Source organism: Cannabis sativa, chromosome 4 (genome assembly GCF_029168945.1).
Source record: "Cannabis sativa cultivar Pink pepper isolate KNU-18-1 chromosome 4, ASM2916894v1, whole genome shotgun sequence".
In the NCBI taxonomy this organism is placed as follows: domain Eukaryota; kingdom Viridiplantae; phylum Streptophyta; class Magnoliopsida; order Rosales; family Cannabaceae; genus Cannabis; species Cannabis sativa.
In genome coordinates, this window is record NC_083604.1 from 77,836,227 (window position 1) to 77,980,405 (window position 144,179).

The 144,179-nt window shown below is 31.5% G+C and overlaps 11 protein-coding genes across 11 annotated transcripts; 7 read left to right on the forward strand and 4 right to left on the reverse strand.

The window, feature by feature from the left end:
* Positions 1–471: 471 nt before the first annotated feature.
* LOC115712416 (ribosomal RNA small subunit methyltransferase, mitochondrial) lies at positions 472–2,583 on the reverse strand. The gene is made up of 2 exons (XM_030640690.2): positions 1,948–2,583; positions 472–1,469 (listed from the first exon to the last, which is right to left on the reverse strand). Exons 1-2 carry the CDS (start codon positions 2,332–2,334, stop codon positions 741–743), a joined length of 1,116 nt encoding a protein of 371 aa, XP_030496550.2. The 5' UTR covers positions 2,335–2,583; the 3' UTR covers positions 472–740.
* Positions 2,584–18,109: 15,526 nt separating this feature from the next.
* LOC115713810 (zinc finger A20 and AN1 domain-containing stress-associated protein 4-like) lies at positions 18,110–19,370 on the forward strand. Its single transcript, XM_030642295.2, has one exon. It carries the CDS (start codon positions 18,765–18,767, stop codon positions 19,194–19,196), a length of 432 nt encoding a protein of 143 aa, XP_030498155.1. The 5' UTR covers positions 18,110–18,764; the 3' UTR covers positions 19,197–19,370.
* Positions 19,371–32,037: 12,667 nt separating this feature from the next.
* Positions 32,038–32,879, forward strand: LOC115713811 (zinc finger A20 and AN1 domain-containing stress-associated protein 1-like). The gene has a single exon (XM_030642296.2). The coding sequence runs from the start codon at positions 32,125–32,127 to the stop codon at positions 32,551–32,553; it is 429 nt and encodes a 142-aa protein (XP_030498156.1). The 5' UTR covers positions 32,038–32,124; the 3' UTR covers positions 32,554–32,879.
* Positions 32,880–39,816: 6,937 nt separating this feature from the next.
* Positions 39,817–45,252, forward strand: LOC115715122 (beta-galactosidase 3). Its single transcript, XM_030643934.2, has 19 exons — positions 39,817–40,464; positions 40,560–40,655; positions 40,778–40,890; positions 41,004–41,070; positions 41,155–41,247; positions 41,391–41,534; positions 41,699–41,787; positions 41,882–41,987; positions 42,086–42,173; positions 42,289–42,407; positions 42,499–42,663; positions 42,755–42,933; positions 43,041–43,150; positions 43,241–43,350; positions 43,433–43,543; positions 43,622–43,735; positions 43,833–44,035; positions 44,125–44,461; positions 44,552–45,252. The coding sequence occupies exons 1-19, from the start codon at positions 40,294–40,296 to the stop codon at positions 44,681–44,683; spliced, it is 2,547 nt and encodes an 848-aa protein (XP_030499794.2). The 5' UTR covers positions 39,817–40,293; the 3' UTR covers positions 44,684–45,252.
* A 1,020-nt stretch (positions 45,253–46,272) lies between these two features.
* LOC115713812 (thioredoxin H1) lies at positions 46,273–49,791 on the reverse strand. Its single transcript, XM_030642297.2, has 3 exons — positions 48,434–49,791; positions 47,964–48,086; positions 46,273–47,199 (listed from the first exon to the last, which is right to left on the reverse strand). Exons 1-3 carry the CDS (start codon positions 48,608–48,610, stop codon positions 47,032–47,034), a joined length of 468 nt encoding a protein of 155 aa, XP_030498157.2. The 5' UTR covers positions 48,611–49,791; the 3' UTR covers positions 46,273–47,031.
* A 95-nt stretch (positions 49,792–49,886) lies between these two features.
* LOC115715221 (protein RTE1-HOMOLOG) lies at positions 49,887–51,906 on the reverse strand. The gene is made up of 3 exons (XM_030644063.2): positions 51,770–51,906; positions 50,757–51,020; positions 49,887–50,646 (listed from the first exon to the last, which is right to left on the reverse strand). Exons 2-3 carry the CDS (start codon positions 51,018–51,020, stop codon positions 50,221–50,223), a joined length of 690 nt encoding a protein of 229 aa, XP_030499923.1. The 5' UTR covers positions 51,770–51,906; the 3' UTR covers positions 49,887–50,220.
* A 952-nt stretch (positions 51,907–52,858) lies between these two features.
* On the forward strand, positions 52,859–55,952 carry LOC115715037 (purple acid phosphatase 5-like). The gene is made up of 7 exons (XM_030643825.2): positions 52,859–53,360; positions 53,453–53,564; positions 53,692–53,918; positions 53,998–54,136; positions 54,224–54,444; positions 54,545–54,666; positions 55,588–55,952. The coding sequence occupies exons 1-7, from the start codon at positions 52,956–52,958 to the stop codon at positions 55,787–55,789; spliced, it is 1,428 nt and encodes a 475-aa protein (XP_030499685.2). The 5' UTR covers positions 52,859–52,955; the 3' UTR covers positions 55,790–55,952.
* Positions 55,953–65,924: 9,972 nt separating this feature from the next.
* LOC115715183 (aldehyde dehydrogenase family 3 member F1) lies at positions 65,925–70,584 on the forward strand. Its single transcript, XM_030644013.2, has 10 exons — positions 65,925–66,197; positions 66,281–66,349; positions 66,894–66,990; positions 67,082–67,288; positions 67,403–67,527; positions 68,648–68,752; positions 68,844–69,016; positions 69,342–69,432; positions 69,553–69,702; positions 70,143–70,584. The coding sequence occupies exons 1-10, from the start codon at positions 66,018–66,020 to the stop codon at positions 70,377–70,379; spliced, it is 1,434 nt and encodes a 477-aa protein (XP_030499873.2). The 5' UTR covers positions 65,925–66,017; the 3' UTR covers positions 70,380–70,584.
* Positions 70,585–71,704: 1,120 nt separating this feature from the next.
* Positions 71,705–72,312, forward strand: LOC115714332 (uncharacterized). Its single transcript, XM_030642998.2, has one exon. The coding sequence runs from the start codon at positions 71,705–71,707 to the stop codon at positions 72,197–72,199; it is 495 nt and encodes a 164-aa protein (XP_030498858.2). The 3' UTR covers positions 72,200–72,312.
* A 30-nt stretch (positions 72,313–72,342) lies between these two features.
* LOC115714333 (glutaredoxin-C3) lies at positions 72,343–73,900 on the forward strand. The gene is made up of 4 exons (XM_030642999.2): positions 72,343–72,644; positions 73,235–73,308; positions 73,408–73,506; positions 73,591–73,900. Exons 1-4 carry the CDS (start codon positions 72,490–72,492, stop codon positions 73,644–73,646), a joined length of 384 nt encoding a protein of 127 aa, XP_030498859.1. The 5' UTR covers positions 72,343–72,489; the 3' UTR covers positions 73,647–73,900.
* Positions 73,901–74,114: 214 nt separating this feature from the next.
* On the reverse strand, positions 74,115–78,160 carry LOC115714334 (probable methyltransferase PMT27). Its single transcript, XM_030643000.2, has 8 exons — positions 76,721–78,160; positions 76,332–76,481; positions 75,951–76,221; positions 75,757–75,867; positions 75,494–75,668; positions 75,132–75,404; positions 74,824–75,018; positions 74,115–74,736 (listed from the first exon to the last, which is right to left on the reverse strand). The coding sequence occupies exons 1-8, from the start codon at positions 77,870–77,872 to the stop codon at positions 74,520–74,522; spliced, it is 2,544 nt and encodes an 847-aa protein (XP_030498860.1). The 5' UTR covers positions 77,873–78,160; the 3' UTR covers positions 74,115–74,519.
* Positions 78,161–144,179: the final 66,019 nt, after the last annotated feature.

A 144,179-nucleotide genomic window follows, 5' to 3' on the forward strand; every position in this document is an offset into this window, starting at 1 on the left:
AATTTAGTATTAATACTATGTTTTATCTTGTACTAAATTTAGTTAAATTTTTAACATATCTCAAATTTATCACAAATTTTTGCACAACATTATTTTTTTTCAAAAATATTAAAATGTAATATTCTATGACTTATTTCCATAAAAAATATATATATAAATATTCTGACTTATTGATTAAATTTAACAACACACTTCTCGTTTTCTACTAAGAATTTTACCATCAATATTGTTTTTCTTCTTCATTACCCTCTTTGTCCCCAAAACTCAATTTAAAAATGTGATTACTTATGGAATTGTTGAAAATGATTCTGGTTTGATAATAATCCACCAATTTGCAGTAAGTACAAAAGTTCAAATACCGACCTTTAGGAGTGAGTTAAAAATTAAACCAATGCAAACTAATGTATTTGCTAAAAACTAAATTTTCAATTACAACTAAATATTAATTGAATTAAATCAGTTGACGAACTATATAAAATACAATACGTTTTTTTACTTCCTGAAAAACATATTAACATAGATAATCCCCCAAATACAAATTAAATAAGAAGTAAAATTGTTTAGATCTATAAAGACAATATAAAAACAGTATGATAATACTGTCATTTCTATCCTTCAAATTTTCTTTCTCAGCCACTGATTGTTGTGACCCAACTTACATATGTGGGAAAAAATGATGAATGTAATCAAATCATGAAAATGTATTTGTGAAATTATGATGCATCAAATGATGATTATGCTTATTCACAATTAATGTCTTCACACTTGGTATTTGATTTATCATGGAAATAAACACCTGCATCATTAAACATTGCTAGCAAACGCAGTAGTTCCTCGTTTGACATCTTAGAAGGCCTCTTACCATCAAAGCAACCTGATTTTAAAACCTTCATGATCTTCTCCTTGAAAGGGCTCACCCCCATTTCGGAGGAGCCCGAAGAAGAAGAGCAATCTTCTTCACCATCACTGTCAGCACTTTCATCATCATCACCACCATCATTATACTCTGCATTTGAGGCAGCCATATCAGAAAAGTTTAACAGCTCTGCCACCTTCTTCTTTTGCTTAAAGGTAGCTCCAAGTGTCTTGTTCTTTTTACCAAAACAAGTTCTTGTAAAAGCTAACCATTCTTCCATGTTAACATCCGGAACTTGAGCTTTCGGACGGATAATGACAACAGAAGAATCAACTTTCGGGCAAGGAACAAACTCCCTCTTGCTTACATCCATAACATGTTCAACATCAGCAACAAGAGTCACATTTACAGCCAAGCGATTGAACTCTGAATCTCCAGGCTTGGCTAATAACCTCCTTGCAAATTCCTTCTGAAGGAGAAGTGTGGCGCTCCTGAATTGGATCGGTCCAAACACCAATTTAGCCACCAGAGGTGAAGATATATTATATGGAATGTTAGCAACAACAAGATCTAATAATGGAAACTCAGCCTTCAGTGCATCCTTACGTATAACCTGCAAAAACCCCATTTGAAAAAAAAAAACTTATTTTGGTCACTATAACAACTAGCCGGGGTGTTCTTGGTGTGGGTGAAAATGCTGTTTTAGGCCAATTTTAGACCGCACCACATATATAGTTTAAGTAATTTTTTAAACTGCACCCAATAGACCTCAAAACCACTCCAAGTAATCGCCAACTAAAAGTACAGTCTGGTGCGGTACAGGTTACAATCACAAATCGCAAACTAATTTTGGTAAATATATAAACAGTAATAAAATTACATCAAATATTCAAATAAAAGTAGAATTTTTATTGAGAAAAATATTATTTTCTAAAGGTGGATGCAGTGCAGTTTAAATCGCAATTATAAAACTCCTAGTTTAGAAAAAATTCATGGTTGACTCTAAACAACATAATTTAGCATGGTGTGGTGCGGGCCATTTCACTCTAGTTCTGACATTTAATCAAACACATAGTGAGCAATTCACTTACAGTCAACCGATCTTGCAACCCACTTTCCAATGCCCTTTTATCAAGAATCTCGACCATCCGACTATCGATTTCAATAGCGAAAACCTTACTTGCAGCTTCCAAAAGTTTCACAGTAAGATTCCCAGTTCCGGGTCCAATCTCCAGGACTGTATCAGTGGGTTCAATAGCAGATTTTCGGACAATGGTATCCAAAATTCTTTGGTTAGTAAGAAGATGCTGACCTTTACTCTTATATAAATGCAAATGGGTTCCCTTGTCGTTTTTATCATCGTCGTCGTTGTCGTTTTTGGAATAACGACGCCGTCTAGACCCCGCGTGGAGTCGCCGGAACGGTGAATAATGGCCGGGGATTAATAGGCGTAATAAAGGTTTCGAAGCTCGAATCATGCCGGTTTGTCCGGCGAGTAAATTGTGTGTATTGGTTTCGAAGAAAATGACCGTTGAGATTTGAAATTCAGTTGCCACTTGCCGATCAACGTCGAAACCTATAGACCAGTCCAACTCAACAGTTCAGCGCCGGAAGGCTGAAATCCACCACATGGGCCTTCTTGGGCTTTTTTTTAGGGTATTTCATAGGGATTATTTTGGGAAACTTACAAAGTAATGAAATTTTAGTTAACTTTTACAAAAATACTGTCACAGAGTAATTTTTTCAAAAAGTACAGTATTTTTATAAAACAACACTAGAACACAAAACAGAACAATTAAAAACAACAGTAGAATAACTAAAAAATAACCGTAAAACAATAGTGGAAACTTAACACAGTACACAGTATAAAACTTGCACAATATTCTTTTTTAGAAAAAATAGTGTTTTTAAAAAAAAATCCGTCCACACTATAAAAGTAAATAAATTTAAAATTTCAATATGTGGGATAATTATCCCATTATTTTTTTAAAAAAAATATAAAAATTACAAAAATATGGTTGTATGAAATTTTAGATATTTTAACAGTTTTTAAAATTTTATTTACATAAAAGATGCTCTTTTAATATATTTTTGTATTGTAATATTGTTATTTTGTTATTTCTTTATTATTTATTTTGTGTTGTTTTGTTGTTGTTGTTTAAATGTTGTTTTCTTGTTATTTTTGTACTGTTTAAAAAATATATATAAACGTAAAAATAGTACCGTAAAAATATATATAGAAAAAATAAACGTAAAAGTTTAAAAAATTTACAAAAAATAGTAGTTCACGTAAACTTCCCTATTTTCTAAATAGCCGATAATGACAAAAGGCTTTTTTTTTTTTTTGTTACAAAAAATACGAATTGTTCTTTTTTGGTTTTTCTCAACAAATTATTTCTACATTGCAGTGACATTAGACTATGCTTATGCAGCTTATATACATGTAAAAAAACTGATACAACAAAAGTCAGTAAAAATATATAAAAAATCATAAAAAGAAAAAAAAAAAAAGAATAAGGTGTTTTGTGTGAACTTTTATTTGTTTTTTGCACTGCAATGGGTCGTCATTTATGGGCCTTGTAACAATAATTTGAGGTCTAGGCCCATATAATGTAATTTCCTCTTGTTGTTAAGGTGATAAACCTGGACTACACCATAGGCTGTATTATTATTTATTTTTTTCATTTTTTATTAAGATGTATTATTTAGATAGCATGTTATTATTAGTATAAGTTCAATTGTTGTAGTTTTATTGAGCTACATGTATATGCATTAATATTTTAACGAAATAATTTTATTCTTTTATGACTTTTGGTAAAAAAAAAAACATTAGAATAGTGAAGTATGCACACCAACTCACCAAGTATACACAAAAATTAAGTTAATATCACACATTGAACAAATAATGTACAAAAATAATGTTTATAAGTTCTATAGTTTTCTATTTGATTAGTATTTTTATTCAACTATATAATTTTCTTTTGAAACTAAATCTTAACCAAATAGATTTTCTTTAAGCTACTTATCAGTAAACTGTATATAGAAATTATAAATATTTTAAAAAATAGTGAAAAAAATATAAAATTCAAAAGAAAAAAATAAATGATCATTATTCTAAAATTAAGTATATTTGATCAAATTTTAGATACCACGATAGAGTAAATTACACTCTATATCATTTTTATATTGTCTTCTTTTATTTTTACCCTACTTTTTAAAGTCTATCATTTTTACTTCTTTTTTTAAACATTGTACCAATTTTACCCCTGTCACTTCAAGATACTCTCCATGTGACTCTCTTATATCAGGGTATTTTGGGTACAATACATATAAAAAGAGTTATATTTCAATTAAATATAAAATTAAAAGTAAATTTGATTAATTAATTAATAAAAGTGGTATTTTTCAAAATACCCCTTTTAGATAATGATGAACTCAGGACAACAAAGCTGCCTCATCATCTATGTACTAAACAAAATATTATCCAAAAATGGGATATTTAAATAAATAAAAAATATTCTTCCAAAATAAATAAATAAATAGAAAATAACAACCGGACAATATTATTTGATTTTTGAACCCTCTTAAATTATATGCACGACCATATAATATCTTTGGTGTGTATATATCTGATCTTAATAATTTGTAGCCATTTCATTTTATGAAAATGTCATTTGTATTTTTAAATAATTTATAAAAAATATATATATTTTTTGACTTGTCTGTTTGATTAATGAAGATGGGTTTTCATCAATAATTCATGGGCTAAATAATTAAGCACCGACACTCACTAAAGTCTAAAATAATTTATTGTTGTTTTGCATTGCATTGCATTGCATTGCATGCACTTCCAATAATGTTGTCTATTCTTCATGTCTTAATTAATACATATAATATAATGGCTTTAATTAATAAGTTTCAACAAAGACGTTTTATAGTTTATGAACCGTTACAAACATTATTATAATTTAGAAAAATGCCAAGATATGATTAATAGCATGGAAAATTATATTGATCATTACTGTCTCTATATACTATATATGACCACGTACGTTTTGATTATTACGTACTTTTTCAGAACACATGGAGCCATGGAAATTAGACACATTAATTTAGATTATGATAGATATATTTATATATATAAACAACGATATCTGTTTGTTCCTTATTTCATTGTCATTATTATTATATATGTCATCGTCTTCCACTCACCAATTAATACTATATACACCTAGCTTATATATAATTATAGTTATATTCATCTATATTAGTGGGTCCTTCCAAATCCAAATGGGGTTTATAATTAGTTTCATGTAATAAAATCTGAACTAATATATACAGTTTTTGATTATTAATATTCAAACTAACATATAGTTAATATAGTTATCGGCATAGTAATATGTACAAAGATAAACCCTTTCCTGTGTATAGAATATTTTTATATATACAATTACTACATCATATAAAAATTATTACCTGGTAATTAAAAGTGGTATATTCTTAATTTGTTGTAATATGGCTCTTTCATATCAAAATTGACCTATGATAATATATAAGTTGTACTTTCTCATATAGTTTTATAAATACAATAAGTGATATAAAAATTAGGCGTCAAATTTTTTAGTTCTTCTAAGTAATAATATATATGGTAAAAAATTAATTATAAATAAAAATTTATTAATTAATTGTAGTGTATTTTTTTTAGATATATTTAATGTTAATCATTAGAATTTAGATTTAGTGATTATAAATTAATATACCTATTATCAATAAATAAACAAATATATATTTCCTATTGTAGTAGTTGTTAAAATATTAAATAATCAAGATATATAATATAAAATATAATAATAATAGATAATAATTATGTATATATATTTGATTATTTCACAGTAATTACTGTAATTTTATAGTGTAATAATACTATTAGAGTAAGTCCAACGACACTGCATATATTTATATATGGTGTGATTTCTCTCCAACGATGCACTAAAAGTTACACTATTTTGAAATTTTGTTAACAGTACACGGTATATATGTCGTGCACTGTAGTCATGCCATATATTTTTATATATATATATTTAATTAATATTTATATATTTATATTATTGTATTTATAAAATTAAGAATTTATTTTTGGAAAATTTTACAATGCACATTTTCAAAAGTAATGTACGAATTTACTCTTATTTATTTCGGCACCCGACAAATTTTTCTAGTCTACTTTTTTATATAGTCGTGTATATTATAGTTATTTAAAACATCCTATAAAGTTTTGAGAAATTTAAAAAAATTTAACACGCCGAAAACAATGCACTTCTTTAAAAGTGGCGCACTGATATACTCCTACCTGATTCGGCATTCGAAAGACTTGTTTACTCTTTTTTCATGGTTGTGTACATTATAGTTATTTAAGACATCTTGTAAAGTTTCATAAAAATTAGAAAAATTTAACACGCCGAAAATAAAATTTAAACTTTTTATCACGTAACTCTTTTATTTAGATGGGTGCATTGTAAAAATATCTTATAATATTTTGTTATGTAAATTTAAATGTGAATACTATAAATTATTTTTATTTTAAATTATGATTTAAGTAAAATTTTATTATATTTTTTTTTGAAAAAAAAATTACACATTAAAGATAATATAAATTTAAACACATATATTAAAATTAAAATTAGACACACTAGATATTATATTCTTTATTAATCAAGAGTACACATACTTTATATTATACAGAAAAATATTATAAAATGAAACCACAGTCAATAGTGTTAGAAAAATTAATAATAAACCCAAGATCTATTTGTATATAACATAGAACACAATAATAATATATAATAATTAGGTATGCGTACCTGATTGATCCATAGCAATTATCTCTGTTTGATCCACAGCAGTTACTCCACTTTGATAGTGCAATACTATCAACTAAGTCTTCCTCCCTAGATCTCTAAATCAGAAGCAGTTTATTTATCTGATTATCAAAAGGTATACAATTGTGATGAGACAATATGTATTTATAGAGTTAGGGAGGGGACTTAGCTACAAAACCTAGTTGGGCTGGGCCTGCTCATCAAAGGCTTCAGTCAACTAGAAAAGGCCCACACTTCTGCTTCACCTAGACTTTACACACAGATGCTAAGCCCATTAACAATTGATCACCAACAACATGGGCTAACGCAGCAAAGAACTATCCAATCAACCCAAGTTTTAATAAAACCAATAAAACTTAATGTAAGCCCAAATAAAAAGTCTAACATTCTCCCACTTGGGCTACATTAATTTTAATACATATATATTATATATCAAAATAATTTTATTTGAAAACGACTCATGGGTTGAACAACAAGAAAACATTTGTGGCCACTTTAAAAATGATAGTTCTCTAATAGCATCTCAACATACCGGTCCAATTTAACCTTTGATAATGAACTATGACAATCATATTGTTTTTAACTCAACAAAAGACATTCATAATCACAAATACCAAAGTATTAAATCGACATGGTCAATAAGTCTAGCAGTGTGGTAAGGAATTATGTTCAACATGTGATCAATTTAAAATAACATAATATCCTTATCAGTCCTCAATTTCACTGATACCGTGATGCTTAATAAATAAGCCAGTGAAATTAAACATACACAACTTAATAAATAAGTCAGTGTCACTAAATTTGCTTAAGAATTAAGCCAACAAAATATCATTGTCATTAAGCAAATATACTTAATATACAATGATCACAACAAGATATGAACTACATGCTTTCAATTCAATTATTCTCGAGAATATAACAAAACCTAACTGAAAGCATAAACATCCAATAATCAAAAAGTATTGGCCCACAAAGTAGTTCATAACATCAACAAGTAAATTACATATAAATGTAATCTCAAAAGATAAAATAAGAAACTCCCACTAACCCAAAGGAACAAAAGATTATAAAATGCTCATATGAACAACATGTAATCAAACAATATGGCACTTAATCCTTTGGTTAGAGGATCTGCTAACATCAACTTGGTTTTTCAATATTCTGTCACAATGTCTCCTTTCTTGACCAAGTCTCTAATAGTGAGATACTTTATTTCCATATGTTTAGAAGCACTACTAATCTCATTATTCTTTGAAAAGAAAACAACAATATTATTATCACAATAGATTAGTATAGGAGAGGAAATAGAATCAACTAGTCGTATCTCTAAAATCAAATTCTTTAACCATAAAGCTTACAAAGATGCCCCATAACATGCAACAAATTTAACATACATAGTAGATGATACGATTAAAGTCTATTTAACACTTTTTCAAGAAATAGCAAAGACCAACAAAAGTGAAAATATAGCCAGAAGTTGACTTTAAATCATCTACATAACCACCAAAATCTGAATCTGAATAACCAACAACTTAAAGATTGTTGACATGCTTATACACAAGCATAAAACTCTTCGTTCTATGCAAATATCTCAAAACTTTCTTGGCTGCAACCCAATGATCATGGCCAGGATCAGATAAATATCTCCTAAGAACATCGACCATGAAAGCAATATCAGGTCTAGTGCAAACCTAAGCATACATCAAACTCCCTACTGCACTTGCATATGGGATATTCTTCATTGCTTCTTTTTTTTAAGTCGTTCTTAGGACAATGTTGCTTAGTAAATTTGTCCCTTTCAAAATAGGAACGAAACAAGCTTTACACAAATCCATGTTGAACCTTTTGAGCACACAATTATTGTAAGCTTCTTGAGGTAAGCCAAGAAATTTTCAATTCTTATCATGATAAATCTCAATCTCCAAAACTAAAGATGCCTCTCCAAGATCTTTCATATCAAAATTGGTAGATAGAAAACTTTTGGTCTCATTTAGTAATGACAAATCACTGCTGGCAAGTAAAATATCATCTACATAAAGAACAAGAAAAAATATGATGACTCCCACTGATCTTCATATAAATACACTAGTCAAACTTGTTCTCGATGAAACCCAACAGTGTCACAACCTTATCAAACTTCAAGTACCACTGGTGAGATGCCTGTTTGAGACCATAAATGGATCATTTCAATTTGCAAAACAAATTGTCATTTCCATTTTCCTCGAAGCCTTCAGATTGAGACATAAAAAATTTGCTCACTCAATTCTCCATTCAGAACAATAGTTTTAACATCCATTTGATGCAACTCTAAATCAAAATGCGCAACTAAGTCCATAATAATTATGAATGAATCTTTAGTGGAAACATGTGAGAAAATTTTGAGTGTAATCAATACCTTCTCTTTGAGTAAAGCCTTTAGCCACTAAACACGCTTTAAACCTTTCAATCTGTCCCTTTTTATCCCTTTTAGTTCTTAAAAAATCCATTTGCAACCTATTGGTTTGAAACCATCAGGTAATAAAACTAGCTCCCATACACCATTTTTCTTCATGGAGTCGATCTCATCATCCGTAGCTTCTATCTATTTTGAAGAATGTGGACTATTAAGTGCTTCACTAAAAGTAAGAGGTTCCACAAAATGACCAAGATCACATTCACCTTCTCCAAGGTAAATAAATTTATCATCACACCTTATTGACATCTTTTGTCTTTGAGATCTCCATATAGGAGGTACTTCTGGAATAACCTCTATTTATTGACCATCATTTTGAATGACATATTCCACAATTAGATTTCTCTGATAACAAGACCCTCATCAACAACAAAACCTTCTTCAATAATAGGTTCCTCATCAAGAGTAGGACCCTCGTCATCTTAAATAGTAGGAGCAATATATTCATCAGCAATGGGAGCGTTATCAACTAGAGTAAGAATAAGACTGCTATTATTATCATCTCTTGAAAAAGAGATAGGAATAAAATTTCCTTTAGATGACTCCCCCATTTCAAGAGATGGTGAAGTAATATTTTCAGCAACATCAAATTCCAGAAATTTAGCAGTCTGAGATTCAACAATTCGCGTACCACGAGTAGGACAGGAAAAGCGATAGCCTTTTGAGTGCATTGGATAACCAATGAAATAACAAAGATTTGTTCTCGGATCTAACTTTTTCAAATTAGGATCATAAATCCGTACTTCAGCTGGACAACTTCATACATGAAGATGATTTAGACTAGGCTTTCTCTCAATCCACAACTCAAAAGGATTTTGGAAACAGATTTACTGGGAACACGATTTAAAATATAAGTTGCAGTCATGAGTGCTTCACCCCATAAAAACTCTGAAAGATTTGTTCTACTTATCATGTTTCTGATCATATCCATGAGAGTGCGATTTCTCCTTTCAGCAACGCCATTTTTCTCAGTGAACCTGACATATTGTATTGAGAAACTACACAATTTTCTGGAAAATATCCAGCAAAAGGCCTCATGTGTGTTTAGATTCTATATAACAACCAGAATATTCTCCTCCGCGATCAAAATGAACAAATTTTATGACTCTTCCCAATGATTTCTCAAGAACATTTCGAAAGATTTTGACTTTATCAAAAGCGTTGGATTGTCTCTGATCAGGTAGGTGAGGCCATAAGAAGAAAAAATATCGATAAAAGTTATAAAATACTTGTTGCTGCACAACGTGTTGGAATAAGGTTTACTGATGTTAGTGTGGATAATCTCTTATAAAGAGTGACTATAGTGAGCAGTCTGCTTTCTTATTTTAGTCAATTTTTCACCAGTACAATCAGCACAAGTATCACAACCAGAAACATCAACAGGAGAAAGAATTTTAGCTAGAAGTAATCGATCAATTCTTTCTTTAGAAATATGACCCGATTTATCGTGCCAGAATAATAAGGATGTTATCTTAATATAAGATTTCTTATCCACAATATTCACAATATTGAAAAAGGAAGCTAAGGAAGTCAATGATAATTTGAAAAGAATATCAGAGTAAAAACAGCTTCCAATTATTCGGAGTCAAACATAATGTCAACACTATAATTGGCAAAACGAAAAGAAAATCATTGTTTAACTATAAGCGGAAGCGAAACTGAATTACTTTAAAAGTAAGAATCAAGAAAGTACTGTTCAAGACAATCTGAACACTAAACTGTAATTCAAGAATAAATATGCCAACATAGATAACATCATCGCTAACATAAGTGCCACTTTAAGCTTTGACTCCTTCTCACTTATCTTCTTGAAATCCCTTAGCCTCTGGTTGTTGTTGTTTCTCTTCATATTTTCTTTATCCTTTGTTGGGCTTGAGTTGAGAAACAAAGTGAGAAGACTCATTCTTTTCATTTTGTTAGCTTGCTTGTTTCAGCTACACACTGAGAAATTAGATCACTAAAACTCCATGTTTTATTATAAGTGTTGTAGGCTGTCTTGATAAGACTGAAAGAGGCAGGAAGTGCATGAAGAGCTCGATGAATAATGAAAGAGTCAGGAAGAGGAATATTATGATCTTTCAACTTGGACTGAGCATTCACCAATTTCAGAATAAAATCTCGCACTCCTTTTATTTTTCATACTTAATGGTTGCCATTTCATCCATAAGATGTCCACCTTTAGCGATTTCACTATTGTGAAATAGTTTTTCTTTGCTTTGAAAAACTCATTAGTATTTGAGGTGTTTGGCAAACCATCAAAAGATGTTCAGGAATTAAACGGTTCATAGCAATGAAACTAAGATGATTTGAATTTTTCCAATGTGCATGAAGAATTTTTTTGGGCAACAATTCTGATATTAGAATAAGATCAGCAGATTTTTCTTCTCGAAGGCATAAGTCCAAATCTATTATGCCTAAAGTAATTTTCACATCTCGTTTCCATGTCTTAAAGTTGAAGCATTCAGAATTCAGATGAAAACGGTATTGTTGTTCGTAGAAAGGAGACCGAAAAATCCAAAAAAATAAAACTTGAATAAGCAATATGAGCGATGCATTAGAAAATATTGTAGAGTCAACTGGTCATTATAAACTCCCCTTTGGGGTGAGAATATAACACACACATGATCTACCTTCATGAAGTTAACAACAAAGAAAAATACATATCATTGAAGAATTTTATTACCTTTGGGCAAATAAAATTCTTAAAAATATGTATTAATTCAAGCAAAAAACTAATAATAAATTTATATATTTAAATTATTACCTTTGGGCAAATAATTAAAATATATACCTTTAATATTAACTCACTTCATGGAATGTGAACTAATATATGTAAATACTACCTTTGGGCAGGTAATTACACATATAGTCAACCAAAAGATATAATATTTTCTTCAACATGTGAAATTTGGTGATAAAACAATCATTGAAAATTAATAATTTTCAACTAAATTTCCAAAAGAGATATATAATTGCTTTTATTATATTGATAATCAAAAAATAAAGTGTCCACCATAACACATTATTTTTGTATCAAACAACCAAGTTTTATAACTTTAGAACAACAAATAATCAAAAGATGAGAATATAAGAAAATTGGTGGAGACTACATAGTTAAATAAGGGAGTGACTATGTCTAATGGAACGAGAAGAAATTCAAAACAATTTCTATGATTTACGGATTTTGAAAAATCATCAAAAATTATTTTTAATAATTTTTTAACGGCATAATTATCATTAAAATAATAATAATTATTAAATTGCGTCAAAAAATTAATTAAAAATCACCAAAAAATTAGAAATCAAATTCTAATAATGCTGGAAAAAAGAATCGTCGAAAACGGAGTCACGAAACTACCTCACTCTCTCTCACTCTCCGGCAACCGCGAGTGGGCTTCGTCCCAGCGGGTTGTCTTCAACCTCCAGCAGCTTCCATGGCTGCAACATGGATCTTGTGCGACCCGGTTCAAACCCGGTCGGGTCGGGATGAAATTCTGGCCATAAAAGTGACGAAACGGAGGGGAAAAAGAGGGATTTTGATTGGTTTACAATTTCTAATAGATCTATGTCTTTAATTTCGGCTATTAATTGCTAAAAAAAATAGATCTAAAGAAAAGCTATCCAAAAAATAAAGAACATAAAAAAAAATTATTTGGATATCAATCTTGATCAAAATACAAAATTAATCATTGAAGAACATTCATAAACAATTAAGAATGAGATATTTATAATCAATTTTAAATTAAAAACAATAAAATCAAAAAACACAAATTATAATTTCATATTATAATTATATAAACCCTAAAACTTTAAAGTTAAAATTCTCTTAATATACACAATGATTTCATGCATGTAATATATCAATAGAACGAGAATTTGATGATAAACAAAACCCCTAAAGTTTTAAGATTTAAGAACAAAAAATTCAACATAAAATAATAACGAAATTCATATGTAATTATGGGTAATTAACATATGCAAATTAATTATACTAATTATAGGTTCTAAATCATATACAATAGGCAATTTGATACCACATGTTAGAAAAATTAATAATAAACCCAAGATCTATTTGTATATAACATAGAACACAATAATAATATATAATAATTAGGTATGCGTACCTGATTGATCCATAGCAATTATCTCTGTTTGATCCACAGCAGTTACTCCACTTTGATAGTGCAATACTATCAACTAAGTCTTCCTCCCTAGATCTCTAAATCAGAAGCAGTTTATTTATCTGATTATCAAAAGGTATACAATTGTGATGAGACAATATGTATTTATAGAGTTAGGGAGGGGACTTAGCTACAAAACCTAGTTGGGCTGGGCCTGCTCATCAAAGGCTTCAGTCAACTAGAAAAGGCCCACACTTCTGCTTCACCTAGACTTTACACACAGATGCTAAGCCCATTAACAATTGATCACCAACAACATGGGCTAACGCAGCAAAGAACTATCCAATCAACCCAAGTTTTAATAAAACCAATAAAACTTAATATAAGCCCAAATAAAAAGTCTAACAAATAGTACATAATAAAAACATTACAAACTTAAAATTTATTTAAAAATTATTAGTTAAATATAACAATTGTAATAATTTTGGTTAATTAATATGATATTATTTTTTTTTATTTTATTAAAAAATTAATATAATAATAAGAAATACTTTTTAGTGTAATTTTTGGTGTTGTAATTGGAGTAAAAATACTTTTTGATGCCAAATTTGGTGATAGTGTAACACTATATTTAGTACATCATTAGAGATGCTCTTAATTAGGTCTTCTTCCCTAGATCTATAAATCGAAGCAATTTTATTTATCTGATTATCAAAAGTACATAATTGTGATAAGATAATATATATATATTTATAGAGTTATGAATAACTTTAGTTGGATTGGGTCTGCTCTTCAAAAATTTCAGTTAACTAGAAAAGTTTATACTTTTGCTTCAATTAGATTTCATACACACAAATATTAAGCTCATTAACTATTAAAGCTAAAACGATAAAAAACGATCTAATCAACTTATATTTTATTAAAACTAATCAAACTTAATATAAGCTCAAATAATAAAAGTAAAATATATATCACTAAAATGACCATATACATTTTTAAGTGAATTTGTATTAGTAATATGACTTGGATTGGAGTGGTGTCATGTCATGTGCTAATTATATTACACAATACAAAATAAAATCAATTAATTATAATATGTGTATATATATATTTTTGTGGGCCAAAAAGTGGTTTGATGGTGTTTGTTTGGGACAAGGAGTGAATAAAAGGGAAAAATCTCAATTAACTTTTAAAGAGTGTTGTTGAAGAAACATAAAGGAAAATAGTTTGTGAATGGGTAACATTATAATTATTATGCCACATTGCCACGTAAAAAATTAAAAATAATAATTAATATTAAAAAAAACTTATATTGGTACCACAACGTCTATTATATGCACCCAAATCAATTATGGCTCTATTTTTGCTACAATTTTTAACTAACTAAATAAATAAAAATATTCTATTTATATCTTGTAGTTGAAGAAATAGTGGTATTATTTAGCAGCGTGCAAAACCAGTAATAAATAATTCAACTGTTTTAATTTTTGATCATAATTGTGTAACGGCCAAATTTTTGGTCCAACGACTATATTATATAACTTCTCAAATTTATTAATTATTTTCATGTTTGATTAACTCTAATTTCATACATAACCATGTGCTTGTTCATAATTATTTTGGAGAAAATTATTCACCTTGTAAATCTAACTTTTATTCGTTGCCTAATTTTATTCTTTTTAATTATATAATTAATCATCTTAGATTCAGCCTTGTTCCTTGGCAAAAAGTGAAATTAAAACATATCCTAATAATTAATATATAAATTAATTAAATTAAAGTAAATCCTATTTATTCATATCATAATAATTAAACTCATAACGGTCTTTAATTAATTAATATTTATTATGTTGATTCTTCAACGGAATAATCACAGTACAGATTTGTAGTATATCATTTATTTATTTTTTATATATATCTTTAATTAATATTTTGGTAAATTTTTTTTAGATATGGTTTGCACCGTCCAAGGGAATAGTCATAAAATCATGATTTTTTTCTTTTATCAAAATTCACTGTCTTATTATTATAACAAAGGATCTTAACGGTATTGAATATACTTTCTTCTTCTTCATAATTAGTACTATATATTATAATAACTCTAAATTATTGGAATTATTTTTAATCACTTACTTCACATTCACAATGTTATGTCACATCAAATGTTTTTCTTTTTAATGTTTATGCTTTACAATTTTTTTTTTTTTTTTGTAATATATAACATATTTGTCAACTTAAATATAATATATAAGAGGTTAAGATTGTTTGGTAGAGATTATTATTAAATTCTATTTCTATAACGGTTAATGAATAGTTTGGTTTTTTAATATGAAAACTAGCTTATTGATCAATTCTTTATTTGATTATTATTGTTATTAATTAATTACAATTGAGGGGTTTAATTTATACTAGTTGTTTATTATAATATCATCCAAGACTCCAAGTTACATTAAAATAACTTTGGCAACTTATTATCATACAAAAAATTTTACAAACTACCTAATCTAAATAAACCATCCAAACAAAAACCGGAAAAAATGACGAAAAATGTTATGCATGATTAAACCAATAAAAAAATTAAACTGTTCTAATTAATATATTGGGTATTTAAAAAAATAATTAGTATATTGAATGAGTTGAATATTACTCCAAATCATCTAATATTAATTATTTTACATAGTTAAACTATTTTTTATTTAAATTATAGACTTTGTATGTTTCATTTAATATATAGTTTTATAATTATTGATTTTGATCAATATTGACATCGTAATTTAAAATTTAGACTATATTAAGAAATACTTGTCATTAATAATTAATATCAAATATAGTTAGTATGTGTATGGGCAATACTATTTACAAATTGCGAAATAGTATAACAAAAAACTATACCATCAACAATAACTATTAAAGATATAACATCATCAATAATAGAACTATGAACAATATGTATACGTTTGTGTCATTTTTAAGCTTTAACATTAATTTCTTTACTAATAATTTTAAGCTTGAGGTAATTATATCATCATATGTTTAATTATTTATTTGAATATACTAAAAAGTAATAGTAATATAATTATAAGAGAGATTCATTTTTTTATTTTATTTTTATTTTCTTAGTTCGAAAAATTAAGATGAGATGTTTACAATTAATATTTAATTTTTATTTTGTCGGAAAAATACTGCAACCAATATTAACATTAAATTATAGTTTTGTTGATGGCAACATTAAATTATAGTTGAAATGATATAATTCAACCAAATCACCCATTTCAAAAAAGAATAAACAAATAAACAAAGAGACCACCAATATTGTATACACAAATAAAACCAAATCTAAAATTATGAGAAATGTTAAACGATCTACGTGTTAAAATGGCTAATAACCTAATTAATTATTAGATTTTATGTAATTTAATGTAAATTTAAGAAAATATAGGTAATTAATATATGTCACAAGTTTATGAGATGTTTTTAAGAGCATTGTTATTGAGTATCAATAGTGTCTAATAATATTCTACTATTTTTTAAAATTATACGAAACTTAATACATAATTACACTAATAATTATATAATAAGCAATTTATTGTAGGAGTTCTCACAAATAAATCATTATGGGCCCGTTTGGTACGCAGGACTGGATTGGATTAGACAAGTTAATTTGTCCAATCCAATGTTTGGACCTGTTAGAAGTCTGGAAAACTAATCCAATTAACCTCATCTGTCTGGGATTATTTATCCCATAAATAATCCCATGCAGGTGAGATTTTTTTTTTTAATTTAAATTTTATTAATATATTTTAAATTTAATAAGAATTTAAAGGAAATAATTATAATACATTTATTTATACATTTTTTTATCAAAAACTTATTCATTAAAATTAGTGAAAATGTATAATTTTGAATTATTATACATAAGTTTTTAAAATTTAGAATATTATTAATTAAATAATAGTTACTTAAATTGATTCTAAGAAAAAAAATATGACAATAAAATTATATATTATTTTTAAATTACTAAAAAATTTATATTAATATTTTAAAAAATTAATATTTATATTAAATTAGTGATTAAATTAGTGTTTAAGATAAACAATTTTATATTATTCAAGTATTTTTATTTTACTATTTTTATTATTTATTAAATAAAAAATATGACAAAATATTTTATTATATATTTATGATATATTCTTAATTATATATGATATATTATTTTTTTTTGCGACGAATTATTTATTTATTATTATATATTTTAATTTTAATTTATTATTATATATTTTTATTTAATTTAAGTTTTTTTTTTCTAAAAGCAAATAAATAAAATAGTTCAGTCCATTCTTAAACCAAACACAGGATTACTTTCAGCATAATCAAATCTTGTCGTCAGTCCAAAATTCTTTTTCGCCTAGTCCAAATCACTGCTGCACAAACGACTTATAGGAAAAATGAAAAACTTTGACCTAATCAACACGTGGCAGAAATTCTGCATAGGATCCAACAGGGATCCTGTCCACTGAGCTACGTGCATCCCGGCCACTAATTTTATGATTCAAAAACAATGCGCAGTCCTATCGCGCGTGACACACACGAATAAATGGAAACCGCCGATATAAAATCAGCTAATCATTAACTTCATGGGAACGGTCCAGATTAAAACTAAATATAATTAAAAAAAACCTCATTATCATCTGACTTTGAAGAATGTAGTCCTTTCACATTGCACAATAGCGCGTAAGACACAACAAATACAATATTTCGAAGATTCTGGACGAGAAGGAAAAAGTACAATACACATAGATTGATGCATGCAACAAACTCTCAATAACGGTTTTCGCCGACGTTAACGGCGGAAGGATCTCGCAAGAGTAAAAGCTTTCACGGCAAGAAACGGCGTTAAGAACGAGTTTGATAAGATGACGGGTCGGTGATGGGAGAAGGCACCGACGTAGTTTGTTAGAGTAGTGGACCCCATACTCAACTACCTTAAGTGGGGTCCACGATCAAAAGCCAGCTAATCACGCGGGACCAATTTGGAAAGCACTTGGAACTGCATTCCGTACAATCTGGTCTCCAAAATCTATTCATATATCTAAGATTTTTTTATTTTAATTTATTCTCTTATAAAATTAAATTCTGCCAAAATTAGTCAAATTTTACTAAAATATCAGTAAAATTAAACTAAAATTTTGAAGTCATATCTAATATATGATACTATATAGTACAAAATTTATATAATAATTATTTAAATTATTAAATTTATGCCTTTATGCAATAATATATTATGCACTTGATTTTAGTAATATCTTATAATCTTAATTCAAGTCAAATTATTCCCTACCTATTTATAATCCTAGTCAAACTAGATTAGCTCAAAAACCTCTATAAGTAAGCTTAGTGAAGAGATTAATTAATCAATCATTAAAGAAGAAGAGTGAGATTAAATCAAAGGTGATACTATGGGTGATGTATTGAATCTTTGTGTTAAAGGGTGTGGATTTTATGGAAGGGCTCAGAATCGAAATATGTGTTCTAAGTGCTATAAAGACTTTATTATGGAAGAAATAATAAGTAAATCTTTATCTAACATCCACTTGAGTAGTGATACTACTAGTATTACTACTCTGACTTTTAATGATACTAATGAGAATGATGCCATTACTAATTCTCTTTCTGATCAATTTAAAGATTTAAAAATTACGAAAAATAGATGCAATGATTGCAATAAGAAAGTTGGATTGACGGGGTTTTCATGTCGTTGTGGCAATCTCTACTGTGGTCATCATCGCTTGCCCGAAGCACATGCTTGCACGTATGATTTCAAGGGCGCTGCTCGACAAAACCTCAAATTACCACTAGTTTGTGCAGATAAATTGGAGAAGAGACTTTAGTTTTGAACATTAATATCTTTCTTTTATATGTCGAACCATATTGTTATTTTTTTTTAAAAGTAATTTCTGTGTAAACTTTATCAAACCTTAATTCTTAAAGGTGAGAGAGTCTGGGATTTCTATGTAAGATTGAGAGTTTGCACTACATAAAAATAGAGATGGTTTTTTTGGCCATTTACAGACCATTTTAGAGAAATTTAAAATTGTTGGGAGGGGTGTGCATAAATTGATCTAATTATCCAATGACAACCGACCGATCCAATCACAACCGACCGCCAAACATTGGATATCCAATTGTGATTGTATCAGATTGGATGTTATTTTTGAATATCCAATTGGATCGGATCGGATATTGGATGGAGTGTCTAAAAATCCAATACATCCAACATCCAATTAAACTAATTAGTATTTCATTTAGTTTGGATGGGTATTTAAATTTTATAATATTATACATAAAATATATATGTATACATAAAAATTAACATTAAAATTTTACTATTTTTTTCTTGAATTGGATAGATCCAGTCTAATCCAATACATATTGGACTTAAAATATTGGATGGATCCGATCGATCCAAAAATACTAGGTCTAAAATATTGAATAAACCAAAATTAAATCAATAAATATATACATGAAATACATCCAACGGATAGAACCGATCCAATCCAACATCCAATGGATGTTGGATCGATTGGATGACTGAAATCAATTAGATCAGATCAGATGGTAAAATTTAACATCCAATATATAATTGGATCGGATGTGGATAGGCATAAAAATATTAGATGTGATCCAATGAACACTCCTAACTGTTGCCATTTTAGGGGTAGCTAAAAGGGGGTTAACAACCGTAGCCTCCTATGATATGACTTTCATACATCTTTACCATTTCGTGTAATATTCGATTTTTTAAAATTTTTATTTTAAAATTTTTTATATATATTTATTATTAATAATAATATATTTGAACTAAGTATAAATTATACATAGCATAACTAAAAATTAAATTGACAAATTAAATAAATTTACATTTATATTAGTCTAAGTAATTGTATGGCACTATGGCACGCCACGAACAACGAATAAACAAACGCTAATCCCGCTAAACTGGGATTACTAGGGCTAAGAGCGGAAATTAAACTTTAAAACAAATACAGAATAAAATTATAACTTGTAATTACTAAACTTTATAAACATCCAAAAAGACAACATTTCGTTTTGGGATCCCATAAAAACTTTTCAAAATATTACAAGTTATTAGTACACACTGACCTAAGCGGCAAAAGCAAATATTACAACATTTTTTCCTGGTAGACCCAACCCTCATGGTCTAGCTTGGCCTAAACATGTATAATACACCGCAAAGCCCTCGATCTCATGACTGATCAACAACAGATTTACCCTTTCCTGCACTGTAGAGCACTTGTGAGCCAAGGCCTAGCTAGCTAGACAATATAAATAACAATATGCATAATAATCAAAAATCACATAATTATTGATGCCACTGCACCTATCGTCTATTTGACATAGACCTACGTGTTACGCTCACACGTCTATTTACAATAAGACCTTAAAATGATTTATCTCGGTTCTGATTATCTAGTCTAACCTAATTATGCATTGTGCGCGTAATTCTTTATATGATCATATACAGTATAACATTGCATTCATATCCATTTAAATTCCAGAGTAATAACCCTACATCACATAACCGCTAACCTTTAGGGTAATAACCCTAATCTCGGTTTCTCACATAACATATACAAAATTACATACATGAGCACCACTGCACTAAACTCTATGTGCTAGTTTACTGTCTTACCTAGTAATCCAAGTATGTGGAGATTTCAAATCTCGGTGACCCTAAGTAAGCGTCGGTAATCCTAGTCACACATTCCTAAAATTTCACAAATAGGGTTAATTCCAAATTCAATTTCACATATATACATAATTTGAATTTTATTTATAGATTAACATATAGAGCCTGAAAAAAAAAAAGCTTTCCAACGATATCAAGAACGTCCAAAACGGAGTCCCGAGTCAAAAATTATAGTAAAAACGAAAAAAAAAACAAAAATTCCTGAAAAAAAAACAGGGTCTCGTCGCGGCAAACAAGGCCCTCGCTGCGGCGGCTCCAACCTGTTGGGCCACGCCGCGGTGAGCCAAGCCGTGGCCGCAGCAACGGGCCCTGGAACCCTAAAAATTGCCAATTTTCTTAGTTACAGTATTAATAAAGTTCAACAAAATATACTAAATGAGAGTTACCAATTTTATATTATGTTCGAATTCCTATTTGAATTTTATGTTTTTAAAAGTTAACTTTTGAGTTATAAAAAAACAATAATTAACTTATGAATCAAATTTTTTGCATTTTGGAACTTTTAGTAACCGATTTTCTGGTTTTAACCAATTAAGATTCTGTATTTTGGTAAAATGCCAAAAATATAAACATGTATATTATTCTCTTTCTAACATGTAGTTTGATTTTATACCCCATATCTAAAAATACTAAAGGTGTACATCGGTCGATTTGGTCGGGTTAAAGTGTATTTTTATCAAGTCAATATAAATGCCAAATTGCAAATATCTAATAGTGACACATCCAATGAAAAAATAAAAGAAGTGTAACCCGCCTAATAATTTTCATCGGTTTGGTCGGGTTAACCCTTTTCAACCGATATTTTTTTGGGCATTTTACAATTTTGTATACATTATTTTAATTAATTACAAAATATGTGCAAAAAAACTTATTATCATTTTCTCATACACTTTTATATATAATCAAAAACTTTTTTTCAATTTTTATTATAATATATATATGGTAATAATTATTTTATTTTTTTTGAAAATGAAATATCAACTTCATTGAAATTTAGCATTCATCATACATAAGAGCTAGAAGCTCATCAGGAAAATCAATCCTATGAATGCTACAATCAGAGAAAAATCGGGATCGCCTAGCAACAAAGTGGGCAACGCGATTTGCTGATCCTCTTACAAAACGAATACTAACATTATTTAAAGCTGACAATAAACTCTTACAATCTCTAATAACCAAACCAAAAGTAGAGGACATAATTTGATTACTAAAGATTGCTTGCACCGTTACCATACTATCAGTTTCCATGTCAACTTTATTCCATCCTTTGTCCTTCAACCAACTTAGAGCTTCTTTGATGCCAAGAGCTTCAACCACCTCAGCTGGGTAGTTTCCTCCCTGATAAGTGGCTCAGAGATCAACAATGTGGCCCGTCGAATCTCGAGCAACAATGCCGAAACCATAAGCACTTTCTCTCTCAAATAACGCTCCATCAACATTTAACTTGACTGTGTCAGAATCGGGTTTAGTCCATCGCTCAATGTTATTATCATGTTGCAAGAGTGACAATGATAATAAACTAGTTTTATCTTGAGCAGTACGCCAGTGGTCAAGTGTAGTCCATGCTGAATGAATGACTTGAGTTGGAGCGGAAGTCTTCTTCTCCCAAACAAGCTTGTTTCGAGACTTCCAAAGTGCCCAGCAGATCATGATGGCACGGCAAGCTATATCATCACCATACAATGCGAATGTAGATTCAAGCCAATAACCAATAGTTGATGAAGTATCGGATTGGATGGTGAACCCACAACGTTCCCAGCAACTGAAAGCAAATGAGCAATTCGATAGCACATGAGAAGCAGTCTCACCCGCATTATGGCAGACAGGGCACAAGGAGGATAGATCGACATTCCTTGAAGCCAGTTCAAGACATGTGGGGAGGGTATTGGTGATAGCGCGCCACATGAAGTTCTTCACTTTTGGTGGTATTTTAAGATGCCAGAACCTGTGCCAAAATCCAGAGTTTGGTTGATTCTGCTGACCATATTTACTAATCTGCAGCAAATTATAGGCACTACGGACAGAGAAGGAACCAGATCTTTCACCCCTCCAGGACCAACAGTCTTCAATTGGTGTAGCACTCAACGGGATTCCAAGGATCAAGTGAGCATCTCGAGAATTAAACATATCTTGAACCAGGGGGATATCCCAAGAGGTCTCATGAATATCCATAAGAGAGTTGACCATGTGGTTAGTGAGGCCGAGAGCATTGGATGTCACAAAAGGATTGACGGGATCGGGGAGCCAAGGGTGCTTCAAGATACTTGTTGACATTCCATTACCAATGGTTCGTTGACAACCCAATTTAACCAAGCTTTGTGCGCTCCAAATGCTACGCCAAACAAAACTTGGGTTGTTGCCAAGCTCGCGTAAAGAAAATCAGAGTTGGGATAGTACTTGGCTTGGAACACACGGCTGGCAAGGGATGTGGGTGAGACAAGAAACCGCCACCCTTGTTTGGCCAGCATCGCAAGGTTAAAATCATGTAAGTGGCGGAAGCCCATACCACCAGAATGTTTGGGAATTGCCATACGATCCCAAGACATCCATATGATTTCGTGACCTTTAGCACTTGAAGTTTTCCACCAAAAGTTAGCCATAAGCTTCTCAATCACTTGACAAGTTTCCAATGGGAGAAGGAAGACACTCATAGCATAAGTTGGAAGAGATTGGATAACAGATTTAAGGAGAACTTCTTTGCCTGCACGAGATAGGAACTTGCCATTCCAACTATTGAGCCGATTTATAATCTTGTTTTTGAGGAAGCCAAGTATCACAGTCTTCTTTCTACCTATAATGTTAGGTAGCCCCAAGTAAAGAGAGCCATCAGTAGCTTCTGTCATGCCAAGAACATTACAAATCTCATTACGTTTTGGTGTTGCATTGTTGGGGCTGAAAAAAATAGAAGACTTAGCCACATTCACCTTTTGCCCAGATGCAATTTCGAAGGAGTGAAGCATTTGCTTGATGTTGATAGCTGTGGTGGGATTTGCTTGACAAAAAAGATAACTATCATCAGCAAACAACATATGAGTTATAGGAGGAGCATTTCTAGCAGCACGGCAACCTTGAATAATTTGATCTTCTTCAAACTTTCTGATCAAGGAAGAGAACCCTTCAGCACAAATGATGAACAAATAAGTAGATAAAGGATCTCCTTGGCGGATTCCACGAGAGGGAATAATCGGCCCCATGAGATGGCCATCATGGAAAACGAATGCGAACGAAGTAACACATTTCATAATAGGGCTGACCCATTTACCAGCAAACCCCATACGATGCATGACAGCAGACAGGTAATCCCATTCAACACGATCATAAGCCTTACTCATATCAAGCTTCATGGCCATGAATCCTTTTTTACCTTTTGTTTTCCTCTTGAGATAGTGCATGATTTCAAAGGCTATCAGGATATTATCAGAGATGAGCCTGCCAGGAATAAATGCACTCTGAGTAGGAGAGATGATATGATCAATTAGCACCCTCATTCTATTGGCAAGGACCTTCGAAAGAATCTTGTAAGAGACATTACAGAGAGCAATAGGACGCAAGTCTCCCATAGAGGAAAAGTTCTTCTTCTTTGGAATCAACACTAGATGAGTGTCATTTAGCCCAGGCGGCATGCATTCATTATTGAAGAACTCTATAACAAGCTTAACAATATCAGCGCCAACTATATCCCAATGTTTCTGATAAAAACCGGGACTCATGCCATCAGGACCAGGAGCTTTATCAGGATGCATTTGAAAGAGAGCTTGTTTAACTTCATCAGGTGTGACAGGGCAAAGTAAGGCATCATTTTGTTCAACGATTCTACGACGCCGAATGCCATTAACAACAGAGCCACATATAGCATGATCAGTAGAATAGAGAACAGAGAAATAATCAATAATTACCTGATCAAGGCCAGAATCCCAGCCTTTCCACACGCCATTGCTATCCTGAAGCTGAACTATTTGGTTATTCCGTTTGCGAGAGCTTGCAGTAGCATGAAAGTATTTACTGTTCTTGTCTCCTCCATTTAACCAGAATTGCTTAGACCTCTGCTTCCAATAGAGTTCTTGCTGAGCCAAAATCTCGAAATAGTTGCATTGCTCAATCAAGAAGTCTTCATGAGAATCTGGATTGTCACGAGACTTAAGACACGAAAGCTTCTTCTTACTAGTAGCCAACCGCTTCTTAAACTGACCAGTAAGATCACGGCCCCATTCAAGAAGAATATCAAGACAAAGTTTAGTTTTTTCAGCAAGGGAAAGAGTAGCATTGAGCTCCCAACAACTTCGAACAATTTCACTACATAGAGGCTCACGGCTCCAAGCATTTTCATATCGAAAAATGACCACAGGTTTACTCATCACACAAGGAGCAGGTTCAAGAAAAATAGGCGTATGATCGGAGGATGAGAAATCAAAATTTGACAAACGAGCCTCATTAAAAATAGTTAGCCAAGACTGGGTAGCAAAAGCTTTGTCTAACCTTATTTCGATGTGGTTTTGAGTCCCTTTTCCACGTTCCCAAGTGTACTTATGACCACGCAGCTGAAGTTCACACAATCGGCAATCATGGAGAGCAGTGTTGAAACCGTGGATCAAAGATTGAGGATAAGGACGACCGCCCTTCTTATCATCATGCGTGGTGATGTTGTTGAAATCTCCAAGGATACACCATGGTAATGGTGAAGAATCGGCAAGCTCACGAAGAAGATTCCAAGTTGTATGTCTTCTCGAACGGTTTGGCTCACCATAGAACCCAGTAAGACGCCAATGAACAAAGCCAGGAACATGAATCTCTAAATCAATATGGTGGGCCGAAAACTTAAGCAAATGAGCATCAGTTGCAACTTTCCATAAAAAAACAATACCACCTTTTCTACCTTGGGCCGACACAGAAAAACTATTCTCAAAGCCCAACCGAACCTTGAGTCTATCCACAGTGTCATTGTTGCATAAAGTTTCACAAAGGAAAATAAAGTTGGGCTTCTTTTGTACACAGAGATCAATAAGGAATTGAATAGCCCGCGGGTTCCCAAGCCCACGACAATTCCAACTAAGGGCATTCATAATGATTGGTGGGCCTGAGCACCAGGACCCACCTGTTCCACGTTTTTTGGAAGCCCATTAGCATCACTATCATGAAAACTAGTTGCTTCAGAAATAAACACCACCCCTTCATCAATTGTCTTGGCCGAATGTGTAGGGAGAGAATCAATTCTCTTTCTCTTCAATTCATAAAGATCCATATTATCCTCTGACATAAATGTTGATTCATTTGCATGAATATGGAAAGTTGCCTCATTTGTATTTTCCATAATTGGATGACCCAAATGCCTAGAATCAAGGAGAGGATTGTGGAAGGAAACATTATGGAAAGTTGCCTCATTTGTTGGACTCGCAATCATAGGCTGCGATTGAGGCTGTGATTGAGTCTTCATGTTGAATGCAGTTGATTGTGGTGATTTGCTACCGTCGGCCATGGAAGGTTCGGGCTTGCCAGTCCTAAGCCAAGGAGAGGCCGTGAGGAAGTTCTGACGCCGTGACGGAGCTCTCATCTCTTTACTATATGGCTTCTTGATCAATTCCGGTGGTGTATCATAGAGTTGGCTACAAAAATTCTCCGAATGGCCCAAGATGCCACAGATAAAACAAAAGGTGGGAACATACTCATACTTGAAATTTGCATAGAACACATCACCATTCTTCTTCTTGAACTTCATACGCCTTTTGAGAGGTTTTTCAATATTCAGACGAACACGAACCCGTAAATATTCACGCCAAATACCTTGAAAGTTGTTAGGATCCGATTCAAGATACAAACCAATGTAGTTCCCGGCTTGACAAATGGCCCTCTCGGTTTTGAATCCTGGTTGTAGATCATGGACTTGCACCCAAATATCAAGGTTATTTAAAGGAATAGTTCTCGGATTTTCACCTTGTTTGAGTCGCTCGATGATGAGTTGTTTACGATCGTATGTCCACGGACTGCCCGCCAAAACACGTTTGATATCTATTTCATGGTAGAACTGAAATAGAAATCGGTTTTGCTCAAGAATCTTGATATACATGCCTTTCCCAGGTTTCCATAAATCCGCTATCATATTTTGAAATATCTGAAAATCAGATATTTTCCCAGTCAATAAGCGCCCAACAAGACACCAACGATCATCAAATTCAATCTCTTCCTCTTCCTCTTCTTCGAAAGCCACCTCGTTTTCCTCTTCCTCTTCCAAACAAATATCCTTCCATTGTTGTTCCAAACCGGTGGTAGATCGGCTACTAGACGCCATGATGAGAATCAAACAAAAACACTTTGACACAAAATAACAAAACTCTATAGGAATAGAGACAAATCACATGTCAGAGGACATGACCCTACTATATGGTAATAATTATTGATTAGTATATATATGGTAATATTGGTTATGTTTATTTTTATGTTTACAATTATAATAAACATACTAATAATATAAAACATTTTATATATGTGTTTATTGACTATGTTTATTTTAATGTTTACAATTATAATAAACATACTAATAATATAAAATATTTTATATATGTATTTATTTTATTTTCTATTAATTAAACATACTAATTTAATAAACAAAATAATAATATTCACATAAGTTTATATATCACTCTACGTGTGTTATATTTATTTTTTTTAGTAATTTTTTAGAAAATAAATAATATATATATATAAAAAATTGTTTATCTTTATCTTTTTCTTTGTTTATTAATTGTGTCGTGTTTATTTTTTTTAATTAAATAATTTTTGGAATTTATAAAGTTATGTTTGTTTATTTATTTTTTGATGTAAGAATTATACTTCAATAAAAAACTCGTTCACTAACTCATTATAAAATAATCAATATATAAAAACAATAGAAAGAAAATATACTTATTTTAGTATAGTATAAATTGACTATGTCTATTTTTATGTTTACAAGTATAATAAACGTACTAATAATATAAAATACTTTGTATATATATGTTTATTTTGTTTTCTATTTATTAAACATACTACTTTAATAAACAAAATAATAATATTCACATATGTTTATTATATCACTCTACGTGTCATGTTTATTTTTAATAATTTTAAGTATTGATTTATATTTATATACATTAATGTTTATAATTTTGATATTGTATTTTATTAAAAAAAATCTTATTAAATTACAATAATTCATACTAAAATAGATAATAAACATTTATCTTTTAATAAAAAAATAATTTAACTTGTTTATTTTTATAAAACTGTTTAATTAATTTTACGAAATTGTTTACTTTGAGGTTTAATAAACATATTAAAAATGTATGGTTTCATGTAATAAGTTTTCAAAATGTATAAATTTTTAAAATAATTTTTTTTTGCACATTTTTTGTAATTATTTTATTTTTGTTGTACATTTATGAAAAAAGCCCTATTTTTTTTTTTCATTATTTTTAGTTTTAGATGTTTAAATAATTGATTTGAGAAAATAAATGTATAGTATACAACTTTCAAGATTCAAAGGGTTATAGTTTAAATTAATGTTAAAAAAAATAAAATTAAATTGAATAAACATTAAAGTATTAAACAATATTTTTTAAAAAATAGAATAAAAAAAATATACTCATATGTAAATTCTAAATTTCAACTTCAATATTCAAATACAATCAACACTATTAATTCTAAATTCTAAATTTTAAATTACACACTATAAAATACAAACTTTAAATGTAAAATAGTTTAACTATTAAACGTAATTTATATATTATATTATAGATAATTTAGTAAAAATATAAGTAAATCAGTTCATTCGGATTATTTGGACAGGTTAAAATAATATTTAACCCACTTAATATATTCATTGAGTGGTTTGAATTTTTTATAAAATTATTCGAGTTGTATTTTTTGTCAGTTTATTCGATTTTGTTTGAGCAGTTTATTCGGATTGGGCGGTTTGTAAATTTTTTGGAACAACCCTAAAAAATACTTCCTAAAATAATTTGATACCAATTTATTCTTAGTTTATTTTAACATACACATTCAATCCCTTTCAATTAAAAAGACATCTCTATATCTCTTTCTATCTCTTTAGATTTGAAAAGAAAACCCTCTGAAGCCCTAAGTCCCATTCCTGTCATTGTCTCCACCGTCGGAAGCCCCCCGCCAAAGCCCTAAGTTCTTCAAGTGCCACCTCTTCTTCTGGCCCATTTCTCTTGCATTGAAATCCAAGAAGCCTCAAACCTTCAAAAGCATAAACGCCCTATGGTTCTTCCGTGTCCTCGCCGTCGAAGACTAATCGAACGAGAGCCTTAAAGGCTAAGAACCACCAATATTTGTCCGTCCTCGCCAGAAGACAAACCAAAGGACGACGATATGTAACAATTTCTTTTTAATTATTTTTACAATTGTTAGTTTCTCGATAATAATTGCAAAAACTATCGAAAAATTGCGTGAACTCAAAATCCTATAAATAACCTGAATTAGTTAAAAGCCAACTTCAAAGTTATCTTCTATAGAAAAGCTATCCAAAAATCATAAAAAATGTTTGTAAGAAAAATGTTGAAAAACCATCATGTTCTATCGAAAAACTATCGTGAAGCTATCGAAATATGTTATTACATTTAGAAATATAGCAGAAAGATGCAGAAAAACTAAATATACTTAGTTCATAGATAGAAAATTACACAAAAACTATTAAAAGCATACAGATTTGAAGCAAACAAAACATATATTTTAAAAAATACAATACTATTCATGATTTTTTTTATTAATTATAAGAGTCCGGTCCCAACCTAGACAAGGGGGGTGGAAGTGTGACATTGGCTGCCTTGCGATCTCGAACGCACGATGACGAGGGTGACGAAGCAGTTGGCTGAGGGGATGGTGTTCCTTTTGTTTGGAGAGAGAGAGAGAGAGAGAGAGAGAGAGAGAGAGAGAGAGAGAGAGAGAGAGAGAGAGAGAGAGAGAGAGAGAGAGAGAGAGAGAGAGAGAGAGAGAGAGAGAGAGAGAGAGAGTTTTCAAGAGAGAGGTAAAATGGGTATGTTAAAACTAAATAAGTATAGTTTAATATAAAATTATTGAGGGAGGCTTATTATTATGGGAAATTTGAATTTCCATACCTACATAACTTTATAATTTTTTTCTTAAAAGCTTACTTATTAAAATTTGTAATGTATGACTATTTTACCAATTTTCCAAAACTACCCCTCCCATTTGTAAATGCTTAGCCGACTCTCACCCACCATCAACCCCAACCCGAACCACCCTTACCCACGATCAACCCCAACCCGAACCACCCTCACCCACGGCGTCGACTACCCTCACCCACGATCAACCCCAACCCGAACCACCCTCACCCACGAATCCCAACCCCAACCCGAACGACAGTCGAAGCCCAGGTCACCGCCGGTCCCACGAATCCCATGCCCCCTCATCACCGACGGTCGAAGCCCACGAATCCCAGGCCCTCTCTTCACCGCCGGTCAATCAGTTCGAAAACAAAAAAAAAAAGAAAAAAAGCCCCAGGTCCGATGGTCGGACCCCATGGTCCGATGGTCGGACCCCATGGTCCGATGGTCGGACCCCATGGTCCGATGGTCGGACCATCGGACCTGGGGTGTGGGATGCCGAGATAGAGAGAGAAAGAGAGATGTTGTGAGAGTTTGAGGGTATTTTTGGGGTTTTGAGAAAAGTGTCATATTTTTGTTAGTTTAAAATGTATTGGTTTAAGAATAAAATATTTTAGTTTTTTAAGTATAGAAAATCAAATTTCTCATTATTATTGGGTAAAGTTTTAAATATGATAAATAATTTTTTTTTTTTTTTTTTTAAAAAAAGTAATTTGTGGCATAAATACCTAATTTTAACTCTTAGTTGCAGATAAATACTTAAGTATTTTTTTTTTGCGACAATACTTAAGTTATATTTCTGAAACTTCCGTAAATACCTAATCGTTAAGTGTCAAGTCAATGACCACGTAATAATTTGGTCGATGTTATTAAATTTTTATTTTTTATTTTAAAATTAATTTAAATATACCAATAAAAAAAGACATATGGATAATGATTTGATACTTAATGGCTATGTACCTACGAACGTTCCTAAACTATAACTTAAGTATTATTATTATCGTAAAAAATTAAATTTAAATATTTATTTGCTATTGAAAATTAAATTTAAATATTTATTGTAAATTACTTTTTTAAAATTAGCTTTTAGATCCTATAATTTGTCAAAAAAGTTAAAAAATAATAGAAATAATTAGATAGATTATTATTATAGATATCTGAAATAAAAAAATATAAAAGTTTTTTTAATAATTATTAATTAAAAATTTAGTAAATGAGAATTATATATTTGGTTTAAATAAAAATATATAAATTATTTGAATAAATATACACTATTAATAATATTTTGGTATAAAAAATAAAACAATTATCATAATCAAATACATATTAATTAAATTTGAATTTAAATTACATATTTTTTAAATAAAAATTATAAAAAAAATAATATTTATATTCAAATTTTCATAATCATAAATTAGATCAAAATAGGATATAAAAATGATAATAAATTAAATATCTAATCAATTTCAAATTTAAATTCAAATCCTTAACTACATTTATAAATAATATTAAAACACGAATGATTTTTTTTTTTTTGTGAAAATAAACTATAAATAAGGCGATATAATATGTACTCATATTTTTATAATATATCTTTTTTAATTTAAAAATGATTTCATCACGTGTAATATTAATAGAAATATAATACCAATTCAAACATAATTTATATAATACCAATTAAAATTTAATTCATGCACTTGATTTTTTAATAATTAGCAATATCTTATAATTCTAATCGAAGTAGGATTATTTCACACGTATTAATTAGTCCTATTCAAAATAGATCATTAATTAGCTCAAAACCTCTATAAATATACATATTATACACAACAAAATTAAACATTTCCAAGAACGTAAGTAATTAGCTTAGTGAAGAGATTAGTCGATCATTAAAGTTAAGAGTGAGATTAAATCAAAGGTGATCATACTATGGACGATGTATGGACTTTTTGTGTTAGAGGGTGTGGATTTTATGGAAGGACTGATAATGGAAACATGTGTTCTAAGTGCTTTAAAGACTTTATTTTGGAAGAAATAATATGTGAATCTCTATCTAACATTCACTTGAGTAGTAATACTACTAGTATTATTGCTCCGATTTCTACTACTGATGAGAATGATGCTATTACTAATTCTCTTTGCGATCAATTTAAGAGTTTAAAAGTTACAACAAATAGATGCAAATATTGCAATAAGAAAGTTGGATTAACGGGGTTTACATGTCGTTGTGGAAATCTCTACTGCGGTTGTCATCGCTTGCCTGAAACACATGCTTGTACTTATGATTTCAAGGGTGCTGCTCGACAAAACTTCGAATTGACTCTCATTTGTGGTGATAAATTAGGAAGAGACTTTTAATTTTGAACATTAATTTAGTATTTTACACAATTATATAACTTTTAATATTTTAAAGTAACTTTTGTATCCATTAGATCAAATATTATATATGTAGGGATATGATTTTGTCCTATTATTGTATTTTCACGGATTGTAATCCGTGATGTACGGCAGCCGTCAGATAAGAGAGTTATTTGATCTGATGGCTGAGATTGATCTAGGGGTAATTATGGTTAAAAAGTAGAAACGTACCCGTACACTCATTTAATGTACCCTGAGACCCATCTAATGTACCACGGAATACATTCCGTGAAAGTACATCACGGAACAAAATCATATCCCTATATATGTATTATTCTACTATTTCCATAATGATATAAAATTATGAGTAAATACAAACTCCATGATCTATTATATATTATTTATTGGGGACTAATTAAGTGGCAGCACTATTTTTAGTGTTATAATATATAATACACCTAAATAATTTACGATACACATAGTTACTTTTGTTTTATTTTTTTTATAAGAACACGCAATAGTCTATTGATTTTGAATGGTTTTTTTTTTTTTTTGTCATAATAGATTATTCAAAATTTTAAAAAATTAATAAAATGCATGTCGTAACTATAATATATCCTAGACCATTGAGAAATGTTATTGAGTCTAATTCATTCTAGCTTTCTGTGTCCTAAATGAGGTGCTACCTTGGTCCAGACAATTTTTGGTGGAATGTGCTGGATAATATAACGAAAATCATAAAACTAAATATATTAAAATAAAAAATATTACATCAAACTATATCACAATATTTAGTATTGATGAGAACAATATTTATAAAGGGCCAAAATTTTATTTTGTTTTGGCCCCAAACAACTTAGGACCAGTCTTGAATAGTGTGTGTATGTAAGAGATTTGGCAATTAAATTTTGGGAGAAAAATGAAGTAAATAAATTTGATTTTGGAGCAAAGAAAGACAAGGTAATTAAGTAGTTTGAATTGAATTGTCATCTTTTTTATACTTTTGTTATGGAAGTGTAAATGTAAATGTAATGACGTTAGTAACACGTTTGAGTAGCTGTACATGTAGCTCAATAAGTTATTTTGTCAATCTGTCACATTATGTGATCATTAATGGCACAGAAAGACATAAATATTTATATAAAGAGAATTGTTATGTGGGGTATTATTAGTCTTTAGTACTCTCTTAGGTATAATATTAGTATAATTATGATCATAAGGTGAAACTTATAAAAAGTACTGAACACCACTAATACTTAATAACAATACTATCTTCTTGTATAAATGAATAAATGATAAGTGAACAAGAGCCACATAGAGGTATTATATATATTATTATTATATGTATATGTGTGTGTGTTTCTACTTCACTATAGTACTATTGAAATCAATTCAATTTATTGGATGGTATATTGCTTGCTTTAAACACAAATACCTACAACATTTATAGCTATATATATATAAATACAAAATTTACATGGTATATATTCTTCTTTGCAAGTAAGCCAAATAAATACACAGTACATATTACGTAAGGAAAACAAAAAGGGGATCTAATTGTGTTTAATTTGAAAGTTTTCAGTGCCAATTAATTTCAGTAAACTCTCCATTTTCTTTTCAGTTACTTGTGTTGGACCTAGTGCCTAGGTGGTTTGGCCTAATATATTTATGATGATAAATCATGTTTTCTTTTTAATAAGAGCTAATTCCATTGAATAAAGCAATTTGGATTAAGTAATTCTAATAAAATTATTATTATTATATTTTGTTTGATTTATAATGTAATTACCATTACATTATAAGTATTACGACCTCATATAATTATTATTAGTATTACTTCTATATAAAAGTAAAAAGACTTTTATACCCTTTTGTTATCTATGTTTTTGAATAAATAATACGTGAATCAATCTACAACAGAAGAGTCGAGTCACAGTTTTAGATTTGAACACGAGTCTAACTTACAGACGCAATAAAGTCAAACCGTATTGGTTTGGGAAAAACAATTTTTCCAAAAAATAAAATGTCCATCAAAGCGTAGTTAGATATATACCCTCGTGGGGTAATTCAGAATGAGCAACTAAAGAGACATCCAAAGACACATTTGGAAATCATCCTATGTGGCATCCTAGTGACACAACATCCTACCTATACGTCAAACTTGGAAGTGTGCGCGCACCACAACATTAACTGTACACAGTTAGCAGCGAGCAACACCCTGTCACCATCATGTGGTCCTCATCCGTACGGACGACCGTTAGCTCATAATACGAGCCTTATCTAACCGACCCAAAGTTAATATAAATTGTATTTTACACTATTAGTGAGCCTAATTGATACATTCAAAGCAGGTCGGAGTTTACCCTCAACCCGATTCTAATATATAAATAGAACATTATTTCTTCATGCAGAATTTGAATTTTGTTCCACAAATCAATGGCTAAAGGTCTCAAATTTTATTTCATAAATCAATGGCTAAAGATTTAGGTTTTTCCACTTTTGGCAAGAACACTTTTGTGCAAAATTATAATTTCGTAACTTTTTAACCTTTATTTAATGAAAGAATTCGAAATGGAATTATTTTTATTAATACAACACACTTATTTTCATTATTATTATAAAAAATAAAACAAACATCATAATAACATTCCATTAATACTATAAGAATTCCATTTTCATTTTCCTTATCATATTCTCATTCTTATTATATACATAGCGAATTAAATATCATCAACTTAATTAAATACATGAGTAAAGAGTTTATTACATTTTAATTAGAAAGGAATACATCACCATTTTCAACTCAATTAATGATCACGACATGTCTAACCCTAATCCACATATTATTACTATTACACTAAGCAAGGATATTACATTAATCAAAAGTGATAATAAATGAAACCAATAAGTAATTATCTAGGTAGGGTTTATATGCAGCTTATGTTGTATGTGCTCTGCTCAATTAATTCCATTGTAATTATAATGTGGGTTGCACTTTCATTAATTATATACACATTTTATTCTCTTTAATTTTATTCTCTTTTTTGGGGGGCTGTGATATATATTATAAGGACAAAGATTTTAGGTATGGGAGTTGTATGTCCTTATTATTCTCACCACTAACCCTACACAACTTCCTTTTTAATATAACATTAAAAAAAAAAACTTATTGCTTTGTTGTCCCACAAAGAACTAGTTTGAAACATTTAATCATGAATCAAACATATTTATGTATACATGTTTATTAATTAGTGATATGATATATACCATAAGTTGTAACATATATATTAATAATCAAATTTATATTTATGGGGTAAGATCATATATCTTATTGAGTGGGTGGCTAAATTAAACGAAGTGCGTAATGTGCGCAAAAGTTGATGATAGTAATCAAATTAATTAGGGCTTGAGTGGACTAATATTATTATAAGGTCCCCACTCATTCATGCCTTTTGTTTTGCTAACAAAATTTCCCTAGTTTCTCCACTCTTCACGCCGAGGAATAATAATTTTTATGTGAAAAAAAGAAAAAGAAAAAAAAAATGTGTATATATATATATGAGATTATATATATCTTTGTATATATAAGAAGTAGTGCTAGAGAGCCAAAAATAAAGCCAAAGTGATATATTAGCAAAGGAACAAAGATTAGAGACAAACCCTTTTAGTTTTAGTTTATTACTTATAATAATTAATAAAAAGATAAAGAGAAGAAGACTAACCCACCATGTATATATGTGTATATATATCTAGTTGACTTTGTTTTTGGTGGACTATATGATTTTTTATTTTTATTAAGTAGTAATTAATATTTTATATAATAATAATGATGAAGTGCATAGGGGGTTGTGCATGTTATTATTTATTAATTAATACATTATTCATTTTAATAATGTAACAAGCTCATTCATATCATTTTATTATTTATTTAGGTTAGCTTTGTTTCAATTATATAAGAAGAAAAATATTGAGAAAAGGAAATTAATCATAAAGTAAGGAGCCAATCTGCTACCACCAATCAAGAAATTCTTAAAAGCTATAAAGAAAGGTATATAATAGAGGGAGTACATGATATTGCTGAAGTGGCATGTTTTGATTGGATAGTATTACTTGTTATGTATCAGTCAACACATCATGCTTATAAACTTTTACAGTCAAAGTTATGCTTCCAATGTCCCATTTTTGTTTTTGTAGGTCTAATAATAAAAATCCAATTAAAAATAATTGATAATACCTAAAGGCAAAAAAAAGTATTATCCAAAGTAATTATAATTTTTCTTGAAAGGGTGTGAAATTCATACCAATATATTTCAGTTTATACTAACTATAGTTTTTTGGTTGAAATACATGTTAACATTAATAAATTTTCATTGGGCCTATTTTATGACTTTAGTTTCATATATTAGGCAAATACTTTATAGTTTATCTATTAGTACTTTACATTTATTTTTGGTTATATTAACTACGTGTATATTATATACTAATTGTAAGAGCAATAAATTTTCTTTTATATATAGAATTGTTAAAAGATATTACTGGTGCTTAGTACTTTCATCGATGTTATACGTTATTAGTATAATTAAGTATCAGTTTCATGTAACTTAAGAAAATAACTTTTAAAGAATATTGCTAACTAATCATAATGCGTCATATATTAAAGGTATTAGACACTACTGGTATCCAATAAATTATTTTTTTCACTTCATTAATCTACTTTTAATGATATTATTATGGCTGGATTTTTTTTTCCAAATTATGTAAAATAAAAAGAAAAAAGAATACATATTTTTATGTATTACTAGGTGATTGTTACGTGCCAAGCCACGTAGTGTTAGTTTTATTTAATATTTTTATTTTTTATTTTAATTAATAATTAAAATAGTATAATTATTTGAACGATTTGTTTTATATTTGAGAATAGTATGTGATATGATATGTTGGTATATTTAGTAAGTAAAACATAATTGTGTTATAATAATGTATGTTATTAATAGTAAAATGTACATTAATCTTCTAATTGAAAAAAGTTCTATTATCTCATTTCATATTTAATAATAGCTACACAACTATATATTTATAGACTTTCACAATTTTTGCAAATTACTAATAATCACCAATAATATAAACACAAACATATAAGGTAAATACTCATATACAGTCTCACATTTATATTATCTTTTCTAGACATTTTATCTATATTTTTCTTTTTTAAAAGATAAAAAAAAAATTATTAATATTCTCTCAAGATAGGTTTGTTAGAGAGAGATGTGGGTAAGATGATTTTTTTAATTTAAAAAGAGATTATTAATATTTAAAAGATTGTTTTTTTTTTCTTCCAAATTATGTAAAATAAAAAGGAAAAAGAATACATGTATTATAGACTTTGTATATATTTTATTAAAGCTAGAATTTGTGTCCATAAAATTGATGACATATATTGAATTAAGTATTCTAAACTTTTTAGATATATTAGAATTTTTTGTTTGAACTATTAAGATTGTGAGATTTAAGGACTTTCGTCCAGACGCATGATGTAAATGAAAGCTCATGAAACACGATTTGATACATATTAAAGAGCATAAGCACAATTTTAGTATATAACAAAGTTTGAAGGACACAATCGGTACATGAGCAACACCATGTTAGGAGTCCATTAATAAAATTAACCATAAGTCATTGATTTCAACAATTTTAATAACTTGAGGTGAATTTTTAACAATTTCAAAAATTCAAAAGATACGATTTTGCATACCAAAATTCGAAAGACAACAATCTTAATTTGCTTTAATTTAAAATTCATCGTGTGGGTCTTAATTTAGTATTCTTAAACTTTTAATAATTAATAATTGTACGATAAAATTCTACTATTGATTTAATAAGAACATTGTTATTGGGTACTAACACTACTTAATATTTTTTATAGGTTTCGTCCTATGATTAGTTAGCGATATTCTCTAAAAGTTATTTTTTTAAATTATATGAAATTCAATACTTAATTACGCTGTATGATACCGAAAAAAACTATCTAACTTTGTAACCAAGGATGAGGGTTCCATCCATTTAGTGGTGCTTTTACCCTATCATTGTGAAGAGGGTTCAACTTTTTTATTTTTCTAGAGAATGTATTATAATATACTATATCTTATACAATAGGCTTTGTTAGATTAGAGATTGTAAACAATGTACACATTATTTTTAATTTTAAGAAGGAAAAAAAATAACAAAAAATTCGGACCCACATTATGATACAAGTGTATGAGGGTATTGGGATACTAACAAAATTTTCTATGTTAGTAGTGCATAGAAAAGTGAGTCAGAATTATCACAATTGAATAAAAATTGGTAAGAGAACAAAAATATTAGTATTATTGTAATCTGTAGCATGAATTGACAGCTGGTCTTTGATGAGGATCTTAGGCAGAGATAGCATAACAGATCCATGGAAGGTTGAAGATTGACATATAGATATGATGATATGAGTTTTAATTGAGACAATAAAAAAGTTAGGAAGAAAAGCAAAGAAAGATAGTGACAAAGAGAAAAATATGAAGATGAAAGAAAGATAGGAATGGAGGGAGTTCTATTCCATACATATACACATATTTTTCTTTTTTCATGTGAACATGAAAGAATAGCCCCCAAAATAATTAAATGAAAAGAAAATAAAAGGGGTTTTGTTGTTCACATGGAAATGGTACGGTATGTCATGCCCTTTGTGGAAAGCCAACTATTTGACAGACGCAGCAAAAATGTGATATGAAGACATATGCTTTGGTTTGGTGTAGCCACACTCACCTTCCTTGTGTCATTACTACAGCAAGGTTATTTTGGTCATTTCAATTGAAAAATGTCCCAAAAACTAAAATAAATACAAAAGAGTTATGATAGGAAATATTACTATTATCCAATCTTACATTAGGACTCGATAATAACATTTCTAGAGTCGTGTGGCAACATGCGATTGGTCAAAATGTGGTTTTAATCAAGATGGAAAACACTTAAACAAAAAAGAAAATGAAAATTTGATGAATTGGGTTAGTTTAATTTCCATAAATATACCTTTTTAATATAATACATTTTAATTTTTGTAAATGACTGGTAGTATTACACAAAAAACTTTGTATTGAAAGCTGTCACATCATGTACATTATGTATAGTTTATTAAGTATTAGTCTAAAGCACATTAGGAAGAAAATTTGGCGCTAAAGCAAAAGGAATACTGACAAGTTATAAGGAAATAGCCTCAAAAGTACACTTTACAGGATTCTGTAAAACGCATGTTAACAACTCAGTTAATAAATCTTCATTAACCAATGAATGAACTGTATAAAGCTTTGATTTTTATTAATTATAATTATTAACTCTTACTGTTTTTTATTAAACTTTTCATTCGGTTTTTACAAAGTTTTCATTTTTATTTATTTATTTTTCTTAATTCGTAGCCACGCTGTGTAACGACCCACGACACTTGTGGACTGTGAATGAGTGAAAGCTGGTGCCTTTGTGTGTATATATATTACTTATTATACATACAGCCCTTCTGCTCAGAGTCTCAGACCATATTTAGTGAAGAGAGAGTTGAAGAAGAAGAAGAAGAAAAATGGGAACTTTATCTTTTCCTCTCTGAGTCTGAGACACCCTTTTCTTTATTACCTCTCTTTTTTCTTCTTCCTCTACTCTTTTGACCATTTTCATTTTATACTCTACCCAATTGGGTATCAGACGAAGATAAGAGAGAAAATGGGGATAAACATTTGTTCCAAGCTGTGTTTTTTAATGGGTTTGGTTTGTGTTTTGAGTTTAGAATTGATTCAATGTAGTGTTACTTATGATAGGAAAGCCATTGTGATTAATGGGCAAAGAAGAATTCTTATTTCTGGTTCAATACATTACCCCAGAAGCACTCCTGAGGTACCAAAAATCCTTTCTCTACTTTTTTTTGTTGTTTTCTTTTATGTGTTTTTTTTTTGTTCCTAATTTTCTTGGGAAAATGGGGTGTGTTTTAGATGTGGGAAGATCTGATACAGAAGGCTAAAGATGGTGGTCTTGATGTGGTTGAAACTTATGTGTTTTGGAATGTGCATGAGCCTTCTCCCGGCAATGTACTTGTCCTCTTCTCTTCATACTCATTTCAACTATTATTACTGTCCGTACAGTGTTTTTGGCTTTGTTTTCTTAGAAGATTCCTCCTAACTTTGTATTTTTCTTGGTGGGTTTTTTGCAGTACAATTTTGAAGGGAGGTATGATTTGGTAAGGTTTGTAAAAACCATTCAGAAAGCTGGTCTCTATGCTCACCTTCGTATTGGACCATATGTTTGTGCAGAATGGAATTTTGGGTACTCACTCCTCTTTTTCTAGCTAGATCTTCATAACTTTGACTATGTTTGTTCATCTTTGAATTTTCATAATTGAGTTTAATTCACCATTTTGACACTTAATTTTTTCACAGAGGTTTTCCTGTTTGGCTAAAGTATGTTCCTGGTATCAGCTTCAGAACAGACAATGAGCCTTTTAAGGTTTCCTTCACTAATTTTTATTGCAACCCCAGTTTCAAAATTACATATTTTATACTAAAATGTCTTCTTATATGGTGTTTTCAGAATGCAATGCAAGGGTTTACTGAAAAGATTGTTGGGTTAATGAAGAGTGAACATTTATTTGAGTCTCAAGGAGGCCCCATCATACTCTCTCAGGTATGAAGTTTAGAACTTTGTGTAGTTTTTCAATAGAATAAAATAAGTGGAGAAATCTCAGTTAAGTTCAGCTCTACTGGCACTAAAACTATTGATAAGTGTCAATTTGCAATAAAAGTTTGTTTTTTTATTATTATTTTCAGATTGAGAATGAATACGGAGTACAAAGTAAGCTATTTGGCCCTCCTGCCCGGAACTACATGAATTGGGCTGCAAAAATGGCTGTTGGAATGGACACTGGAGTGCCTTGGGTTATGTGCAAGGAAGAAGATGCCCCAGATCCAGTGGTAACTACTCTAAATAATCTCTCTACTCAACTGATCTTAGACTTGTCACATGCTTCATATTTATTTTATTTTATTTTATTAGTGATTTGGCAAAACATGATCTTTCAACTTTTGTACTTTTGACGAGGGATTTCTGAAAATATGTTGTAATTAACATTTGACAGATAAACACATGCAATGGTTTCTACTGTGACACTTTCACTCCCAATAAACCTTATAAACCTCTAGTTTGGACAGAGGCTTGGAGTGGCTGGTATGTGTAATTGTACTATGCAATTCTTCTCAGTGTATTCTTAGTAAATGAGAAATCAACTCATCTTTTGTTTGTTTATAAAAAATATATGAAGGTTTACAGAGTTTGGTGGTCCAATTCATCATAGACCAGTTCAAGATTTGGCATTTGCGGTTGCTCGATTCATTCAGAGAGGAGGGTCATTTATTAACTACTACATGGTTAGATTTTTCTCTATAACATGTTTTGGAAACAAAAATTTTACTAAAATAAATAATGCAAGTCTTATTTGTTCTTTGTTTTCCTCAATGTGAAACAGTATCATGGAGGTACCAATTTCGGACGTACAGCTGGTGGCCCTTTCATCACTACCAGCTATGACTATGATGCCCCATTAGATGAATATGGTGAGAAATGATATCTGAGCTTAATTCTGCAAGTGATTTCCTGCTGTTATGATAGTACATTGTAAGAGTTGAGGTTTTGCATAGCTAAAAATTGCTGTGCTGCTATTTCTGATAGGTTTGATTAGGCAACCCAAGTATGGTCATCTTAAGGAGCTTCATAAAGCTATTAAGATGTGCGAAAAACCTCTAGTTTCGGCTGATCCTATCATTACTTCTCTGGGGAGTTTCCAACAGGTTCTTAGCTTAAAATCTTTTACTACAAGATTCACACTGTTTAGTTAATTAGATAGCTTTTACTGACTTCGGGCTATGTTTGGAATTCTAGTCTCATGTATACACTGCGGAAAATGGAGACTGTGCAGCTTTTCTCTCGAATTATGATACCGAGTCAGCTGCAAGAGTGTTGTTCAATAACATGCATTATAACTTGCCTCCTTGGTCCATCAGCATCCTCCCCGATTGTCGGAATGTAGTTTTCAACACTGCAAAGGTATATTAAGCTATGAAATAAAACCGAGAGCTTTCCCCCAAAAGGCTTTAAGAAAATGTCATACCAATTTCCTGCTTTTTTTTGTCTTCAGATCGGTGTTCAAACATCGAAAATGGAAATGTTGCCAACTAGTTCAGAACTGTTCTCATGGGAGAGTTACAATGAAGATGTTTCTTCTATAGATGACAGATCAACATTCACAGCTCCAGGTCTCTTGGAACAGATTAATGTCACGAGAGACACTAGTGATTACTTGTGGTACATAACTAGGTGGGACTTAAAGTGCTAATGCTTTACATGGTTGAGATATAAAACTCTTTATTGCGTTTGTAGATATTAATGCAACTCTTTTGTTTCTCAAATTTGCAAAAAAACAGTGTTGATATCAGTGCATCTGAATCGTTCTTGCACGGAGGGGAACTTCCCACTCTCATTGTTCAATCAACAGGTCATGCCGTTCATGTCTTCATTAACGGACAGCTAACAGGTAAAATTTCGATTCACTTTGCATGCATTTTCTGTTATTTAGTCAGTATGGAGATTTAAAAACATTCTTCTTTGTTTTCTCTGTAAAAAGGTTCGGCCTTTGGAACGAGACGAAGCAGGAGATTTACATATAATGGCAAGGTCAATCTACATGCTGGAATAAACAAAATTGCACTTTTGAGCGTCGCTGTTGGATTACCGGTTAGTTTCTTTCCATAACTGATGCAAATTTAGCATTTTATTTGATTATTCTCTGATCGAAAATCACATTTATTTTTTGAAGAATGTGGGAGGACACTATGAAACATGGAGCACCGGAATCCTTGGTCCAGTTGCGCTGGAAGGACTCAACCAAGGAAAGTGGGACTTATCCTGGCAAAAGTGGACCTATCAGGTTAATGCATTTACTTACTTTGACATCAAAATTGATATGAACTGTTCGATGAAAGCTCATTGCTTTTAATTTATACAGACTGGTCTGAAAGGAGAAGCTATGGATCTTGTCTCTCCAAACCAATTTTCGGCTGTTGAATGGATGAGTGGATCATTAGCTCAACAAAGACCACAACCATTGACATGGCACAAGGTAATGCTATGCAACCGAAAAAAAGATGCAATCTTTTTTCCTGTTGTGAACACTCTATCCAAATACTTAAAAAACTTTGTCTCTTTCAACTTTGCAGACTTATTTTAATGCGCCTGAAGGAGACGAGCCGCTTGCCTTGGACATGGAAGGAATGGGAAAAGGACAGATATGGATTAATGGCCAGAGTATTGGAAGATACTGGACTGCTTATGCTAATGGTAACTGCAACGAATGCCATTACGCTGGAGGTTTTAAACCTCCCAAGTGTCAGCTCGGTTGTGGACAACCAACTCAACGATGGTACGATTGAAATTGAAAAATCCCATGTTAACACAAAACAATTAGTGAAACTACCTTTAATCACCATCGCCAATACTTTCATTTTTCAGGTACCATGTTCCTCGGTCTTGGTTGAGGCCAACACAGAATCTATTGGTTCTTTTCGAGGAGCTTGGAGGTAATCCTTCAAGAATTTCTCTTGTGAAAAGGTCAGTTTCAAGTGTATGCGCTGAGGTCGCCGAGTACCACCCAACAATAAAGAACTGGCACATAGAAAGCTATGGAAAATCCGAAGAGTTCCACAGTCCAAAGGTTCATCTGCGTTGTAATCAAGACCAATCTATCGCTTCTATCAAATTCGCTAGCTTCGGTACTCCTTTGGGAACCTGTGGAAGTTACCAACAAGGAACATGCCATTCACCTGCTTCATATTCTGTCATAGAAAGGGTAACAAAATGGTTAAACATTAAAATACATTGCATTGCTTTCCTTAGAACCGAAAATTGAAATCATTTTCATTCTTCATTTTTTTCACAGAAATGCATAGGGAAACAAAGATGTGCAGTAACCATATCCAATAGTAACTTTGGGCACGATCCATGTCCGAACGTGTTGAAGCGTCTGACAGTCGAAGCTGTTTGTGCACCAACAGTTGGAGGGGGTAATTAAGCACACAAGAGAATGCCTTGCTGTGACTACTACTACTACTATTACTACTTGACAACATAGAAGATTAGTACAGAAAGAGAGAGAATCAATGAAGATTGGAATGAACCAAACATAATTTAGTTAGATGGAATTTGCCATAGCTTTGTTTAAGTTTCTGAGAGTGTTTTTACTGCCAAAGGCAATTAGTTGTTGATTTATGTTGGATAATGAGCTACCTACCCTTTAGAGAATAGGTTGTTTTTCTTTTTTTCAAGAAAAAAGTTTGTACATTTCTTAAGGTCCTACAATTTTTGGGTCCTTAAGACTTAGGTAGGGAGAGTTTTCGGCGGCCCCGGTCCCCGGCCTTTTAACGGGTTATTGGCACCGGGAAATGAGGTGGTGTATGTTTATTGAGTGATTTGTTATTAGTTATTCTGTTTTATTTTATTCCTGGGGTTACCTAAAACAAAGTAAAAAAAACACAATAACCCCAGTTTGGATCATCTTAGAAACGGTTCCTAGGATGACCATATTGTTTGTATGTGCAGTGCAGTAAACTAATGAATGAATTTTACAAGTGCTTTTCTCCATATTTGTCAAACCAATTGCTAAATGTAAAAATGAATACGATTTAGAATATATGTCCAACAAATTGAAAACATTAATGACTTGTTCTAAACCTTGAGGTAATAGGTATTTTAAGGTATTAAGCACTATAAGAGATGGTAAAGGTGCATTTTTAGTCTTATACATTTTGATTTAACAAATAATATAAAAAATCACTAATTAATTATGACACACTAAATCAGTATAGTATTGAGCACGTTAAGGTGGCAAATAACAATACTCACTACTGTATTCCACATAGTGGAGACATAATAAGTAAAAATATAACAAGCTCGCATTTTATTTTAAACGAGTTGGGTCTAAAAATAACAATCTTTATAAAATTTACTTAGTATATTGGGGCTTTTTTATTTTTATATTTCAAAATAGTTTTTTTTTTATTATTATTTTTTTTTTTTGCATTTTTACGGAATTTTATATAGAAACTCCTATTGCAACTAGCGCTGCGATCTAAATTGTAACAAAAAATCATTCAGAAACTCCTATTGCAACTAGCACTGCAACCACTTTAAAAATCTAAACCGTAATTTTGAAAAAAAAAAAAAAATAATATATAAGGTAATTTCCTTAATATATTTATATTATATATTATTATATATAAATATAAGGAAGAGGTTTCAATGGTTACATTTTTATTGTAACTATCATGGTTACATTTTTTTAAGCCATTGGATTACTATTAAATGGTTGTGATTAATTTGGAAATTAAATAAAAATAAATAATAAATAACTTGTAACCTGAAAGTAACCTAATCATTTATTTCCTTATAAAACTTTAATTAAGATTAATTATATTTTAAAATTAAATTAATTATAATTATTAATTAATTTTTTGCAATTTATTACTATATAAGGATCTTTTAGCAATTTATTTTTTTATACTTAAATTATTTAAAATTTTATAGCAAAACTTTTTATAATTTAAAATTATACACATATAATTTCATAATTTAAATTTTGTTATACTTGTAATCTTAATTTTAAATTATTACACTTAATTATTTAATTTTTTTATTTAAATATTTAAAAAGTAAAAAATGAAATAAGTTGAAGGATTTTTTAGAAAAAAAATGGATGCACTTGTTATTGATTGATTAGCTTGAGGCATCATACTTAGTTCATATAATTGTAACAAAATAATTAAATATCATTTAAAAATAATTAATTATTTGAAAATTTATTATAAGAAGAGAATTTTAATTTGTGTCAAAAGAAGTTTAATTTTTGTAAAAAAAAATAAAGTTTATTGTAAATATTATAATTAAATGGCTTAATTATTAAAATAATTCAAGTAAGGATTTAAATATAAATATTAATTGCTAAAAGAGGTCTTGTTAAATATTTAATTAATTATTTTAAGAAAATAGTTAATTATAATTAAATAATTCTAAAAAAGGAATGTCTACTATTTAATTAATTATTTTAAGAAAATAATTAATTATAATTAATCAAATCTAAAAAAGGATAGTCTACCTATTAGTAACCTGCTATTACAGGTTAAAGAAAAATGTAACCATATGGTTACAATAAAAATGTAACCATTGAATAGTCACCCATAAATATAAATGTATACATATATATATATATACAAGTACAACTATATTAGATTATATTATAACCACTTGAGGCTAGTTCAAGTGGTCATAAGAGAGTGTGTGTTAGAAATTCTGAGTTCGAGTCCCAAATTATATCTTGTGTAATATATAAACGCTTAAATAAAAACAATCAAAAAAAATATTAGATTATATTATGTGTGATGATGAGGATGGTTCAGCTGAAGTGGAAATGTTGCTTTGAATAATGTGGTGAAGTTCTTCTTCCCTTGATCCAACCATCTTGTCCACTATATTTCCTTCTTTCAAAAATAAGAATGTGGGCATTGCTTCCACTGTCCAATCCTCAGCAACCGACTACCATACATACCAACAAAACCACTCATTCATTCATTAAAAAACTAAATTATAAATTATTACAAAACTAACATAAATAAATTAAATGGAGACAAAATAAAATTTAAAAAAAATAGTTTTTTTTTTTTTGGCTACACTAAAAAAAATGGTGCGGATTCCACCTTTACCTTCTTAACCTGGGATAAGTTGAAAAATATTTTTTTTTTGTATTCATTAATCAAAAATACCCTTATATTATATATATATATATATTTTAAATATACTCACTTTTTTGAGTGGGTTGTCCAATATACCTTCACGCTTTACTTAAGTCTAGCATATAGTTTGCATTAACTTAAGGGGTTTAATGAGAATATTATCTATAAAAGTGTATATATCTTAAAGAATATAAAAATAGAGTTAAAAATTAAAACAAGTAAAATAAAGTGGGTATACCATATAATTTCCTCTTTCAACCTTTGCATGTGGCCCAAATCTAAAGTCCGTTAAGTCTAGCCCAAACTGATAAAGGGTATAATTGTTTTCGGTATGTAAAAAATTATAAATAATTTTGTATTCTTATTGTGGATTATATTATAATTATTTTTATTAATTTATATTAATTAATTTTAGAAAATTCTAAATAATTTATTATTCAAAATAATCAACTATCCACTTTACATTGTATAAAACATATCAAAAATAAAAATATTTAAAAAAAGTAGAGCCTACCATAGAATTATTAAGTGTTATTATGAAAGTTTGTAGGGATGTAAGTTTTATACCATCAATTCATCGACATCAACCTCGAGAAATATGACATTGGGAAATTTCTTAGCCAATTCTCTATAGAATGGATTAATGCGACGACATGGTCCACACCATGAAGCTGTGAAATTAATAATCATCTGTGAACCAAACACAAATATCTTAGTAATTTAATCTTATTGCCATGTATACATATACATAATTTTTAATGATATATGTTACCTAATTATAAGAGAGAATATAAAGCAATTGATAAAGAAAAAAAAAATACTAATACTTGTCCAATTCTCTTATAGCATTTTTCAAGAAAAACTAAGACTCTTTGTTTCACTCCAACATTCAAGAAAACATGATTAATTATATTTATTATAATTGTATTTGCAAGAATTAATGTACTTATAGAGTAAATAAATATGTAAATTAAAAAAAATCATAAAATAACAATTAGAGAAAAAAAGAAAAAAGAGATGCAAAATGAAGAACTTACAAGACTTTTGGATTCGTTAGCTTTTTGAAACTGTTTGTTCCATATCTCAATAGTGTCACAATTAATGACATGTAAATAATCTTTCTTCGTTTTTTTCTTATCTTTGTTAGAAACACGAACACACAATTTGAGATAATATAAAAATTTTAAAATTAATTTGTTTTTATTAATTAGCATTTCAATATAAAGTGCCTACTTATAAATTATATTACAAAAGTTTGAGAGAATTTCAATAAATCCTTCTGGAGGAACAAATATATGAGCTCTAATAATTATTACAAGAAAAAATAGATTATTGATAAATAAACTTCTTTCAAACTAAAAAACAAGATTTACATTGGCTCAAAAAAAAAAAGTTAAAGATAATGCAAATCCAGTGACTTATATTACTCCAAAGGTTTAACAAAAATAATGTTAATTATAAGTTAGTGGTTCTCAATTATTCACCTTAACAAACTCCACTTTTCTTACTGACCATAGCTTATCATTTGAGAGTCCAAGCTGGATTACATTTTATTAGCTCCATAAAAAAAAAATGGATTAAATACCTATTTTGAGTATCAAGTATAACCAAATCAAGCTTACATTATTATTATAATGATTTTCTAAAGGATAAATAATGTTTTTCCCTCCCAAACTATTATCTTTTTAAAAGTTTATCCTTAGATTTACTTATTTATTTTGGCAAAAATTCCTACAAAATTATTGTAATAATTACAAAAGTATTTTTATTGTGTATGTTTACTTTCAAGTAACACTGATGACCCAATTTCAGAATCCACATAAAAATATATATACAAATAAATAATAGGGAAACTTACAAAAATACTAGAATTTCGGTTAATTTTTACAAAAATACTGTCACACGGAAATTTTTTCAAAAATACTGTGTTTTTATAAAACACCAGTAAAACACAAAGTAGAACAACTCAAAACAACAGTAGAACACCAGTAAAACACCAGTAGAACACCAGTGAAAACTTAACACAGTATACTGCAGTATGAAACTTATAGAAAAATACAGTAAAAAAGTAAAAAATACCGCCTGACAGTATTTTTGTAAGAAAATGGCAAAAGTTAGTATACCATGTAAATTTCCCTAAATAATATAATTATTGGGCTTGGACCATGTCACCCGAATAATCTCAGCACATATGGAGCAAATCAATTCCACATATCAAGGTCAGAATGGGATCAGGAGTATATGTATTCTTAGAATTAATACTTGTAAATTCTTTATGACTACATATGGAGCAAGCACTATGAATTATGACTACATGAAGAACCCGCTTAAAAACTGGGCAAAATTTAATAGAATGAACAAGTTTTCAATAATTACTATAATTTAGAGGTTTTCGTTAAATACAATAATTACAATTTTCAGAATTATCTTATATTGTTACAAAAGGATGATCAGTATTTAAAATACAGTATATAATTATGACACTTTGAATGGATTATATAACTTGAAGATATTATATTTCAATTGAATATCAGTCCTCTTTTACAAATGAAAATATTGGACCAAATAGTATTTTCTCATTAAGAGTGCATATTTTTATGTCCTTCAAATCAATAAGGTTATGAGAAATGATGTATACTTGTGTCCAGAGTACCACACTTAAAAAAATCTTCCCAAAATGAATGAATTAACAATATACTCTCACTCAAAAAGCACTCAATCCCTACAGTGTCTTTCTTCTTCTTCTTCTTCTTCCCCATTTTAAGAACCGTGGTCAAAGCTTTACAATCTTCTTAATTGATATATAAATATGTAATGGCAGAAGTTACAATTCAATTAAATTCTTGAAAATGTATGTACCAAAGAAGAACCAACCAACAAGGAAAAAGGTAAAGAAGGCCCAGAACATTAGAAAGGTACAGCCTCCAAAAGCAAGTCCAATACTAATAACTACAAGAAATGGTAAGAGAGACCTCACCATGGAAGCTCTGTTAACCCATTTACCCTTTAGAAAGATTAAAGTAGCAAGGTTCACCACATTCCACCCACCAGTATTGAACCGTAACCTATTTAGACTGTTGGCCACGAAAGAATGGCAATTGCAAGTGAAAAGGCTGTAAGAGCGGTGCTGAAATTCCTGCGTGCTCTTCCGAATTGCATCATCCCATGTCAATATCTCATTTTCAGGTTGTTCATCATGCTGTTGATCCTCACTAATATACAAACTCGGACAAGGAAATGCATGACACCGCTGATCAAAATCATGGAGAAGCATGAGCTGGCAATAATGATGAAGCTAATACAAATCACTATGGCATTTGGTGAAGTGCTATAAGGTGCCAAGCAAATTCCTTATTATACCTTTTCTTTGCTAATTGGGAGGTATCGAGCCACTGCTCCAAAAGCAAAGTTATCCACAGACACAAAATTTGGACCAGCAAAGTCCAAAATCACACCATCCTCTCTGCATATGCCAATGTGACCAATAAAAGGAATGAACCATGAAATAACAGGAATGGGAGTCCATACAATGCAGCACGGAAACCGGGCTCTTTTAGGGTCAATTTGCAAATCTGGTGATGCTTCAATCATCAATTGGTTCTCAGGGTCTGCATTTGATTCCATCTATAAAAGAAAAAGCAAATCCAACCAAATTGTGTCGATCAATCAGATGAAAAAAAAACATGAATTTTGTTACCAAACCCTTAACACAGGCTGATCATCTAATGTTAGTTTACCCCAAAGTCATGTTATTGCACTAGCAATTTTCAAAAGCAGATTATTTGCAAAGGTCACTAACAAGTCCGTAATAACAGACTGTTAAACATCATAATTATACCAAGTAATTGAGTGATCAAATATTGACTCTTTTTTTTTAACAAGATCAAATATTGACTGAAAACAAGAAGATCATGGGACATTAAAACTATACATATATGAAATCAAAATCAAAATTCAAATTCAAAAGCAGGGTATTAATAAAGCATGAATTTTGATGCTTATGCTTTCAATATATACCAGACAATTGCCTATAAATCTAATCTTCTAAACTTTTGACTTCACATTACTCTATACAAAACAGATCAATCAGACTCAGCCCCTTTGCTCAAACTATAAGTCAAACAAAGAAACAAATATAAGCAGATAATAAGATCAAGTTTATCACAAGAACTAGAAAAAACTTAAATTTGTTTCATTGTCGTTGTCATATATATCCTAAAACCCAATATTGTAAACAATACAGCCATAGATATCTTTAAACTCATTATGATAATTTAGCCCTATTTAAATGCCCAATTAAAGAAATGCACGCTAAACGCTCAGCTTTCACAAAAAATTTTAGAACTAAAGAAAGCGAGGAAAAAGGAAAGTACCTTCGAAACGAGCAATTTGAGAAAATAAAGGAATTGGGAATGGGGGACGAGTTATCGATCAGAATAAACCCTAAAAGATATTCGAATCGAGATCATGATTTATTTAAGCAAAAGTATAAACGACATGTTTTTATACGATTTTACCGTTTTCAGTTGTCGTAAAATTAAAACGACACTTTTTACTCTCTCTCTCTCTCTCTCTCTCTCTCTCTCTCTCTCTTCTCTTTTTAAATAAAATGTAAATATTATTTTTTATTTTGTAAAAATTATCAAATTATTTTTTTGTTAAATAATAATTGGGATACTAATTTTTTTAAAATAATAAATAATTTCAATTTCTTTTTTCTAATATGTATATAACCAACTTGAAGTCCTAGTACAAACAAGTTCTAGTCATAATATTTTTAAGTAAAGTTTTATTATGATTAAAATTATATTCATGCTATTATTATATTTTATTTTAAAAATATAAATTAAAATTATCATTTAATAAAAGAAAAGATCTAATCAATACAAACATTAAATCAACCACTTTACTTTTTGGTTTATCTGTTGTAAATTCCAATTTGAAAATTTAATTGAATAAGGTGGTCAACAACTTTACTTCAATTAAAAGAAATTCCAATATAATTTTGTTAAAAATCCCATATGATTCACTATTTCACTCAATTTAAATATAATAATTAAGTTATGTTAAAAATCTTTTTAAATTATATTTGTAATATAAAAATCATATAATAATTATATTTTATTGATAAATATTAGATATTAGAAATTCAACTTTATCTTATAGCTGATTGATCAATATGATAATATAAATATTAAAATTTAACTACAGAAAAAAATATCATCCTTTTTCAAAAAAAAAAAAAAAAATATATCATCATAGAAAGATTTTTTAAAGAATGTAACGGTTTAAATAATATTGCGACTTTACAAGATATTTTTTTATCAAAAATGTATTAGTTACATGAAATCCCATATATATCTTTTCCTTTTAAAATTTAAAATTTAGTAACAATAATAAAAAAAATATCCATCTCTTAACAACAGAATAAATAATTTTTACATTTAAATTAAAATTCGTATACTACTCAGAATAGTATTAGGATTCATTATTTACACTATAAATAAACAGAGTTATTCATTCTTATTTGCAAAACAGAAAAGAACCAATAGGATCAAAATGTGTTGTTCATTTTCAATTTCAATGTGGTCAACAAGAATAGTAATAGTTTTGTTTGTTTTTGTTGTTAGTAGTAATTTTTGTAATGGAGGATACACAGGTGTTTATGTGAGAAACCCCTTACCCTCCATGGATATGCCACTAGAAACTTTGCCTCCTCCTTCTGGGTTCAATGCACCAGAACAGGTTCATATAACACAAGGAGATCAACAAGGGAGGAGTGTCATCATTTCATGGGTCACACCATTAAGAGGTTACCCTTATGTTAAGTATTGGGAACAAGGTCACCACCACAATGATCACAATCACAATCACAAGCACATGGCTCGTGCCATTACCACTTCTTACACTTATTACAATTACACTTCTGGCTTCATTCACCATGCTACCATTAAAAGATTGAAGGTAATTGATTACTAGTTATATTAATCTCAACTAACTCAAATTAATTTTAATTATTACTTACTAAATTAATGGTGTATTTTTGTTTTTGGCAGTATGACACTCTCTACAGTTATGAGCTAGGATATGGCTCTGTCACTCGTCGTTTCTCCTTCAAAACTCCTCCTCCACTAGGCCCTGACGTTCCATACACATTTGGGGTTATTGGTTAGAATCTATGAAAAGATATTAACATTCAATATTTGAAGAATAATATGTGTACACACTTAGATGTGACAACATATGGTATTGAATTTTGAGTGATGATGTTGTTTTCTTTTTTTTGTGTACTTAGGTGATTTGGGACAAACATATGACTCCAACCAAACATTGGAACACTATGTGTCAAACCCCAAAGGACAAACAATGTTGTTCGTTGGAGATCTTTCGTACGCAGACCATTATGAGTTTCATGACAACAGGAGGTGGGATACATGGGCTCGATTCGTCGAAAAGAGTACTGCTTATCAGCCATGGATTTGGACAGCAGGAAACCATGAACTCGATTTGGCATCTGAGATTGTAAGCATAAAATGCCAAACTCATCATACTCTCTTTGGCTCAATTATTGGTTTTAATAAGGTTGTCTTGTTGTTTTTAGGGAGAAAATGTGCCTTTTAAGCCATACATGCATAGGTATCATGTACCTCATAAGGCTGCAGAGAGTACTTCCCCACTTTGGTATTCAATTAAGCGTGCATCGGCACACATAATTGTCCTCTCTTCTTACTCTGCCTATGGTATGCATATCAACTCTCAAAACTACCATTTTATTACTTTTTTCATAAGAGATTGGTTGGTAATTTTGTGTTGTGTTTTTTGTTAAGGCAAATATACTCTACAATACAATTGGCTTGAGAAAGAGTTTCAAAAGGTTGACAGATCAGTGACTCCATGGCTTATTGTTTTGGTTCATTCTCCTTGGTACAACAGCAACACTTATCATTACATGGAAGGAGAAAGCATGAGAGTTATGTTTGAACCTTGGTTTGTTCAAAACAAAGTCGACATTGTCTTTGCTGGTCATGTTCACTCCTATGAGCGTTCTGTAACTTACTCAACTCAACTCAATTCAACTCTCTCTTTTTCACTTATCATTTTTGTTAGTAATTTTACCAATTTCTAATGAAACATATGTTACATTTTAGGAGAGAATATCAAACATTCAGTACAACATAGTTAATGGACTTAGTACCCCAGTTAAGGATCCTTCTGCACCAATTTACATAACTATTGGCGACGGTGGGAATATTGAAGGCGCTGCAAGCAAGTAAGATTTTTGCAAACATTTGAAATCTTTTTTTGGCTTGTATAGGCGCAGATTGGATAAGGTCACATGCCTGCAAGACATATAACTCTAATACTATGTTGAGAATCTTTTCCCATTTATTTCATGTGGGGCAAGGGGTGTACGTCGGTCGGTTTAGTCGGGTTATAGCATATTTTTATCAACCCAATATAAATATCGGGTTGCAAATATTTAACCATAACCCGCCCAATCAAAAATTAGAGAAAGTTCAACCCGCCCAATGATTTCGTCGGTTTGGTCGGGTTAACCCGTCCAAACCGTTCTTCACTTTTTTTTTATAATTATTATTGTTAGTTTCTACTATTCAAATAATTAGATTTTTTAAAAAATAAAAATATATTATTTATATTTCAAGTTAAAAAATACTATAGTTTAAATTAATTTTAAAAACCTTAATATAAGATAAATATAATTGAGTAAACATAAAATAATTGAATAAAAAAAGTAATAAAATATGGTAGAGATTTTAAACTTTAACTTCAATATCCAAATACAATAAAAACTATTAACTATAAAGTCTAAGTTTAAGTTAAACACTAAAATGTTTAAACTTTAAATACAAAATAGTTTAACTAATAAATGTAATTTATGTGATATAATATATAACTTTTATAAAAAAAAAATATATAAATCGGTTTAATTCGGTTTATTCGGGTTAATTGGGCGGTTTAGAATAATTTGTAAACCACCCAATATATTCATTGGGCGGTTTGCATTTTTATTGTATTATTTCGGGTTGTATTTTTTATCGGTTTATTCGGTTTGGTTTGGGCGGTTTATTCGGGTTGGGCGGTTTGTAAATTTTATTGAACACCCTATCCGACAATATGAGAAATTAAGTCTATTTTATTATGTCTAACATACATCATTTGTTGTGTGCAGTTTTACTGAGCCACAACCAAGTTACTCAGCATACAGAGAAGCAAGCTTTGGGCATGCCATTCTTGACATAAAAAATAGAACACATGCTTACTATACATGGCATCGAAACCAAGATAGTGAGGCAGTTGCTGCTGATTCTCTATGGATATATAACAGACACTATTTTCCAGTGGAGGAGAACACAACTTCTACTATGGTTTAGGTTTATTGTTTAGGTCTTGTCTTTCTTTTTAAGATAACTATTATTTAGATTTTAAGATAAACTTAGATGGTAATATTAAGTAGTACTATTTTTCTTTATCCTATTTTTTTATTTAATTCTTATTATAATTATTAATTTGTTATTAAATGTCATCAAAATTCATCGGCTCAACCTGTGTTAATATTGTAACATAAAGATCATCATTATTATTGATTGGTCTCTTTTCTTAAATTTCATCCGCATCTTAAACAAGCTCAACTATAAAGCAACCAAATTAGGCCCAACTTAGTGAGTAACGTTAGTGTATAAGAGCATCAACATTCTTTAAGAATGTAAACACTTTATACATTATTTATACATTATTTAAAAATATAATATAATATGAAACTATGCAAAGACAATGGAGATTGGATTTGGGCAAATTTCAAGTATGAACACATCCCAATCTTTTGTTTTGTATGTGGTTTAATTGGCCACGCAGAATGACTTTGTCCCTGAAGGTTTGATGAAGATTTCGATCCATTAGTCAAGCCTTATGGAAACGGTATGCGTGCTCAAACAAGGAGAAAGAACTACTTGATAGGAGCTCAATGGCTTCAGACCGGTTCTGAACAGCAAGAAATGGTCGACGGCAATGGTGATGAACGGCAATCTGGTGTGAACATGGCTGATCCGACTGGGGCAAAAATCATGGAGATTGATTCTATCAATCAGGGAGGAGAGATTACGACCATGATTGCAGGAAAAAATAAGGGTGTTATTGTTGGTAGTAATGGCCATAAAGAAGACGATTCTGAAGGAGAAAAAGGTGGCAAGAATGATGGGAATGTGGCTGATTGTGATGATGAGCTGTTAATTTTATTAGACATCAAAAGGAGACGTAGGGACATGGTACAAGGCTCACGTGACTCAGAGATAGTTGAGAGTAAGTTGGGCCAAGATAATGTGGGCAGAAGTGGATCAAAAAACGATTTGAAGGTGGGCCTTGCCTCTCAGGCCCACCAGACATCATGAGTATTCTTTCTTGGAATTGCCATGGGCTTGGGAACCCATGGACCCAACAATTCATAAAAGATCTTGTGATCCAAAAGAAACCCAATTACTTGTTTTTATGTGAGACTTTGTCAAAGAAGGAAGCTGTTGAAAAGCTGCGTGTGGCTATTGGTTTTGATGGTGCAATTTCAGTTGATGCTAGAGGTAAAAGTGGGGGAGTTGCTTTACTTTGGCGAGTTGAGGAGGAAGTTACAGTTATGGAATTTGGTGGAGATTACATTGACGTGCGCATTACCGATAGTGATGTTGGAGATCGGCGGTTGACGGGCTTGTATGGTGAACCAAATCGAAGCTTGCGCAAGAGGACATGGGAGTTGTTAAAGACGCTTCGGGATAAGTCAAGGCTTCCTTGGTGTGTTATTGGGGACCTTAATAATGTAACTTCTCAAGAGGACAAACGAGGAGGTAATCCTTATCCAAACTGGTTAATTGATGGTTTTAATGATGCTTTGGTTGAATGTGGTCTTTGTGATATGGATCTTTATGGCTATGCGTATACATGGGAAAGACATCGTGGCACAGACGATTGGGTTGAGGTGCGTATTGATAGAGCTTTGGCAAGTCAATCTTGGTTGGATTTATTTCCCACGGCTAAGTTGTATAATTTGGAAGCAACCATTTCGGACCATTGTCCTCTTCACCTTGCAACTCGTAATGCGATGACGGTGGCTTTCAATCGCAAGTTCAGGTTTGAAAACTCATGGCTCAAAGAACCTCTTTGTTTTAAGATTATTGAAGAAAGTTGGTCTCTTTTACCGAATCTTGATGTGTTGGAAAAAATTAAAAATTGTGGCGACTCACTTCTTGTTTGGGGAAAGGATTATACCGGCAATTTTTCAAACCGTATCAAGGAATGCAAGCAGAATATAAAAAGATGGAAGAAGGGTAGAGATATGGCTTCGGTGGAGCAGTTTAAAGAAGCAGTGTCTCAACTCAACAATGTTCTCCTTCAAAAGGAAATTTTTTGGAAATAAAGGAGAAAACAACTTTGGCTCCGGGAGGGTGATAGTAATTCGAAATATTTCCACGCTACTGCTACTGCTAGGAGGCGTAGAAATTCAATCCAAAAAATGAAGAACTCGGCTGGTTGTTGGCTTGACTGGCAGAATGGCCTTGATACTCTTGTAAGTGATTATTTTTCACATCTTTTTGCACCTACTGCTGTTGACTTTGCTGAGATCTTGCATTGTACACCTGCCACGGTTACTATTGCTCAGAATGAAATGTTAGTTGAACCGGTTTTGGATGATGAAGTTCGTCGCGCCCTCTTTCAAATGCATCCTGATAAATCCCCGGGACCTGATGGGATGACCCCTGGGTTCTATCAAAAATGCTGGAGTACTGTTGGTGGTGATGTTATTAAGTTAGTGAAAGATTTCTTTATTGAAGGCTCTTTCCCTAACGAGGTAAATCATACTAATATTGTACTTATCCCTAAGAAGAAGCAACCTGAGGTGATGACTGATGTTCGGCCAATATCTTTGTGTAATGTCCTGTATAAAAGAATTTCTAAGGTGTTGGCGAATAGATTAAAAGGGATTCTGCCTTTGGTAATTTCTGATACGCAGAGCGCGTTTCTCCCTGGGCGGTTGATTTCAGATAATATCATGGTTTCATTTGAGATAATGCATTATCTGAAGCGAAAAAGAAGAGGGAAAGAAGGTTACATGGCCCTTAAACTGGATATGAGCAAGGCTTATGATTGTGTTGAGTGGAAATTTATTGAAAACTTGTTGCTTCATATGGGCTTCTGTAGTCGGTTTGTGGCTCTTGTCATGAGATGTGTCTCTACTGTGTCATATCATGTGATTCATGGCGGACATTCTATTGGACCTATCACACTTGGTAGGGGTTTGCGTCAGGGAGATCCATTGTCACCTTATTTGTTTTTGATTTGTGCTGAAGGTCTGACGGCTCTCTTGAAAAATTATGAGAGGCTTCAACTTATCACTGGTTGTAGAGTGGTTCGTGGGGCTCCTGCGGTTTCTCATATGCTGTTTGCTGATGACAGCTATGTTTATTGTAAGGCTAATACTCGAGAAGCTCAACATGTGATTCGTCTTCTCAATGCTTATGAGCTCGCTTCTGGTCAAAAAATCAATTTTGAGAAGTCTTCAGTGTTTTTCAGTAGGAATACGGCGGTGGATGTCAAGGATAGGCTTTGTAGTCTGATGAGATTGAATGAGGCTAGTGCAGATAGTTTTTATCTTGGCCTTCCTTGTATCATGGGAAGAAACAAGAATGCTATTCTTGGTTTTTTGAAGGAAAAGATGAAAAAGAAGATTTTCAGTTGGGAAAACAAATTTCTCTCCAAAGCGGGAAAAGAGGTGTTGATTAAATATGTGGCTCAGGCTCTTCCAAGCTATGCTATGAGTGTGTTTCTCTTAACCAAAGAAATTTGCTCTAGTCTAGAAGGTTTAATGGCTAAATTTTGGTGGAATACTCAAGCTAATTCTTCTCATAAAGGGATTAGTTGGGTTAGTTGGAAGAAGTTATGTCAACACAAACATGTTGGGGGTTTGGGATTTAGAGACCTTAGAAAGTATAATCTTTCTTTTTTGGGTAAACAAGGGTGGAGATTACTCACAAAGGAAGACTCACTTGTTGGAAGGATTTATAAGGCTAGATACTACCCGAGAGGGTCTTACCTCAATGCTGAACTAGGACAAAATCCTAGTTTTATTTGGCGCAGTATTTGGGAGGCTCAATCCCTTGTACGGCAGGGTGCTAGAAGGTCTATTGGAGATGGCTCCTCTGTGAGTGTATTACATGATCTATGGCTGCCTCATGATAGTTGGCCTTATGTTCTCACGGTCAACCAAGGTCTCAAAGGCACTTTGGTTTCCAACCTGATGTTGATGGAAGAGAAAGGGTGGGATGCTGAGATCATTGAAGATATGTTTGAAGCTCGAGATGCTCAGCTGATTCTGAGTATACAGCTGAGTGATTCAACAACAGTGGACTCGTGGCATTGGATGATGGAACAATCGGGGTTTTATACTGTCAAAAGTGCCTATAATTATCTTCGATCTTCTAGCGGCAATTGGCTACATTTTGATGATGATAGTTACTGGAAAAGGCTTTGGAAAATTGATGCTCCTTCGAAGGTTCTTCATTTCTTGTGGAAGGCTTGTTCGGGTTCTCTACCAACGAAAGTTCAACTTAGCACTAAGCATGTGAATGTCGATCTTATTTGCCCTCTTTGTAATGTCTTTTATGAGACGATTTTCCATGTGCTTGTTGGTTGTCGGTTTGCCCAAGCTTGTTGGCACCTCTCGGCCACTGCTGCTGCTACTGGTGTGGACGATTTCAGCAGCTGGTTTTTCAGCATTTTGGACAGCAAGCAACCGGAGGTTATCGTAGATGCAGCAATGATCTCTTGGAGTATATGGAAGACTAGAAATGAAGTCTTCTGGCAGAACAAAAACTGTACAGCATTGGGAGTAGTTCAGTCGGCTAGGAAGGCTCTTGATCAATGGCGCGTTGCAAACAAGAACACATCAGCTACATTTGCTACTGGTGTACTTTCTAACAGCAACATTTGGTGCAAACCATTGGGTGGAAAGATCAAGGTAAATGTTGACGGTGCTATCTTTGAAACTCAACGAATGTTCGGTTTTGGTTGTGTAGCGCGTAATCATATGGGTCAGCTTTTAGAAGCAATCTCAGATTAAAGAATTGGAGTGGTGCTGCCCGAAATTGCAGAAGTTGTTGGAATGAAAGAAGCACTAAGCTGGATTAAGAGGAAAGGATGGGAGGATGTGTTCATAGAGACGGATTCGCTAATGGTTGTTCAAGCAATAAACAGCTCTGTCCATATGCCTTCTAACTTTGGCTTATTGGTGGAGGATTGTCGCTTGATTTTGTCCTCTTTAAAGAATGTTTTTATTTCCTTTGTGTATCGATCTGCTAACAAGGCTGCCCATTCTCTTGCGCGGGCGTCTTGTTCTTTGTCAGGTTGTTTCTTTAACGAGCGGAATGCTCCTATCTTTCTAAAGAACATTGTAATGGCTGAAGCTATTCCTTAATAAAATTATTTTCAAAAAAAAAAATATAATATTTTATTTTATCTCTCTTTCACATCATTTTTGACACTCTTACTTCTACAAACACTTCAATGTATAACACTCTTTAAAAGGGAAATTTGATTTTTCATATTTATGTATACTTAATATTTTATTCCTAAACTGATACATGTCACCATTGATAATATATGACCACTTTATCTAAAACCCAAAAATACCCATCAAATTTCCCATACTTTTTTTTAGTGCAAAAACATAAAAAAAAAAAAAAAAATTGGTAGTCCAATAAGGTCCAATGGTCACCTGATATTACTTTTGTATGTACAAAAACATAAAAAAAAAATGGTAGCAGATGGGTGGTCCGATCGGTGGTCCAATGGGTCCGATGGGTGGCCCGATCGGTGGTCCGATGGGTGGCCCAATGGGTGGCCCGATGGGTGGTCCGATGGGTGGTCCGATGGTGTAAATGGGGGTGATGTAAATGGAGGTATTTTAGGGATATCATAAAAGTTGTCATATCCTACAAATATTAGTTATTATTTATTTTTTTAACCAAATGTAAGCATAAAAAATCAAATTTCCCTCTTTAAAATAACACTCTTTAAAAATGCTATAATTATGATCTCACACATTATTATTTAATATATATTCTAATTTTTAGCTACAATAACTTTTTAGCTTCAATTTTTTATTAAAAAAAATAAACAGCATCCATGCAAATTTTTAGAATGATATCATTTTCTCTCCAATGGTATAACATCTCAATATTTTGTCACATAATATGTCCACCTCACCAAGCATATTTTAAAATTTTACCATTGAATATGCTCTAATAGTACTTGTAAAATCAGTCTTGAGATTGGGTGTGCCATAGGAAAATAAAAAGGATTTTTACAAAAATATTAGATTTTGGGCAAAAGTTTATAATTTTACTATCACACGAATTTTTTTACAAAAATACTATCTTTTTATACAACAACCAAACAGAACAATTAAAACAACAATAGAACAACTAAAAATAATTGTGGAACAACAATGAAAACTTAACACAGTTTACAGTATAAAACTTACACAGTATTTTTGAAAAAAATTCTACTCACAGTAAAAAAGTTAGAAGTTACAGTATGTGGTGTAAAAATTCCAAAATAAAAATTATTAGACTCTTTATTTAAAAAGTGTGTAGTATTTTTGAAAATTATTGAAAAATATGTATTTTTAAAGATAAACTATTTTTTTTTTGTCCCTGAGCTAAGTTGATCCCAGGTGTGAGCCTAATTCGCCTTAATCCAAGTCTGACCCTGAGTACTTGCAATAATTATTCATTTGAGGCTTGAATTAATTTATAGTTGGATGTTGCAAAAATTATATAGGTATATGCAATCGTTTTTATAGTTTAATTCAGTAAGACCGATATCGTTCCACAAAGACTGATTATCAAGTACTAATAGCTTATTTTATTTTCTATTTGACAATCAAAATTGAAATTGTTGAAAATAATGAATGACAAATTTTAATGAAAAACAAGAACAATAAATTTAATTCAAATATATAAACAAGAAATTAGAAATTTTTATATTCTCTGCTATCCACTTTATTATTTATTAATGCAATTAAAAATATAATTTTCCTCACTAAATGAAAGACATACAAACATTCGGGTAAAGAAATATATAAAACTCGACCTAATGTAAATTCTTTATATTTTTATTAGGGGTGTTCATCCGATCCAATTCGCACTAAGTGCGGATTTCATATTTTGGATCCAATCCGATCCGCATAACAGTTTAAATCCAATCCAATCCAATCCGCAATAGTGCGGATTGAATCGATTACTTTGGATCGGTTATTTTTTTTAATAATAAATTATTTAATATTTCATAGAAAAAAAATTAAAAAAAAACTATTTTTTAATCTCTAATAATAATTTATTTCTATTTCCATTTATATATAAATCAAACCAATATATATGTACTTATCTTTAAATTTACACTAAAATATATATGTATTCATTACTAAAATAAATAAATTAGTATATATATATATCGAAATTTATGTATATGTGTCTATGTAAATAAAAATAATTTTTCTAGTATTTTTTATTATAAAACAAATAAAATACACCAACTCAATATATTACTAAAAAAGATTAAGAAATTAAAAATTTATGTATTTTTTTTAATATTACTAGAAAATTAATATATATTATATATTATAATTTTTTAAAAATATATATAATTAAGTGCTCATTGGATTGGATCGGTTACTTTTTGAGGTCAAACAACATCCAATCCGCACAAGTGCGGATTTTAGATTTTTCAATCCAATCCAATCCACGCAAGTGCGGATATCCGTATTTTGCGGATTAAATTGGATTGGATCGTGCGAATTGGATTGGATCGGATACTTAGTGAACACCCCTAAGATTCTATGGGAAATTTAATAATAGGAAACAATGAACTCAACCATAAATTACATAGACTAATTTGATAATCTCGTCCAAAACTAAAATCTATGTCTATTCAATTTTAGCATATTCAAATCTCACTTCTCAGATTTTGATTCAAATTAATAAATAGCATGTAAGAGATGCGCAGTCAATCACATACACAATAAACACAAATTAAATAGATATTCGGTGTAGAAGAAATAAAAAACTTGCATTAATTCATAATAAAGCTTCGAGAGATTCAATTAAAAATCCTAAACAAAAATTAGTTCATAATCACAATAAAAACATCCATGATATCTCTAAAAGACATATTAAAACCAAAAATTAATAGAGGAGAGAAAGAAGAAAAACTAGATTAGAGTTGTCTTGCTCTAATCTTTATCTCCAATCCTCTCCTTCTTTTCTCTATGTTCTCTATCGTTAATTGCTTCAAAAACCCTCTCAAACTCAACCTAAGTAACTTTAAAGTTGTAATTAAAGGCCCAATACACCAATTGCTTGTTGTCCATGTATTTTTCTGCTTCGATATTTTTTAGTAAAATATGTATAACTTTTACATACAAACTTTAAATGAATTGATTTAAGATGGGTTTGAAAGCTGAGAAAGGGATCTAAAACTTGTATGTTTTAAATTTTTCCAGAATCTAATCAAAACATGGTTGAATTTAATCTTGAAGTTTTAACTTTATTTTTTTTGCAAAATTTTCCTACCATAATAACAAATTAATAGTGGCTCAGCAAAATGAATAAAAAAAACCAAAATATAAGAAAATAAACTTAAAAGACTCTAAACTAACATTAATTCAAAAGATTAATGATGAAAAAATACCCTATTTTATCGAGTTATCACTTATCATTCGACGGTAGATTTCTCAAATTTCTTTCCCTTATCATTATTCGTTGACATTGGAAGTGTTTCATGCCCTCATGGGCAGGCAACTAGTTAATATCAAAATACTAGTAATAAATTTGGGCTATTTATGATTTTTCTCTCAAAATGTGACTTATGTATTATTGTGCCCTTGAATTTTATAGCAGTTAAAAATAGTCCTTGAATTATTCATAGTGTTGTAAATTGATCCTTCTGTTAAATTTTATTACATGTGACAAATAAAATAATGACATGATTGATTAGCCAGTTATCATGTTAGTGCTGCGTGTATAATTTAAAATTAAAAAAAAATAAAAAAATATGTATTCTTTAAAAGATTATTAAACTAAAAAGTAATTAATAATTAAAAAAAAATTAAATTATTTTTTAAAATTAATTACACACGTGGTGTTGACGTAACAATTGTCTAAATAACTATATCATCATTTTGTTTGCTACGTATGACAAAACTTGATAGAATGACCTATTTACAATACTATGAATAGTTCAAGACCATTTTTAAATGACTGAAAAATTCAAGATATACAATAATGCATACTTACATAAGTCATAATTTGGAGAACAAAAATCTTAAATAGCCATAAATTGTTTACACTAAAATTTCACACACACTAATCATATTTACTTTAGACGAATTCTACTAAAATAAAATAACTTACCACCACACATATATGTATGTGTAATGTTGTCAATATTTCACTTTCTTGTTGATACTCTCAATTATATTTTTAAAGATTCGTGCACTTGTGAGTTTATTTTTAGTACCAACAGTAAATAGGATCTTGATAAAATAAGATCCAACATATACCAGCCACTAAGTTGTGGACGCCACCATCTTCTTTGAGAGAGAGAGAGAGATATGGGATTTTTTTTTGAGAGATCGTGGTTTTATGGTTATATCCAACCATCGTGGCCAAGATTTGGTCGTTCGCCTAGGCCGAGAGAGAGAAACAAAGAGAGAGAGGGAGGTGTCGAAGAGAAAGTGTGAGTTAAGGATAGAGATCGTAATTTTATGATCATATTCGATCACCGTAGTTAGGATTTAACCATGCGCCTGGTCTTTTGTTTGAATCGAGAGAGAGTGGGAGGTGGATGACATAGAAGAAATGAGCTACGGTTTTTTAAATTATAAATATTTATTTTTGTAATTTTATTATTTATTTTTTAAAATTATTTTAATTTTAAAATGATGTAGACCACTTAAATTTTACAACGTATAATTTTGTTTACACATCAGCAATATATGTTAGTATTTAACAATATTATTTTAACGGAAGTGAAAATAACATAGTAAAAGTGAAGTTTGTACACAAATTATTTAGTTGAAATAATTTTATATTCAATATCCTAAAATTATATATACAAAAAGTCTTTACACACTCAATTGTCGCAAGGAAGACATGAATGGTTGATTTAGTCAATTGATTTCTCTATATTGTAAACCTCTCATTTTATTGTGAGTGTATTTGACTTATAAAAAGTTTTACTAAACAAACTGTTAAAATAAAAATTTCTATTCATTTAACAAATTTGAAATTATCATATCTATTGTGAGACCTATAAATGGTATTTATTGCCAGAATTGATAACAAACTTAACACCATTCATCTACTAAATTAAGTCTCTGTACACATTAAATGCAAAACCAAAAATAATGTTGTTGTAAGATGAATTGGTTGAGTTATTTAATGCTTGTCAGTTGTCATTATAATGGATGAGATTAGGTATTAAAATTTAACAAAAATCCAACCTCTCAGTCTCACCATTACTCCCAAGAAAAAAAAAGTATTGGAAAAAGGATAGTCGTCAATGGAAATAATTTTGGGAGAAGTAAGGGAGAGTTTCAAAAGTGGCAAAACTCGAAGTTTAGAATGGAGAAAAAAACAACTCATAGCACTCATTGATCTTATCCAAGATAATGAAGAAAAGCTCTCTAAAGCTCTCTTTCATGATCTTGGTAAACACCCTGCTGAAGCTTACAGAGATGAGGTAACTATATATGATATAAAAATACTTTGATTAATTAATTAATTAATTTCTAATAAAATAAAAATGTTTTTTTTTTTTGTTAGATTGGGGTAGTGTTGAAATCTGCAGACTATACTTTGAGCAACGTAGAGAAATGGGTTGCTCCTAAAAAGGTACTCACTTTCTTACTACGAGAATTTTACATTGTTAATGTGTGAAAAAAATAATAATATATAACACTATCTGAACTTTTTATTGTCAATTAGTTTTGAGATGAAACTCTATCCACCTTATCTCAAATTCTAATACTATCAGAATTTTTATTGAAATTTTAATTTTTTCAAAAGGTCAATTAGTATTTTTTTTTTTTTAAATTTAAGAACTTTTACATGTTATGTCCCTAAATTATGTTGTAATGGTTAAATTTTTTTCTTTAAGCAATTGAGATTGTTGAATTTAAAGATTTTTTTTTAATTTTACTAACACAAGTACAAGACAGTTTGAGAGGTAGAATTTAGTGTTTAGAAAATTTTTACATTAGATATTGGTTAGTAAAATTAAACAGAATTGATTGAAATACTTTGAAATCAACCATCTCAATAATTTGAGGATAAAAAATCATAATTAATCTGTTGAATATGCCAATGAATCTTTTTTTTGGTTTTAGTAGTGAAATTAAGGTATATTGTTGACTTTGGGCATTTTGTATTGTAACAGTGTCCAATCCCACTGGTTTTTTTCCCTGCAAAAGGAGAATTGCAGCCTGAACCACTTGGCGTTATTCTAATATTTTCTTGTTGGAACTTTCCTATATGTATGTGAGTCCATTATATGTATAAATTTATTTTTCTTAAGATAGAGAATTGAGCATAATATGAATATACATGTTTGTTCGTACAAAATAGCTTTGGCATTGGACCCATTGATTGGAGCAATATCAGCAGGAAATGCAGTGGTTCTTAAGCCATCAGATCAAGCCCCAGCTTGCTCTTCTGTTCTTGCTAATCTTATCCCTCTTTACATGGATTCCAAAGCTATTCAAGTCATTGAGGGAGGACCTCAAATCTGTGAAAAAATCCTACTTCACAAGTGGGATAAGATCTTTTTTACTGGTATTAAAAGATTTCTTCTTTTTCTTTTCTATTAATTAATTAGTTAATTAATGTGATTTTAAAGTATACTAGAAATGAATTTATTTTGAAATGTATTATTGTCTACTTTACAAGGGAGTGCACAAATTGGACGCATAGTAATGACTGCTGCTGCTAAGCATTTAACACCTGTTACTTTGGAGCTTGGAGGAAAATGTCCCACCATACTAGATTCCCTTTCAACAACTTCAGATTTAAAGGTTTGTTTCTTTATATTTATTTACATAAATAAATTCAGTTTTTATAAGGACCAATAATATATGAGATGAGATACAATACACAATTTGTTAATTTGGTTACCTATATAAAATAAAATGGTATTTTTTTTAAAAAAAAATTGAAACTTTTTTGTATATCAAAGAGTCTAATTAGAGCAATTACATTTCTTTACTCTATTCTTTAAAATATTACAAAAATCTTACTTTTTATATTTTACCTTACACATTTACATTACTCCATATATCCGTTTTTCTATATTTTTTTATATCATTTAAAAATTATTTATTTTAATATATTTTATTCATTTTTTAAAAATAAATAAATAAATAAATATAATAATATTACACACATACATTCTTAAAAAATTTGAAAAAATAATATAATATTTATGATTCAATAAATAATCCTTCTTTATAAGCACTATTCATAAATTAAATTTTTGAGCTATAATATATCATTTGATGCAACACTATTTTTACCTCTTAGCTAATCCCTTTTTTTTTACCTATTAACCATTTTAACTACTTTAAGTGTTGATTCTAAACGTAGCCTTGACCCGCGTTTATTTAGGGTGGGCTTAATAGGGAAGAAAGCCTACTTTCTTTAGGCATCTTTCTCTATTAACTCAAGGTTCAAATTCAAATCCTTCATAACTTTACTTTAAGACCTTTAAATCTCGAGGACGAGTAACAACACAGGTCTAATAAATATTATAGCCTTTATATTAATTGACATGCCCTTTTAAAATCTAAATTATTTGAATACCCAAAGCGAAAATTATATAAGCTATACTCTAAGGATGCTTGCCATGAGATCTTTTCCTATATTGGCAGTAAAAAAGTAATGCTTGCGACTAAAACTAGTTACATGAAGCAAATTAGGCATAAAATCTAAATAGGCTCATATTTTGTTTTAATGAAAGACACACAAATAATATATACATAAATTACACATATATCTATGACAAAATATTTGAAGCAATTATTCTTATTTAAGGTAACATGAATGATACACACAAATTGAGAAATGACAATATGGTTAATTTTGAATTCATCATGTTGTAATATTTATATATATACATGAATTTTGTTTTCCATAAAGGTTGCAGTGAAAAGAATAGCTGGAGCAAAATGGGGGCCTTGTAGTGGACAAGCATGTATAGCAGTTGATTATCTTCTGGTCGAGGCAAACTTTGCTCCAACTGTGGTAACATATTAATTAATTTTCTCATTTTAATTAACTATTTTTGGCTTTATATGCATAAGAAATTTTTGATAATTTATTGTATGTATTTTAGATTGAAATGTTAAAGAAAACTATCAAGAGATTTTATGGTGAGAAACCAATAGAGTCAAAGAGCCTAGCCAGAATAGTAAATCAACGCCATTTTGAGAGACTAACAGGCTTTCTCAAGGACCCTCTTGTTGCAGCTTCAATTATACATGGTGGCTCTTTCGATGAAGATAACTTGTAAGTCTCTTTATTAATTCTTTTCCAAATTTTATTACATTATCTATATACAAATAATGAAGATATCATGTTCACCTAAACTTTAGTAGATAAATGTGATTGGTTTATAAAAGTGACATTTTTTTGGTACGTAGTATCTTCAAAGAAGACAATTTCTTTTCTCTTTTAATCACGTGAGGTTAGCTCAAGTAGCCAGAGAAAGTATTGGGGTGTATGTGTGGGGAGTCCGAGATCATCGAACCCCAAATTGTACAATATATTGTATGTACATAGACGCTTCAACTAAAAAAAAAACCAATTTTCTCTTCTTTGAATTAAATTTCAGGATGATTGAGCCAACCATGTTGTTAGATCCTCCTCTTGACGCTGCCATCATGAATGAAGAGATATTTGGTCCATTTCTTCCTATTATCACTGTGAGGACTAAAAAAATTCAATATAAGTTTCACAAAATACTTTTCTTAAGAAAATAACATAAAAGTAGTATATTTTTTTTACCAATTATTCTAACAAAAAAATGTATTTTTTTTGTACAGTTGAATAAGATTGAAGAAAGTATAGAGTTCATAAAGTCGAGGCCAAAACCTCTAACTATCTATGCATTCACCAAAGATGAAAAATTCAAGAGAAGGATTTTATCAGAAACATCTTCTGGAACTGTCATGTTCAACGATGTTTTGATTCAAGTACTATACATTACCTTCTTCAATATTCTACTTTAAAATATATAGAGTAATTTACGACATAAATACTTAAGTTTAATTATTGGCTGCATATAAATACATAAGTTTAAATTTTAACGGTTAGGTATTCTAAAAATATAATTTAACTATTATTATAGTCAAAAATTAAAACTTAAGTATTTATTTGCAATCAGAAGTTAAATTTAAGTATTTATCCCATAAATTATTTAAATATACATATACTTATTGTCTAAGAATATATAGGAAAATTGTCTAAGAATCTATATGACGATATATAGATTGTGTTTATAACATAAATTCCATTTATTTTTCAGAAAATTTCAAATAATTTACGTTGTTAAAAATAGAGTTTTAATTTATTTATTGTTTTAATGTGAATCAAGTTGTTTTAATTTGTTGTTGGTAATTAATTATGTGTGCAGTTTTTATGTGATACGCTGCCGTTTGGTGGTGTGGATCAGAGTGGTTTTGGAAGGTATCATGGGAAGTATTCATTTGACACATTCAGCCATGAAAAGGCCATCATGCAAGGAAGTTTCTTGATTGAGATTGAGCCAAGGTATCCACCATGGACTGATTTTAAGATGAAGTTTATCAGACTTGCTTACAGGCTTAATTACTTTGGCATTCTCCTGCTTCTACTTGGTCTCAAAAAATAGATACAACAATATTAATCAACATACAATAACTTTATTTTGCTTATATATCCATCATCAGTATGAGGAGGTTTATTTCTGAGACTAAATAAAACCCAAAACAACTGACTTTACTTCATAATATGTATTGTTTGGATATATATTCAGTTTTGATCAAGTAGTCTAAGTTCTCATCATGGCTTAAATAAAAAAGACTATTTAAAACAAATATGTGAGACAGGATGTGTTTGAATTTGTAATCCAAACTTAATTTTTGAATTTGTTAAAAAAAAAATTTAAAAGTAATTAATGTTACATATTTTAGTCCAAACCAAAGAATATAATCTAGATAGTACATCAAGAGTATCAACATGTTGCTAATACACATATCTTTCAATGTCAAGTAATAGAATTCATTTTCACTATTTGAAGAAAGTGTGAAGACTTATCAATTTATGAGATTGTAAAGTCTCCTATGCGAATTAAAGGGGATAAAGGATTATAATTAAGTTTTCATGTTTTTCTGTTTAACACAATAAAATACAACAAAAATTATAGTTTTATTAATATTGAATATTTTTGGTGCAACGAAAAATCATTGGGTTTATAAAGTTACAACTCAAAACTTTGGGTGTTCGCAAATATTTCTCAATATTTTTATTTAATAATTTATCAAATATAAGAATTGACGTACCTTATAGTTTTTGAGGAAAATTAATTAGAGTGTTTTCAAATTCTAACTCACATTAAATAATCCATAAAGAAATTCCAATTGCATAATATTAAAAAGGGATAATTGCGGCAAAAGTCTCCAAAAACTATTAATCTCCTATCACAATCTTTTAGTTAATTTTTGTGCTTAAATTAAAATACAAGTTAAAATATTTTTTTTTATTTTTTTCATGGCGATATTCGTTATAGTTACAACTTCATTCTTGTAAATTTTTGAAAAATTTCGAATAGTTTACAAAAAATTTATTTTCAATACTGTAAGTTATTTAAAATTTTTCAAAAATTTATAAAAATAATATTACAACTATAATAAATATCATTGTGAAAAAAATATTCTAATATAAAATTTTAAAGTAAAAATTGATTAAAAAATTATAATATGAGATTCTTATTAGAATTCCTTTTAATTATAATAGATAGCAGTAGTATTATGAGCATAGTTATAAATCATATTCATGGGAGACTCAATATTTTCTTTTTTTATACATAAAATCTAATATTTAATTACATACATATTAAAATATAGACGAATAAGAGTCGGCCACCTGTGTATTTAAAATCTAAAAACTCGAACATTGCCTTAAGTTGAGCCGCTTTCCATCTAAATCCTCCTACCAATGCAGCCAAGCCGTTCGTGTATGGAAAGTTTCGTACACCATAATCCTCTGCATCGCGTCCTAGCGTACACAACACCGCTAGCCAATCACAGTAAAGAGAAACCGGAGATAATCAGAGCCCAAACGGGCTCGGCCATGAGATTGGGAGTTGTTGGAGCATCAACTTACAAAACCATCGTCTCTTTGACGCAATCTCACCAAACCCGATTCCTTACGATTCCCACACAGAAGGAATCCATGGCGGACGATTCGATCAAAAAATCCGCCAAACAGCTCCAATCAGAGCCCCCAGTCGTCGCCGGTAAAGATGGAGGCGAGCCTCTCGCTACCGGATCGGAAAAACCTCCGCCGCCTCCTCCGCCGGAAAAGCCTTTGCCTGGGGATTGTTGCGGAAGCGGCTGCGTTCGATGCGTATGGGATATTTATTACGATGAACTTGAGGATTATAACAAGCTTTACAAAACGGATTCGAGCCTTAATTCGAAGCCTTCGTGAGAAGAAATCAAGATTGTTTTGGTTTTTTTACTTTGAAATTTGTTAAATTAATGTTTTAATTTGTGTAAAGATTGAATTTGAATATCAATAAAAATTTCTAAATTTTCTGCGAACCACTGATTTCAATTTCCCAATCTTCGAATTCGATTGGGCCTGTAGTTTCCGAAAGCCCGTTAACTTCTTATTGGGCCTATAGGCCCAGGCGATCTCTGCTTAGTTATGGCGGAAACCGAAATTCAGTATTCGGAGAGTAGAGAAGAAGACGAGTTCTGTGCTGTGGTGGAGAAGATATGGGTTGTTTTCAGGTATGTTGGGTTATTTTCCTGGTTTTGGTGCTGTTTGGAGACTCGCCCAAGGGAATCAAAGCTTCCAATTCAGCTTCGGCGTTGGTCCAAAACATTATCTACTCCAACAAAATTGCCTTCTTTTCCAAATCATATTGTCCGTACGTAATACAATCTCTTTTATTTATTGGATTTTGTGCCTTATTAGTATGTGATTCTAGTTTAAGGGTTCATGGTTTGATGTAGCTTCGTGATCATGCTTTGTTAGTCTCCAGTTTTTTGAGGGAAAGAAAGGAAAAGAAACTGTCTGCAGCTTAATATGCTCTGATCTAATGCTGAGATACATACATGAGGCCTTATGGTTAAAGGGTTTAAGAAAAGTACTCTATAATATAATCTAATATGTTTTGACTAATGATGAAAACTCAGTACATGGTTTGAGCTATTGGTAAGTTACAATGAGGCTCTGATTTTGTCCATACATGAGGCTCTGATTTTGTTTTATTGTGTGTAAGTTAGTTTCTTATGATTGAGTTGATAGTTGTGTTGGCATTTTGGACACCATCAATCCTTACATTAATATGATATTGTCTGCTTTAGACATAAATAGTCATTAATTTGTTTTTGGAGTCTACCCAAAAGGTCTTTTACTAATACTAATGGAGATATTGCTCATATTTGTATAGCCATGACCTTTTCCATTTCTAACTAATCCCCGTTTGTAACCATTTGTGGAACTTGTTTTCTGCAGATACTGCATGCGTGCTAAGCGAATGTTAAGTGAACTAGATCAAGAACCTTTTATTGTTGAGCTTGATCTTCGAGGTATGTATTCGCTAATCAAACCTCTCATTCTTGTAGCTGCCTATACTATGCTTATGTAAAACTGTTTTTATGATGGCTATGAATCGTGGGCTTTTGTAGAGGATGGTGGTCGAATTCAGAATGTTCTTATAGATTTAGTTGGCCGAAACACTGTTCCACAGATATTCGTGAATGGAAAACATATTGGTGGCTCCGATGGTTAGCATTTAGTCATATGATTTCATCTCTCCCTGTACCCAATGATTGGCATTTTATAATGTTTATGGCTGCTTATGTTTTCAGATCTCAGAGCTTCCATTTCGAGTGGTCAACTACAAAAACTTCTTAGTACCGGTTGAGATATTGGGACATTGAGAGACTGCTTTTAAGAACTCTACATGGGTTTATAGTTCATAATGGTTCTATGTCATTGTGCCAATGCTAATGTCTATGTGGAGAATTTACTTAAAAATATTTATAATAGTTTAAAGAACATAAATCAAATTCTTATGACATGCAAATAATGAAATTGTAATTTCTTTGCTTGAGTGTGTATGAACGAATTGCTTATCTCTATCTGGTTGTAATCAATTTGAGTTGTCTTTTTACTTCCCCTCCTGTCATCAGTTTATCTGGTATGTTTACTTGAATTTTATTAACTTTATACTCTTCACAGCTACTTTTTTATACTTTTGAAGCAATAGTTTTTTCTTTAGCTCCCTCTATAGGGATATTGGGAGGCACATTTCTTGTGCTTTATTTATGTCGAGATTCATTTTCTCGTTTGTATTAGAAATCTGTTCAAAGGAATAATAATAGGCCAGAAAGGGGAAAAACAATATGTCTCAACTCTTTAAATGTTCATATTTAAGTTAACATTTACTTATCCATACAAAAATCTCCCTTCAAGGACAATGTCCTTTATCAAAAGCAGTAGAGAAACATACATTATAATGGTATAATAACTTTCATTAGCTCTATTTTCAAGACCATGCACTTTGACTTCAATTTGATTTTGTATAGGCATTCTTTTTTTCTCACTGTTTGTTTTCTAAGAACTTAAGCACTGAACAGATACAACAGGTACATCTATCTTGCCTAATTGCAGCAAATTCTATAGCTATTAAAAAACAGATAACAAGCTGCAAATGGGTAGCCCAAATGTCAGGTGGCCGACGAATCAGTCGCCCTGCAGCAGATGATAAGAAGAAAACACCCTTTTGTCCAGGAAATCAGGAAGACATAGCATATGTCTTTGGTCGCCAATCCCCTTTCTGTGCACTAAGAATTCCTTCCTGATTCTTGGAAAAGGTTAAACGAACCTCCCAATGCAGAGATTTCAACAAGTTCTCAACTTCTCCTATTGCACGGGACTCATCCCGGACAATCAATTTGCCTCCCGGTCTAACAATCCTATCAACCTCTGCCAGCACCGGACCAAGTTTGCACCTGCATCAAAAATCCAGGCAACATTTAATGTATATATAAATATCTATATACCTTTGTGAAAGATTAGTATCATTATGTTCTTAATACCTCTTTGTTAACTTTGAGAAAAGATGATCTGCGTGAAGAAGATCATATGTTCTAGGGTATGTACTGAAGGATTCACACCAATCATGGTATATTCCGAAAAGACCTCGTTCATAGATTATTGGAAGTGTATCTGGAGAATCCACATTCACCACATTCATCACCCAAATTTTAACGTCCTTCATAGCTGCTGCAAACCTGAATTTTTGACCAGCAGTTATCCTAACTAGCTTACCATATAGAAATATATTATGAAGAGAAGAACATGAATAGATTGCATCAAATCATATCATATTATTAGTTATTCGTACCCTCCATAAACAGCCCTCATGTCCATCACATTCCTCACATTAGACCAACTGATGCCTAATCTGCTCATATAAGAATTATTCACGACACGTTTCCAATGCTCGTAATCAGCAGCAAAATCTTGAGACGATGGCTTCCCATAGATCCCCATTTGGGAGTCATTAAGCCAATATGGTGGTGTCTGCAGTCGGCGTGGCCAGTTCTCAGGCCATTGAGTTCCTCTCTCGGCCACATCAACTGGGACTCTGTGCATGCATGTCTGTAAAGGTACGTACCTAAAAAAGATGAACAATATACACAAATAATTAGCCTACATATTGTCATTAGATTGGCTCTGAATGAATAATACAAATTACTTAGTTACCAGGCAGCATTTGCATCATCGTCATCCTTACACATCGAAGGCTGCTTATGCTTTCTTCTATCATAACATTCATTGGATGTGGGCTTGCGGTAGATGGCAGCACCGATCGAATTCAGCTTGTCCTTCTTGATGGTCACAAGCTCCCAACACATAGAGGCCGTCAGTGAAGACATTGCTATATTAACATAAGTGCATCAAAACTGTTATAAAGTTTAAACCACTCTGCTATGAATTATAGTCAGCTAATAATATAGCATGTTTACCTTTCCAGATTTCTACATCTTCTTCAAGCTTCTGATACACTGGTGTGGCTGACCAGACAAAGTATCCCCCGGGTCTCAAAACACGGTTCAATTCCAAAAGAAGCGTACCTCCTATAATATAGCAGTTAAACATGTAGTGGATTAATATGTTGGTAATTTTGTTGCAAAAACAAATGAATCTGGAAAGTGATCACCTTCAGCGTGCCAGGGGACTCTGCAACGAGCGCAGTGAACAAGATCGAAAACCCTGCTGGGGAATGGGAGCCTCTGAGAACCCATGACAGCCGAAATTGCAGGTATTCCTCTTTCGAGGGCGAACTGAACTTGAGCTTCGTGTTCATCTTTTGGAGCAAAAGACATGGCGAGAACATCTCTGTCAAATAGAAACCCCCCAAAGCTGGCTACTCCACAACCTACGTCCAATACCACCCTAGTGCGCTTTCCCCATGCAATATCTTTTACTGCCTGCATTTTCATTAATATTAAACCATCAACACACCAACAAAATAGTAACAACACCACAACACAACTAAGAAAATCAATGTAAGACCAATTAAGTAGAGGGATCAAATCACCTGTTGAAGAAAATCAATGTAATGTAGGGCTCCATGTATGAACTGGGTGCCACCACCAGGAAAGGTCAAGAATTCTCCTGTCACCTTCACCCAATTTTGGTGCCCTTTCACTTCTGCCAGCAACGTGTGTGGTACGTTATGGTACCATATCTGCATGCATGCATGCTCACATTATATAACTCAACACAAATTCAAATATGTATATAAAGGTTTCAAATTTAGTAGTAATTGAAGAATAATCGTTTCCTCTTTTATACTTGTGTTATATTATTATTGTTGTATGTTTAAAACATGAAAGTGTGGTAGAGAAAGCAGAGAATAGGTTGTCAGCAATGAGATGAGTAGTTCATGTATCTTATACATATATGGTAAGATGATATGAGTATTACCTTGTCTCTGCTTGTTGGCCATTCGATGGGTCTCTTGTAACCCTCCGGGACAGGAACGAGACACATCGGACCTTCCTCAGGGCAATGCCTCTCACGGTGCTCGAAATGCCTGGTCGAACGCAGTTTCTTAACCGCTTTCTCGTTATCCAAACAAGGTATATAATCAGCTCCTGCAGTTACGTTACAAAGTTGCCACGTGTAACCATACATCTCATCAGGACCGTCCGATTCATCCTTCCTCCTCTCCTTCTCATTCTCCGACTGAGCCGCCTGAGTAGACCACGACTTCTTCGACTCCTTAGATTCCTTAGGAATCCCTGAACTGTCCCCACCCGGAAAAGACTCCACAGTTCCAGAATTCGACCCACCATTATCATCATGCTTCTGAGTTTGTTGTTGTTGTTGTTGTTGTTGTTGTTGTTGTTGTTGTACTACTACATCTTGGTTGGTCACGTCACTAAATTCTTGCTCTGTTGATGGATCGTCGTTTTTCTCAGTATTTGTCGTTTTGGGGTCGTTTTGTGTTGTTGTAGTAGCAGTATTATTATTCTCAATCTGAGGCTCTGTTTCAATGTTCTCTACATTGCTCTGTTGCTCTTGTTGTTGTTGGGTTTGTTGTCGTTTTTCTTCTTCAACATTATTGTTATTGTCGTTGGACTCGTCCTCTTGTCGTTGCTCTCTATTCTTTTCTTGATCTAATTCTTCTACTTTCGAATTAGTAACATTGTTGTTGGGTTCAGTCAAAGTCAAATGTGTTATTTCTGCAGATACCTTAGTTGTCGTTTGCTGATCTGGTTTAGGTAGATCGTCGTTTTTAATAGCCTCATAAGGAAGATCACCAGGATTATCTTCAAACGACGTCGTAGTAGCAGTAGTAGTAATAGTTTCTGGCTTGTTCACTGATTGAACTTCTTCTGTATTAAGATTCGATTCGGGTTTAGATTGAACTTCTTCGGAATCAGAGTTGGAATTCGATTCGGAATCAGTGGTGGCGGTGCGAGTGGTGGCTTGTGGTGGAATAACAGAATTAGAAGTGAGAATCCAAACGCCTAGAAAACAGAGTCCTACGAAGACCACCATTGTTATGGTGGAGGCGTAAGAGGACGATGATGATGACCTCTTGTTACTACGTGATTTGCTCTGTAATGGCATTGTTGTTATTAGTAATTTCAATGCATGTAATGAAAAAAACAGAGTTTTGGTGATGATGATTGTGATTATGTGAAATTGATTGGAAAATATAAAGAGAAGATTATGGGAAATGTTTGTGGATGAAGATGAATGGGGACAAATTCAAGGTGGAATGTTACATGATCCAATGGAGTCGGATTAGGGAATTTGTTCCAAAATTATTATACACACACGAGACGAGACCATATTTCTCTTTCTTTTCTTTTGGTTTAAAAATTGACAGATATTTACGTATGTAATATAAAACGATAAGATTATATACCTAATTAACAACTAAAATTATTAAATTTATAATTGTTTTTTTTACGTAAGTTATAATAATGTATTGTTGATTACAGTTAGGGTTATTAATTAGTTAGTTTTTTTTTTTTTTTGGATCCGTGCATTATTTACATAATCTTGAGTTTTAGGGAAATTTTATGGTACACCTGTAAAAATAAGTGTACTGATACACTATTTTTTAATATTTTTTTTTGAAAAATTTATAATAATTTAACAAACAAGAACCAGGTTTACACCGTTTGTTATACAATGTGTCTTTTTATATAATTATACGCATATGAAATAGATTGTTTAAACCATATTTTTTCTATTGTAAATAATATTATACCGATTTTTTAAAATCTACTTTGAAAATAATTATAATATATGCTATCATATAAACAAAAAATTAAAATTATAACTCTTCAAATATAAAAAATATACATTTATTTTTGAGTACATTGAACACCTTTTATTATATGAGCATTGCTATTAGACACGTTAAGGTGTTTAATATTAATTATACTAATGTGGTACGTTGTAATTAGTTAATTGTTTTCTATAATCAAAATATAGAGGACTTAATAATTGTACTAATAAGAGTATAACACCTCTTGTTAGGTTGTACTTTAACATCTCTCTTTTATCATTTATAATATATCATGAACTTCCTTGAACATTTGCTTTGTTTATACGTAAATCCACTAGTAATAATATTATTATATACATTAGTAATCAAACTGTTGAAATACAAAGAAGGTTGAAAATGTTGTTAATTTGTCATAATAAAGAAATAAATGGTCAAAAACGATTGAGCCCGATGTCGTTTTTTGACGTTCTTGTCGTTTTACTATTGAAGTCGTTCTTTAAGTTTAGTGTCGTTTCTAAGAAAAGTTATTTTATTTATTAGTAGAGAGAGAGAGGAGAAGATTGATAGGTTTGAGTAATTAAGTAGGAGGGTAGGAAAAACATATATGCTTTTGGTATTGATTGAAATTTGATGTGATGACAAAAACAAAACACAACACAAAAGAACAAAGAAGAGTAAATAGGTTGTGTTGAAGGATCATAATAAAAATATATACAAGAGGGCCCATTGAGATTTTTGTAGGCCGAACTTAATGGACCATAAAAATACTGGGACCGATCGACCTTAGCATGGTGCCAAAATGTTGGGTTTGGTCCAGACAACCTCACACTACTCTGACACATTCAAATGTCTCCTCACTACTGGACCTATCTCTAACTCGAATCCCATTTTATAATAACAATACACAAATTTATATGTATACTAACTTTTGTTATTTCTTTTACAAAAATACTGTCAGGCGGTATTTTTTTTACTTTTTTACTGTCTTTTTTTATAAGTTTCATATTGCAGTATACTGTGTTAAGTTTTCACAGGTTCTACTGATGTTTTTTTAGTTTCTACTGTTGTTTTGAATTGTTCTGTTTTGTGTTCTACCGGTGTTTTATAAAAACACAGTATTTTTGTAAATTTTCCTAGTCTTGACCCTAATTTTTTTCCTAATCTTTTCAAGATTACACTCTGATCACCATTTATATTTATATTATAGGTTGATTAAAATTTGTGCACCCAAGTTATATTAAGATTGTTTTAAAAAAAAATTCCAAACTATATAAGATAATTTTCTGTTCAATTTTATTAATGGATACCTGACGTACAGACAGAGACAATCAATACACTAAAGTGGCGTTTGGTTGGAAGTAATGAAATGGAATGGAATGGAAAAGAAACAATTTTCATTCCATTCCTTTGTTTGGTTGCATTTTAAAGTATTGGAAGAATGCTCTTTCCACCATTTTAGTGGAATAGCTATTCCATTTTAAAAAGAAAGGAATGACCATTCCAAGTAACAAGAAAAAAAATTTAATTATTTTTTTATTAATTTTTTTTATGCATTTTAAATTTCATTCCTATTCCTATTCTCATTCCCATTCTTAATCCTATATTTTCATTCTTCCCAACCAAACGCCTCTTAAGTATCTGTTAAAAAAATTAAATAGCCTAAAAAAGTTAAAGAGATATGATTTGATACATTTAACAAAGAAGTTCGGCTAAAAATTTATAATTAGCCTATAGTACATATGTCCATTTCATATAAATTGTTTTGTTCAAGTTTATGCATGTATGATCATCAGGGCATTATTATAAAAATCTTAAGTAAAAATCTTTATATTTATATAATATGATATAATTTCATGGCCATCACTTAATTAAGTGACTTTTTTTTATCCTTTATTTCTTTTCTTCTTTAATAAAATGGTCTGGAAAATGTGCGCAAATTGTATTAATATATAATTGTCTAATGAGATTTTTACGCTTGATGTCACTTTTTACTTTTTTTTTACATTTTTATTTATTCTCAATTATTTAAACTTTTTTATATTTTTTATTTTTCAATTTTACTTTTTCAAAAGTTCAATAATTACAAATATACCTTTACCATGCATATGTCATGTTTTATCTATTCTTACACCCCACCTCCTCCATATCTGCCCTATTCTTCTTCTCTCTTTTTTTTTTTTTCTCTGTTTCTCTTTCCTCTGTTCTTCAACCTCCATAGTCCACGATCACCCAGTCGAAGCCCTTACCCACATTTTTTCTCAACCTCCCATCTATGCCACTATCTCCATTTTGTTCGATAATCTCTGTAAGTTCTTCCTCCCCCATTGTGTTCTCTTCTTCTATAAATGACCACCACTAGAAGTGGTTCGAAGTCCCCATCTCCAGCTAAAAAAAATTCTAAAAATTCAAAGAAACCTCCTAAAAATTCATATAAAGTTGATCTTAAGATGAGTTTGAAGCACATTGCTAAGAAAGTAATGGGTGATGTTTCAGAGCCATCTGCTACTAAGAAAAGACCCATTCCAAATAAGGTCGAGTCTCGTAAGGCAAAGAGAGCGAAACCTTCGAAGTCTACAAAGGATGTAAATTTGGTTTTGTTGTTTTTCAATTTTTGTTTAGTTTTTTTCTAGTTGTTGTGTTTTTTCGTATTACATTTTGTGTTTTAAAATTTCCCCCCTTGTTGTTCTAGGTTATATCCGATTCTGATTTTGAGAACGAAATGCATGATGGGAGAGAAAAGCCTAAAGTTAAATCCAAGGTATTATTACCTTGATTTTTATCATTTTATTGAGTTTGTTTTTACAGTAACTATTTTGTTTTTTTTTGTCAATGTTTTACTCGTTTATCATGACGGTTTTATGTATTCTGTCATTCTTTTTGTATTTCTTTTATGTATTTTTGTTGATGTTATTTTTGTGTTGTTATTGAGTTTTTTTTTAGTTGTTTTTATATTCATCTATTGCTGTAGTTTTTTCTTTGTTGTTTTCTGGTTGTTGTATGGTTGATTATGATGTCACGGTCCCTGTTCCTAGAAAAAATGTATCGTCTTGAACTGATCCAATTGTGTGCGCAGATAGTTGTTGCTTGGAAGTTGTTGCCGGGTTGTTTCCAGATTGCTGCAAATCTGCCTGTGCTGAGTTGTTGTCATCCCAATGCCCATTGCTCTGTACCAAAATTTCCAGATTACAGATCTCCTTCTCTTCGATTCTTCTCCTCTGAACGCGTTGGGCTTTTGACTGAATGTTATTTTTGAGTTTTTTTTTTTTTTTGTACAACAATGGAGGTTGGATAAATTTTTTTCCCTTTTTGTATTTGGATTTTCGGGATCTGAGTAGTTTTTCTTTGAGATCTACATTTTTTTTAGATATGATTTTCCTAGTTTTGGAATGAAAATGGTTGAAAATGGTTGTTGGGGTTCTACAGCTGGGTCACGAAGAAGGAGGATCCCCTCTGTTTTTTTTTTTTTGCAGGTATTTTTGTAAATAACAACTTTTAGTTTCTATTTTTGTTTATTTTCTCTATGTAGGTCATAAATGTAAATTTTTTCCATTTTCAGTTTATTATAGAAAAAATCCCTTGTCTAATTATCTCTATGGCCAACTGGAATCCTTTAAATTTTAATCATATAATTAATCAAGGAAATATTATAAACCTTTTTAGCGTGTTAAATAATTCTTGTGTTTATTGAACTATATGAACAAATTAATAGCATAAATAGGAAAGTTTGTCTCCAAAAGAAAATAGGCATAATATTCTTGATTCAAAATGAAGCAAAACACAAATAATTGGATATTTTATATGTACATATCTTGTTTGTTTCCCAAAAATAGAATATTACAAAATTTAACACATAAACACATAAGAAATATGGGGCACCATTACCAACATGAACAAATATCTTTATTGACTTCAAATATTTCCACTCTCCCCATATAATAATTTTGTGAAAAATTAAATTTAAATTAACAAAAGAGTGTCTCCCACCTCTTTAAAGTTAATAATTTTTTTCATTTAAAATTAAAAAATCTTTCTCCCCCTTATCATCAGCTGACAGTTTTGTTCTCTCTTTTAACTTTTGAATGACATCAATTTCGTCATATACATCCCACAGAATAAATTCTTTTTTTGAATATAAAAAAATGAAAGAAAAAGAAGAACAAATATAATTATGGTTTGTATAATTAAAATTAAATACTTATCATTAAAGGCTGTAACATAGTGAATAATAGTATTAAGATATATTATTCATACTGTGTGGGGAAAGAGGAACAGAACAATAAACAGGAGAGTTGTCCTTTGTTATTAGGGGAAAAAGTACTCGAGATTTTCTTAAGGAAAATGTTAAAACATAGTGACACCTATAACTATAACAACCACCTTTTTTATATTTTAAAGTTTTTTTTTTTTTTTTTTTGCATTTTTTAAAAATAATACATAGAAACCTACATATCAACTAACATTGCAATTTAAATTGTAATTAAAATTCACGTAACAATTCATATAAAAACTATAGAAGTAATCGATACAACTTAAACTGTAAATTAAAAAATAAAAGAGTTAAAAATAATATATAAAATACTTTCCCAATAGTAAACACTTTAATATATAAAAAATCTTTGCTGTTTCTCTTCACTAATTTACATCTATCAACGATATAATAAATGTAAACCTTTTCAGTTTAGTTTAGTTTGTACTTTTTATTTTATTTTTTTGAAAAAAAAAATAGAATTTTCATTAATAGGTAAGTTGAACATAATCTATTACATGTAGATTATGCTCACCCACTAGAATCAACAAAAATAGATTAATCAAGCCATTTATATAAAATAAGATAAAAATTGTATAACATCTTCATGACTTATTAAGCAACCAATTATGAAATATCAAAACAATGTGAAAAATACTAGATTTTTATTCCGAATGAGCATGTGACAAATTACAAATTATTCTAGCTAAGATAAAAGAGAATAACAAATACAACCCATACCAAAAACAAACCTACTGAAATATAAAACCATTGACCATAGAAACCTTACATAGAATTAAAACTAATTCTGAATGACCCCAGTATCAAAAACTGGTGATAACAGCAAAAGAATGTTTTCTTGTGCTTCTATTTATGAATATTTTGTTTTTTTTTAGAAAAAAAAGGGGGCATAACTATATATGTCCATAATATAAATAAAGAGAGTTATTATTTGGATAATGTTTCACATGAACAGTACTGGCTATATATATATAGTAGTAATCTATACTTCCAACAGCTTTTTTTTTAATCCAATTTTAATCAGCTGTGATAACTAATAATCATTAGACCCCTATAAAAAAAAAATAAACAACTAAGTGACTTGATTAAGCTAGGTAATATGAAAGTGAAGTTGAATTAAGTAGCTCTAATTAAGATCATTAGGCCTTAAATTTATATGATCTTTTTTTAAGTTTTAACTTATAAAGTCATGCATGCCCGGGGAGGAACAAACAGTACTATAGCTAGTGCTCAATTTAGGTTCTTATATATAATTAATTAATTAATATAAAGACCTTGAGACCCAAAATATATATATATATATATATATAATAATGCATATGTACTGTATGTGAGTAATTAATGGAAAGATTTTAAAGAGAAATTTGATTTTCTATGCTTAAAAAATCCTAAAATTATATCCCTAAACCTAAATGTTATACCATAGGCAATATATGACTACTTTTGCTTTATCCCCATAATACCCCTCACATTTGAACCACTTGAGTTTTTTTTTTTTTTTTTTTTTTTTTTTTTTTTTCAGTTTGAGAGAGACGAAGAAAGAGGGGTTGGGTCCGATGGTCGGACCATGGGTCCGATTGGTCGGACCCCATGGTCCGACCATCAGACCACTAGAAATTTTTTTTTTTTTTTTTTTTTCGGTTTGACAGAGACAAAGAGAGAGAGGGGCTGGGTCCGATGGTCGGACCATGGAGTCCGATGGGTCGGAACCATCGGACCCCATGGTCCGACCATCGACCACCGGAGTTTTTCTTTTTTTTTTTTTTTTTTTTTCAATTTGACAGAGACAAAGAGAGAGAGGGGCTGGTGCACGGAGAGAGGGGGGCTATGGGGGCCGGTGCGCCGTGCACCGTCACCGTCGGTTGAGGCTTCGGGGTTGAGGCTTCGCGACGGAGAGAGGGGGCTGGGTGGGTTAAGCCTTCGGGTCCGAGAGAGACGAAGAGAGAGAGGGGGCTGGGTGGGTTAAGGCTTCGGGTCCGACAGAGGGGGCTGGGTGGTCCTCGTCGTCGTCGTTGGAGGTGGTGCAGGAGGTGGTGGAGGTGTTTTGGCCGAGAGAGAGACAATTGCTTTGGTTCAAATGTGAGGGGTATTATAGGGATAAAGCAAAAGTAGTCATATATTGCCTATGTTATAACATTTAGGTTTAGGAATATAATTTTAGGATTTTTTAAGCATAGAAAATCAAATTTCCCATTTTAAACCATTCATTTTGAGAGTTATATAATATAAAATGAAAGGAAAGCAATATTATACATTAATTGGTAATTAGAAGTAAAGGGTTTCATATTGTGATATGATTTTTTTCAAAAAAAATATATATTAAAATTAATTATTATGATGATGAGCATGTGGATTATGGCATAAAATAATGAAAAAGGGTTGGAATTGGGATTATTAATAATATAGGTCAAAAAAGTGTGATGTTGCCAAGTTACTATTTAGGGCGGTGCATCACTTCAACCATGCACTAACAACAGCAGTAGCAGGGTCAATATAATATAATATTTTTTAGAAATATATATATAAACTTCCATTAATCAAAAAGAAATATCATATATATAAATATATAGAATATTATTTGAATGGCATCTAGGGTTTGCTTGTCCAATCGAGGCAACTTCAAAATGATGAAAAATTCCATAGGGGACACTTATTCCACATTCTTATATATATACATATGTCATATGTGTGTGTAATTTATCTTCTTTTTTTACATGTAGTATATAACTTTTAATTAATCATTGCACATGTATAATTTTATTATTTAAGGTTAATATATGGGTCGTCTAAAAGACTTATGAACATTATCAAGTTAGTCATTGGGTGTGTTTCTCACAGCTATATATCTAGATTTTGCTCCTTCTTCACACACACATATTTATCTATTATATACAAAGTGTGTGCTTATATAACTGAAATTCTTGATTTATGAAAAATTCATGGGTGATTTTTTATTTTTATTTAATGAAATAATAAAATATTATTTATATATAATAAAATAATAATAAAACAAATCTTATTAATATTTTAACTGATATTTAGCATATTTCAACTCTATATATAATCACAACTAAAACTCTAGAAATTAAAAATATATATATAAAATAAATTGAACCTTAAAAAAAATCGTCCCCAAATTTCAGGTTCTGATCCAATTGGGTCTTCTTTTTATTCGTAAATCATACCCCAATTTTTAAGATTAATTTTTCATTTTCTAACATTTTAGGATTTTTGTCTCCTTATTAAATCTTTTCAAATCTGCATTGTTTCTATCAAAATTAATGAACTCACATCGTTATTGTGTTATACGGAGACTAAACTATGTCATTTGTTATGTTTAACCTTCACATAAAAAAACATGTTGTTATATTCAATATTTGGATTATGTTAAAAATTTGATCTTATGAATACGTTTAATTAGCTTAATGTGTTTTACTATGCAATATATTCATATACAATCCTTTTTCTTTTCTATCTTCGAAAGGATTAGTTAATAAATATAATATATAGCTTTTTCTTTAAAATAATATATAGCTTTTTTTCACTCTCTCTAATATGAAATAACAAAAAAAAAATTATAAAATTATCCTTTACAAAAATATACACTGATATTTTTTAAATTTTTTTGTGATGATCTTAAAAAATATTATAAAAATAATATCAAAACAAAAAAAAATTACTTACCCTAATTTCGTTTTATCTTAAGAAAAAAGAAAATTAATTTTCTAACTATTTTTTTTTCACAGGAAAAAATATTTTCGTGTACTGGTGTCCAATTAATGGATTATACTGCAGAGGTGTAGTTTTAAAGAAATAAAATAACTTTACTTGTCTTTCATAAGTAAATTTTTTTTATTAAATTAATTATGCACACCATGTCTAATCATCTTAAATAAAAATAAATAACTATTTGCAGGAACACCGCCATAATAGAAACTTTTCATTTTTTTTTCTTTTTTTTATCAATTTTTTTTTTCTTTTTGAGTAAAGATAAATATGAAATTTTAATTGCATGGAGTTTTATTTTAATAAAATATATTATTTAAAATAATTTAATAGTATTTTGTTATAGAATACTATCACTTTTTGTTAAACATGGTTTTCACTTTTTGTCGACATTACCATATTCAATTTATCAACGAAAAAATGGACAATCCAGATATATGCGGACCCGGCTAGAATGAAAAGTGCAAAATACAAAAATTACACTATTGTCTCTATCGAAGCAAATGAAGATTGAAATCTACCAATGACTATCATTAGTTTTCTTATCTACAATTTTTAGACAAATGCTATCTTCAATTATCAATAATTTAGAGATTGGTTTTTAATTTTCTTTTTATCTTACACCCATTTAAGTAATGTTTCTTTAAGTATTGGAACATCAATTTTTAATTTATTTTTAGATTAACTTAAGAGCATATTTAAATCATCAAGTTTTCTTAAACACTAATATATTCCATTCGGTATTCACTTTTAATTGACAACATTATAAAATATAATATTTAGATACACATAATAATAATCTCACCTAATAATTAATAATATTTTTTCTTTAATTTTTAATTGTATCACTTTCAAATAACATAGAAAAAAAACTAGCATAAATTTAATATACGTGCCTCGCACGTAGTTTTTTGCTAGTATATATATATATGTGTATATATACAATAACTAAAGTTTAATAAAAGAAGATATAATGATCAATGGTGGGAATATCTTATCTAATATATTTTCTTCTTTGTTTGGTCATAACTTATATTTTGAATAGCATTTTGTTGTTTGATCACAAATCTCTTTCATTATTTATTATTTAGTGATTCCATTGTGTTAATTAAATATTTACTTTCTATATTTCCTTCAAAAAAATTAAGAAAGAAAAATAGAAGCTTCATTTAAGAAACATTACAATAAGTTAAAACTAGGAAATTTGGATAAGCAATGAGGAACCGAGATTGGTTTATCTAAATAAATAATGACTGGAAATAATACAAACACTATAAAAAATAATTACTTTTAGTTATAATTTTTTAGTCACAATATAATTTTTTTTGTAACTAAATGCGACTTTTAGTTACAACAAATTGTCACTTGTGACTAAAACATAGCATTTAGTTATAAGTTGTCCCTAATTTATTAGTTTTAGTCACACCAAGTATTGTGACTAAAAATACATTTAGTCACAACAAATTATAATTTTTGTAACTAATACCTTTAGCCACAGACTTTTTAGTCAAAACATAAGAGAGATATTTTATAATTAGTCACAATTTTTTTTTATTTTAATCACAAATTTTATTGTGACTATAAAGTATGATTTCTAATGTAAATAGAAAACTACAATTAAAATCTATACCAACAATAATCAATTTAGTACTCAAGGTAAATTTTGACCTTTCCCTAGTCCAACCTTAATAACCTCGGACAATCTACTAATTAAAGCACTACCATTTCAAGAAATAAGTCTAATAATCTAAAAATAATCTAGAAACACTTCCTTATTCACTACACACACATCGATTAGAAACCCTACAATAGCAAGTTCGACTCATTGTTGGGATATGGTAAGATTTCATCTCAAAATTAAGGGTAAATAGTGGCATAAGTACTCAAAATTTTAAATTTGTAAGTGACATAAACTCAACGTTTATTTTTAGCGGCATAAATATTCAATATTTGTAAAACTGTAAAAAAAAATTTCTAATTTCATCAGTACAAACTATGTTATTGTCTTAAATAAGACACATATAAGGTTCAAATTCTAGATCGTCTAGATAAAAAACATGTAGTATCAGTTACTTCCAAGTGTTCTTTTAATAAATTCAAAACGGAGTCTGTACTGACAAATTTGGAAAAAAATTACAGTTTTACAAACATTAGGTACTTATGCCTCTAAAAATAAATATTGAATTTATGCCACTTACAAACTTAAAACATTAGATACTTATGCTGCTATTTACCATAAAATTAATTATCAATCAGAGGAGTACACCCTTGAATGTTATATATAGTATTCAATTTCCACACATTACTAGTGTGAGACTCCCTCTAACATCATTCTCTAAGATGGTAGCTATTTTTTTTCTCATCAATTTTAAGAAAACTACTACAAGAAAGAAGACTTTTAACGACACAAATTTGCGCTGATAAAACTATGCACAATGTGCCGGCAAACTTTTGTCAGCGTATAAACACGCTGAAAAAACTTGCCCGCAATATTCAATCGGTAAAATAGTTTTTACCGACGCAATAGCTAAATGCACCAATCAAATTGGATTATAGTGACGAGTTTATGCGTCAGCAAAAATTAAAACGCCAATGTTAATAGATGGCTAAATCCATCTATTGACGGTTAAAATGACTTTTACCAGCACAATTCTACGTTGGTAAAAGGTTCACATATCTTTTCTAATTGGCGGGTAAAAGATTTACCGGTACAAATACGCGCCGGTAAAACCATTACCCACCAATTATAATATGGTGGGAAATAGTTATACTGGTGCACTTATGCGCCGACAAAACGCTTACTCACCACATTTTATTGATGATTAGGTAAGTTTTGCCAGCACAATTTTGCACCGGTAAAAATTTATAATAGGATTATAATTAATTTCAAATATTGAATTATATTTGAAAGAATCATAATCAAATAAGAAAACAGTATTCACATATATAATTAAATAGTATCCCGATCAAACTACAATAAGAACATGTTCGAGTTATAAACTTAGTGAATAAATAAAAGTGCTAAAGTAAAATATTAAAAAAAGTTTGAGAAAAAATGTCAAGTTCGAAAGTTAATTATAAAATATCTATGGTCCTAAAGACCAATAATATCATTGTCATCGTTGTTATGAGTCTCGAGATGACGTGCTGATGATCCAGCACCAAGAGGAGTGGGAAATGCGGGAGTGGATCCATAGCAAGTGTTCACCGAAATTTTCGGAAAGCTAATTTTAATAATTTAGAATAAAATAAATAAATGATCATTCAGAGAAAGAAATAAAAATAACACAAAGTTTTTACGTGGTTGAAAAGTTAACGAGCCTTAGTCCACGAGTCAATATTATTATGTATTTTTAGATAGAAAAGCCTTTAGAAATACAATGAGTATATGTTCTCTACTTTTTCCTGAGTAAGTATTGCAAGAGAATTTAATCCTCAATCAGAATGAATCATTAGGTATTGATAGTATTATGAGAACAATACTTAGTTTACTTTTTATTTCCTCTAATAGGGAGATTAATTACATGAAAATACATAAGATTGGGTTGCCTTCTTGAAGCCATGCCCATGAAGGGGTCGATCTACTGACTAGGCATATGGAATATGGTTAAGCTATCAAAACTGTGTCCTATAATTATGGCCAAATAATTAGAAATTAATTGCTTGGTCTTTATTTAGGTAATTTCTATTTTTAGCTTGATACGATCTTCTGTCGAGATTTGAGGAATATTTAATTCCTTAATCTGTGTGATTGAATAAAAAGGGAAACCAGGCTTGTCTTCCGTGAACACACTATTTGGTCCCTCTGGGATTGCGGTACTGGAACTGCCTCTAGGTGCGGGTTGTCCTTAGCGGAGCTTGTCTGATTATGGAACTTGGATACCTTTCTGGAAGGTTTTGTGTTATCTTCTTTGAGCCCACTGACGGGCTTTAAATATTGACCTAGAGTCCACGTATCCCTTACTGGAAATACGGATAATATTTACCCTCCAAGCTTCCAGCATATTATGCATTGTGAAAGCTTGTCCCAGTCTATATGAGTGGGCATGTGGAGATCGAGAAGTAGTAATTTTATTTCTTTCATGGTGCTAACTGATCATGGAAAGTAAACTTCCATCTTTAGAGTTGGGAAATTAACATGGCAACCATTTGTTGGTTGAGGGACACATTTACCGAGGAGTTACTTTCCAGGATAGCTTTTATTTTGACAATTGTTCATTGTTGGCGTGAAAATTAAGGAAAGTATTTTAATCATTATTTTGCACCTCGATTCTTGAATGCATTAATTACTTATCACGCTTGATGCCTAGATTTCCTAGCCGTCAGATGTGCTTATCCTTTTGGGGAAACGATCCTGAATCGTTCATTCATTCTCACGTAAATTGCCACTTTGAGTATAAATATCCACAAAAAACACCATTTACCACTTTTCTCCAATTTCATATTTTCAATCACTTGAATTCAAATTCATTCGAGAGAAAAAATACAGTGATAGATTCTTATTGTGAATGAACCGTTCTTTGAATTGTTTTCTATCTGAGAAATCGTTATTTTCTAAATCGTCCACCCCTAGTGATCAATTGTTTACAGAGGAGTGAACTGGAGAACGTCGACCTGAACTTTAAAATCAACTCATTGATTACTCTAGTCAATGGTCTTCATGATAGGTGTGCTCGATTACCTCTACCAGACCCAGCAAAGATCAGTTTCGTACCGTTGATTCCACCAATAGGTATGTGTTTATTTACTGTTTTGTCTCTAATCACACTTTTGAATTCACTGTGGAATCTGGGATTTGCATGTTCTTTTTTGACTGAAGGTAGGATTTCTTTGAACGAATTTTGAATTCTTTTAGCCTGTAACTGTGGGGACCTCTCCAAGTAGTTTAGTAGGGAGGATTCCCTTGCTCCCTTTCTATGCTAGATATTTTGGGTAGCTATCTACTTGGTTTTCTTTTCTATTTATAGAAACTATGTCGAAAAAGGTCCAATAAAAAGTGGTTGAACTGGAAGAAGAGAACCTAGAGCAGGAGAATGCTCTAAGATTAATGTTGAATGATAGTCCATGGGATATGGACCAGTACATCAACAACTTTAGGATTTATAACAATCTGAGGAAGTATGAAACCTTGCAAGGGTTAGAAGGTGTTGTTGGGTTGCACTAGAAAGGCTCTCCGTTCACGGAGAGAAGCCAAGAAAGTGTGCGAATGGAGGCTTTGGAATCTGGAGTTGGGCCCATGTGGATATGGGTGTGCACCTTTTGCTAAAGTTTTATTTTGCCAAATTTTGTGTCGTAGTCGAAATGGTGCCTTTATAATTTATCCCTTAGGTGTATTGCCTCTTATCTGGATGGTACATCCTCTGTACCTAGCATAAAAAACTAGCACCAACACCAGAGGAGATCTTGTGTTTCTACAAAATTAAATCTGAGCCCATGAGGGGCCACAAGGGGAAGATTGGCTTCAACATGTTGGAACGCTACTCCAAGAAGGTGGCATGTTCGATTAGCTTCGTGAAGTACAGTCATGACTTCTGGGAATACTGGTTCTCTATATCTCTGACTTCCACTTGAAAAGAATCCCTACACTTAGTTTGGACTTTAACACAACCAGTAAGTATTTTGTCTTTTTCTTGATTTTACTTCTCGTATTCTTCCAACTACTATATGTTAATGAATTTTTTATTTCTTCTAGATTGTCTTCCCCAATCACCTCTGACTCCAGAGTTGGAGCAGAAAATTATTTTTTACAACTCCTTGTGCCTAAGGAGTAGCAGATTAGACTGAATATTTTGACCGAGTTTGACCTAGACTCGGCCAACCTGCCTATACCCGACCCAATCAACCCGTAAAATTAAAAAAATCCATTATGTTTGGGCGAGTCGGGTCCAACCCAGTACACTTTTGGGCGGGTTTGAGAGTTGGTTTTTTATGGTCACCGAGTTTCGGATTGAACCTGAACCCGCCCGCCAACCTGATCACTTCTTACTATTTTTTTATTTTTTATTTTTATTACATATATAATATATTAAAAATAAAAAAAAAAGTCTAAAATCTAATCATTATATTTTTATTTTTATTACATATATAATATATTAAAAATAAAAAAAACCCTAAAATCTAATCATTATATTTTTATTATATAGATGATATTAAAAATAACAAAATATAATATATTATATATAGTTTGAACCTTGACTTTTGTATTTTAAATTTGAAATTAATGCATTTTTATTTTATTTTAATCTAACGAATATAGAATATGGTGTTATAAGTTTATAACTTATATGATTAATTTATCATATAGAAAAAACTATATAGAATTTGATTTTTTTTACAAAAAAATTAACGACTTAACCGGGTCAACCCGAACCCGCGAGCCTAAACCATTTCACGGGTCGTGTTCAGGTACAATTTTTGAACCCAAAATCTGCGAACGCAAAACCCAGTCAACCTGCCTAATGTTCAGTCCGAGTTTAAGGACAGGTCTGGGGTCTGAGTCCGGGCCTGGGGCTGCGGCAGGGGCTGAGGTCAAGTCTGGGGCTAGGGCCATGTTTGGGCTAGGGTTTGAGGTCTGGGTTCAAAGTTCGGGGTTCGAATTTGAGGTCTTGGGTTTGGGTTTAATGTCATGGGTCCAGAGTCCATAGTCCGGTGCTGGGGTCCTAGTCTAGGGTTCTTGTTTAGGATTCGAGGACTAGTTTGGGGTTCGGATACGGGGTTAGGGTTGAGGCTGGGGCTTGGTCTTAGTCTTGGGCTGGGGTCAAGTTTCGAGGCTGGGTCCGATGTCGAGGTTTGGGGTTCAATAGAGTTTGGGGTCGAGGTCTCCAACCGCAAAGCCTTTGTAAATATTATAATACAAGCTAATACAAAATTATTTTTTATGTATTAAATAATACAATTCACATTGTATTAAAATTTATGGTTGTAATAATTAATACAACACAATATTTTATCCAAATGTAGTATTACTTGTCATTTAATGCAATACCACCCTTATACGGTCTACCAAACGAGCTCTAATTTCATGCATGTATATACAAAATAAATTTTTTTAGCAAAGTAAATTGTTTGAAATTTCTCAAAAAAATAGAATGTATGAATTATTATAATATACGTCATCATATAAAAGTAAAATTTGATTGCAACATATCCATGTGCCAAAAAAAAAAATAACAAGTTATTCAAATGCCTCTTTAGTTTATATGGGTGTGCCACTAATTTTTTTTAAAAAAAATATGTGGAAAAATAACAACTAATGTGCAGAATCAAATCAATTAAAACTTAATCAACCAACAATTAAAAATGACATGATTAATAATTCACAAACAATAATCGGAGATACAAACATGGATGAGTAGAGCAATAAAACCAGAAACAATAAAGCAATAAAAAAATAAAATCAACACCAAGATATATACTGGTTCAAGTCCTATAGATTAATGTGATCTATAGCTTTACTCTAGTTTTGAAACACCATCCAAATTTTCTTTATTGATTGAGCAAGAACATGGTACATTACAGTCGAGATTGATTCTCTATTGAAATCTCTCAAAGTCTTTATCTCTTACACTCTTACTCAAGAATCTTCTTCATGTACAGAAGATTTTTCGTACAAATCTCAAATCCCAAGCCCAATCTCTCTCTCTCTCTCTCTCTCTCTCTCTCTCTCTCTCTCTCTCTCTCTCTCTCTCTCTCTCTCTCTCTCTCTCTCTCTCTCTCTCTCTCTCTCTCTCTCTCTCTCTATCTATCTACTTTTTAATCTCTCTTTTTGAAATTACCTCTCAAAACTCATCTGTTGATCTCACTCCAAAAATCATAAGTGTTGGTGGTATTTATATATAAAGGATATATGGATCCCAAATTTGATGGTTGCAAATGCTAAGTAGTTAAGTTAGTTACGAGTTAAAAAACTTAACAAGCTCTCTATAACAATATTCCCACATCGTCTTTAGTTAAAGCACTCTCAGATGAGACGTACGCTTCCTGAAAGAAAGACCAAAGCATACACTGAAAGGACTTACTGTATAGGAAAAGAGACAGCTGGAGTCAACTATCCAGAACTCCCTTCCAAGAGGGAACAACTAGACATTGAGAACTCCTTTCCAGAGAAAGACTAGCTTTCTTAAAGACAACTTCTAGAGTGGACAAGATAGACTTCCAGGAAATCCCTTTCGAATGACATCTATCTCTCCACGAGACATCTTTCGGACAGATAAGTTAGACTTTTGGGAATGCCCTTCCAAATGATATCTAACTTTCCATGAGAACGAGTAACTTTTGGAGATCTTTTAAATTTGGAGGAACTATACCACAAGTTCAAACTAGTTTCTTCAAATTAAAATTAACAATTGATGAAGAAATAATGCAGCCATCATGGTTGGTGCTTCAGATATCTCAGTATACTAACTTTTGAGGTTGATCAAGTCTAAGCAATGCTTGAATTTATTTACTGTTAAGACCTTAGTCCCAACATCATTAGAATTATCTTCTGATATGACATTCTCTAATTCAATCAATCATTATTCTATCTTCTCTCTAATCTAGTAGAGTCTTATATCTATATGTTTGTTCTTTTCATGATAAACTGGATTCTTGAAAAGATAGATGGATGACTGTCTATACGAGTACACAGTCACTCCTCCTCTTAGTTGTTTCAATTCTAACAAAATTCCTCAAAGCCATAAAGCTTCCTTGAATGCTTCCATAGTGGCCATAAATTCTACTTTTGTGGTGGAAAGAGCAACCACAGACTGTAATTGAGCCTTTCAACATATACAGTTCCAGTTTGTCATGAACACGTAGGAAGTGGTTAATTTTCTAGTATCTATATTCAAGGCATAGTAAACATCAACGAACCCTTTCAACTATAGTTCTCCTTTTGCTTTCTATTATAGGTCAGACCATAATCCTAAGCGCCCTTCAAGTAATTTAATAACCATTTAAGAGTCATCCAATATTCGATGCCAAGATTGGACATGAATCGGGTTAGGATGCTTAGAACATTAATTATGTCCAGTCTATTGCTCTTCATTACATACATTAAACATCCTAAACTACTACATAGGTACATCCTTCATTTTCTCTTTCTCTTTCACACTTTTCAGGCATTGTTCATTCGACAAAAAAAACTATCCACCCAACGGTATGGATGTACTCTTTGCATCTTCCATGTCGTACTTTTGAATAGCTTTCTTGATGTATGGAGACTGCTTCAAGTGAATTGTCCCTTTATGTTTGTTCCTTGAAACTTCAATACCAAATATCTTTTGAACTGGTCCAATCTTTTTTATCTCAAATTCTCTCTTAGGCTTGGCTTTAATACTTTTGATCATTGATTTATCTTTGTTCATGATGAACATATCATCCACATAGAGCAATAAAATCACAACTTTCGATTACTCCAAACTATTGACACTACAACAATTAAACCCAATAGCGGCGGACTTATTAGCGGCGGCCACTCTCCGTCGCTAATAACAGGGGTATTAGCGGCGGAGAGTGGGGTCCGCCGCTAATAGTGGGCACATTTTTTTTTTTTGAATAGTATTAGCGGCGGGCAGTCCGCCGCAATTGCTCCGCCGCTAATACTAGTAGCGGCGGGCCCGCCGCTATTGGTCCACCGCTATTAGTATTAGCAGCGGACCCCGCCGCTAATACTCCGCCGCTAATAAATGGGCGGGATAATTCCCGCTCATGTATTTCAAACTATTAGCGTCGGACTATTAGCGGCGGGGGTCCGCCGCTAATAGTATTTTTTTTTATTTTTTTTTAATTTTAATACTATTAGCGGCGGACCCCCGCCGCTAATAGTCCGCTGCTACACATATTATAAATACCCCCATCAGTCCCACTTCTCCAACTTTTCTTTCCATTTCAAAATTCAAAAACCCTTTAACCCCTCTTGCCCCCAAATCCGAGCCTTCCCCATCAGCCCCACCCCGAAGCACCCCACTCGGCGCACCACCACCCCGGCGCACCACCATCCCGACGCACTCCCGACGCACCAACAGCACCATCCCCACGCACCACCGGCTTTTTAGTAAGTTTTTTTTTTTTTAATTTTACATTTGTATATAGTTTTAGGTTTTAGATTTGTATTTGTATGCATATCTTTGATTTATAATGAAGGTATATATTTATGTTTAGATCGGATTTTTTTTTGTTTTTGTGATAGATCTGTATATGTATATTGTGTATTTGGGTGTATAATTAATAATATGTGTATATGTATACATTATTTGGGTATTAATTTTTTATTTTTTGTATATATATATTTTATTTATATATATATTTATTTGGGTATTTATTATTTTATTTATTTATATATTAACTGTATATATATATTTCTGTATATATATATTTATTTATATATATATTAATTGATATATATATATTTTCTGTATATTTATATAATTTATTTGGGTATTTATTATTTTATTTATTTATATATTAACTGTATATATATATATTTTTGTATATATATATTCACTGTATATATATATATTTTATGTTTTATTTGGGGATAAATATATTTTATTTGTATATTAATTGTTTTATATTAGTATATATTTTCAATGTATATATATATATTAATGAGATATATTTTTAAAATATAATGTATTTTTTTTTGTATATTATATATATAATATATATTTTTTATGTTTTTTTTTTTTTTTTGAAAAATAAAAGCTTTATTAATTCAAGTCTCCCAAGACAATGGAAGCATAACAAGTGAGTAAAGAATCCCCACTAAGAATACGATCAGCCTCAAAAAGAGAAGCCCACGCCAAAGCATGCGCAAGACTATTAGCAGACCGTTTAACAAACTTACAATCAACATCAACTAAAGAGGTTAACAACCCTCTACAATCCTGTAAAACAAACCCATAAGGAGAGACTAAAGTTTTAGTACTCTTAACATCATTTATAAGCGTAAGGCAATCAGATTCGACAATGACACTATGTCAATCCTTTTGCTTGATCCAACTAAGAGCCTCCTTCAAACCCATAGCCTCCACAAGTAAAGGACTCCAATTTCCAATTTTCCGAATTTGGACAGCTTCGATTACACTTCCTGAAGCAGTCCTAGCCACCATGCCAAACCCGAAGCACTCTTCATTCGAAAAAATAGCACCATCAACATTAACTTTGATGTAAGGATCAATTGGTCTAGTCCAATGCTCAATGTATCTCCCTTGTTGACCATGGCCAGACGGAGATATATGTGACTGATTTTGAGCATTATTCCAAGAAACAAAGTTAAGAGATGCTATGGAAACCACTTCCTCTACCGAAGATTGTTTAGAGTTCCAAACCGAGTTGTTGCGATTATTCCAAATTGACCAACACAACATTGCAGCTCCAGTTCGATCCTCTTTCGTCCAAAGTTTGAGTCCATCATCAAACCAGCCCGCAAAACTTGTTGCAGCCGATGCTACACGAGGAATAGCAGCAGTCCTCCAACAATTGTAAGAGAACGGGAAATCAACAAGGATGTGCAAAATTGTCTCAGTTTCGCCATGACAGATTGGACACGTGACTTCAATCGGCACTTTTCGTAAAGATAATTGGAAGCAAGTTGGAAGGCAGTTCGTGCATGCACGCCAGAGAAAATTTTTTACCTTCGGAGGGACTTTGAGCTGCCAAAGAGACCGCCAGAAACCAGAGTTATCCGACTGCCCATTCATCGGCTTGCTGTCTTGTATCAGCTGGTACGCACTTCGGACCGTGAACAGTCCCGAATTCTCCTTAAACCAGTACCATTTATCCTCCATGAAAGATTGTGTAAGTGGAATAGCTAAGACAAGCTTGTAATCCCTTTCCGTAAGCACATCACGAAGAACCTCCTCATCCCAATCATTGACAGTAGGCTTGACAAGTGCAGAAACTTTTTGATTAACCAAGGCTGGGTGTGATGAAGTAATGAATGGATGTTGATCATCATTCAACCATGGTTCATTCAGTATATTAGTAGTCTGACCAGAGCCGATGCACCTTCGAGTACCAATTTTAACAACCGACTGAGCCTCTTTAATGCTTCGCCAAATATAGCTTGGGTTATTACCAATTTCAGCTGAAAAGTAATTCCCATTAGGATAATATCTTGCTTTGAAGACTTTTGCCACCAAACTCTCCTCCTTAACAAGCAAACGCCAACCTTGTTTAGCCAATAAAGCAATATTAAAGTCTCGAAGACACCGAAACCCCATACCACCTTTTTCTTTTTCACGGCCCAAACGTTTCCAACTCATCCAATAAATTCCACTTGTTTCGGTTGACTTAGATCTCCACCAGAATTTGCTCATCATGCGTTCAATATCCTTACAAATCTCCTCCGTAAGCAAGAAAACATTCATTGCATAGGAAGGCAAAGATTGAAGGACAGACTTGATCAAAACTTCTTTCCCAGCACGAGACAAGAACTTGTTATCCCAGCTTTGAATTCTTTGGCGCACCTTATCCTTAAGATAACCCAGAACTACATTCTTGTTTCTATTCATGATGCTAGGTAATCCCAAATACTTGCTATTGTCACTTGCAGGTTGAATTCCCATCCTTGAGCAAATAACATCCCTCCCCTGTGGTGTAGTGTTGGTGGAAAAGAAAACAGATGACTTAGCGTAGTTTACTTGTTGCCCCGAAGCTTTCTCAAACAAAGCCAAAAGACGAAGGACTTCATCCGCCTCTCTATTTGTTGCTTTACAATAAATGTAAATTTAATATATATAATTTTAGTGAGTTTATATACTAAATAAATATATTTTGTAAAATTTATATATTTATTTTATTGTTGTAATTTTTTTTACTTTTTTAATTTATTTGTTGGAATTGAAAGTATTTATTTTTGTTATTTTTGTTGTTATATTATAATTTTTATTTGATTTAATTTATTTTATCGGGTATGTTTAATATGTAGTATTATCATAATAAAATTAGGATAGTTAAAAAATTATTTGGTATAATTTTAGGTGTTAAGTTTTGTAATTTATTATTTTTTAAATAAAGAAAAATAAAAATAATGAAAAAAATTAAAAAAGTATAATATTACATAAAAATTTGAATATTAAAAATTAAAAAGTTAAATAAAAATAATTTTTTTAATTTTAATAAAAATTGTAATTAAATTATTAAATTTTTATGTAAGTTTTTAAGAAAAAATATGTTAATGGAATTTTATGTATTTTTAAGGTGGTAAAAATTAATTATTTTATATTTATTTTAATTTAGAAAATAAATTTATTTTTATATAAATGATAAATAATTCAAAAATTTAAAAATTAAAAATTTAAAATTTAGTAATTTAATGAATTTTTATAGTGTAATATGTAAAATGAATTTTTTTATAATATAATTAGTTTAAATTTTGATAACTAATTTTAAGTTTCAAAAAATAATAATTCATTTAAAATTTAATTATTTTATATTTATTTAAATTTAAAAAATAAATGTATTTTTTTATGAATAATAAAAATAACACAAAAATTTAAAAATTAATAATAAAGAACAATAATAATTCATATTTATAATTATATTTAAAAATATATCATAAAATTTGTACTCATAAAATTTCATAAGACTTTACAAAAATTCAAAAATTAATAATAAAGAACAATAATAATTCATATTTATAATTATATTTAAAAATATATCATAAAATTTGTATTCATAAAATTTCATAAGACTTTACAAAAATTTAAAAATTAATAATAAAGAACAATAATAATTCATATTTATAATTATATTTAAAAAAATATATCATAACTTTTGTACTCATAAAATTTCATAAGACTTTACAAAAATTTAAAAATTAATAATAAAGAACAATAATAATTCATATTTATAATTATATTTAAAAATATATCATAAAATTTGTACTCATAAAATTTCATAAGACTTTACAAAAATTTAAATATTTAATACTTCATTTGTCGTCGAAATTGTAGATGGCGACAATCGATAAGTCTTGGACCAAAATCAGAAATCGTGGTTGCCATGAATTTTGGAATGGTCTACAAGCCTTTTTAGCAATGGCATCAGAACATAAGGATTGTGATGGACGAATACGATGTCCTTGTGTGAGATGTATAAATAGTAGGTTTGAAAAAATAGATAGGGTTAGAGCACACGTATTTGATCGAGGTTTTATGCAAGGATATGAGAAGTGGATTTATCACGGGGAGCCTGAGGATGCCGTCGTTGATGTAGCGATTCTTAGATGTTGAATCAGAGGATGAAATGATTCCTATTTTAGAAGACTTCTTTCCCTCGACAACTGAGGAACCACAAGGAGAAGATGAACAACCAACCACAAACCCACAATTTGATGACTTATTTGAGGAAATTGAAGCTGAATTGTATCCCGGTTGTGATTGGATTTCATCTCTTAACTTCTTAGCAAAGCTATTGCATTTAAAAGTTAGGGGAAAAATTCCTAATAACATCTTTGAAGAATTATTGAAGCTTTTAAAGTTTGCGTTTTCGAAGGAAAATAATATTCCATCAACTTACTACGAGGCAAAAAAGAGATTGAAGAAATTAGGCTTGGGTTATGATAATATCGATGTCTGTTTGTATAATTGTTGCTTATTTTATAAGGAGAATGCATCCAAGGAGGCTTGTCCAGTTTGCGGAACTAGTCGTTGGGTTACTTCCGAGAACGGGAAAGGAAAAAAAGTTCCTTGCAAAGTCATGCGATACTTTCCGTTGACACCTCGACTTAAAAGATTATATAGTTCGAGGATTACAGCGAAAAGCATGATATGGCATCATACTGGAAAATCAAAAGATGATGGGGTGTTGCGACACCCGGTCGATGGTTTAGCTTGGAAAGACTTTGATGCAAAACATCTCGAGTTTGCAAGGGACCCAAGAAATGTTCGACTTGGGTTACCGTGGCCGATGGATTTAATCCATTTGGCAACATGAGTCTTGCATACAGCATGTGGCCAGTGGTGTTGGCTAACTATAATCTACCACCTTGGTTATGTATGAAAGATAATTATTTTTTGCTCTCTACCCTAATTCCTGGTGCAAAATCTCCAGGTAAAGACATGGATATATTTTTAAGACCTTTGGTGGATGAATTAAAGGAGTTGTGGAATAATGGGGTAGCAACGAGAGATAGTTCGACCAACTCGATGTTCACCATGCGTGCTGCGTTTTTGTGGACAGTGAATGATTTTCCTGCTCGTAGTAGCTTGTCTGGGTGGAGTGGTCAATGTTATAAAGCTTGCCCTACTTGTAATGAAGACACGACGCCCATTCGAGTGATCGGGAAGACATCATATGTTGGTCATCGAAGGTTCTTGCCAAGTAACCATGCAATGAGAAGGGATACTCGATTTGATGGTAAAGTTGAAAGAAGACCTCCTGCAAGACGATTTACTTGTGAAGAAATATTATCACAAGTTAATGCTCTCGAACCCCAAATTCCGGACATCATGAAAATTTTGGGGGCGTGAAACGTAGAAGAGTTGCGAAAATTGTAATTGGAGGAAAAAAAGTATTTTCTACGAGTTGGAGTATTGGAGCACGAATATTTTAAAACACAACATTGATGTCATGCATGTTGAGAAGAATGTGTGTGATAGTCTCCTAGGAACCATCTTGGATAATGATAAATCAAAGGACACAACCAATGCGCGCCATGATTTAAAGAAGATGGGTATTAGGGAATCGTTGTGGATTTATGAAGATGGGAATGGGAGGCTAATGAAACCGCATGCTCCTTATGTTTTGACTCGTGAGAAAAGACAACTTTTTTGTCAGTTTGTTAAAGGAATAAAGTTTCCCGATGGCTTCTGTTCAAATTTAAAGAGCAAAGTTTCTCCAGATGAGTCTAACATTATTGGGTTAAAATCCCACGATTGTCATGTCAGTATGCAGCGAGTACTAGCGGTTGGTGTCCGTAAATTTCTACCTCGTGACACTGCAACAACTATTACTCAGCTGTGTAATTTTTTTCGACAGTTATGCTCTAGAACTCTAAATGTAAAAGATATGGAGGATGCTCAAAATAATTTAATTTCCGTTATTGTGCAAGATGGAATTGATTTTTCCTCCAGCTTTTTGACATAATGATACACTTGGTATTGCATTTGCCTGAAGAAGCGATATTGGGTGGCCCGGTCTTTATGAGATGGATGTATCCTTTTGAAAGGTACATGAAAAAATTGAAAAATTATGTGGGAAATAAGGCACGTCCTGAAGGGTCAATTGCAGAAGGTTATGTTGCTGATGAGGCAGTAACCTTTTGTTCAATGTACTTTAAAGGGTGTGAAACAAGATTTAATCGGCTTGATCGAAATGAAGATGCGCCTTCTGTTTGTCGCTATCTCTCAGTTTTTAATTCTCAATCTCGTCCTTTAACTAGCGGACTTATCAAGCCTCTTGATCATATCGGTCGTGAAAAAGCCTGAGTGGTACATTCTTCAAAATTCTCACCGAAATCCAAGCTTACTTAGAGTAAGTTTGTTACATTTTTATAAATTATTTTATTAATTTTTTAGTTTTTATTTTCTATCTCCCTCTATTGTATCTTGACATTATCATACTTTACAGTGAACATTTGGACAAGATCAAGCATGAATATCCTAATGGTAATCACGATGTCTTGCATAGGCAAACTTTCCGTCCGTGGTTTCATAAGAAGGTATAACGACAAAATTGTAAAGTTTTAATTCAATCATTTATATTCCTCTCATATTAATACATTTTATGTATTTAGATATATGAGTTGCACAAGCTTGGAACTTTACAAAATGGTGATGAGTTACTCGCTCTCGCTTCCGGGTCCGATTACTTAGCAACATTTTACGAAGGTTGTGTAGTGAATGGTGTTCGGTTTATTGCATCAAAGCGAGACCAAAAGCGGAAGACACAAAATAGTGGTGTTCTTATTCTTTGGGCGAAGGGTTTAATTATTACGGCACACTTGAAGATGTAATCACTATATCTTATACTGGTGCATATACAGTGTCATTGTTTGAATGTAAATGGTATAACACTAATCCATTAAGAAAGAAGACAATCACTGAAAATAATATAACTAGTATAAATACTCGTGGATATTGGTATCAAGATGAACCGTACATCCTTGCTAACCAGGCGAAGCAAGTTTTCTATCTTGAAGATCCACTCAGAGGTCGCGATTGGAAGGTTGTTGAAGATATTAGCCATCGACAAATTTGGGACATTACTGACAACGAAGATGAGACTGATGTAGATGTTGTTAGTGATTCTAACTCTGCCAATTTTGTGTTGACGGTTGATCTTGGAGAGTTGATTATGCAATCGAATGAACCTCCAGTAATTGTTGAATCGTCCGATCAGTTAGTGGATTCTGAGATAGAGAATAATGAACTTGATGAAAATTATGTTGCTGAAGAAGTAGATGATTTACTAGTTGAACATGTGGAGGATGAAAATGTAAGCTTAGTGAATGATGGAAATGATAGTGATTCTTCAGTGTAACTTTTATTTTGTAAACATTTGTTACTAAAATTTTTTACAATTAAAGGACTATTTAATTTCTTTCGCATTAACATTTGTGTGATATTTCAATTATGTGTTTCACATTTGTGAATTCTTACATTTTTTTCCGTCTTCAAAGTAAAGTAAAATGTCAGCTACGTTAGCGACATACCACGGTGGGGATGGTGATGGCAGGGATCCCCCTGATCCTTCTAGGGTACCGTCGTCTTGCGAAGCAGGTTTTCATATTTTTTCAAATCTACAATTGTTCTGAATATAAATAGTGAATGTATGATTTACTAATAAAATTATTTTTCCCTCGAATATATATAGTTCCACCTCCGGTCAGAAAGGGTCGTGGGGCTGCCGCAAACGCTAATCACGAAAAAAAAGGAGAGAAGGCTTGGTAAGCCACCTAGGTGGAGGTAGATCTTGAAACAGGCAAAGTTGTTGGCACTGAAGCAAGCAATTATGTTCGATTTCTTGGCCAACAAGTAAGCATGTTGTGCCCGGGTGATCATCTAAATTTTTCTGATGTACCCCAACAATACAAGGATCAAGTGCTCAATCGAATTAGAGTGAGTGATTTTGAATTATTAAAAGTTGTAATAATTTAATGTCCTCATTTATAAATTAACATAACTTTAAATTACTTTTATTACATAGTACTACTTTGATATCGATGGGAATCCCCATCGAGACCTACTTATGGGGACTTTATATTCGGTGATGGCGGAGCGGTATAGTGAGCGAAAGACACTCAGACACAAGCATTTCAAACAACATTACAAAAAACCAGAAGATTGGGACACAGTTCTCAAATTCCCCCCTGACTACTTGAATACCGAGACTTGGAAACCGGTTTGCGAATTGTTCGTTAGCGAGGCATTTTTGAATCGTTCAACTAAAAATAAATCGAATCAGCAACTAATGAAATATCCAACAACGCAAGGCACAAAATCGTTGGCGTCCATACGCTACGGAATGGTATGTATTAATTCTTTAATTGTTAAATGTTTCATAAAAAAAAATTCTTTAATAGTTAATAATATTTTTTTCTTATAATAAACTAATTTAATTGTTTATATTTGTATAGGGGGGTCCTCCTGGAGAGCATGTAGTTGAAGCATGGAAGGAGATCCATGTGAAAAAACCGTCTGGAACTTTCGTTAATGAATTAGCTGCAAAAGATTATGTAAGTGATTAAAATGATTTATTATTAAAATTTATATTTTATATTAATTACATATTCTAATAATTTTGATTTAAATAGGAGGAACTGATCAAGGAGCTTGATAGGAAGCGACTGGAACGACAATCCCAGAGCAATACTGGGACTGAATCTGAATCTGATATTGGTTATCAGTTTGACGTTATGGAAACAGTTCTAGGCCAAAGATCTGACTATCAAAGAGGCGTGGGTAAAAGGCTCAAGGGCAAAGGAAAGAAACCAATCCCTCAAACTCAATCAACGGTGCCTCCCCAACCAACTACTGAAATGATGAGCACTGTGGCAGATATATTCTCAGCTATGCGTGCCACTTGGGGGGTAATTTGACGCCTGAACAACGTGCCCAAATATTTAACCCACGCTTTGACAATTTCATTCAAACGTATAGTCAGTCGCAGTCGCCTGGTGGTTCGTCTTCTCAGAGTCATGTCGCTCCTCCGGAACAGCAACAACAACCTCCTTCGCAACCACAATTTCAGCCTTCCTCGCAACAACAATTCCAAAATTTGTCACAGCAGCAATTTGAAATTTTTTTGCAGCAGCAACCCCAATCTTTTCCTCAGCAGTTTCCTCAGCAGCAACAACAGTCTGCTCCGCCAATGGGAAATCAGTTCTTATACCGAACACCGTCAGAGTCTCCTCCGCTCGGCTCAAACTTTGCTGATTTTGGATTATTTGGGAGTTCATCGCAGGAGAACCAATTTTATTCAACTCCCATTTTCAACCAAGCTGAGCTCGGTAATTTAACGCTGGGTTTATCATCAGACCAAGCGTATGTGCCTTCTCCGCCACGGGCTTCGGGGACTCGTACCGAAAATAATCCAGATCAAGACTTCATAATTAGAGACCTGAATGAAGATGTTAATGAATAATTTATTTATGTTTTGTAATAATTTAGTTTAATTTTGAGACAATATTTTATTAGGATTAATATGTTAAAGTTAATTACTTTGGAGACAATTTTAAATTATTAATAAATTTTATTAAATTGTTTTAATTATATTAATTAGATTTATTTATTAAATATTCGTATAAATAATTATTTATTTATTTATATATAAGATTAATATATAAATAAATTTTTATAAATATTTATTATTTTTTTTTATTCTAAGGGGTATTAGCGGCGGAGCAATAGCGGCGGGACCCCGCCGCTATTGCTCTTTGTCAGTCTCGAAACACGAAACTGACAAAAGGCAATAGCGGCGGGGTCCCGCCGCTATTGCTCTGCCGCTATTAATATTATTAGCGACGGACCCCGTTTTTAGCCGCTAATACTATTAATAGCGGCCAAGCAATAGCAGCGGACCAATAGCGGCCGAGGTCCGCCGCTATTACCCTTTAGCGGCCAGAAATGAGACTAATAGCGGCGGAGAGGTTCGCCGCTATTAGTGTTAAATGTTGTAGTGTGAAATATAAACAGTGATCATATGCAGATTGTATGAACCCAATTTATTGTATATAAATATCAAATATTTTATTCCATTATCTTAGGGACTGTTTCAAACTATATACATCCATGTTGAGCTTGCAAACTAATTAAACTCCTTTCTCTTCCACCTAAAACCGAAGTGGTTGCTTCATGTATATCTCTTCATCCAAGAATCCATTTAGAAAGATAGTTTTAACATCTTGTTTAACTTGAAACTCCATTTGAGTTGCTAAAGACAACATCAATTGTATCATATTTTACTTTACCAGATTTCACTGTAGTCAATTCCTTCCACCTGAGTAAAGACCTTAGCCACTAACCTAGCTTTGAACTATACATGTTCATTCTCATTTATTCCCCTTTTCACCTTGAGGATATATTTGCACTCCACAATCTTTTTGTTCTCTAGCTTCTAAAGTGAATACATCTCCTCATCCATGGCCTAGGGCCATTTTGTTTCCACATGAAATTTCCTCTTTGTAGCTTTTGGGCTCTACAATTTTAGTTGGTTGTACTACTGTCAGTGTAAACGCAATCAGATCTGCCTCAATAAAATTTTTCCAGAGGGTGAATCTCTCTTCTGCTTCTATCACGCACCAACTAATAACCTTCTAGATTTACTTGTTTGAATCCTTTTAGAACCTCTATTTGATCTTCATTATCTTCCAGCTCAACATCAGCTTCTGTCTGCGCACTATCTTTTGGTTCAATAATAGCTTCTAATTGTAAACCCTCTTCTCGATGTTTTGTTCTGTACTCTATTTACATGCATGTAGTGTTCTTGTTTCTCAATTTCCCTGATCACACAGAAACATGCAACCTTAACTCTATAACTCTACCCCTTTTGGAAATGCATTCTCTAACCCTTGGTACCTAAGGCATAACCTAGGAAAGTTTCTTTAACTGATCTAGGTTCTAATTTGTCAATAGATTGGTGTACATATGATGTACACCCAAAGGTTCTTAAATGCATTAGGTTTGGGGTTCTGTTGTACCACATCTCATAAGGGGTTTTCAAGCCTATAACTCTATTTAAGATTTTATTTATAAGGTAGGTTGCAGTAGCTAATGCTTCCCTCCAAAATAGTTTCTCAAATCCAAAACTAAACAACAAACCCCTAACTTTGTTCAATAGGGTTCAGTTCATCCTTTTAGCAACACTATTTTACTTCGAGGTCTTCACTATGGTTCTATGCCTAGTAATCCCATATTCTTGACACAACTTATCAAATTCAGAGTTAATAAACTTTAATCCATTGTCAGTCCTAAGGTTCTTAACTTTTTGATCATTTTGGTTTTCCACCTACGTTTTCCAAGTTCTAAACTGTTCTAGGCATTCATTCTTAGTTACTAGTAAATAGGTTCAAATACACCTACTCTAATCATCAACTATAGAAAGGAAATATTGCTTACTAGAGTGAGTAGGAACTTTGTATGGTCCCCAAAGATCAGCATGCACATATTCGAATATCTTCTTTGTTGTATCCCTTACAGGTGTGAATTTCAGCTTATGTTGTTTTTCTAAAACGCAAGCTTCATAAAATGGTAAGACACAAGAATTTAAATTTTTAATTATACCTTGTTTGTGTAGTTCTTTGAGACCTTGTTCAATGATATGACCTAGTCTGTGATGCCATAAATGCATATCTAATTCTATCCTTTTTATCAAACTTGCTTCTCTGGCTGGAACAATTTTTCCTTGGAGAACATATAAACCATTAATCTTTTCACCTTTCATTATTATCAGTGCACCTTTGGTGATCCTCAAGCTTCCATGCATGGACTTGTATCTGTAACCTTCATCTTGAAGCGCACTTAGGGATATGAGATTGCGTCTCAGCTCTAGAATGTCTTTACGTCAGCACTTTGATTCCACCATCATACTATTTGATGGCAACCTTTCAATTTCTAATGACCTTTCATGAATGATCATTTCCCATTAAAAATTTACCTCCATCAACTGATTTATAATCAAAAAATGATTCTTGACTCGAATACATGTGATTAGTGCATCCGGAGTCAAGAATTTACTCCCTGCTCATTGAGGATTGCAAGTTTAAAAGTAATTATCCATTTTTTAAGCAGTCATCCCTATCTTCAGCGACTGTTGCTTAATCCTTCTTGTGGTGACGATGCCTGCTGTCCTTCCTATTTATATTGTGAGATTTGTTGAAGCCTTGCTGCTTCTTGTACTTCTTGCAAAATCTTTGCAAGTGTCTATACCTTCCATAAAAGTAACACTTTCGAGTTTCTTCTCTCTAGACTTCGATCTTGATTGAGTGTGATGATGTTTACTCTTTGAACTTACTTTCATGGATGATCTCCCTCTTACCAAATACACTTCTTCCTTCTTGGATTCATTTTCTAATTGCAATTCAAAATCCTTGGACTTAAGTGTGGCAAGAACATCCTCCAATGTAATCACATCTTTACCATACTTGATGGCATGCTTGACTTCTTGATACGCAATTGGGGGCAATCTTAACAAAATGATGGTCTGGCTTTCTTCATCAACCTTATGATTTATATTAGCCAACGCTACAATAATTTTATAAAACTTGTCAATATTATCATCTAAAGAAAGCAAAAAAGTCATTCAAAAACTATATAGCCTTTCTTACAAATTAATCTTGCTAGCAATTGATGGCGTCATGTATAGAACTCTTCAAGCTTGTTCAAAATCCCTTTAGCCGTCTTTTCTTCAACAAGCTTTTTCCTCACATTGCTGGACAGGTACATGATCGTGTAATAAGTCATCTCCTCCATTTCAGCTCTCTTGTCTGGTTTCTTCCCAGCCAATAATTTCTCATCTCCAAGAACTTTGGAGACCTTCTGGTGTATTAGGATCCTTTTCAAACTCTCTCGGCCATAGCGCGGAGTCTCCTGTTCCATCAAATTTCTTCAATTCAAATCTCGCCATTGTCAGACAATTAATAAAGGTTTCTTCAAGAAATTGTAGCGGATTGAATCTTGATTCTACATTCTTGATCGATTACCAATCTCTGATTTGTGGGAAAATAATAATTAATGTGCAGAATCAAATCAGTTAAAACTTAATCAGCAAACAATTAGCAATGACAGGATTAACAATTCACAAATAATAATTTGAGATAAACACAAGGATGAAAAAAGCAATAAAACTAGAAATGATAAATCAATAAAGCAATTATTAATCAACACCAAAATATATACTCGTTCAAGTCCTATAGATCAATGTGATCTATGGCTCTACTTCAGTTATAGAACACTACCAAAATCCTCTTTATTGATTGAGAAAGAACAAGGTAGATTATAGTTGAGATCGATTCTCTGTTGGCTTCTGTCAAAGTATTTATCTCTTACATTCTTATCTAAGAATCTTCTTCATCTATAGAAAATTCTTCCTACAAATTCAAATCCAGTCTCTCTCTTTTATCTGTAACTCTCAATCTCTCTCTTCGAAATCACCTCTCGAAACTCATCTCATGTTGATCTCACTCTATAAATGATAAGTGTTGGTGGTATTTATAGATAAGGAATATAGATCCCAAAGTCGGTAGCTGCAAATGCTAATTTGTTAAGTTAGTTACGGCTTAACAAACTTAACAAGCTCCTCGTAACAATATCTCCACGCCACCTTAAGTTAAAGCACTTCTTGATGAGATGTACACTTCTCGGAAGAAAGACCAAATCGTACGTTTGAAGGGACTTCTCGGATGGGAAAAGTAACAGTTGGAGTCGACTATTCAGAATTCCCATCTAAGAAGGAACAACTAGATATCCAAAACTCATTTTCGGATAGCTTTCCTTAAGACTCCTTTTGGAGTGGACGAGATAAACTTACGAAAACTCCTTTCTGAAAGATATCTATCTTTCAACGAGATATTTTCTGAATAGATAAATTAGACTTTCAAGAACACCTTTTCGGATGATATCTAACTTTCTATGAGAACGAGCTATCTTTTACATTTAAATAAATTATACTACAATCTATTTTCGGCACTATTAATTATTTATAATTTTTTTAAATTTGTGAAAAATCTTAAAGCATTACAATATATACCTTTAAATAATAAAAAAAAAACACTTTTATACTAGTAAAGCCAAAACAACATATGCCCTAACAAAGAATTTTCCAACAAAAAATTATATAGGTACACAAAAGAAAACTTTACGGGCTCACCACGTTACTACGTTGACGAGAGAGATGAGATAAATTAATTGGTCCTCACTCAAATAATTACCCAAAAGAAATGGCTTTATTATGGCCTTCATCCATCTTTGGTATGTCTTTGTCCACATCACTATAATTACTCCATTATATATAAATATATATATATAGTTTGTGGGTAAGTGTATCTTATTATTAGGTGCAAGTCAATGATCGAGCCTAATAAGAGAAAATAATTTAGGCTTGATTATTTATATATTTATTTTGTCTAGTGTGGGGATATCATATATATTAGACATAATAACACTGATGAGCTATATAGGTGTCACATGTAAAAAGTGAAAACCCAAAGCATAACCACTAGTATATGCTATAGGAAATTTGTGTAGTACAACTAGGGATGCATTGTTTTTATGCATGGGAATAGGTTTGCTGGGCATGTCCTTAATGAGACGAGAATTCTGCGTTTAAATTGGGAATAGGGCGGGAACAAAAATTATTTTTTATCTCTGAATATTAAATGGAGCAGGGATGGAGATGATACTCTTCGTCGTGATTGGAACCCGTTTAGTACTTTTTTTTTATATAATTCTAATTATATTTTGTAGTTTATATTTGCATTTTTTAGTATGTTAGTATTTTTTTTATGAATTTTAAGTTGTGTTTTGGATAATAATTAGTTTATTGAATAATAATTAATGTGTAATATTTTAATTTTTATGTAGTTTGATTTTATAATATATTTAAATTCTTTATTATAAACTTTATTTTTTAGGCTAATTAGGATTTTTTTTTTCCCTGAACTTTGACATGTACCAAATCATGCCTCCTGAATTTTTTTGTCCGTTAAAAATTTCCCCTGAACTATTCAGATTGTTAGATTTAAGGACTTTTGTCTAATTTTAGTAAAAAAAATCTAACATGAATGAAAGTTCAGGGGGCATGATTTAGTACATATAAAAGTTTGAGGGGCATAATTTAGTAAATATCAAAGATCTAGGGAGCATGGTTTAGTACATAAACAATCACTGAAACAGTAAAATTGAATGAAATTAGACAAAAGTCCTTAAATCTAACAATCTGAATAATTCAGAGGGAATTTTTAACGGACAAAAAAGTTCAGGGGACATGATTTGGTAATGTCAAAATTCGGGGGGAAAAAATCTTGATTAGCCTATTTTTTATTAAGAGATTCCCCACCCCGTTCCCGCCCCCATTAGGGGAATCCCCGTCCCATAAGCGGGAATGAAGATTAAAATCCTTAATGGAGATGGGGATAGGGGAGTACTCCTCGCTAATTCCCCGTCCCATGTGCATCCCTAAGTACAACTCATAACGGGGTGTTTTGGTAGACTCTCTATCTATTTTAGTATCCACAAAAATTTAGCCTTTTTTTTTTCACGATCGTGTACATTGTACCTATTTAGGATTACATGTAAATTTTTAAAAAATTATGAATATTTTATAATACCAAAAATAAAGTTTAAATAGTTGTTTACCACACTTATAAGAAAAAAAATAATCGCACGTGTAATAAAATATTTGAACCTTATTTACGGCACTGTAAACTATTGTATTCGAAATTTTCTAAAGATTTACAAGTGATCTTAATTATATAGCTGCAAGGTATATTATCATAAAAAAAAAAAATAGACTAAAAAATTTGCATGCCCGATTAATGCTGAAAAAAGATAGAAAGTCTACCGAAACAACTTTTAGAAGAGTGTACTATAGACTTACCCTTACTATAAAAAATTTTACTTTCAGACACAACAAAACTTAATTATGACCAAAAATATATAAAATAGTTATGACTAATTATAGATCATCAAATTATTATGTTGTGATTAAAAGATCTGTGGCTAAAAACATTAGTTACAAAAATCACAATTTATTGTGAGTAAATATATTTTTAATCACATTAATATATGTTGTGACTAAACTAAATTAGTGACAACTTCTATCTAAATACTATGTACTAGTTACAAGTAATTTTTTATTAATGTTGTAACTAAAAATTACATTTATTCACAATTTTTTTTTTATTGTAACTAAAAAATTATCACTAAATCAATAAAACTTCACATTCAATTTTTCTTATATCAAATCTACTCATTCATCATACAAGATACATATAGCATCTCTATTATATATATATAAATTTATATATATTCAACATTAATTATTAGACCAACGCATACTCAGTACCTTTCTTATATTACCATATTATTATTACATTTATGTATATATATATGTGTGTGTGATATATCCCTTTCAAAAATGACAAATAAAAAAAGATTGTGGTGTACATATATTTACATATACGTAGCTAGGTTTTGTTTTATACAAGTATATATATAGATTGTAGTTGTACTACGTGTTCTTACTTCATATAACTCATGATCAAACTATAGAAATAAAATCGAACTAGGTTAGGTTAAAAAAATAATATAATTAAGCTTGTCAAAACTAATTATTAATTTTTTTGATGCAATTAATTACTCTGGGGTTTTCTTGCCTACCTAGCTAGCTATACACTTAATTTCAAATAAATGCATGCATGGATATATATATATATAGATATTTATATTATTTTTTAAATTTTGTTGGCATAGTTTAATTAATAATGATAATAATTAATATTTATCATGAGTCGTTCTCATACAAATAACTCTAGAAAAAGTACTTGGATAAGCTTCAATTCTTTAGGGGTACTTTAATTTCTCGTCCACATTATAATAAGTTGCAGCAATTTATGTTTTACATGAGGAAACAAATTAAATTAACTAAACTATGATTTAATTGCTAGTGCATTTAAAAGTCAAATGATTTTTTATCTTATATATTTATTTTTAATTAATGCTAATTTTTAGTCAAGACCTATATCTATATCTATAAATATATATCTCCATATAATTTAATAAACTGTCGAATTAGGCAATTTGGGTCCGCTATGATTAATAATGATAATAAGAAACCGCAAAGATGTTACTCAATTTAATAAAACAATTCAATCTTTTAATTTAAGATTAATCCAAAAAATAAATAACATAAATGAAAAATTATTAAACAATATATTCTAGTTTATATATATACTAGGCTAATATTACGTAGTTATATTCTTAGTTTTTATTTTAATTATGTATATTTTAATGAGAAAACTACACTAATTTACATTCATTTTTATTTTTTTTTATTTTAATTTTTACCTTTTTATATTACTCTTTAATTTATAATCAATTTTATAGGTTATCAAAAAAATAAAATAAAATAATCAATTTTATAGGTCATATTTTCATTATGTGAGGTTATATTCGGTGGTTTGATTAAAATTAAAATTATATTTAATTAATGTGTAATAAAAAATGGTAGTTGTGAACTTATCTCATTTTTATTTGTATAACTAGTTTTTTTTTTTTTTTATGTTATTCAATAAACAACATAAATTTTATTAAAAATATTTAATTTAAGTGATATTTATATAACAAAATATAATATTATTTAAAATTTAGTCTTAATTATAATTTTAATTTAACCATAATACTTTTGATTTTATAATCTTTTTTATTTTTTTTATAAATATCATGCACTTTTTTTTTTTTTTTGAAAACATAAAAATATTTTTTCGATATTACAAAAAATAACGGCATTACAATATTGAATCTTTTTTTTTTTTTGAGAAAGTTTCACTATTATTATTATAAATTAACAGTCATTTATAACAATAGTGAAAATAGGATAGGAAATTTTTCCTACCCAACAAATGTCTTGGTCCAACTCTAAAGCATGCTTTGCTAAACCATGAGCAGCATGATTAGCATTTCTCATCACATGAGAAATAGTAGCTTCAGGAAAAAAGGACAAAAGACAACGAACATCTATGATTAAATCTGAAAAACACGATAAATCTGTAGATGTATGAATTAAAGCATTAAAAACTCTTAGCGCATCCGTCTCAATATGTGTGATTTGTAGCTGCTGCTGGAGTACCCAATTGAGACTATGAAATAGTGCTTTAACTTCCATTTCATCGGAACCGAAGCACCCTTGGACAGGCTTTAACTTCCATTTCATCGGAACGGAAGCACCCTTGGACAGGCTTTGAGATGGCAGCAACGACAAGGCCATTATGATCTTGTACAATGGCACCTACTCCCAAAGTTTTTGAGGTAGCATTGATGGCTGCATCAACATTGAGCTTCAAGCCTGATGCATCAGGGGGCTGCCATGGAATGTCCTTGCTTGCTAGTTTTTTACTGGTGTGTACAGCAGTAGGTGAAACACTAGTTACAGCAGGGGTTGTAAGGGCTTGTCTTGTAGAAGCATGATACTTTCCTAGGTAGTCTTGGGCAAATCTTGTTGTAATCTTCCCTTCTTTAAACACTCCTCCATGTAGCACTTTATTTCGATGCGACCATATCGCCCACATGGTGCAAACAATAAGCTCAAAATCATGTTGTGAGTGTACAGTGGAGAGGTGAAAACTAAAATCACCATCTTGCATGACTTGTGCTTTCCTGAAATCTATTGAGAAACCCGAGTTTTTCCATGTCGATTTGGCATGTGGGCAAGTGAATAAAGCATGTGGCCTATGGATTCCCAAGCGTTAGAGCACATGGAACATGCGGCCGAGTCAATAACTTTCCTGCGATGTAAAGTGGTAGAAATTGGGATGGCATTGTCATGCAAATTTTTTTATCTTAGATGGGAGTTTCAAGTGCCAAAAAGATTTCCACCATTTACTATTCAAATCTGAAGTCGAGGCTTCTTGTTGTTCATCTAAGGTAGCAGTTAAATGGAAGCCTGACTTGACTGTATATATATAAAGATAAACACTTAAAAAGAAAACAATATTAGAAACATTGATTCTATTATATTGTTTAAAAATAAAATAATAATAGAAAAATATTTTTTTTTTAGATATGTAGATTGGGTAAAAAAAATAATAATAGAAATATATATTTTTAAATATGTCTAATGAGTTTAAATTTAAAATAAAATATTAAAAAAATATTTTACGCTATATAACTACATTTAATTTAAAATAAAACATATTTTATATTATATAGGAACTTTATGTTAAAGAACAATACTTTTTCTAATATATTATCATTTAATATAACACAAATAAAAAAAGTCAATACTTTTTATTATATAACCACATTTAATATATCATAGATACAATCATAATGATGTGCCTTCTTCAATCAATTACGTATAAGTTGCAAATTGAAAAACATATATTCATCAAGAAGATTTTATGATTGTAAGTAGTATTTATTATAATCTTTATATAGTCTATAGATAATCACTGCTATATATATATCCATTAATATATTTTTGTAATTTTTTTAAAGTAAAATTGTTTCTTGTAATCTTTTAGAATAAACCTAATTATATACTTCCATAAAAATAAAAAATAAAAAATAAAAAACCATAATGGACGTAAGAAATAAAAATTTAACAAATATATATTATATTTATCGAAGGATCTAATTAACACCTAGAAAACATAACAAAATGAGATATTTAATATACTCATTTTTTATAATTTTTAATTTTTTTTAAAAAAATAATGTAAAAAGGGTGTTGAAACCCTAATTGCTTCTCTTTCATTCTGCCTACCTAGTCTCTCTTTTCCTAAATGAGATTAGAATTTGAAAATTTTCAACTAGAGGGAAACAAAACCGAGCTTTGATTGGCTCAATGGGTTCTAGAGATGGCTCAATTGGAGCTGTGGTACTTTGACTCCGATGAAGTCCACCACAAAGAGAGAGAAGAGATGAGAGAGAAAAAGAGAGGGTCTGGGAGGGAGAGGATCGAGAGAGAGAAAGAGAGGACAAATCGAGAGAGAGAAAGAGAGGGAAGATCGAGAGAGAAAGTGAGAAGAGACGTGGAGCTTCAGCAAGGGCAGATGGCTCAAGATCGAGAGTGAGAGAAAGAGAGAGCTTCAGAGAGGAAGAGAAGAGAATATTGAGAGAGAAAGAGGGCAATGGCTCAAGAGAAAGAGGGAGCTTTGGCGATTGCCTGGGTTCGGCTCTAGCGAGATCCTAGGCGGCGAGGTCCACCACAAAGAGACGAGAGAGAGAGAGAGAAAGAGCTGAAAGAGAGAAAGATATCTAGGGTTTTCAGAAAGTTTAAGAAAGAAAGAAGAAGAAAGAAGAAAGAAAAAGAAAACGAAAAAAAAAAGTAGAAAAAAATTATTTCAAAATAATTTTTTTTTTTTTGATTTTTTAAATTTTTAAATATTTATAATTATATTTTTAAAATTAATATTATGTGGTTCACTAAATTTTTTTTACGTGTACACGTGGACAGTCCACTGTGGCACTTAACTGAGATTTTTGACAAAAGTGTCAACAACAAAACAGAATGGGGGTTCACTAGGTTTTGCTGTCAAAATTTTAATTTTTGTGGTTAAGTGTTAAAAAATATCAAGTTTAGGTAGTTTTGCTGACAATATCCCTATCCAATAATACAAGGACTGTCTGACATTGTAAAGTGATGAATTAGGTCAGCTGTAATTGACCAGGTTACTTTAATTCATCGAGTAATTATATCAGAAGAGCTCAACTTTACACGCCCATCCCCCACTTCACAAAATGGAACTTCCTCACGAAAAAGGCACATCCAATCACGTTATCTTAGCCCTTGTAAAGCGAAGCAATGGGGTAATTCTAAGTAATCGGGTAACTGTGGCAGGTATATTTATGAAAAAAAAGTAGCCCGTGAAGTTGTAACATTAAAGAATAGGGTGGATACTGCTTTTTAATCCCAGAGTTATGATATACTTATGTATTTATATTTTTTTTCAAAAAAATTGACATAGCAGAACAGTGTTAAAACCTGACGTAGAATGCAAATCCAATAACGCTAAGACTGTATAGGATTATGATGAGATGAATTGGGTTAACAATAATTCATTAGGTTACTCTAGCTGACCGCGTAACTATCTCAGGTAAGTTCACTTTACAAGGTCGTACACCTATTCACAAAGTGTAACTTCCTCGTGCTGAAGGCAAGAGAAGAAATGGGTAATTTTATATAACTGTGTAACCGTGGCAACTATATTTAGGAAAGAAGGTAACCCGTAAAGTTGTAACTTTGAGGAATAGAGGGGATACAGTTTTGTATGCTCAGATTTATGACATACTTATGTATTGATTTTTTTTAAAATAATTTTACAAGGGCCAAGGTAGTGTGATTATATGTGCCTTCTACTAGGGGAAGTTACACTTTGTGAATTGGTGATGGACTTGTAAGTTCACCTAAGATAGTTACTCAGTGACTTAGAGTAATATGGTCAATTACAGTTAATCCAATTCATTACTTCACAGTGCCAAACAACCTCGTGTTATTGGTTATACATTCTATGTCTGGTTTTTACACTATTCCACTACTTCAATTTTTTTTTTACAAAAAAAAAAAAAAGTAAAAAATAAAATAAATTGAATACATAACTAGGTCATAACTCTGGGCTTACAAAACCTTATCCACCCTACTCCCCAATGTTATAATTTTATAGGTTACTTTTTTTTTTCCTAAACATACCTACCACAGTTACCCAGTTACTTAGAATTATCGAATTTCTTTACTTTACACGGGTCAAGGTAGCGTGGTTGGATGTGCCTTCTATGTGACGAAGTTACACTTTTCAAATAGGTGTACAAACTTGTGAAAATGAACTTACATGAGATAATTACCTAAAGATTTAGGTCATTTAAAAAAAACAAATAAAAAAATCAATATATATGTATGTCATAACTATCCGCTTACAAAACTTTATCCGCTACAGTTATCCTGTTACTTAGAATTATCCTATTTCTCCGCTTTATAAGGGTCAAGTTAGTGTGATTAGATGTACCTTCTACGTTAGAAATTTATACTTTGTGAATTGGGAGACAAAATTGTAAAAAAGAGCTCACCTGAAATAGTTACCCAATGACTTAGAGTAACTTGGTCAATTACAATTAGCCTAATTCATCACTTTACAATGCCAGATAGTTCTTGCATTATTAGATATGCATTTTACATCTAGTTTTTACTCTGTACCACTAGTTCTATTTTTTTTTAAAAAAAATTAATACATAAGTATGTTATTATACTGGGCTTACAAAACCTTATCTACCTTTTTTCTCAATGTTACAAATTTACAAGTTACCTTCTTTCCTAAATATCTGTCACAGTTTTCTAGTTACTTAGAGTTATGTGACAGTCAGTAGTCCCGTGATCCGTAAGGGGAAATACCGGGTAAGCTGTGCAATCCCACACTGCCTGGGGAAGGTCAAGTGGGATGATTCTGAGACTGTGTAGGTATGGGACTACACAGTTGAAGAGGGCTTAAATGAATTGATTGGTACTACCTATATCAACAAGGTGCATCTTGTTTTTCGGTAGCCCATCTCGAAAGAACTCCACAGTTAAGCGTGCTCGGCCTGGAGCAATTTTAAGAATGGGCACTACAAGAAATCCAGCTTTTACCGGCGCATTGTTGCGCGGCTAACTCTGGCCTATGGACCGGTAAGGGCAGCTTTGCTCGGCGCGATTGTGCGCCGCAAAGCTATCGGGAAGCTTGGTCGGTAAAGGACTTTTTACGGCGCGTACATTATGCTGCGCCGTAAAACGTCCTTTGCCGACGAGGGCTCTTGTACCGACGATAAATAAGCGCCGGTGTTAAAAAATACCCTTATCCGCCTTGAACCTGCTATGATTAGGTTTTGCCGGCGCAATAGTGCGCAAGGCAAAACTATTGGCGCCAATCTGGCTGTTGGCGCCAATTGTTTTTGTCACTTTTTACAGGCGCACTATTGCGCCGGCAAAAGTATTAAATTTTATTTTTAAAAAAATTTAATTAATTATATTTAATTAATTTTAATATTAATTAATTAAATATAATTAATTATATTTTTTTAAATAATTATAATATTATATTAACAAAATAAACCAACATAATTTACATTACAAGATAAACCAACATTAATTACTACTAAAATCGGTATATAAACAAAATGTTAAATGTTCGAAATGGATAATAAAAAAAGTACGGTTACATAGGCGGGTAATGTCGTCATCGTTGTTTCTCCGAGTCTCGGGAGGTGCGATGACGATCAGACCAAGGACGGCCGATGATCCGGCACCGGGAGTGGGCAATGGTGGAAGATCCATGGGAGGCAAGTTGAAACCGGCACGGCTCGAGAAAGATACTCGGCGATCTTGGAATCGTCGAGGTAGAGTTGTTGTGTCTCATCTTGCTGCCTCGTATGTTGGGTTAATACGCTTTCCGCTTCCTCCACTTTTTACGTAAAGCCTCGTCTTTGTTCCATTGTAACGATCGGTTGGGTGAAAGGATGCGTGAGCGAGTGCTCTTTCGCCCCAGCTGACTCCCTTCGGGCAGGGAGATGACCAAAGCCTCTAAGATGCGAGATCGTTCCCCAGTACTTGCGTCATAACGAGTGTAAGTCTCGGGGGTGCGTAGGCGGATCGACGACGGCTCTTCGGGCTCATACGATGGAGGCGCCGGCCGAGTTGCCGCTATTTCAACCATTTGCTCCTAAAACAATTAAACAAGTAAGTTAAATGGTTAATTTTAACACAAAATAAATTGAAAGAAATAAATGAAAATTGAATTAAAACGTAAACTTACGTAAGCTTGTTGCGCGAACTCGTTGCGCCAATCGTTGCCTTTATGGTGAAACTTTTGAAAAGTTTCCACCGCGGTTGTGATTCTCTGTGTCGGGGTTAGCTTTATTTTCAAGAGAAAATATATTAGTCTTTATTATTTTAATAGAGACAGTTAAATGAATGATAGTTAAATATAAACTTACCCCTTCGACAACATGTGCAACAATGGGCTTGGAGCCCCTGACCTCCTAAAAATTTCATCTTACCCCGAAGCTTTCTTTATTTTTTCATTTTGCTCTACTTTGAAATTAATAATTTTTATAACAATTAATTATTTATTATTGACTATATAAATTAAACATTACCAAAATTTAAAATTTTAAAAAATGTACCTTTTGTTTGTACGTATCCCGGTAAGCGATGCGGTCACTCCACACCTCTTGAGTTACTCCCTCGGGGAGGTGACATGTCGGCCCTCTCCCGTCCAAGCTCCTCAATGTTTTGTATCCACTTCTTCTTGCGGTACGCCTCGGTCACGTAAACCCTTTGACATCTCGTACTCGCGTATTACGAATGTAGGGTTATCTCGTGGGAGGATAAACTTGGTAAAAAGTTACACATTAATACATTAATTACAATTTAATAAGAGTATAGTAATTTAGAAATAAAAAAAATTAGTAAGGCATACCTCAAGTCTATCCCACAGTGCGTTGATGTCAGCTCTACTGACATCTTCCCATTTGAATTTATTAATGGGGATAGACATCCGAGTCATCCATTTGGCCATATTGTTGAATTTTTTTCCGTTCTTGCCTACGGGGGTGCCAGTCTCTGCGTGCACCTCAATCGGTAACTTGGCAGGTTGTGTTTTGGAGAGCTCCTCCTCAACATTCTTGCCCTTGTATTTACCTCTGACGCCTTTCTTTTTCGAACTGCTGCCACCTGGTGTAGACATACTACATATACAACACATATTGTTTATTTAAAATAAACTAACATATTGCGAACATATTAAAGAAGAAGGGTTGTAATTTTTATTTTATTTAAAACACTATGTCAATTACAATTCATCATCCTCATCATCAGTTACATATACAGCATTATCATCACTGTCACTCTCTAATTCTAAGGAGTTGTCTTCTTCGGTATTTAGACCCTCGTTGTCATCATCGACAATGAAATCATCTAATTGTTGAAATCGTGAATTCACACGATGGATGTTTGCAACTTCGATTGGGTCGACATCATGGCGAACATAGTCAACATCATCCAACTGTGGAAGTTGAACAACGAACTCGGTTTCAGCTGAATTGTTTTCCTGTACAAAGGGTGTCTCCCCATCCGTGTCCGGGAAGTCCCAAACATTGCGCGGTATGTACTCATTTACAATCAGCCAGTCTTTACCGTTCTTTAAATCAGGAATGTAGTAGATCAATTTTGCTTGAGATGCAAGTATGAACGGGTCTAAGGTATTTCGTGCATGTGTAAATTTAAAAAAAAAAAAAAAATATCACTATGTGATAATACAATTTTACTATCCTATCTTTGGTGTATAACCAAAGAGATCAAGAAAAGATAATAAAAATTTAATTTTATGCTATTTTAATATCTTATGCTCATTTGTACTTACTTTATAATTACACTTACTAGCTTTATGCTAATTAGATTAAATTCTTACTATAATTACTTTAAAATTTTATTTTATTTTATTTTTAAATTATAAGTATAAATATTTAAAATTTATAAATATCACTTCATTACATTTTAAATTTTATAATAAACATTAATTTATAACTTTTTATTTAATTTATTTAAAATACCCCCCTCTCACTTAGTCTCTCTCTCTCTCGGCCGAAGGCGAAAAAAAAACATATGGTCGATGGTCGGACCACGGCATGGTCCGATGGGTCCGACCAATCGGACCCATCGGACCATGTGGTCCGACCATCGGATCATGTGCATTTGTTTTTTTTTTGTTCGGTCCGAGAGAGAGAGAGAGAGAGAGAGAGAGAGAGAGAGAGAGTAGATAGAGAGGGGTAATTTTGGAGTTTTGAAAAAAGTGTCATATTTTTTGTAGTGTAAAATGTATTGGTTTTAAAAAAAAAATTGACCATTTTTAAGTATAGAAAATCAAATTTCCCATTACAAATTACAAACTTTTTAATCTTCAAAATATCATTTGCTTTCATTTTCAATTTTGTAATAAATATTCATTTATAATGTTCTATTTTATTTATTAAACTTAAAAATTACAACATTTTTAAAGTTCATCACTTACTTACTTTTTAAAATTAAACAATAATTAGTAATTACCAATTTTGACATTTATTCAATTAAATTAAAGATTACAAATTTTTTTTTTTAAACAAAAAAATTGATTACCTATTATATTTTATAATATATACTTGCTTTTTAATATTATTTATTTAAATTAAAGATTACAAATTTTTTAAAATAAAAAAGAAATTTTGATTACTTATTATATTTTATAATATATATTAATTTAAATTAAAGATTACTAAAACAAATATTTTGATTACCTATTATATTTTTTAATATATACTAATTTATATTTTTCTATTTTATTTATTTAAATTGAATATTATAAAGTTTAAAAATTTCAAATACATTTTTTGGAATACTTTTGACATTTTATGATATACATTATTTTACAAATTTTTATTTAATTTATTTAAATTAAAAATTACATTACATAACTATCTACCAAAATTTGGGCAGCATAACGGCTTAAAAAGCGTAAACCCAAAATTTTCAAAACCTATCAATATGGCACAAACAAACTTTCGATAACAACATATGAAAAATAATAAATCACACCACCGTCGAACTTGCGGTATTTTATCACAGAACCTACTTCAATAACATGTATAGGCATACTAACTTATAACCAAACTATTAAATTAATTACTAATATAAAGAAAAAAAAAACAAACCTGAAGCAGTCAAAAAGTGACCACAACTAGCAGGAGGCGGTGCTTCGGGCCGGTCAACGGGACCTAATTTCATAAAAATAAAACTCAATAATTAAAATATCAACACACATATACACACATAAATATATATACATACACTTATACTTAAACTTAAATATATATACACATACACATACATACACACACACACACATAAACACATACACATATACATATACACACATAAACACCTATATACTCTCACATAAATATATATACACATATACATATATATATACATACACCCACATACACATACACATATACATATATACATATATACATATATACACCCACATACACATATACATATATATACATACACCCATATACATATATATACATCCACATCCACATACACATACACATACATACATACACATACAAAAATACATATATATACACATATATACACTAATAAACACATTTACACATACACATAAACATTTACATAAACTTTTCAAAAAAAAATTAAAAAATACCAGGAGGTGGGGCTTCGGGGTGTGCGGTGGAGGCTACTGCGGCCAGTGGTGGTGCCCGACAAACGGTGGTGAGTGGCTGCCGGCGGTGGGGATTTTTTTCCAAAAAAAAAAACAAATTTTTTTAGAGAAATGAGTGGGATTTTGAGTGAGATTGATAGAGAAGTGAGATTGAGTGAGAATGAGTGAGATTGAAAGAGAGGGATGAAGGAGATGAAGGAGAAATTTTTTGAGAGAAAAAAAAAAATTTCTGGAAAAAAAAAGCAGAAATGGGCTTTCCTCGTCGAAGGGGATATATGAACACTTTTACCGGCGCATTGAATTGCGCGCAAAGCGGTCATATAACCACAAAACCAAACGCACCGTTTGGCTTAACACTTTTACCGGCGCGATGTGCGCGGGCAAAAGTAACCCCACCTACCACGCGTTTTATTTCCCCCCCAAATTTTCACGAGGGCGGTTAACATTCCCACCAAAATTTGGGAAACTTTTACCGGCGCAATTGTGCGCCGGTAAAAGCCTTACAGAATTGGACATGTGTTCGCGCCATTTGGCGGTTCAGTATTCATCTTTTACCGGCGCATTTCATTGCGCCGGTAAAAGGTATAGCTGAATCCAATCCCAAATTCAGCATCTCATTAATGCTGACAACTTTTGCCGGCGCAATTGGTCAACTGCGCCGGCAAAAATTGCTTTTCTTGTAGTGGGGTGACCTCCTGGAAAGTTTTCTCAGGATGCGTGTGAGTGAGGACAAAGCACGCTGAAAACACTCGTGTTGGTCTGTAGAACTAGTCGTCAGTCCATGAAGCAGCCAGAGTGGCGTACTCGTGTATAAGAGCCATGAGTCCGTGGGTGGAAGGACCTAATGGAGGCTTGAAGCAGGGACCTTACATATGGTATCAGAGCCTTGACCCAGCCGGAAGTGTGGTCGACGAGGACGTCGGACCCTGTAAGGGGGGGGGGTGTGATTGTGACAGTCAGTAGTCCCGTGATCCGTAAGGGGAAATACCGGGTAAGCTGTGCAATCCCACACCGCTTGGGGAAGGTCAAGTGGGATGATTCTGAGACTGTGTAGGTATGGGACTACACAGTTGAAGAGGGCTTAAATGGATTGATTGGTACTACCTATATCAACAAGGTGCATCTTGTTTTTCGGTAGCCCATCTCGAAAGAACTCCACAGTTAAGCGTGCTTGGCCTGGAGCAATTTTAAGGATGGGTGACCTCCTGGGAAGTTTTCCCAGGATGCGTGTGAGTGAAGACAAAGCACGCTGAAAGCACTCGTGTTGGTCTGTAGGGCTAGTCGTCAGTCCATGAAGCAGCCAGAGTGACGTACTCGTGTATAAGAGCCATGAGTCCGTGGGTGGAAGGACCCAATGGAGGCTTGAAGCAGGGACCTTACAAGTTATCCCATTTTCACTTTACAAAGGTCAATGTAGCGTGATTAGATGTGCTTTTTGCGTGATGAAGTTACACTTTGTAAAGGAAAGTATAAGCTCGGTGGGCATAGTGAGCCACTTTTTTTTCTTTGGAAATGTGTTCCACTTGAAGAAATATATTTTCAAGTAATGTAGTTGCACAACTTTCAAGGTTGCATGGGCTTTTATTGGAGTGTTATGGGGGAAATCATATAGGTTTTTATGGGAAAGGTTATACCGAGTGTTAGGGTGTTTTGGTACCGGTCATATGGTAATTTTACATTTTATTTGTACAGCAAACAAAAAAGATCGGTCGGCATAGTGAGCCACTTCTTTTTTTTTTTTTTTGTGGAAAGGTGTTCCACCTGTAGGAACTTCATTTCAAGTATGTATGTGCACAATTTTTTGTTAGGGTTGCATGGGTTGTTAGGGTCTTATGGGAGAGATTGTACATATTGTTAGGGTGTTATGGGGAGATCGTACGTTGTTTTGGGAAAGTTCGTAAGGGGTCGCAAAATGTATTAGATTATAGAAGGCTTCACCAAATTAGATGTTGATATGTACGTTGGTACATATCAATATGGGCCCAATCCGACATCGATCAAAGATCATAACTTCAAATTTTAGCTAACAACATTGATGATTTCAAAATAGTATATTTTATGAAAAAGTGAAACGACTATTCTAACAGGGTTCATAGAAATAAAATAGATAATTGACCCAATTTAATTACAAGTTCTATTCTCACAGTTAAGAATAAAAAGTAATTGTGAATGAATATTTTATTAACTTGAAGAAAAAAAATTTAAAATGAAAAAAAAAAAAAAAAAAACACTTAATCTGAAATAATGAAGCTTCAAACTAAAATTTTTGGACACTTGGAGTATTTAAAACAAATATTATAGGAAATGAAAGGAATAGAGGACAGAGGAGAAGAACAAAGTAAAAGTGAAGAAAAGACATAGAAAATATGGTGTAAAGAAATTATGACGTCATATTATGTATATATTTTTTTTATTTCGACGCAATTGATAATTTTTTTATTTGAAGATAAGTGACAAATTGAAGTCACATATAAATATGTTGAACTTTTCGCTATAGAAAAAAAGTGTGTTGTATTGTAGATTCTCCCTAATTTATATATATAGGTATAGGTGACTTTTTATTTAGATGATGATATGTATATATATTAATACTCTTTGATAATTAAGCAAAAATTAGGCACAACTACATGCTATACTCAAAACTAATAATTAGTGGTCCAAATTAAGACTGAAAATTTAGGCTTAATTCGAATCTCATTAATTGTTATGTGTGAGGCTACAAAGTTTTCCAAGCCGAACAAAAGAAGACTTATATTACAAAACTATGATTATTATTTATTGGCACTAATCAATAATTCAATAATAACAAATAATGATCACTTAATAAGATTATAATATAAGTTTGAAATAGTCATATTCCTTGTATTATTAATTGTTATCACGACTTTAATTTAAGTAAATTATGTTTACGTCTAAGTCTTTATGAAAATTTAATAAAATTAAATCTATATATATATATATACACGTCTGAAAAAAAAAACTTCTAATTTATTTAGAATAAAGTACTACATGGAAAAGTTATTTTATTTTTTTTATAAAAATAATAATGATATACAAACAATTAATAAATTACACTTAAATATTACACTTATTTTTTAAATTAGCGAATTCAATTTGAATAAATATGATTGATTTTATAAAGAAAACTACAACAACATTTGTAATATTTTGATATAATTTATGTATGGGATACATATCATTAGTCTTTAAGAAAATATGAGTCACTTTTTTCTTTTCTTTTTTAAACAAACATCATTCTTACAGTAAAAAATTATAAAGGATTTTACGAGTTCCATTATAAAGCAAGACTCACACAAAGAAAAGAAACCTCAATACACAAAGTACTAATTTTATTTAACAAAGTATATATGATTGACTAAAAGATAAATTATCTCATGAGCTTCATGATATACAAAAGAAATCCCAGCAATATTCTGATTTAACAATAAGTTTTAAATATGCTCCAATACTCCATCTATATCTCTACAACCATCCTCTTTATTCTAGATTAATTGAATAACTTCAAGATTAATTGGAGGCGGTCGAGGAGGTCAAAATCCCCCACATCCCTGTGGACGCAACAAAGGTTGTGGAAGATATTAAAAAGGTGGTTATGAGAATCCACCACAGGCTCCTTAGGATTGAGAGTAAAAGTTTGTAGAAATGCAATCCCAAATTGATCAATAGGATGAGGAGGTCTAGAGATTGAGACAACAAGGTCCTCCTGCTACGCCTCCTCAACTGGTGCCAGCCGCTCTGGGTCCAGTGGTTCTAGTAAAACAATTTGTTGCTGATAACTGCATAGAGCCTCTGTATGAATGGTTTCGCAAACAAATGCCTTCAACCTTTTTGAGAGGTTCAAATGTCATGAAGGTCGAGCAGCGACACATAGTGATTGAAAGAATCCCAAATTTTACGAGTAAAATTGGTAATGATAGCGTGACTTATCCCACATTACAGTTCAAGGAGGATGCCCTCGTGTGGTGGAAAATGGTGTCCTTCACTCGGGACATCACTACAATGACTTGGGAAGAGTTCTAGGAGTTGTTTAATTCTAAGTACTATAATGAGGTGGTTCGTAGTACTAAGAGAAAATAATTCACTGACCTGGTTTAGGGAGAGAACATGTCAATAACAAAGTATGCTACAAAATTTGACCGACTTGCTAAGTTGTCTTTGGGTATAGTACCTACGGATTTCAGTAAGAAGAAAAAATATTTGGCGGTTTTGAATGCCTAGAGTAGACATGATTTAGTCATTACTAAAAATAACACAACAACTTTTGCTGAGTTGGTTGAGAAGGCTCTTCGAGTTGAAGGTGCAATTAAATTTTTGCAAGAGCTCTGATGGACTCCAAGTGTTGGTGGGACTACCACTTTTTCTGTAACGCCCCCGCTTCAAGCCTCCATTGGGTCCTTACACCCACGGAATGAATGGCTCTTATACACGAGTAAGTCACTCTGGCTGCTTCATGGACTGACGACTGACCCTACAGACCAACACGAGTGTTTCCAGCATGCTTTGTCCTCACTCGCACGCTTCCTGGGAAAACTTCCCAGGAGGTCACCCATCCTTAAATTACCCCAAGCTAAGCACGCTTAACTGTGGAGTTCTTTCGAGATGGGCTACCGAAAAACAAGATGCACCTTGTTGATATAGGTAGTACTAATCAATCCATTTAAGCCCTCTTCAACTATGTAGTCCCATACCTACACAGTCTCAGAATCATCCCACTTGACCTTCCCCAGGCGGTGTGGGATTGCACAGCTTACCCGTTGTTTCCCCTTACGGATCACGGGACTACTGACTGTCACATTTTCCACTCTTGGTTTTGGTAGGGATGACTGTAATTCCAATAGGAATCAGAAAAGGAAGTTTTTCCCAGCACCAGATGGCTCGAGTCGAAGTAAGAGGTTCCATGGGAACCAAGTTAAAGGCGGATGTCAAGCCTATTCTAATCTAGAGTGTCCTCGTTGCAAGAAGCATGATCCTGGGGGATGTAACCGGAAGACATGTTTCCAGTGTGGAATGGTGGGGCACTTTAAGAAGGATTGCCCTTAGTTTAAGAAAGAGGAACTAGAACTAAGAGGTGAAACCCACTCCAGCTCGAGTGTTTGCCATCACTTAGGTAGATGTTGTCGCTAGTTCTTCTATGGCAACAAGCAGAGGGCAAGGAACCATTTGTATTTGCCGGGTCCATTCAAGGTTCTCGGATTTCGATCATTTTAGTATTAAAGGCTAAGGATTTACTACACAATGGATGTGTAGGATTTTTAGTGATTGTGATTGACTCCAGCAGATCCAAAATATTTGGGCCTGAGGATGTCAGGTGGTAAAAGAGTTATTGGATGTGTTTCCCGAGGAGTTACAAGGATTAACACCGTAGCAAAAAATTAATTTCATCATCGATTTGACAGCTAGTGCAGAGCCTATTTCAAAGGCATCATATCAAATGGGTCCGGCAGAACTCAAGGAGCTAAAAATACAATTTCATGGGATGTTGGATCTAGGGTTTACCCGACCCAATGTGTCTCCTTGGGGAGCTTTGGTTTTATTTGTGAAAAAGAAGGATGGATCTTTATAGATGTGCATTAATTACTGGGAATTGAATAAGCTAATGATTAAGAATAAGTATCCTTTGTCAAGAATTGATGACTTGTTCGATCAACTTCAAGGAAAAATAGTTTCCTCCAAGATTGATTTGTACTCAGGGTATCATCAGTTGAGAATTCGGGAGGAAGACATTCCAAAAACTGCATTCCAAACTAGGTACAACTATTATGAGTTCTTGGTGACGTCGTTTGGGTTGACAAATTCTCTGACAACCTTTATGGCCCTTATGAATAGAGTGTTCAAGAATTTTCTTAATAATTTTGTTATATTATTTATCGATGATATCATTGTATACTCCCAGTCACAAGTAGAGCACGAGCAACATCTTTAAATAGTTTTTCTATGACTTAGAGATCACAAGTTGTATACAAAGTTTAAGAAATGTAAGTTTTGGGGAATATTGTTAGACAGGATGGAATCATGGTTGATTTGGGGAAATTGAATCAGTTAAGAATTGGTCGAGACCAAGGATAGTTACTAAAGTTAAAAGTTTTCTTAGATTGGTCGGTTATTACCAACGTTTTTTTTAGAATGGTTTTCCAAAATGTCTATGTCGTTAATAGAATTGACTAAGAAGAATCAACGGTTTGTATGGTCTGACAAGTGCGAAATAAGTTTTCAAGAATTAAAGCAGCGATTGATTTTGGCTCCAGTGTTAGCTTTGCCATTAGATCAAGAGAAATTTATGGTGTACTGTGACGCATCCAGACAAGGTCTGGGATGCGTTCTGATGCAAGCTGATAGGTTTATTACTTATGCTTCTCGTCGGTTGAAGGAGCATGAGCAGCGCTATTCGACACTTGATTTAGAACTTGTTGTTGTATTTGCCCTGAAGATCTAGTGGCATTACTTGTACATAGAAAAGTGTGAGATTTACCAATCACAAAAGTCTCAAGTACTTCTTCACTCAAAAAGATTTGAACATGAGACAATACAGTGGTTGGAACTATTCAAGGACTATGATTACGAGATTTTGTATCATCTTGGGAAAACCAATGTTGTTGCGGATGCCTTTTTGAGCAAAAAAGATCCCGGGCAGGTTTTTAGTACCACAATGATCTCTCCTCAATTGGCTTTAGGTATGGTTAGGACCGATATTGAATTTGTGGTTGGAAATCTTCACAACGTAACGCTTTAGTCGGATTTATTAGAAAAAAAATAGAGGGGTACAATTGAAAGATTTTGAGTTAGTTGGGATTCTGTAGGAGGTATTAGCTGGTCAGGCTAATGATTTCTCAATTTTGAACAATGGGATGTTACTTTATAAGCCTCGAGTATGTGTTTCGAGCAGTGATGAGTTCAGGAAAAGAAATACTAGATGACGCACATACTACACCTTATTCATTACACCCGGGTACTACTAAAATATACCAAAATCTAAAACCTTATTATTGGTGGTGCAAATTGAAGAAGGGTGTAGTCGATTACGTGACCAAGTGCTTGACATTTCAGCAAATCAAACAAAATATAAGAAACTGGCAGGGTTACTATAGCCTTTGACACTTCCTGGTGGAAGTGGGAAGATGTTATTATGGACTTTGTGGTTGAGTTACCTAGAACCACTGAAATGTATGATTCGGTATGGGTCACAGTGGACTGTTTTACAAAGTTAACACACTTTTGTCGGTAAAGACAGCCTATATAGTGGATCAGTATGCGGAATTATATGTAAAAGAGATAGTTCGTCTTCATGAAGCTCCAAAATCTATTGTTTTAAACAAAGATCTGAAATTCACATCTAAGTTCTAAGAAAGTCTTCGGAGAGCTATGTGTACAAAGCTGAAGTTCAGTACAACTTTTCATCCCCAGACTGATGGGCAGTCCAAGAGGACGATTCAAATATTAGAATATTTGCTACAAGCCTATGTTATCTTTTAGGGTTCATGGAATAAATATTTGCTATCGATAGAATTTTCTTACAACAACAACTATTATAGTACAATATTGATGGCTCCCTACGAAATGTTGTATGGTAGGAAATGGAATTTCGTGATTCATTGGGACAAAACTGGAGAAAGAAAATATTTGAGTCCTGGTTCAACGGACCAGGGAGGCAATAGAAAAGATCAAGGCTTGGACGCTTGCTTCACAAAGCAGGCAGAAAAGTTATGTTATTTATAAGCGCAGAGACATAGAATTTTAGGTAGGAGAACATATTTTCCTACGAGTCTCACCAATGAAGAATGTAAAGCGCTTTGAAAAAAGGGGCAAGTTAAGCCCTAAGTTTATAGGGCCATTCGAGATACTCAAGAAGGTCGTGTAGGTAGCATATCGGCTAGCCTTACCACCAACATTATCGGTTGTACATAACGTATTTCATATTTAGATGTTGAGGAAATATGTGTTAGACCTAACTCATGTCTTGAGTTATGAAGCCCTAGAACTACAGTCAGATCTATCCTATGAGGAACAACAAGTTCAAATCTTCGATAGGAAGGAAAAGGTTCTTCGGAACAAGACAATAGCATTGGTCAAGATACTTTAGAGGAATAGTAAGGTGGAAGAGGCCACCTGAGAGTTAGAACCCGGCATGGAAGTTCACCAACTCAAAGGCAGATACTTCACTATTTTTTCATATGACAGATAACGTAATTATAATTGTGTTGATCTATGTGAATGATATCATTGTTATTAGGAACAATGACAAAGAGCTTGTTGAGTTCATTACTAAATTGAACAAGCATTTTTGCTCTTAAAGATCTTGGACCCTTTACATTACTTCTTTGGTATAGAAGTATGTAGAGATGACTCAGGTCTGTACCTATCACAGACAAAATATATCACTGAACTTCTTAAGAGATATGACATGAATGTCAAACCATGTCCAACTCCCATGGTTACAGGAAGATCACTGTCAAAAAATGATGGAACACCACTGTCCAATCCTACCATCTATAGAAGTGCAATTGGAGCTTTGCAATATTTGTGTTATACCAGACCCGATATTACTTTTACCATTAACAAACTAAGTTAGTTCTTGCAGGGTCCAACCACTAGCCACTAGAGTGGAGTTAAAAGGGTTCTTGCACATTGGCTACAATGAAAGGCTGTCTCTAGTGGGATATTCAGATGTTGATTGGGCTTTTTTCCTTGATGATAGAAGATCAATTGTTGGACACTGTGTGTATTTTAGAGAGGCTCTTGAGTCATAGTCATCAAAAAAACAAGCTAATGTATCCAAATCAAGCACTGAGTCTGAATACAAAGCATTAGCACAAGTGGTTACTTAAATTACTTAGATCGAATCTCTGTTAAAAGAGCTAAAATTCAAGCTACCTGAGAAACATGTCACTTGGTATGATAATCTTAGTGCTAGTGCTCTTGTTTCTAACCCTGTCTATTATGTTAAAACCAAGCACATCAAGATTGACAGTCACTTTGTTCGAAATAAGGTCTAAGGAAAGAACTTGAGATCAGATATGTGCCAATTTTTTATCAGATTGCAGACTGCATCAGAAAGAGTCTCTCTCATTCCAAGTTCCAAGTTCTTGTGGACAAACTCGGTATAAAAATGTCACCCCTTTGTTTGAGGGGTGGTGTTAAGAACCTGCCTAATACCTGAGCCTCACAGGAGTATCATGCACTGCCATGACAGAGGATATTCCTCTCATCATTTTGTTAAGATTAGGCCACTCTAGAATATTCTTTCCACTTTATTGGGTGTAAGAATTCTGTTAGAATATTGTTGTATTGATTTTTGTATTTGTGTATTAGTAGATGTATGTGTACCTAAGAATTCTATAAACGAAATACACGGTTCACTTAGTAAGAGATGAGCTGAGATTTATCCAAACCAAAACTCTACATATTCACTCTAATATTATTGAGCATTGCTATTAGGCACCAGTGGTGCCTAGCACCTTTTCAACATGTCGCGTTGCGATTGGATAGCGATACTTCATAAAAGTTATTATATTAAATTATATGAGACCTGATACTTAGTTGGACCAATAACGATATTGACAAGTGGTAAGCACCACTGGTGTCCTTTAACATTTCTCAATATTATTAGCTACAAACATCGATTTGGCTACTATTAGTTAGTTTTAGTATAATCAATAAAGAAGAGAAAATCCATTCTTGTTTCTAATATTTGTTATAGTGACATCTCGTGGTGATGCGTGGTGATGCTGAGAAAATTGATAACATTATTGTTCGATATATAAAATTAAAATCAATATATGTTCACTAGCTAACTAATAAAAACCTCACTAATTAATAATGGAAATCAACAAATAAAAGTCAATTAATTAATTTTGTTTGCCGTTCTCATTATGAAGTTTAATGCATAATGTGTTTATGGATATATAATAATATAAATTATAATCAATCATTAATTACTAATTAGTATTGCATGCTATAGTTATATATAGTCAATTAATTTAATCCCCCAATTAATACTACGTACTGAAATTAATATTTATGGCCTCGATGAGCAATGCGGCCGTGACCCAACTGCACGATCAGATTTGATTTAAAGTTCATGTTCACAAAAGTACAATATGCATTTAACTTTGGCCAAATATGAGAATTTCTAAAATTTAATCTATTTAATTACACTATGTTTGGTATGAATGGAAAGAAAAGTAGATGAAATAATAATAATAATAATAATAAAGGATAGAAACTAGAGAAGATAGAAAAAGAAAATAATGATAAAAGTAATGCTATAATTTTTTCTGGATTTTCTTTTTAACTTTTTTTCCACTCATTCTTCTCTTCCTTCTTATTTTCTTTCCTACTAAACATACAATTCTTTCTTCTTCTCTTCACTTTTCTCTTTGAAGTTCTCTTTCCTTCCACTTTTCCTGTCTACCAAACATAGGATAAATTTGGTTGGTGTTATAATGTATATCTATTTTTTTTCCTTTAAAAGTGGATAACGTATATGTTTAGGGGGTATATAGCATTGACTTTTATATGATTATAAACCTATAATATAACTAAAGAAATTTAAACGAGTAAATTAACTAATTAAGCAATTATATAATAGTAAGTATATCAAATCTTATTTGGCTTCCACATAGGGGTCATATTTTAGCTTTGATATATATAGTTCTAGTCTAATTAATTATTAAATAAATTAGATTGGTTTCAAAGAAAATAAACTAGATTTATTTAGTTTCTCTCTGTAAATATATATATTACGTTTTTTAAGGAGTGCTACCGTCAACCTCCTGTCTTAGTTAACCTCTATGTCCAAAAACATTTGTCAGAATATTCTTTTTCAATTTTTTTTCACAGTGGTATTTGTTATGCTTACAACATTATCCCTGTAAATTTTTAAAAAATTTCAAATAGTTTACAGTGCCAAAAATACGTTTGAATTTTTTTTAACACGAGTGGTAAACTGGAATATTAGGAACTCTGTTTTCGGCACTATAAACTATTCAAAATTTTAAACAAATTTATACTATAACTATAACGAATACTTTTATGAAAAAAAATTGAAAAAAATATTTTAACATGTAATTTTAAATGTAAAAATTAACTAAAAAATTATAATAGGAGATTGTAATTAGCTATCATCATTTTTAATTTGCGTATGTTCTCAATGCAGAGTTTAAACTTTAGTAGTGGTACAAAGTGACAAATAAATATTGTTAAACATCGATATATATGTCCCCTAAAGAATTTGTTTTTACCCACTTTTTATTCATGGCAACCTAATTATTACACTATATATAGCCCAATGATTTTTTTTTCTCTTCTTTTCTAATATTTAATAATCTTTTCTGTCGATATATGGATTATATAAGAGAAATTTATAAGATAAATATTTTTAATGATTATAATACTTAATTATTTATCTGCAATAAAAATTTAAATAAAAAAAAATAAATTTAAAAATATAGAGAAATTATTTTATATATTATTTTTAAATTATTTTTTTAAAATTTACAGTTTGAATTTTTAAAGTAATTTTTATAGGGTTGCTATACGATTTTAGTTACGATTTAAATTGCTCCGTTAGTTACAATAATAATCTCTATGTAAAATTTTGTATAAATAAAAAAAAAACTGTATTAAAATATAAAAATGAAAAAATCTCAAAAATTTATACAACAAATTATTACAAGTACACATAATTAATAATTATAACAACATAGGAATATGATTTTGTCCCGTGATGTATTTTTACGGAATGTATTTCGTAGTACATTAGATGGGTCTCAGGGTACATTAGATGAGTGTCAGAGTACGTTTTTACTTTTTAATCCTAATTACTCTTAGATTAATCTCTGCCGTCAGATCAAATAATTCATTCATCTGACGGCTGCCGTACATCACGGATTACAATCCGTGAAAGTACAATAACGGAACAAAATCATATCCCTAACAACATATATATATATATCCGGTTGAATTTTGAATTTTAATACATGTACATTGAATCGGACAAAATAAAGGGTAAATATAATTAATATTGTTATATTAAATCATATAAAAATAACCAAGGTACTGTTGAGGAGTCAAACCTGAGAATCCTTTAGCTGGTGCATGATGAGAATTATGAAGTGTGACTAGACCCCCCCTTTTAAGCCAAATGTATATACATACATACATATATATATGAGTTTGATATTTGACAGCTACTGAGGTCGATCATGGAATTAATAACAATGGGACCCATCAACTAATATATTAAGAGAAAAAATCACCACTCCTTCCAATCCATATCCATCCCTATTCACCTCCATACAAACTTTATTATATTTTTCTTACCTTAAACAGAAATAGCATTCTGCTCCAAATTATAGGAGATGTGTAATTTATAATTAATTAGCACTTTATAATATAATTTATACTCAAAAGTATTGTTATTAAGTACTTAATATTTTTTACAAGTAGTATTTTATGACTACTTACTAATATTTTCTCAATGTTATTATATTAAATTATAGAGTATTATATTGAACACCACTGGTGCTCAATACTTTTTATGAGTGACGTTTCATAATTAGTTAGCCATATTTTTTAAAAGTTATTATTTTTTTAAGTTATATAAGATTCGATATTTAGTTACAACAATAGCAGTATGATACTAGCTAAGCAAAGTGCTAAACACTAATGATACCTTTTAGTATTTTTTTTATTGAGCATTACTATTAAATATTAGTGCCTAACATCATCTAAATGTTACACATTAACGCCTTAAATGAAAATAGGTGAGAGCATGTCTAGAGGTATCTAGCATTTTCTGTAAGTGGCGTCTTATAACTAGTTAGCGATATTTATGTAACGTCCCCGCTTCAAGCCTCCATTGGGTCCTTACACCCACGGACTGAATGGCTCTTATACACGAGTACGTCACTCTGGCTGCTTCCTGGATCGATGACTGACCCTACAGACCAACACGAGTGTTTCCAGCGTGCTTTGTCCTCACTCACACGCATCCTGGGAAAACTTCCCAGGAGGTCACCCATCCTTGAAATTGCTCCCAAGTCAAGCTCGCTTAACTGTGGAGTTCTTTCGAGATGGGCTACCGAAAAACAAGATGCACCTTGTTGACATAGGTAGTACCAATCAATCCATTTAAGCTCTCTTCAACTGTGTAGTCGCATACCTACACAGTCTCAGAATCATCCCACTTGACCTTCCCCAGGCGGTGTGGGATTGCACAGCTTACCCGGTGTTTCCCCTTACGGATCACGGGACTACTGACTGTCACAGTTTTAAAGATAATTTAATGTTCTACATTTTTCATGAAGAAACTATTTCCTAATTTTGATTATTTCGATGTCAAAAAATTCATGTTTTACACTGACTTTCGAATTACAGTTTTTTTTAAATTTCTTTTCGATATTGCCTTAGTAAAAGTGTCATATCTCTCTCGATATCTATTATTTTCAAGCGATTCTTGTACTGTTAGAAAGATAATTCAATAATCCATATTTTCTATGAAGAAACCTTTCCCTAATTAGGAGTTCTTACCAGTCAAAAGTTAGTATCTTTACTCGGTTATGATATTTCGTTTTAAGTTTTGTTTCAGAAAAAGTATCTTCAGTAAAAATTCAATATCTCTCTCACTTTTGATCCATTTTAAAAGATCTTTATCTCGTTTTAAAGCTTAGAAAAATAGCTACATTTTTTATGAAGAAAGTATTATCTAGATCGAGGTGTAACTATTTTTAAAACTTTTATTTTTGGACTGTATTCAGAAATCGGCATGATCCAGGATTTTGAAGAAACTGTTTTGAGAAAACATGCATAACTCCTAGGTTATAGCTCCGATTTTGATGATCTTTATACCGTTAGAAAGGTCTTTCAATTAACTAAAAACTTTGTGAACAGTAGGACTTCTAATTCAAACGTTTTATAAGTCAAATTCTAGGCTAAAGTTGCTGTACAGTAAGAGTAATAAATATATTGAGTTTATCGGTGGACTAAGGGTTTCACTAATTGTTATAGGGCCTAGAAGGTATCGTAGGAGTTAATTACAGCGGAGTTGAGGTAAGGAAAAATAATTATACTTTATACTTGCTTTTTATATGGTTTGAGTATCTAGTATAACTGCTTGAATAAATTGTATTGAAACTGTGGAATGTGATAGTTTCGGTGAAATAGTGTTTTATCGATGAATTGTATATGGCTGTTTAATCATGTTCCAGGTACTTGGAAGTGGTTGGAAACCACACATGTATGGTGATGTGGTAAGTGAGGCAGTGTACGTAAGGGTGCACTGGTTATTGGTACTGCGTTCTGGTTAAGAACGTAAGACACTCCGCATTTGTATGGAAGGCTGAGTGTGATTGTGAGTGTGAGTGTGTGGTATTTCGGTATTTGTGTGGCTGCCTCTATTTATACTTATGATTAGGTTGTTGTATGTTTGATGTATATGTTTGTGCTATGATGTGTGAATCTTTGGTACATAGTATTTTGTTTTTCCTTCTTGGGCTTTGCGGCTCACCCCTTATTTACCCCCTATGTGAGATAAGTAAGCCCGTAAGTTTTCGGTGACAAGTTGAGTCTGGGCAGCATGGGGTGTATCTCGTGTGATCATGTAACTGCGTGTGGTCTTGGCCATCTTCCGCTGAAAGTTTTTTTTAATTTATTAAACTTATCGAGGATGTTGTCGTTTAAATTTTCTATTACTTTTCCCTAAGTGGTAATACTTTATTTTCAACTGGGTACCCATGTTTTGAAAATTGTTATTTTTTTTTTAATAAAGGCAACATTAGTATCTTAACGCCAGTTTATTTATGGCATCTTATTTTACGTAAGTAAGGGCGTTACAAAAACGGTACCTAGATCACTGAAAACGGACCTATGGGGAGAGAGATATGATAGTTTTATGAAAGCCTATTTCTCTGAAAACGAAAATAAAAACAAGTACGAATTTTACCTGAAGATTTCGAAGACACGGAACGATGATCGGTTGATTGCTAACCCCGAAGCTCTTAAGATTAAAACAATTGATTTGGTTCAATAGAGAGAATAAAAAAAAGAAATTGAGAGATGGTGAGAATAAGGGAATACGATACTATCTCACGCTAGGGTTATAGAGTATATACGTATATAACATATCGTATAATAGGTTTAAATTTAAAAATAAATATCTAACTAATCAGATAAAATTATGCTGATTTAAATTTAAATTTTAAATTTTAAACTAACTAACTAATCTAATGCTTCACTATTTATTTATCTCACTATTTAATATATATATATATATATCATTTTTTTTTCTAGTCACACACTCACAACAACAACAACAACAACAACAACAATAATAATAATAATAATAATAATAATGATAATAATAATAATAATAAAAATAAACTGGATATTACAATTTATTAAAAGTTATTTTCTTATGTTATATGAGACCCAATACTTAATTACACTAATAATATATATACGACACCATGTTAGGCACCAATAATACATTTTAACAATTCTCTTAACAATTTACAAGCATCACATGAAGAGCTAAGAGAAATGCTTAAAAGCATGTCTAGCACCCGGCCATCTTATGTGTCAATATCGCTATTGGTCTAAATTAAGTGTCGAGTTCTATATAATTTAATTAAATAATAATTTTTAGGGAGTATTACTAACCAATCACAAAATAATATATTTAGAAGTATTAGACCCTACTGGTACCCAATAATAATATTCTAAAAGCTATAATATATAGTTAATTTGTTATTAATTGAGCTTTTAAAAGTAATTTTTGAAGCTCTAAAAACACTTCTTCAACTGTTTGAGGGTTCTATTGAGTATAGATTTTAATTTTTGGCTCTAAAAATCTTTTTTAAGAGAAGCCAACACTTTATTAAATTTATTGCATAGAAGTTAAAAAGCACAAATCACAATTTAAGAGGGGTTTGGAGTTGGGGTGGCCCATGAAGAACCACACTACAGTGCATGTGACCTACCCAAGTTGTAATTTCACTCACTCTATAGACTATATGTATTGTATTGTATATATATATATTATTGGCAGAGAGGTATATATAAAGATTTTGTAATCATATTGTATATATGGTCTGCTCTGCTCTGTGGATAATGGAATATATGGATACCGAATAGAAAGGAATTTTATAAAACTCTTTCAAATCTTTATTTTTCTTTTATTTTACATATCATTATTATTTTATTTAAATTTTATGTTTGAGGTTTAGATGGGACTCCTGAGAAAGAGAGAGAAACCAAATCTTTTAGGCATATTTTTGACTTAATAATTTCTCCTAAATATTTAACCACATCTTCACATGCCAGTTTCAATCAAAACCCCCTAAAAAATTTATTGTACTTGATAGTGACTCTCTCAATATCCCAACTATTTTTCACCAAAGTTTTTTCTCTATCTACTACTGCTTAAACAAATTTGGGAAAACATAAAAACAAAAACCCTAATTAAATAAACCTAATTCTCACAAAAATAAAAAATAAAAAAAGAAAGGAATTTTCTTGGGTTCTCTTAATTTATTTATAAGTTTCCCAAAAATGGAAGTTGACAACAACATGGGTGTAGGTCTCATTTGCAATAGTAACTAACTCATTAATTTATTTTTCTATCTTTGCTAGTGACCCAAGAAGGGTTAGTTAACTTTGGGATTTGTGGCCAAAAAAATAAAATAAAATTAATTACCATACTTATTAATTCTCTTTTATATATCTATACATACTTTAAAAAAAAAAAAATTCAAGAATATAATACTAGTACTAATAATAAAATCTAGAAAAAAGGGCATTGTCCCAATGACTACTACCCTTCAATTATTATTTTATTTTTATTTTTACAGAGAGTATAGTTGTAGTTTGGAGGACCAGAGTGAAAAATGATCAGTGCAATTTTGCAGTGTGTGACAGACATTTTTCACCAATAAACAAATATAAAAAATCGATACAGAAACACACAGAGAGGATAACAACATTCATATTAATTAAAACGCGTTTTATTTATTTTTTCTACATTTTTTTTTCGAAGCATAAAGTTAATTTGGGGTTATATCTATATAAGGTGGTAGTCAACCATGGGAACAAACACAGGGCTCGAGAATGACAGAAACACAGGTACAACAATTATTGGGACTCGTATACTATCATTCATTTTATTTATTTATTTATTTGTTTTTAATTTAATTTAATTTTTCTTCTCTTCACTAAAAAATAATAATTAATAAACCCCTTTTTTCTTTATTACTCTTCTTCTCTCTCTCTCTAGCTTTTTTTCTCTTCGGGTCCTTTTATCTTCCCAATTCTTTTCTTAAAGCGCGTGTAATAAATATTATAAAATATGTATAAAAATATATGTAATTAATTATCTGTGTATTAATATAATTAATTATTTTTGTTAAAAAAATATATAATGTATGCGTGTGATATGCATGGAAAAATATAAAAGAAAAATAATTCATCACGGGATGAATTTGTATATATAGACATATATATATCTCTCATTCCCTAGAGATCGATCATGTTTGGTGAGAATAAAAGTTAGTATATATATTAATATAACTATTAATGAATAGTTAATTGTATGTGGTTTGATCATAAGACATCGTCACTAATTTCTTTTTTATGCATGAATATATATGATGTTATATATGTTTATAATTTGTTACGTACGCACATTATTATAATTAAAAAGAGTGATAATTATTATAATAATAATGTTAATGTTGTTTACATAATTACATATATGTATATGATATATGTCCTTGTATATATTTGATATGATTTGTATAGGCATGAAATGAAAGGTGTCCATCAAAGGATTTTAAGGTGTTAATCAAGAAGAGAGCCATGCATGTACTATATATATTATATTATATATATATATATAGGTACACTAGCTCAAAGAGAATCAGTCTTTGTTTGACTGTTTTACTTATTTTTAAAGAATGATAACAAAATCAAATTTCTAAAAAAAAAATATTTAAGGAAAATATATAAAATCGTTCATGGGTGATTACAAATATTATCAGTGATTCACTATATAAGTATTAATGGTATGTTACAAATAAATATTGAGAATTCATGGTATTATGATAGTTATTTTCTTATATTTATTTACTTAATTTATTAAAATTATAAAAGGACAACTTTGATAACATAAACATAAAAAATAATAAAAAAGACATCACTAATTTTTTAAAAAATAATATCATTAAGGATAATAATTTTTATTTATTTATATTTTATTTTTTAATATTAAAATCTTTTAAAACATGTCTTCTAAAATAATTATCATGTAATATAATTTAACTCAAAAGAATAATTAATTTAGTCAATTTAAACATATTTTGATTAGGTTTTCTCATAAAATAAACAATATAAATTATTATTATTCTATTTCTAAATAATTTTAATAAATATATTACAAATATTAATTTAGATAATTATTTATTTATTTAGATAATTATTTATTTTGTTTGTTACATTCTTTCATTAATGTGAAATTAATAATTATAAAATATTAGAACATCAATACAATGCATGTGTTCATTAATTAAATTTTTTTTTTTTTTGAATAAAAGTAAGATTTCATTAAACTGAAAAGTCGTCCATAACATATAGGCGACAAATCAAGTGCCTGAAGGATACAACTTGTGAAAAAATAAAAGCTACGAACAAGATAGTGAACAAATATTGCGAGTAATCATGTGTTCATTAATTTTGATATATTAATAAGTTGTAAACTTTTGAAAGAAACAACGTGTAAGTCTCTATATATATATATGCATATTATAATTTCAATGTCTAAATTCAAAAAAAAAAAATAATCATTACGATAATATTATCACTAATTATTTATAGCCCTAATATACGTGGAACACTTCTTAATGGGTATTATTACTCATGAATGATTACTAAACAAATTCAATTATAAATATTAATTTTAAAAATATCAAACCATGAAATCACAAATTTGAATTTCTATGCTTAATTTGACTGCTTAATTAAAAAAAATATCAAAAAATATCTCTTTTTACACTATATTAAAAATATGTTCATACAAAAATATTTAACTCAAACTTAACTTTTTTTTTTAATTTTTTTTTATCGATGAAACAATCTCAGCCCATATGATATAAAAATGAGAGATTTTTTTAATTAAATAGAAAAATTAAACATAAAAACTCAAAATTTTCTAATTTTATTCATTACCCATTAATAAGAGTGCACCCATATATGTATATATGTTGCCGATTTAATAAAAACCGTATAAATAAGTACTTAAATAAAATTCAGTATTATTTCGCGATATTTAGTATCAAAAAAATATGTTAGTACTACGTATAGTTATCTATAAATTAACTATTAGGTACATGTGTATTTTGAGTTACGTACCTTTCTCTTACAGTCAAATTTATTGATGGGTGAATTATTAATAAGTGATTGTAAGTTTGTAACATTATTTTTGTTTTGACATGGCACTATATGTATAAATATATGTATATATCAATTATTAGAATAGGCTAACATAATTCAAAATTATTGTAGTGAAAAGGGCCTATCTTCAACACATATATAATAGAACATAATTGGTTGCTTATTAATTTCTAGATATAATTGTAACATCCCCGCTTCAAGCTTCTATTGGGTCCTTACACCCACGGAATGAATGACTCTTATACACGAGTACGTCACTCTGGCTGCTTCATGGACTGACGACTGACCCTACAGACCAACACGAGTGTTTCCAGCGTGCTTTGTCCTCACTCGCACGCTTCCTGGGAAAACTTCCCAATAGGTCACCCATCCTTGAAATTGCTCAAAGTCAAGCACGCTTAACTGTGGAGTTCTTTCAAGATGGGCTACCGAAAAACAAGATGCACCTTGTTGATATAGTTAGTACCAATCAATCCATTTAAGCCCTCTTTAACTGTGTAGTCCCATACCTACACAGTCTCAGAATCATCCCACTTGACCTTCCCCAAGCGGTGTGGGATTGCACAGCTTACCCGGTGTTTCCCCTTACGGATCACGGGACTACTGACTGTCACAATAATATAGAATTTATAGTATTAATTTGAAAAAGATGAATGTTAAAAAAAACTCTCTTTTTAATTGTACTATAGTTTCTTTTTATTTCCTACCATCAGTCTGTTTGGTATACTGTACTACATCATATTCTATTATATAGTATTATACTTCGTATTATATATCACATATTTATATA

What these genes read in the sequence shown, in the direction of transcription:
- LOC115712416 (XM_030640690.2), bottom strand. Translation starts at nt 2,334, where the DNA reads ATGATTCGAGCTTCGAAACCTTTATTACGCCTATTAATCCCCGGCCAT. An exon ending in GGTTGCAAGATCGGTTGACT is followed by an intron (nt 1,470 to 1,947) that starts GTAAGTGAATTG and finishes GGGTTTTTGCAG; the next exon opens with GTTATACGTAAGGATGCACT.
- LOC115713810 (XM_030642295.2), top strand. Translation starts at nt 18,765, where the DNA reads ATGGGTGATGTATTGAATCTTTGTGTTAAAGGGTGTGGATTTTATGGA.
- LOC115713811 (XM_030642296.2), top strand. Translation starts at nt 32,125, where the DNA reads ATGGACGATGTATGGACTTTTTGTGTTAGAGGGTGTGGATTTTATGGA.
- LOC115715122 (XM_030643934.2), top strand. Translation starts at nt 40,294, where the DNA reads ATGGGGATAAACATTTGTTCCAAGCTGTGTTTTTTAATGGGTTTGGTT. An exon ending in CATTTATTAACTACTACATG is followed by an intron (nt 41,988 to 42,085) that starts GTTAGATTTTTC and finishes AATGTGAAACAG; the next exon opens with TATCATGGAGGTACCAATTT. An exon ending in TACTTGTGGTACATAACTAG is followed by an intron (nt 42,934 to 43,040) that starts GTGGGACTTAAA and finishes GCAAAAAAACAG; the next exon opens with TGTTGATATCAGTGCATCTG.
- LOC115713812 (XM_030642297.2), bottom strand. Translation starts at nt 48,610, where the DNA reads ATGCTAATTAATAAAAACAAATTAATTTTAAAATTTTTATATTATCTC. An exon ending in CTAACGAATCCAAAAGTCTT is followed by an intron (nt 48,087 to 48,433) that starts GTAAGTTCTTCA and finishes TTTGGTTCACAG; the next exon opens with ATGATTATTAATTTCACAGC. An exon ending in TTGATGTCGATGAATTGATG is followed by an intron (nt 47,200 to 47,963) that starts GTATAAAACTTA and finishes TATGTATGGTAG; the next exon opens with TCGGTTGCTGAGGATTGGAC.
- LOC115715221 (XM_030644063.2), bottom strand. Translation starts at nt 51,020, where the DNA reads ATGGAATCAAATGCAGACCCTGAGAACCAATTGATGATTGAAGCATCA. An exon ending in TCCCAATTAGCAAAGAAAAG is followed by an intron (nt 50,647 to 50,756) that starts GTATAATAAGGA and finishes GATTTTGATCAG; the next exon opens with CGGTGTCATGCATTTCCTTG.
- LOC115715037 (XM_030643825.2), top strand. Translation starts at nt 52,956, where the DNA reads ATGTGTTGTTCATTTTCAATTTCAATGTGGTCAACAAGAATAGTAATA. An exon ending in ATACACATTTGGGGTTATTG is followed by an intron (nt 53,565 to 53,691) that starts GTTAGAATCTAT and finishes TTGTGTACTTAG; the next exon opens with GTGATTTGGGACAAACATAT. An exon ending in TCGATTTGGCATCTGAGATT is followed by an intron (nt 53,919 to 53,997) that starts GTAAGCATAAAA and finishes TGTTGTTTTTAG; the next exon opens with GGAGAAAATGTGCCTTTTAA.
- LOC115715183 (XM_030644013.2), top strand. Translation starts at nt 66,018, where the DNA reads ATGGAAATAATTTTGGGAGAAGTAAGGGAGAGTTTCAAAAGTGGCAAA. An exon ending in TTGTTGGAACTTTCCTATAT is followed by an intron (nt 66,991 to 67,081) that starts GTATGTGAGTCC and finishes CGTACAAAATAG; the next exon opens with CTTTGGCATTGGACCCATTG. An exon ending in TCAACGATGTTTTGATTCAA is followed by an intron (nt 69,703 to 70,142) that starts GTACTATACATT and finishes TTATGTGTGCAG; the next exon opens with TTTTTATGTGATACGCTGCC.
- LOC115714332 (XM_030642998.2), top strand. Translation starts at nt 71,705, where the DNA reads ATGCAGCCAAGCCGTTCGTGTATGGAAAGTTTCGTACACCATAATCCT.
- LOC115714333 (XM_030642999.2), top strand. Translation starts at nt 72,490, where the DNA reads ATGGGTTGTTTTCAGGTATGTTGGGTTATTTTCCTGGTTTTGGTGCTG. An exon ending in TTTTCCAAATCATATTGTCC is followed by an intron (nt 72,645 to 73,234) that starts GTACGTAATACA and finishes TGTTTTCTGCAG; the next exon opens with ATACTGCATGCGTGCTAAGC. An exon ending in TGTTGAGCTTGATCTTCGAG is followed by an intron (nt 73,309 to 73,407) that starts GTATGTATTCGC and finishes GGGCTTTTGTAG; the next exon opens with AGGATGGTGGTCGAATTCAG.
- LOC115714334 (XM_030643000.2), bottom strand. Translation starts at nt 77,872, where the DNA reads ATGCCATTACAGAGCAAATCACGTAGTAACAAGAGGTCATCATCATCG. An exon ending in ACATTGATTTTCTTCAACAG is followed by an intron (nt 76,222 to 76,331) that starts GTGATTTGATCC and finishes ATGAAAATGCAG; the next exon opens with GCAGTAAAAGATATTGCATG. An exon ending in TTCTCAAAGTTAACAAAGAG is followed by an intron (nt 74,737 to 74,823) that starts GTATTAAGAACA and finishes TTTTTGATGCAG; the next exon opens with GTGCAAACTTGGTCCGGTGC.